This window comes from Podarcis gaigeae, assembly GCF_964106915.1.
Source record: "Podarcis gaigeae genome assembly, chromosome: 8".
In the NCBI taxonomy this organism is placed as follows: Eukaryota; Metazoa; Chordata; class Lepidosauria; order Squamata; family Lacertidae; genus Podarcis; species Podarcis gaigeae.
This window is the reverse complement of record NC_139684.1, coordinates 42,017,442-42,125,177: the sequence shown is the minus strand read 5'-3', so window position 1 is coordinate 42,125,177 and position 107,736 is coordinate 42,017,442. Positions and strand designations below refer to the sequence as shown.

Below are 107,736 nucleotides of genomic sequence, written 5' to 3'. Positions count from 1 at the left end.
GGGACGAGAGATGCTCTGGTTGCCTAGCAACCAAGGCAGCTGCGGTGACTGGGTCAGTTGGGAAGGGGTCTTGAGGCTGTCTTGAGGAAGTGAGGACAAGAGGGAACAAATGAAGAAGTTGGGGTCCACAATGGACCACCCTACACCTTAACATGGTGAAAAGAAAGGCCTATGTTAGCCTTCCACAACCTAGTCTACAAAAACTTCCCTTGTGCCAAAATAGATGCTTGATTAACAACAGGCTAAGGTGTTGGTATAGTTAAGGCTATGGTTTCCCCAGTAGTGATGTATGGAAATGAGAGCAGGACCATAAAGAAGGAGGCCGAAGAATTGATGCTTTTGAATTATGGTGCTGGAGGAGACTCTTGAGAGTCCCATGGACTGCAAGAAGATCAAACCTCTCCATTCCGAAGGAAATCAGCCCTGAGTGCTCACTGGAAGGACAGATCCTGAAGCTGAGGCTCCAATACTTTGGCCACATCATGAGAAGAGAAGACTCCCTGGAAAAGACCCTGATGTTGGGAAAGATGGAGGGCACAAGGAGAAGGGGACAACAGAGGACGAGATGGTTGGATAGTGTTCTCAAAGCTACCAGCATGAGTTTGACCAAACTGCGGGAGGCAGTGGAAGACAGGAGTGCCTGGCATGCTCTGGTCCATGGGGTCACGAAGAGTCAGACACAACTAAATGACTAAACAACAACAAGAAGATGTCCTAATTCTTATACTGTATGTCAGGCATAGGCAAACTCGTCCCTCCAGATGTTTTGGCACTACAACTCCCATCTTCCCTAGCTAACAGGACCAGTGGTCAGGGATGATGGGAATTGTAGTCTCAAAACATCTGGACGGCTGAGTTTGCTTTACGCCTGCTGTATGTGGTATACCACTTATGTGGTGGAATGGAACCAGTGAGGCATAGTTATTTCAGGATACAAATTCTGGAGGAGGGACACCAGCAATAAAACTCCATAAATGCATTGGTAGCAGGTGACCAGCTGGGGAGGTGGTTCAACCTTGGATGATAAGGGAGTCAAAGGAATCCTAAAGGAGTTTGCAGAGAAGTTGAATGTTGCTTTTGCATTTTTCTTCACAGCAGATTATTGTAATTATTATTATTATTATCTATTAAATCTGTATGCCACCCCTCATCTGAAGATCACAAGGCAGTTTACCAAAATAAATAAATAAATAAATACAAAATAGAGAACACAAAAATCATAATAAGATATAGGGCAGATCTCTGTGCCTACTTTTGCAGGAAGGGAATCTGAGGAACTGAGTAGTGACAAGATATTCCAGGCTAGGGCGATTCATTGTTTCATACCAAGTGGGCCGCAAGAGTACTTTGACATGGAACCCACAGGCCACATACTGCCTTATGGGGGGGGGGTGAGGGCAAAATCTGACAACCCGCTGCCCTCAGCCCTTCTCCTGTCTTCCCAAAGGTGCCAGGCTTTGGGAAGGAAATGCAAGGCTCTGGCATGGTCCTAGCGCCCTCCTATCTCCTTCCCAAAGCTGGAAAGCACTAACTAGGCTTTGTGAAGAAACAGGAGGACTCTAGGACACTGTCAGAGCCCTCACACCTTCCCAAACTACAGTGCCTTGCTTACCACTTTGGGAAGGCAGGCAAGGGCTGGTGTGTGTGTAATTTTGCTTAGGGCCACTAAAAAGGCATTGGACTACCCTGTTCTAGGCCTTGTTGACAAATTAAAAACTGACAAATCACTGGGTTTGGATGGCATCCACCCAAAAGTTCTGAAGGAACACAAGTGTGAAATTGCTGCTCTCCTAACAAAAATACGTAACTTGTTTTTAAGATCAGCCTCCATACCTGAGGCCTGGAAAGTGGCCAGTGTATTACCATCTTTTCAAGAGGAATCCAGAGGAAGTCTGGAAAATTATAGGTTGGTTAGCATATCTCTGTTCTGGAAAAACTTGTGGAAATCATTAGTAACTATACAATTGCCAAGCATATATAAGAATATGTTTTGCACATTAGAGATAATTCAGACAGTAACTGAAAATAAAACCACTAATATTACACAGTATGCATTGTGTAAGAAAGTGGATAGAGATTTACTGATAAAACTCAGTGGGGCCATCTATGGAAGCTGAATGTTGGAAGATTATGTACCGTATTTTTCGCCCTATAGGACGCACTTTTCCCCCTCCAAAAATGAAGGGGAAATCTGGGTGCATCCTATGGGGTGAATGCAGGTTTCGCTGAAGCTTGGAGAGCGAGAGGGGTTGGTGTGCACCAACCCCTCTCGCTCTCCAGGCTTCAGGAAGACATCCGCAGCCTAGGCTGTGGATAGTAGCCTGCTTCCCGGAGCGTCGGGCGCTCTGCTTTCAGGGCGCCCGGGGCTTCGGGAACACATCTGCAGCCTAGGCAGCCCTGCGGGAGGTCCTGCAGGGATGTCTAGGCTGCGGATAGCAGCCTGCCGCCCGGCGCACAGGGCACCCTGAAGCAAAGCGCCCCGCGCGCCGGACAAACATCCACAGCGTGGGGAGCCCTGCAGGAGTTTTCCGCAGGGCTCCCCACGCTGCAGATAGCAGCCTGCCGCCCGGCGGGCAGGGCACCCTGAAGCAGAGCACCCCTCGCGCCAGGCAGACATCGGCCAGCCCCACAAGCTCGGGGGACAGCAGGGAGGCGCATCGCCGCCATCCCACTGTTCCTCGACCTGGTTCAGTTTCTCCGACCTGCTTTTGGGGGGGAAATAAAGGGAAAAATTTCCTTTATTCCCCCCCCAAAAAACTAGGTGTGTCCTATGGGACGGAGCGTCCTATGGGACGAAAAATACGGTACATATGGGCAAGATGGTTTTGCCCACATATGTTCTCCAGACTAATCTCACATGACTGAAAGTGGCCAGCTGAGAAGACTAACTCTTGTAGGAAACAGAAACACAGGGAGCCATCAAAGTATGACAGCTGTGTGTTAGAAATTTTAAAAGGGAAAAAAGAGTAACACAGTTTTAAATATTTATATTAAAAAAGGGAGACTACTGTCAATTACTAAAATCATTCTAAGCTACTTCTTTGGCACATTCTTTATTCTCTGGTACATCCTGATCAGTACCCCTCCCTCCTCATTTGTGTTTCCTCTCAAAACAAACTGTTCCTTCCCCCCAGTAGTGTATTAAAGGGTCAATAAGCAGTGGTGTCCTGTAGGAATCAATATGATATGTGATATTTCAGTTGTTGACATGCACAGTGATGGCCACTGGTTTTCATTTATTGAACATGAAATTGGACAAATTAATGGAGCAGGCAAATTAGCTGTGAGTCTCTATGTTAAGCAGGATGGCTAAATGGAGGCAGTGTGCCGTGGAATAGCAGCTGCTAGGCTCAAACCCTAGGAGTTTGGGTCCATCTAAGCCTTCCACTGCAGCCATATCCAATGATAGTTAGGGCTGCTATATTTCAAAGAGTGAAAATCTGGACAGAAAAGTTGTTGAGCTTTTTTTTGGGGGGGGGGATGCAAAAATAAATTAATTTTGAGCTATTTTTATGGGAAACTGGCAAAAACAGCTTCCATATCTCCAGATTTCCCCGGACATTTGCCTGATTTCTGCCCAGACACTGCTGCCGATTGCAGTATTCTGGGTATGTCTTGGTAAATTAGTATAAATGTTTTAGTTAATAGCTGACAGTGAAATCAAACACAGAAAACTTGATTTAAGATGGGGCCTTTAGTGCTAATGTCCCATTTCCTATTTTGTCTGTTAGGATTCAGCTTCATGCAGTGCATTCTCTCAGGTTAGAGCAGGGACAGCAGCAGCAGCAGCAAGTGAAGGTTCTTTCCTTCATGCCCTACTTGTGGGCTTCCTGGAGGTACTGGTAGAAACAGGATCCTAGGCTAAAAGTGCCCAATTTGGTTTTATCCAGCAGAGCTCTGCTTATGTCCATATATGCCATTAATGTATAAACAACAACAACAACAACAGGTTAAGGCTAAACAGCTCAGGAGGAATGCAAGTCTATGTTACCGTATTTTTCCCTCTATAACACGCAGATTTTTTCTCCTAAAAAAGAAGGGGAAATGTCTGTGTGTGTTATTGAGCGAATGTGTGGTCCCTGGAGCCAAATGGCGCGAGTGGAGGCAAAAAAAAATCAGGCAAAAATCAAATCGTGCGTCTCGGAAAAGGGAAACCTGAAAAGAGGAAGCGGCTGCTTTCCTGCATTCTGCCTCAGGTTTCCTTGCTGTGTTTGCTCAAACGGAACAAAGAGCACGGAAAGCCCCTCCCCTCCAGGCAAGCAGAGGGGAAAGCAGAGTGTCGTCTCTGTGCTCCGGTGCTGCTGAAAACATGCAGGAGAGAGAGAGAGAGAGAGAGAGAGCGCGCGCGAGCTGGCTGGCTTGGGTGGGTAGGTGAGGGAAAACTTTTGCCTTTCCTCCCTCCTGTTATACCCCTCTCCTGCATTCTTAGCCAACTGCTTCTCTGCACACCCCTCTCGTGCTCCTTGTCCGTTCTGTGTTTTTCCTTCCCTCCCCACTTAAAATGTGGTTAAAAAGCATGGATCCACATGGATCCTCAGGATCTTTGCATTGGGTCACCCTAAATTCACCATCAGATCACATAGCATGTCCATGGCTACAGCCTGCCCCCCCAAAATCACACATCCACTGTTGCCTGGGGCTGCAATGGTGCAAAAATGTTGTTAAAAAGCATGGATCCACATGGATCCTCAGGATCTTTGCATTGGGTCACCCCAAATTCACCATCAGAGCACATAGCATGTCCATGGCTACAGCCTGCCCCCCAAAAATCACACACCCACTGTTGCCTGGGGCTGCAATGGTGCAAAAACGTGGTTACAATGCATGGATCCACAGGGATTCTCAGGATTTTTGCATTGGGTCACCCCAAATTCACCATCAGATCACATGTCTGTGGCCACAGCATGAAGCACAAAAATGATACATCCACTGTTTCATTCAGAATGTTTTTTTTCTTGTTTTCCTCCTCTAAAAACGATGTGCGTGTTATGGTCAGGTGCGTGTTATAGAGCGAAAAATACGGTAGTTCCTTCAGAACACGATAATGCCATCTACTGGAAGTTTTATAGTAGCGCTCCACAATCCCCTACTTCGGTGCTTTCTATCCATACTGGCAGTGCTTTTTTTCTGGGGGAACACAGGGGTACACATACCCCTAAGCATTTTGTGAATATAAGTTTGGCCTCATTGAGGGGCAGTATTTCAATATCAGTAGGAAAATGAGAATACCCCTGAACATTTTTTTTTAGAAAAAAGCACTGCATACTGGGATAGCAGAAAACTAAACTTGGAAGAAAATGCTATATATTTAGTCAAGTGCTTAAATAAAAGGTGAAGATGCATATAGTTACAGAGTGAAATCCAATTTTTTTTTAAATTTCTGTTTGGTGATTACAGTAACTGTAATGCATATAAAGATGCACAATATTTGTGTGTGTGTGATATCATTGCAGAGCGCAATGTAGGTACGTGAGCATGCTCATACATCTGCAAAAAGTTGTCAAAGCTTGTCATACAGCCTTTCATGTGGGCATCTGCTACTCTAGTCCAGCAACTGTGTATGTTTGGAGTAAAACTCCTGAGACACTTCTGGTTACCTGAACTGCAAACTTGTCTATGGGCTAGTTTCTCTGTTTAAAACATGATACAACAGGTTTGGTCACTTCATTACGGAAACAATTGTGTGGCCTTCTAACATCTTGCTAGTCCACCATGCAAAAAGAATGCTGGATGAGAGAGGCCTTTGGTATGACCCAGCAGGGCTCTTCTGATATTCTTGGAATGACTTTAAGGCTTAAGTCCCCTTTGAACAGATATCCAATGAATACGTCAAGGATTGCAATGCAAGATGCAGTTCTACACATGCACACACCTCCCCAACAAGGCAAACAAGAGGCATTAAGAGCACCAGCTGATGGGAGTTGTAGTCCAAAACATCTGGAGGACACCCAGTTGGTGAAGGCGGACATCCATTTCAGGTTGCATAACCTGAGAGTGATGGCTTCGCTTTACAGCAAGCTGTGTTTTCCACTGGTAACCACATTCCATATGAAAGATCTTCAGGAGGCAGTTTTCTGTCATGTACCAAGTTATTTCTAAGCCTCAGCAAGACAAAGGGAGATCCCTTGAACTCTTTGTTGCAATGAGGGCAAGGAGTGCAGCACAGGTTGGAAATATATGTTCCTGCATATATTCTCTTCAGCGCCCCCATTTCCTCCTTTGTTCCCACACAGCTAATATCGCAACTCTGGATCAAAAAAAAAAATTATTTATAGACCCAAACTCTGCAAAGGACACAATTGGTTGTTGCCATGGAAACTGGCATTATGAAAGTATTCAAACAGTTTGTTCAGGGAGACTTCAAGCCAGCACATGGGCTTCAAAAGCAGCAGGCTTTCAGCTGCAGGGATCTGGGTTCAAGGGGTTGCCCACCTGAGCATCTCCCCTGTTAAACACAGCCGTTTGCAGCAAAGACAACAAGAACCTTTTCTTAGGGTTTGCACATCTCCTAAGGAGTGGAGCATTCTTGGCGCATATTCTTGAGGTATACAAAGCAGCTGTTACGGATATTCTGAGAGGCCTGCGGTAGCCTGCCTTCATTTGTTCATAGCAACACATGTGGTTTGTCTGGTGCAGCTGCCATGTCAAGATGAGGGACTTTCACTTTTAAAGGCAGCTTTGCAAATGGTCTTGAAATGTGCTCTTACCATCTCCAGTCCCTGCACCCCAACCCCCCCCCCACTTCTCTTCCACCTGCACTTTTTGTCCACCCCTTGGTTCCTTATGCCTGCCACTGTCACTTAGGACCAAAATAGTATGGCCCAAGAGATATGTCATGTGATTTCCATGTGTGGGTATGCTAGTTCTCAATCTAATCCACCACCCCTCCACACACACCTGCTATTAGCCCCACTTGGGGAAATACAGCAGAGCTAGTGGCTGGGCATGGGGGCAGTTAGAACAGGAAAATGATGGTGGTGGGGAAATTGTTAAACACCCCCATCTCCAGCACCAATTTCCCAATCAAATTCATCGCCCCTTTTCATCCATTCACAGAAAATCAGAACACAATTCTTCCATGTCTGTTTTGGTACTAAGACTGCTGCTTATTTCATCTGATAGCACTAGGCATTGGGTTGGTCAACTAAGTCCTGCTCAGAGTAGACCTATTGAAGTAAATGGCCCTAGGTTGTCATATTTGTTAACTTCAGTGCATCTCCTCTTGAGTAGAACTAGGATTGGCTGCTGCCCATACACTTGTAGGCTTCACCTCGAAGTGGCAAGCCATAGTTGCATTTAAAAATGCTGAAATGATTCTCTTCAGCTGCATATTTCGGTGAGCTCCGCTACCAACCCTGATGGTTGGAGGCAGTAATGCTTCTGAATGCCAGTTGCTGGAAACCACAGGTGGGAAATGTGCTGCTATGCTCAGGTCCTGCTTGCAGGCTTCCCACAGGTATCTGGTTGGCCACTGTGAGAACAGGATGGGCCACTGGCCTGATCCAGCCTCCAGACTGTTCTGAACTTCTTATTATACTTGTACGCAAATATTGGTCTGGTGACTGCTTCGTATAGGATTACAGCTGGAAATTGCCCCCCTTCTATAAATGGATACCACTGCTGAAGCAGTTAGCATCTTCCTAACCCTACTTACCTGGGTGTAAGCCCAACTAAATTCAGTAGGACTTCTGTGGAGGCACAGTTAGGATTGCACCAATAGGAAATAGGAACAAATATGGGGTTCTTGTGAGTTAAACGGTACTCAGCTAGTGACTGCTGGCTGAGCAAGGCCTTTTGGCATTGCTAATTATTCAGGAGGAGGTGGCATCTGGATGGGAGCCTGGCAAGGCATTGCTCCTTTGCTGCATGGCAAATCCCCAGAGTAAAAAGGGGTTGGGAGGCACTGCACTGTAGCATTGTAACTGGGCATTGCTGTAAAGTCTCTTTGCATAATAGGAGAAGAGAATGCAACTGGCTGTCTGGGAATAGCTCATTTAGTCACTGTGTTGAATCAGCACCGAAGAGACGTCTGTTTGCAGGCTTCAGCCTCCCCCAGCATTGCTGCCAGATTGCCAAGTAAAGTTCTGTTCCCTGGTGTACTCTTGGTATTCGATCAGCACATTCTTTGGGGCTTGTCTAACCACAGAGCATCAATTCAACGCTTGAGAGTTCCTGGTATGAGGCTGGGGTGGTGCTTGAATAGAAGAAGCCCGAAAGGAAAACCTCAAAGCAGTTGCAGTTGTTCTCTTCTTCCATTGGAGGGAGCCTGGGGCCTTTCAGTTGCAAGTTGGTTCTTGCAGAATCAGCGCCACCCTCGCTCTGGAGCAATTGCCAAATTCCAACAGAGTTCAGCGCAACCATCTTGTTGGATCAGAGCCAAAATCATTTTACTATATTCCATGCAAAGGGATTTGAAACTCATGAGAGATCACAACCACAGACATCTTTAAAGAAGAGTTCCTTGAGCTCACTTGGATGCTATGAGAGGCACACTTCACCTTGGAGTGCCCCTGTTCATCACAAAGAGAATTTATTTCCCCACTGAAAGTGAGGTTAAAGGAGGGATATGATCCCATAGGGCTGTATCCAGCTACACTATACTCAGAGGGGTCCCATTGATATCAGCTGACTTACATTAGGGATGCACACTGATTTCAACAGGTCCACTTCGTCACATGCAACCCATAGTTTCATGGAACCTTCGAGATTGGTTCACATGCAAACAGAGCACCGCCAGTATCTAAAAAGCAGGGAAACAAAAGCATCTGACCCTGTAGAAAGACCTTATGCCGTGAACAGAGCCTGAGACATTGTGAACCAGGCTGTAAGGTCATCTGCACCATTATATAACACCCAACACACATGGCCTGTGCATTTGGCAACTACATGTCCTGCAGAAAATCAACAGGTGAATGACATCCTGTTGTTGCATGATCTATGCTTAAAGTTTCTTCTGCTGAGTTTTTGCTTGTCATAAAGCATATGTAGCACAGGAGCCCCAGCAGGAAAAAAAGGTGGTGGTTGTTTCTAGCAGTGAAATGACTCACCCACAGCTATTCTGTAGCAGCCACAGCAGGAGCACTTGGCCTCCTAAGTACAGAGCCTGTGCTTTAAGCCCAGGGCCTGCCATCCTTCTCCTTGGCACCCATGTTGGCAGTTCTCCAGACCGTCCGTTCTTGCTCCATGCCGCGACAACACTCTGTCTGGAAGAAAAAGCAACTTCTGTCTCATGGGCACCCAATCCAGATGGAACCGCTACAACATTTTGACTTGAGACTATGAAGCCTATTTTCAAACTGGGATGCTATTAAGTGGCTGCTCTGAATTTAGGGCACAAATCAAACAGCTGGGAAAGAGACCAATATATTCTCTCTCCAACCCCTCTAAAAGTGGAGACTTATTTCTGTCAGAGTCCATCATTAGAACATGGAAGGGGAAGGGCTGTGGCTCAGTGGTAGAACAACTGGGCATCTCCAGGTAGCACTGGGAGAGACTCCTGTCTGAAACCCCAGTCAGTGCAGAGGCAATGGATTGTAGCCAGTGCCAGCCTACTCAAAGCAAACACTTTGAAATGAACGGACAGGACTAACTTAGGTTTATTCATTCACCATCTTCATCACCATCAATTCCAATGGGTCTATTTTGAGTAAAACTTAAGATGAATACAGGCCAATACTGGGCCAGATGGTCCATAGTCTGGCTCAGTTTAAGACAGCTTCTTTTATTATTAATGCTGTTGAAAGCTTAGCTAACTCTTTCTAATTATTAGTAACGAGAGCAGTTTAGAATGTCATTGATCTTTACCCAACTCCCTTGCTATTAATTGCTTTCTGATCTCCCACCTCTCAATTTTGTTTTATGTTGAAGAAGTTTCTTTCTTTCTTTCTCTCTCTCTCTTTCTCTCTTTCCACATCATCTGCAGTTAAAGTTACAGATAGGTAGCCGTGTTGGTCTGCCATAGTCAAAACAAAAAAAAATTCCTTCCAGTAGCACCTTAAAGACCAACTAAGTTAGTTCTTGGTATGAGCTTTCGTGTGCATGCACACTTCTTCAAATACACACTGTGTCTCTTTGCAAGAGACAGGCTGCAAGCTGATTGCTGGGGAGACCTCACTTCCTTACAGAATTATGGCCCCCATGTTTTCTTGGCAAAGAGTTTTATCTCAAAAAGTACCCTGTGCTCCTCCACCAAGTCTCACAAATCTTCAGAGGCCTCTGGCTGTTCACCCCAAATATTTGTATGCTTCCTGTGGGGGATTCACAGGTGCATTTCATCACTTAATGTCACTCATTGAGTCACAGTGGAACATGTGAATTCTCTTTTGAAATGTATTGTGTTTGAGGCGATGTACAGAAGTCTTCCAAGTCTTCCCTTGATCATACTACAGGGCTGAGTGATGAACTCACATGTATGAATGTCAGAGTGTTCCTGTCTAATGAAATAGATGTCCTGGCTTCATAGTGATCAGTGGGGAAGAACATTTAAAGCCCTATCAGCTCTATGAATCACAGTGAACATTTTTGTTACAAAAGATGGGATATTAAATCAACAAAATATAAACTCCTATAAAATCTCCCATTTATCACAAAGACCCGCAGTTCACTTTTCTGAAGCCCCTCTCATTAATTTGTTGCTTATTGTCCTAGATCATGTTTGTGCCCCTATCTTAAGGACTCAGGGGGGGATTGAAATCAAGCTATCTCATTTCAACTGCAAAAAATAAAGTTCAATGCAGCAATTTGGATCCGAATCTCCCACCATTGCACACCATACTCTTAGTATGCACCGGTCACAATTTGGGGTCCAGAGGTTGAGATAAGGTAAAGATAAAGGGAGCCCTGACCATTAGGTCCAGTCGTGGCCAACTCTGGGGTTGCGGCGCTCATCTCTCTTTATTGGCTGAGGGAGCCAGCGTACAGCTTCCGGGTCATGTGGCTAGCATGACTAAGCCGCTTCTGGCGAACCAGAGCAGCGCACAGAAACACCGTTTACCTTCCCACCACAGTGGTACCTATTTATCTACTTGCACTGGCGTGCTTTCAAACTGCTAGGTTGGCAGGAGCTGGGACTGAGTAATGGGAGCTCACCCTGTTGCTGGAATTCAAACCGCCGACCTTCTGATCAGCAAGTCCTAGGCTCTGTGGTTTAACCCTTGTCCCTAGAGGTTGAGATACAATCACACAAATTGGTTTAGTTTCTGTATGGATGGTGGGAGACCATGGGTGGTAGTCAGCCTTGTTCTCCTAGGTATGCGGGGAGAAAAGTTTGCTTGTGGACCCATTACCTAGCTAGAAGCAACATCACCTTATAAGGTAGAAGAACAATAGCCTGAGTTTTGTGTGTGAATTTGGCTGAAGCTGAAAGCTGGATACACTGAGACTTGACTGCTTTGTGCTGGACCCAAAGCTGTCACTTGGGGCTTCCCTGGAGATCTAATGGGGAAGCCAGAGCTCCTGGTTTGTTAATGGTGTGATCTCCTCCACTCTTTGCTCAGTTTGTATTTATATGCATCTAAATAAAGTTATATATCCTAAAGACTCCACAATCTCAGCTGACTTTCATTCTTAGGAAACCGAATCATGGGCAAGTGCAGGACCTGCTCACCACTTGGAGATCAGGGTGTGCGCAACACTATTTTCCTTTATTGTCCCAAGAGGGAAATTCAGTGAAATTCTACCTCTGTTCAGATGCTCAGCTGTTCCCCACCCCCTCCTCCTTGCTGCCTTAGTGACCTACCAGCAACATGGGGATGACTCACTCAATGCTTGTGGCAAGTCCACACCTTTTTAAGCACTGCTATTTTAGTTGCTGCTCTGAAAAGCAACAAGGACGGGGGAAGCCTGGGAACAGGGTGGTGGTGTAGAATATGTCACTCTCCAGAGATTCTGTGGCCTATCTGATCACTAGAGTGGCTTGTTTGCCTCCCAACCCATGGAAAAGGTGGGACATTTGGAATATAGGCCTGGATTTTGTTCAGTACAAGGAAGAGGGAAATAGAGAGGATGCAGACCATTAGACAGCTCAGCAACATAGACTCCACAAGGACTCCACATTTGCAGTTCAGTAGGGCTATGTATGGCATTTATGATAAAGAAGCAATGCAATGCAATAACATCCAGATTCATTGGCTGTATGTGGGGAACTCACGATTTCAGGGCAGCAAGATGGCCTGTCCTGAAATCTGTCCAGTTCTTGGGCATATGAAAGGAACATTCTCAATGTTTGCAAAGCAGGTCTACACGTTAGACATTTGCTTAACTGAAAAAAAGTCACCTTGGCAAATCCACAGCATGCATTTAAAGTGTATTCAATGAATGTTTAAAGAGCAGGCATATCTCAGATATATTGTGGTTCCATTTCCAGACCACCACAGTAAAGCAAATATTGCAATAAAGCAAGTCACACACTTTTTGTTTCGTTTCCCAGTGCATATAAAAATTATGTTTACACTAGTCTATTAAGCCAGGCCAGCTGCAGGGGTGGGAGAGGGAAAACCTGGCTCCAACCCTAGCCAGCTTCACTCCTGTGGCCAGAAGAGGGAAAGCAATAGCAGGGTTTTTTCCTGGAAACAGCTGGGCTGCCTGCAGCTGCACCTGCGTCCTCACAAGGAGCAATATCTGTGAAGCACAATAAAGAGAAGTGCGACAAAGTGAGGTATGTATGCCTATACATGACTTCACTGCGAACTGTAGTTTCCCTCTCACTGCTACAATTCTCAGCACCCTCAACAAACTACACTTCCCAGGATTCTTCGGGGAAAGTCAAGTATAAGTGTGGATCTGCCCATTGATATCAGCAGTGTTTGTTTCTCTTCAGGGTTTTGTGTGAGGGTGGCAGGCAGCTTCTGTTCTAAATACACTGATTATCAAGGGAAGGAATAAACTATGTGAAATACTAACCCTGTCCCCCAAGAAAATATCCTAGCAGCTTAGTTAGTTTGGCAGGGATTAATTTCGAGTAAGCAGCTCCAGGATTGCAACCTAAGGGTGCTTTCAGATTGTCAGCATTTTGTGGGAGGGATTCAAGCAGAAACCAGACATTTAGGGTTGCGCAACTGAAATGGACTAAAAGGCTCTGTCACCCGAGTGCAACAAATCCATTTTAACAACAACAACAACAACAACAACAACAACAACAACAACAACTGGAGTTTTTGCAGTGTGGAAAATTACAGGGAAATGCCCTGAAAAGCATGTGATGAGAGCACAATTAACAGGCAACCTGAAGGCACTCCGCATGTTAATCAGGATGAAGGCTCATTGTCATATAACTGCCCTGTAAACAAATTGGGGGAAAGCCCCGTAAATAGGGGACAGAGTCTATAAAATTACTGAGGTGTTGGCAACCTTGTTAGAACTGGAACACTTTCATTACCTTGCCCTCTCCAGCATGGATTGCCTCCAATGCGTCATGCCAGCTTCTCATGGGGGTCAAGGGCCCCTCCCTTTTTGACCATGGCATTGGTCAGCAGCTGATGCTTGCAGGAGACACAGCTCCCCTTCTCCATTCATTTTGCCCAGGAAAAAAATAATGTAATATTTGTGCAACCAACTGATGGCAAAATGTACTGGTGCCTGGTGCCTATTGGAACTGATAGGGCAGAAGGCAGGTGGACTAACAGGAAGTGAAGCCAGAACCAATGACAGGCAGGGGCACCCTCTGAATGGTTGTAAGTAAGAAGCTGGGCAGGCAGGTGAGGACAGGCTGGGGGAAGACTGAGATGAGTGGCCCAGTTTCCAATTCATCCTAATGGACCAGCCTCCACTAGCAGAACGTAGCTTCTGTCTCACCCTTGAGGAGTGTCTGGTTTAGGGTGCAATTCCACAATTCATAAGGTACAAGATGAAGGGGAGGCATGCACAAGCCCCTCCCTTAGACCTGTACAACTGGCAACCCACCAAGGCACCTCATCTCACCTAACATTGTGTTGTGACCTGCTGGGTGCTTGCCCATTTTTGCCGTCCCAGGCAGGCAGTAAAACCAGAGGCTTGGTGGCCTGGCATGAATTGCATTTGGTGGATTGCATTCAGTGGCTTTCCAAGCTCTCATAGGCAGGGGAGCTGTCCAGCAGGACAAAGTACGTAGAACGTTTCAGAGAAAGGTTGCTGAGGCAGCTGGGGAACTGTCCAGCTAGGTAGTTATGACAGGAATCGAGAAGCAACAAATTGTGCAACAGCAACATCCAAGCAACAAGTGAAAAGCTAAATAACTGCCTATGGCTGATAGCCATGATGGCTATGCTGTGCCTCCACCACTGGTCAGAAGGCAGTAAAGATTCTGAATACCAGTTGCCGGAAACCACAGAAGAGGAGAGCACTCTTGTGCCCAGATGCTTCTTGAGGGTCTCCTACAGACATTTGGGTGGCCACTGTGAAAACAGGATGCTGGACTAGACAGGCTATTGACCTGCCCAAGAAGGCTCTTCTTATGTTCTTAACTCTCTTCCCACAGCATTTGTAGGGTCCTGATCTAGAGGCTACTTAGGTTGAGCAGCCAGCCACATGCTGCAACTTTTGGCCTGGGCTTTAGCATAGACCCATGCTCTCACTTGCTTAAGTTGTGGGTTGTAACTGTAATTTGTTTAGAGCAAATAGGTGTCTCTCATTGGCATGCATTAGATCCCCCCCCCCCCATTATGCAGCCTCTCCAGGTGGACAGTCTCTTAGGGTTGGCAACCAGAGCCTACACTGTTGACTTTACACCAGGTGAGGGGAGCCTTTGGCCCACCAGATGCTCCCACCATCCCTGACCACTGATCATGCTTGCTGGGGGTGTTGGGGGTTGAGCCACATCTGGACGGCCAAAGTTCCCCCACAGAGTAAACTCTGATTCTCCATAGATGAAACTGCAGGTCCCAAGCTGAGGGTGGGAAGCACAGATCCTGGTGAATTGGCCTCCTCTGAAGACACTCCTTCTGAGTCAAGCTCTGCTGGTGGGACATGTTCAAGCTTGTGGTTCAAATGATAACACACCAATGCATATAGCAGGCTTCTCCAACAGCTACTTAATTCTTCTCCAAAGACGTTTCAACAGGTGCTTATGCAAGATAATCTGTTTAAAATATCACTCATTCAGTGATAAATACTGTATACTGATTCTTCTTACAACAGGCATTCTCACAACAACTTTATCACGGGATAGTTAAAATGTTTCTTTTTGAACATTCTGGCCTTTTCTAATATTGCACAGTGTGGGGTTTTTACTTGTTTGTTTCTTTAGAGATCTAATACTGCTGCCTAATTTCCCCTGTCTGTCTCATTTGGGGAGACTTCTGCTGCCCTAGATCATCTTGGGAGTCCTGCTATATTGACAAACCAAAGCCCGGCTCTTCCCGATGCTAGAAGCAAACACACACACACACACACCTGCCCAGTTTCCAGCAGAAAGCTTGCTGGCTGCTGTGCTTTTGCAGATCAAGATCAACTCTTTTCTTTTGCTGCTGCAGTTGAGCCTCTTGATGTGGAAACTGGCTCTATTTTTATCTGGCTAAGGAAGATCAGATTTGCAGTAATTGACTGGATAAACAGACACACTATGTACGAACCAAGTTAATGGGATACATTTGGTGGCCAGCAAGGGCACTTTGCTGTTGCTCTGCCCAAATAAGTAATTGGACTAATTTATGACACTCAGGCTGCTAACGTGTCCATTAAAGGCCCCTTTTGTGCTCTTCCCCTCCACAAATAAAAGGGGGGGGGATTCCCCCAGGTTCAAAGCATGCAAACACCATGCCTTCATCAGGAGTAAGTATAAAGCATTTCCTGACTGTCACTAAAGCTCTTAGCAAAATGGAATTAGAGCCAAACACGTGCAAGAATTTCTCTTTCCGGTTAACCCAGGTCCTGACCTTTATTAACCTGGCAGAGATTATTGACAATACAGTATGCTGGAATCTACAAAGGAACTGTACTAACATCTATCCTGTCCTGACTGAAATATAGCTCAATAATCTGCTGATTTGGGGTGGGTGGGGGGTGGGCAACAGATCAAACTGATAAGAAAAGGTTGGAATGGAAGGAGGGAAATCTATGCTACGTAATCTTGCCTAATGAAACACATTTAACAGTAAGTAAGAAAAAAAATGAGGCCCCCTCCCCATTCCTTCTCCCCTGATGCACCAAAGCTGCTCTCATTTGGGCAATTTGTGGTTCCCTTGTGAGACATTCTAATGGATATGGAGAACAGTCAGACGCAAATATAAAGCTTGTGGCAAGTATGGAAGTTTACAGGGCCTGTGCCTCTGACTTAAGTGTTCTGAACTGCGCATCCAGCCATTTTCTGACTCCTCCACATGTAGGGGAAAACCCAACACCAGAAGCAGTTTTTTCCTTTCCCCGGAAATTGGCAAGTGGTTGACCATTAGATTATGATTATGCAATGTAAACAAGTGTCAAGTGATGCATATTGAGTTTAAGTAAATAAATAAATCTTAATTTCACACATACACATATGGAGTATAAACTGGTGCTGATTGACCAGGAATGAGACATTGAGGTTGAAGCAAATAGCTTGATGAAGACAGCAACCCAGCATGTGGTACCTGTGAAAAAGGCAATCTCCTTCACTATATCTCAGAAGTGGAATAGTTTTCCAGAAACATTACACAGCACAGAAGCATTGCTGCCTCACTGGCTCACGAGCCCCCCCCCCCCATTCTCCTAAAACAAAGTGGCATACCCATGGGAAGGTGCCACAGCTATAGAAAATGTTTCCATGCTGTTTCACAGCATGGGGTGACAGGAATTAGGAGAATGGAACTTCTGCATATTAGCAGCATATAAAAAGAGAAAGAGTCGCCCAAGTAAGAATAGGCTCAGAGGAGAAACTGTAATGCTGGATGAGTGTCCCTTATTTCAGAATTGTTACATAAAGATGTCTCATTATTTTACTGCTCTGATGTGCCCCTTTTGCCTGGACATCTGCTCCTGCAAACTTTGTGCAAGTACCTGTCCCAGAAAACAACAGTGCTGCCCTTGGTGACTGGTCTTAAAACTACTGTCACCTAATACCGGGTTCAGGAGCATGTGGCCCTCCTGATGTTGGACTCCAGTTCCCACCATCCCTTATCATTGGCCATGCTGGCTGGGGCTGATGGGACATGGAGTTCTAACATCTGGAAGGCTACAGGTTCCCCAGCCCTGACTTAATAAAATGCTGTGGCTGGTAGAACATATAAATGAGTGGATGTTTTTGCCTATGATGTCAGTTGGGGTTACTAGATCAGGATATTCTTTTGCTACCATTAAGCATGGTGTCCTCCTGGAGCAGCTTTAGAGGTGGGAAGTTGGAGGCCTGGTGCCAGGGTGAATCTGCTCCTGGGAAATGGCCACTGCTCAGAGGAAGAACAGCCATCTTTGCAGAAAGAAGGTCCCGGGTTCAACCCCCAGCATCTCCAGGTAGGGCTGGGAATGTCCCCAGGCTGAGACCTTGGACAGTCACTGCCAGCCTAGGTTGGCAATTCTGAACTTCCTGATTCCATACAAATAAGTTTCCTGTTTGGTCATCAGGGTTGCGTGAGCCCAGTGTCATGATCAGCCTGATGTTACCCAACTATGTTTCTCCTTGTTATCTGAATGAGGTGATTGATAAGTGCTTGGAGGACGTCATGGTCTGGATGAGTTCAGATACCTTGTTAGCTCATTCTGTTTCTATATCCCTTTGCACAACCAGAGGTGTCCCAAAGCAATATACAATGAAGGCCGTGAACTGAACCTGAACACCAACATGATGAAGGTGCTGTTAGCCAGAGGTTTCCAGGTGCAGGAAATGGGCAGCTGGCATGCTCTGGATGGGTTGCACTTTCCCTGGAGGACCAGCTGCATAGCTTGGGCTTACTTCTGCATTCTGCTTTGTCACCAGAGGCCGAAGTGATCTCAGTGGCATGGATCACTTACTCTCAGCTCTGGCTGGTTCACCAGCTATGGCTGTTCCTGGACAGAGCCAGGCTTGCCACAATAACCCATGCTCTGATAACCACCTGGTTAGATTACTGCATTGCACTCTTACATGGGTCCACCCTGGAAGACAGTCTGGAGATTGCTGGTGATTAAAATACAGCTGTAGAGTGTTAACTGTCTCAGCCTCTTGGGACCACATAACACTGATTCTAAAAAGGTTTGCATTGGCTGACTATATGCTATTGGCGCTGTGGTCTAAACCACAAAGCCTAGGGCTTGCCGATCAGAAGGTCGGCAGTTCAAATCCTCACAATGGAGTGAGCTCCCATTGTTCGGTCCCAGCTCCTGCCCACCTAGCAGTTTGAAAGCACGTCAAAGTGCAAGTAGATAAATAGGTACCACTCCAGTGGGAAGGTAAACAGCATTTCTGTGTGCTGCTCTGGTTTGCCAGAAGCGGCTTAGTCATGCTGGCCACATGACCCAGAAGCTGTCTGTGCACAAACACCAGCTCCCTCGGACTATAGAGTGAGATGAGCGCGCAACCCCAGAGTCATCCGCAACTGGACCTAACGATCAGGGGGTACCTTTACCTTTATAATGCCTTCACTGACTTAGAACCCAGGTATCTGAAGGAGTGGCACATACTTCCCTGTGTTGTCCTGCTCATGATTTAAAGTGCCCTGGGAATGGGCAGGCGAGCAGACTCCTAGCCACTCCAAGCCAAAGTGGAGATGTGTGATTTTTGTGCCCCCCTAGGCCTGTGTCTTTGGCAGGGGCCAAACTGGTCAACTCCAGGTATGCCCCTGGCTGTTGTTTTCAAGTCAGGAAATTAGGCTTATTTAAGAAGTGGGATGGGAGAATAGAGAAGAAAGTATTGCCAGCAACAAAATTAAGTGAGGAGTGGGATCCTAAGCATAGCCTCTTGCTTCTCCCAGAAAAATCAGTGCCACTTGTGAATGAATAAGCCAGGTTAGTGTTGGGCTATCATTATGGAAGGCAAGAGCTCCCCCTTGGTTTCCCTGAGAAATCTTTACCCTCTTCATAGGCTGATAGATTGCAGCCTGCCAAATGCATTTTTTCTGGATGCTATCTCTCTCTGGCCTGCTGGAGGTTTTTTAGCCTCCTGTCTCTAAGGAAGTGAAAGAGAACAGAGAGATCTGCTGGGGGGGGCGAGGAGAGAGCGAGCGATGAGTGTTACGCAGTTCCTGTACCTTTAAATCTAAGGAGCTTGAGCTGAGACAGAGAGCGAGAGAGGCAGAAGCTGAGCCGGGGGTCTGTTCCCCTTAATAAGCAAGATCGGTCTCCACTGAGGAAGATGGGAAGAAGAGGGTGAGGAGGATGCAAGAAGACCTCTGCCCCTCCCAGACTGGAGATACAAAAAAGGAAAGAGAGAGAGGCGCCTCTTTCCCTCCATCCTCAATCTCTTCCGCCTCCTCCATCCCTTCTTTTTCTGCCACCCTGCTGAAAGAATCCAGCCCTTCCGAAAAGGGCATCTCTCCCTGTCTCTCTCTTTGAAGGCAAAATGTGGGAGTCGTTCCAAAAAACAAGCCGAGATCTAACGGAGTGAGAGGTTTGCTGTGGGTGGCGGTGGGAGGTGTGGGGAGGGGGGGAGGAGGAAGAAAATGAGAACAGTTGTTTTTGTAGGGTGAGGTGTAGGTGTGTTTGTGAGTGTGTATGTGTGTGTGTGTGTTTGTGTGTGTGTATGTATGTATGCGTGAGTGTGTGTGTGTGAGAGAGAGAGAGAGAGAGAGAGGAAGAGAGTGTGCGTGAGACTGAGACAGACACAGACACTGCATTGCTGCTGATTCAGGAGTCTCTCCAGCAAAAACATAACCACCAAGATGCTGCTCTGCCTTGGACTGCCTGATCCATTTCTCCATCAAAACAGCAGCAGGTGGAGGTCACAGAGGGGGATTTGAGACCCTTCCTGCCGCCTGCGTGTTGCATCCTCCCCCCTCCCGCAAAAGCAGGAATTCTTCTTCTTATATGTTGGCTCTTGGCCTGTTTCTCCGCATCCTTTCTTTCCCTGGGTTTTGCCTCGGATGGTTTTAAAGAAGACTTGCTTGCACCAAAACCTGCCTGATTTGCTGTTCTGGACAATATTATTCTCCCTCTTTTGCTCCAATCCAGCCTCCAGAGCAGGAAGCCAAGAGGATCAAGGTTCCATGAGTCTCCCCCTTGAGAAAGTGTGAGCAGCAGAAATTGACTCAAGCAGCTATTTGGATTTGGTGCATTATTTAAGGTGTTGTTTGGGGTTTTTTTCCCCCTCCCCTGGCGGCTGCTTCTCCTCCTCCTCCTCCTCTCTCTCTCTCTCTCTCTCTCTCTTTTTTCACCTTTTTGAGAATTTTCAAACTGAGTTACATGCATGTCCAGTGGGGGAAGGTTTAATTTTGACGATGGAGGGTCCTATTGTGGAGGCTGGGAGGACGGCAAGGCTCACGGCCACGGAATATGCACCGGCCCCAAGGGTCAAGGAGAGTATGCGGGTTCCTGGAGTCACGGCTTTGAAGTGCTGGGGGTCTATACCTGGCCGAGTGGCAACACCTACCAGGGCACCTGGGCCCAGGGAAAGCGCCACGGCATTGGTGTGGAGAGCAAAGGGAAGTGGGTGTACAAAGGCGAATGGACTCATGGATTTAAGGGACGCTACGGAGTACGTGAATGCACAGGCAATGGGGCCAAATATGAAGGCACCTGGAGCAATGGTCTTCAGGATGGTTATGGGACAGAGACCTACTCGGATGGAGGTAAGTAGCCCATTTGGTCCTTCTTTTCCTTGGTGTTGTCCAGTGGATCATCCTTCCTTTTCTCTGCCAGGTTGTGGTGTATTCTTTTAGGAAGCCCTGCCAGTTCAAGCTTACTTCTTACTGTAAGACAGAGAAAAGCAGCTCACCCAGGCAGTGCCCCTTCCCAATGGAGCCCTCTAAGTTCATTTGTGACCAGGGCTGTTTCTTTTCTTGTTCTGTGTTGCCTGATGAAGGGAAGGCCTTTTTTTTGCAAGCTGGTTTGTTGGATAGAGTGGGGGGTAGGAGGCTGGAAGGCATTCAAATTCTTACTCAGCTATGAAACTCCCTGTGGTGGGTTAGTCACTATCTTTCAGCTAAGCTTACCTTGTGGGTTGCTGTAAGGATAAATGAGGTGAGAACTGTGAAACATTTTTATTTTATTTTTTGAGTATGCAAAAGAGCTTAGAAATTAAGAGCAATGGCTGTGAGGAACCAAACTATATCCAAAGTTGTATATGAGGAGGAATACAGTAAGGCAGGGTCAAGAAATTGGTTAGAATCATAACAGGAAATGCAGGTTTTTGGTATCTGGAGCAAATGACCCAAGAGAGACCCCTTTACATGGATTAATCTGAGGCACAGTTTGCCAGGAAGTGACGTTTGGCTTCCATTCATTTTCATGAGGGTTGTTCAGAACGTCCCAGTGAATTATGCCCCCTGGATCAGATTTGTGTCTCTGCCACTGCCAGTCTGCTATCCTTAATTGTTGCCCATAATCTGCCACCCGAGGTGGTCATGTGCCTGTCCTATCATTGGACTGTTTCATGACTTGAAAGCATGACTCTAGACCCACCACTTGAACCTGTAGGTTCTTTCAGCTCTGAAGCGGATTAGGTTTAAAAACAAACAAACACATAACACAGGCAGCAAGATGCACTGCTGGATCTTCTCAATGCAGGCGCTTTGAAATTCTCACCATAATGAAAACATATTGCAAGCTGCTATCATTTTTTATAATTCCCCCTCCACGCATAAAGCTCAACCTGATGCATCCAGAGCTTATCTTGCAAATGACTGCAATTCATAGAGGGTTCCCACAATGAGATTTCATAGCTTGATTGTGTATAGCAGGGGTAGAGGCCCTCAGGCCCAGAGGCCAGATGTGGGCCCAAGCCTCTCTCTCTAGGCCATACTCCCTCTTTAGTCATGTCCTTTCTGCCCAGGCCACCCTGCTCACTGCTCTTCCTTCACACCCTCATTGAGTGCTTTTGTGTGGCTGGGATGTGTCCTTGAACTCTGATAATGACTTGCCTGCCTGTATAGAACATAGAAAGGTGTATGTGTGTAGAAGTACATTTACATTTGTTGCTCTGGCCCTGTCCATCACTAACTTGCAGCTCCCAGAACGTTGCTCAGAAGGGAATGTGGCCCAGGGACTGGAAAAGCTTTCCCACTCTTAATGCAGAGAAACCCAGAGGCAGGTGAGGACAACTGGTTTTGACCTCTGATGGCACTTTCAGGTGTATCAGGGTGAGTGGGAATGGGTACAAATACTGAATAAATATTTAGCAGAGAAACAGGGAGAAATTATTTAGTTCTGATGTCTTATCCTGAGAAAACAGCTTCCTTTCTCCCAAGTGACTGAATCACTCGGTCTCTTGTTCATTGACAGTGTCCCAGCTTCCCTAGGTACTAGGGACCAAACCAGCTTCCAAGAGCCCCGTGGAAACAACAAGGGAGGCCTCTGGTTTTCATCTTATGTGTCTGTATCCAAACAGCTTTGATCTCCCTCACCCATGTTGCTTAGAGTGTTCTAAAGATTTTAGATAGAGAAAGAAAGAAAAACATCCAAGGCCTTTATCCTCAGCCTTGAAAGTCTGGATTGGCAGGGAGGAGGAGAAGCAGTAGAGATCCAAAGCTTCAAAATGCAACTCTTTATAAACAGGTTTGTTGTGCTGACTGGGGTAATAGCAGAATGGGGCAGTGGGAGGTTGGGGATGAGGAAACAGGACTTTGATATGTTTTAACACTCTGTGCTGTGCTTCCGAACTTACTTTGAAATGGTTAGAGCTGAGGGTTTTCTTGATTGAACACAGAATTTTGAAAGAGCATGGATACACTCTACGTGTTTCCTGCTCTACTTCTCTACCTTTATCACTCCCTAAGGAGACCTGGGATTATTCTGAATACATGGTTTTCTATAAAGACAAGACTGAAGACCAGCTTGAAAAGTCTCCTAAAACCCAAGGGATGGTTTTTTAAAGAAGGCATCTGGCCTGTCCATGCCTTTATCCAGAACTCAGGTGGTCACGATGGAATCTTGCTGCAGCAGTACAATTCCTAATGGATTCTGGCTGGCTATGGAGTCCACAGAATAGGACATAAATTTGAATAACCCAGGAATTGGACAGAAATGTAAATCTTCTGTTGTGGCTAAATTAATGTTGTCTCTAAAGCTAGAAAGGATGGGGGAAACAGACTTCATGATGGTTGTGAAACTAGTTTAGGAAGAAATGCTGTCCAGGTAGCAGAAACCTACCCAGCAAAGCTTTGGTGGAGAATTGTAGGGCAAGTGTGGGGAACTTTTGGCCCTTCAGATGTTGCTGCAACTCCCATCATCCCTAGTCATTGGCCATGCTTGTTGGGGCTGGTAGGAGTTATAGTTAAGAAATATCTGGAGGGCCAAAGGTTCCCCACACCTGATGTAGAGCCATGTTTGGCACCTATGATTATTTTTTTTCCATTTTTTAAAAAAATAACAACACTTTTACATTCAATTATACACCAAATTCATCTTGTTTGACTTCCTCCCCCGCCCCCAGCTTCCAAATCCAATCATTCATCATTATGCATATCATTATTTGTCCTCTGTATGTTTCAAATCTTAATTATAAATATGTTGTCCATATTTAACACATCATAAGTGTTACAACAACCCTGTTAATGTTTTAACGTATTTACAGTGTTCTTTAACATATTCTATAAATTTTATCCAATCTTGTAAGAATTTCTTCTCATCTTGTTTACTGATCCTATTGGTAAGGTTTGCCATTTCGGCATAGTCTATCATCTTGATTATCCATTCTTCCTTTGCGGGTGTGCCTTCTTTCCATTTTTGGGCAAACAGCATTCTGGCGATCGTGGTAGCATACATACACAGTCTCTTTAAGTTCTTTGGTATCTCTTCCCCCGTTATTCCAAGCAAGAAGGCTTCTGGGTTGTTGTTTTTTATAAAAGGTTATCTTAAACATTTTTTAAAAACTCATTGTAAATCATTTCCCAGAAGTCTTTTGCCCTTCTACAAGTCCACCACATATGCAAAAAGGTTCCTTCATTATCTTTACATTTCCAACATATATTGGTGGAATTTTTATATATCTTTGCAATCGTACCTGGGGTTAGGTACCAACGGTACATCATTTTCATATAATTTTCCTTTAAATAACTGTATGCAGTAAATTTTAAATCCTTCTTCCACAGCCTTTCCCATGACTCAAATGGAATGTTATGTCCCAAGTCTTTTGCCCATTTTATCATTACATCTTTAACCTCTCCATCTTTTGTTTCCCATTCCAACAGTAGCTTATCCAATTTTCAGACCTTGAGAATTCCTTACCAAAGCCTCTCTCCTTATCACTTCTGAATATATCATTTAATTGGTGGTATTGCAACCAATCCGTTAGCAGAAATTTTATTTCATCAAAATCTTTTATCCTCAATTTATTTTCTGTTTCTGTTAACAGATCTTTGTATGTGGCCCAATTTTATTTGCACCTACGATTAGCTCAGCAGTTGTCGGTGTAGAATCGAAACAGACATAAAAGTATGTCCCTAAAACTGGCTTGTGTCTCATATGTCTTTTAATCTTGGTTCACCTGAGGATAACAAATGGCCTTAGTGGAATTCAACTGAGTTCTTCAAGGGGACTGGGCTCGCAATCAGTCCTAATGAACTCATGCATTCAGATATTATTGCATCTGGATGTATGTATGGTCAAGAATATTACACTAGGAAGGAATGGCTCACTGCTTGTCATGACAAAAAGAGGTAGCTATTGGGAATTAAAGCTCATGTGCTGCTTTAATCCTTCTGATTTCTTAAGCTTCATCATTTCCTGGGATGTCAACATTGCTATCTGCCACAATTCTATTCTTTAAATCGTAGATAAACTTCAGTATTGTAAGCAGATCAAGTTTTATTAACAGGTTTAGACGAAGCAAAGCTGGTGTGTATTAAAGATCTGATCTGAAGAGTCTACATTTTCTTGCATAGGAGAAACCAACAAAAGGGCATCAAGGTGCCAACAGGAGCTCAGCATTATTTACTAATGACCATTGCTATGCGTACAGTACACTTTAGCTTGAATTTGGATCCAAGGGGTCCAAACACTTCTGTTTTCATGAGCTGTCCACCTTATTGGATGCACATTCCTCTTTCTACCTTTGATGCTCCCACCCACCTCCCCACATCCTATAACATGTGCTCATTCCTGTTGCAGCAATACACAGTTTCCTTTTGCTGTTATCAGGCTCTTGGAACTCCCACACACTCTCCTGTTCCTCAGGCACATGTGCATAGTCTCTCTCGCACACTTCAATGCTGTCATACACATAATATTCACCCTTTGTACACATACCCACACACAGATGCTCACACCTCCGCATTTGTTTCATGTTTCAGACATGTTTGTCAAAAACAGACCCATAGATTGCACAATTATATCTCACAGTTGCACAGATGCTTCAGAGGCACAGGAAAGGTATACTGGGCCTTGCAAGTACACAGATGCATTGCTCATACCCAGAAGCACACAGTGAATACCTTTCACATAGACACATCTCGTTTTCAGTATCACCCGGAGGCCCAAATCACAAACATTCCAAATCCCACTTTTCTCGATGTCATGTTGAAGTTGCCACCTGCATGTAATCACATTTCTGTATTTGCTGTGCATCCTGGATATATGCACTTGCATCCTGGTCAAATACATCATACGCACAGCCACATTGCTATTGTCAAACTGACTCTCCACATAAGCTTCCCTGTATTGGAGCAAGGGGTTCGGACTTGCGAACCCTTCCAACCCCATGATTTTATACATCTCTAGCAATGCCATTTCTCTCTCAAATCATGCATACATAGAAAGAAGAAGCATATTCTTGCTTTTCCAGGGTACAAACCTTTACAGCAATCAAGCAATGGACATTAGAGTGATAGGAGAACTAAAAGAGGAAACTGAGTACTCATTTCATGTTTCTAGGACTGAAAATTGCACTCTCTATATAAATGTGTGCGTGTGTAGCCTGCAAGCATTTCATACATGCCAGCAATCTCTATTTTAGCTGCTTTATATTTGGAAATTGAAGCAGAGCTAATTGAACAATACCAGAAAGGCATCCCAGTCCTGGAAATAACTAAGCAATACTATGTCAGGCTGACGTTAGCAACTCAAATTAGCCTAGCCAATCATCAAGAACATTCTTTTTTTAAAAAACAAAAAAAACCCAGTTTTAATTTCTAGCAATCTAATCTCAAAAGAAGCACACACTCTCAAACTTTCTCCTCCTCATATCAAAGCTTCCTTTTTCAGGACCTTGGAGAGTACTAATTGAGCTGACTGGGCATGCAATCAACTGGGCCCTGCTACCATAAAATTTCCACTGATTTCGATCCCTTTGCCGCAGCACCCTAAAATGAATGTGGTCTGCAAGCCTCAGTCCGTGGTTTATTGCAACCAATGCACTCTCCAAGGACACATCCAGATGGCCATTGTGAAGGGGGAGATGCTGTATGTGTATCAGGTGCATACCTGTCTCCTGTGGTCCTCCTGTGTGTTAACTCAATCCTTCCCTGGCCCTGGAGGTCCCTTCCCTTCCCTGAACAACAGCAAGCATATCAGACTAGTATTAAGTCATGAATGGAGACTGCAGAGCTACAGGGCTTGGTATACGGCAACCAATGTTTTCTCCAAGGACAGATCCAGATGGCAATTCATATGGTGCGAATCTAACTCTGATAAAGTGGAGGGGGAAATGGTACCGCCATTTGAAGATACTTCATGAGTCAAAGACTCGTTTACTGATTCACATGCACAACTTGTAACCCACCAAGCCAAATTCATCCACCTTGGTTGCCAGATGCTACAGAGCCACCCTCTTTTTTTCTGCAGTCCCACACAGGCAACAAAACAGGAGGCTGATTGAGTCCCTGGTGGACTTCCATAATGGCTGTGGGTGGTGCTTGGGTCACAAGGTATATGTAGACCTGGTGTACATCATCCTATGAAAGCTTTGTGGTGTTTGATCTGCAGTGGCTCTTTCTCACATGCAAGTAATCCTTAAATGCTGCCCTCAACCTGTGTGGCAGATAATGCATGTCCAAACCACCCTAACCACTCTCCAAGTTTATCACACAACTGCTCAGCTGAATGTGCTGAAAGCAGTTGCTCAACAATCCCAACCCATTAGGGGTATGGGCCAGCACATTTTTCAGGAATGCGCACTTGCACAGCCTCCAATGGCAACAGGGAAGTTTTTTAATGGAACTTTCCCAGCTCCCCACTTTGAGTTGTACCTTCCAGGAATGCAAATGGATTAGTTAGGAAAAAAACAACAAGTTGGAGGTAAGAAGCATCTCCTTCCACATGTAATGAATTTTATTCTAGGCTTTAACTATCTGTCATTCTCCTGCCCTCTTGATTTGCCCCAAAGTTGGTACCCACACTAAAAGGCATATTTACAAGAATTTGGATGATTTGTTCTATAGCCAAGGTTTTGTTCTGAAAATAAGATGGGTTTTGTTCTGAAAATAATATGGGTTTTTCACCTCACCACAGTGATAGAAATAGACACTGAACTCAGCTCTGTGGGTGTGTAGAGAGAGAGGGGTGGTGGTAAAGGAATATAATTATTATTCTTTGCTGCTGTTGTTTATTTATTGCCTTCCACATATGTATCTCAGGACGATGTACGAAACATAACAAAAACTGAAAAACACAAGAAATAGATGATTTTTGTTTGTGTGAAATTATACAGAATGGACACCTTGGCAGAGACCTCTTCATCCAGCAGGGAAAATGTGTCAGAACATATAATTATGCCCCCCTCTCTCTTATTTTACTCTCTTTCCTTATAAGGCCTTAGCATTTGCTTACTTTCCTGGACAGCACATCATCTTCCAGATGGGTTTCTTTTCGGAGGCACAGTAGCTATTTCCCCCACTGTGTAGGCCACTGGAGTGCTCTGGGTTTGTAATTTAGGCTAAGTGCACATCCCATTTGCACCTGTTTGATGATGAAATACTTGCCCCCATTCATTCCAGAGCCCCATGTGAACTTTGGTGTGTGAGCTCAGAGCTACCACATGTGCAGGGCACTTGTGCTGTTGTTCTGTAGAGAATAAAGAACTGTCGGCCCCCTCACCAAGCACAGATGGGCCACAGGTCAGAGCTTTGCATGCAGAAGGTCCCCCATTCAATCCTCAGTGGCATCTCTGGTTAAGTAGTCAGATAGCAGAGATGGGACAGATCTGCTCCTGAGACCCCAGAGAGCCGCTGTCAATCAGCACGGACCAGGGATAGGAAAAGTTGTGGCCCCCTCCAGATATTTTTGGACCACAACAGCCACCATTCCTGACCACTGATCATGTTGGATGGAGTCCAAACAGCATCTGCAGGGCCACAGCTTGCCCATTCCTGGGGTAAACAATACTGAGTTAGTTGGACCAGTGGTTTGACTCTGTAGAAGGCAACTACATGTGTGCAGGTTACAATTTTGCAGCGTTTCCTGAGGGAAACAATGCATTAAAAAGGTATAGAACCAACATAATGTAGTGCAGATTATAGTGTAGATTAGCAATCTTCAACATTGGCTAAACTGGCTGGGGATGATGGGTTCTGTATTCCAACTGCACTTCATGACCCAAAGTTGAAGAATGCTGGTGTAGATAATTATAATCGCTAGAATTCTGTCAAATGGTATTATAGGACCCTCCTGGTACCTTTTTAAAAATTACACATTCCTGATTATTTGTGCTATAAGGCTATGTGGGGGAAGGGCAGTGTCACACATGATCCTGCTTTTTATACTGTTCACACTTGCAAATGTTTCAGGGTGATCACACTGCTTCATTTCCAGTCAGTGCTTATCCTGTAATTACCTGCTGAAATCATGTAGCTTTTTATACCAGAAAAGTTCTAGTTTATTTTTGCCCTGCTTTTTGTGCTATAGCCCCTCTGGAGAGCAACGAGATGGTAGCTTTGGGGAAGCATTGCAGAACAACAAGTAAAGCAGAATAAATCCACCACTAAGGCACCATTTTTGTCTTAAGAACATGTTGCTGAATACAACCAAAATCAAACACAGGTCTGGAGGGGCCCAGTAAGATTTCCCTCAAGATGATGGTGAGGGATTGTTTCTTTTCCTGGGATGTAAGGTGTGTGGCAAGCACCCTCTTCAGCCCTTCTTGCTCATATTTTTCCCTGTCAGATTCTCTTCCTGATAGTGAAGCATCTGAGCAACCGGCTGGTTTTTGTTAAGTGCCTTGGTTTCGCTGTTTACAATTCACCTCAGCGTCGTGGTAAATGTACCATGGAACATTGCATAAGGAGAGAAAGGGCCTTAACTTGCCTGAGAAGTGGGACGAGATCACAGAGTTTGTGATGAGGATTATTGAGTTTGAGGATTAGTGAAGAGAAAGAGAGAGAGAGAGAATTAGCCAGATTCTGCTGTACTTTGTGCAGGAAGCGTATTAGAAATAATAAGGCAGCTGAATGCATTTGGGAATGTTTAGCATGATACATGCTGGAGCATCAGACAATTTTGTGGCACCGATCTTACCCCCAGAAGGAAAGCAAGCGTGATGGTCTAGTAGGAGGCTTGGATCAGGACAGGAAAATGGGCTGATTCAGGTGCCATTGATGCTGGGTGCTTTTTAGGTGAGTGGCCATGATCCTTTTCTAGCCATAAAGCCTTGGCAAGTAAACATTTCTCAGCCTAACCTACTATGCTGGGTTGTTGTTATGGAAGAATGATAGAAGCCTCCATTCCCTGGAAAGGGCTACAGACATAATTTATGAATAAATGGCAGTCTAAGGTTGCACAGTGTAGAGCTCCTTCTCTCTTGCCGCCAGGTTCTTGTGGCATTCACCTGGGGGGCATGGAACTCCTGGGGACAGATGCTCAGTGGCTCTTTTACAACCTGCCTGAATATTGTCATAGATACAGCTCCCTCTGCCTCTGCTGCTACTGAAGCACTATGGAGATGCCTGCCTGTTGCAGAGAGTCCTCTCCTGCACTTTACTCCACCCCACCCCACATTAGCCCCATGTGCCCCATGGAGAAGATCCTTCCTGGAACACCTGATTTCCAGAGCATCAGAAGCCACCCAAAGTGTCATTTAATCCATGGTAGCTTTTTTTTAAAAGCAGGCGTGGGGAATTTGTGGCCTTCCAGGTGTTGCTGAACTAAAATGCCCACCAGCCCCAGCAAACATGGCCAATGGACAGGGATGATGGGAGTTATATTTCTGCAACATCTAGAAAGCCAAAGGTTCATCACACATGCTTTAAAGCCTCCTTCAACAGAGGCTCCCGGTCCAAACTTTTTCTTTGGACAGAGAAAGGAGATGCCACAAGCTCTTTAAGGCAGCCTATTGCTGAACAGTGCTTTACATTTGGAAAGTTTCCTCCTTATATTCCTTATATTTCACCCTGGAGTAGGGGTCAGCAACTGGAGGCTCCAGCTCTGATCTGGGTCCATCAGGAGGAGTTCTTCCTAGCTTTTCAGCCACCACCCTAGAAGCCAAAGGAGGTGAGGCAACAGAACTTACTGGCTGGCTACTTTGGGGGTAGGCAGGTAACTGAGGTGCAGGTTTATTGCTCCTAAGCTTCTTATGAAAGCCCTCAGGAAAAAAACTAGTTTCTGACAGGCCACCTAAATCAAGCTTCTTGTAATTTAATTCTATTTCGTCTTGATCTTTGAGAACATAAAAAGAGCCTGGCTGGTCAATCAGGCCAAAGGCCCATCTAGTCCAGCATTCTGTTTTCACAGTGGCTGATCAGATGCCCCAGTGGGAAGCCCAAAAGCTGGCCCTGAGTGCAACTAGTTATTCCCAGCAAATGGCATCCAAAGCCATACTGTCTCCGTCCATGGCAGTCAAGCATAGCCATCACTGCTAGTGGCCACTCGTAACCTTATCCCCCAGGATAAGGATGCATTGAATCCTGTAAAAAACATCAAGTTGGTGGTCATCATTACATCTCAGGGTAATTAATTCCAATTCCATATTTTAACTATTTGATGCCTCAAGAAATACTTTTGTCTGTCTGTCTTGAATCTTCCAACCCACAGCTTCATTGGATGGCCCCAAGTTCCAGTTTTATGAGAGAAGGGAAAAAAACTTTTCTCTTTACGCTTTCTCTCCATCCTGCATAATTTTACACACCTCTGTCACAGACCCTCCAAGTGTCCTGTTTTCCAGGGATGTCCCTGATTTAGAGAAGCCGTTCCAGTTTCTGATTTGATTCCAGAAAGTCCTGCTTTTCCTTAGGATGTCCCTTTTTCATTGGAGAGATGTTGGAGGGTATGGAGTTATCCGACCCCCAAGCCGTCTGAGGGCAATCCTGTATAGGGAAGTTTTTTTAAATGTTTTATGTTTTATTATGTTTCTGTATATGTTGGAAGCTGCTCAGAGCGGCTGGGGCAACCCAGTAAGATGTGTGGGGTATAAATAGTAAAATTATCATTATGGAATAGGACGTACCTATTTTCATTGAAGAAATGTTGGAGGGTATGCTATCATGTCCCCTTGTACTCACATTTTCAAGTTTAAACTAAAAACCTCCAAGTGTTCTTTAATAGGGAGTATATTCACAGTGAGTTTAATACGCTCATGTTAGCTGTGAGCAACAATTTTGTTACAGATTGAGAATCCACACAAACTGTCAAGCAGGAGGGACAGAAATTTGCCTTGAGAATATAGAGGAGCATTGTCTCTTGGTGGTAAAGTTTATTCTAGAGCAAACTGGGAGAGCAACATTGCATACACAGAGAGATTTTGTTTCAAGTATCTATATGCTATTTTCAGCCAAAAGAAATTCTTGAAGCAGCTTTCAAAAACATTAAACAATTGGGCATTTAAACCAAATAAAGAAGCAACATTTTTAAAAATGGAGGGTGCGTGAATCAAAGGTACCATTCCACTAAGGCCTTTTGCCAGCTGCCTTAGGAATTTCTGAAAGTAATTCGGAATGCAGAGAAGGCCCCTCCAATGGGAGAAGGCAATATTGTTCCCAATATGCCCAAGAAAACTATATGAACAAGAGAGGGTTTTGCATCTGGAAAGGTAATGCATACTGAGGCAGGCAGAGGAAAAACTCTCACTCCAAACTGAAAGTCCAATTTAAATTTTGTTTTGTGAACAAGATTGCCTGCATTGTCCAGTCTGAATGTTGGTTCATATCCTAGAAGGGCCAGAAACTCACCAGCTAGCCATAGGGCAATTTACTAATTTCTCAGCCTCAGCTTCTTATCTAGAAAATTAGTGTAATAATGACATAGCCCACAGTGCTGTTTCAAGAAAGCGTTAAGTACAGATAATGAAATACACAAATATACAATATATGGCAAGAGGTTGTAAAAACTTGTGATGTGATGTCTTAAAGCCTTTCTTCTTCATTTATGAAATGTGTGTAAGGATATAGTAACATCAAAAGCAAGGATGATTGTTTTTGCTTTGTGCTGGCTTGAAATCACAGGAAGTTGTCCTTTGGGAAACTGGTGAAAACAAGCCTTTTCTCTCAGGAGAATACCGGGCGGAGGGCCCAAGAGTTCAACAAACAAACAAAATGAAAGAAGGAAATTACTTGGGAGTGTATCACACAGGAGATCTGCCAGATATTGCCTTTAAACTTTGGTTCTCACTAGGCTTTCCTCTAATCACAGATTAAATATTGCAACTGGAGGTGGGGATATTATATTTTCCCAAAATTCAAGCAGCAGAATTTTTGTTGGGCAAAATGTTTTTCTTCTCCTCCATCTCCTCTGCTAGCACCATCCCCTCTATTAGCAATGTTTTGCAGAGTGAGTGCCAATCCTTATTTAGCCAAAACTGCACCATACACACACAGGAGAGGTTTCAGCTCAAGGGAGCAAGCATTATAGAGCTACCAAAAAGAAGAAGGAAAAATAGAAACAAAAATGTAAGGAAGCAAACAGACAACCCCCAAAACAACTCACTGAGGCCTGGACATACTCAGTAGACACAGGATGCTGGCTGGCTGCTGAAGGGAAAAAGCTGAAAACTGTGGGAGGGAATGGAATGGAGTATCCCGGGGAAGGGTCTGACTGGCCAGAACCTTGAACAGGAGCATTCCATGTTGCACCAATATGTTGCAGGCCCTGCTTACCTCCATTGTAATGGTGATGATGGAATATAGTTCTCTGATTGTCAGGAAATGCTACTGAATGTGGCCAAGTGACTCATATAACCCTGTGCCTGTGCTGTTTTTTTGTGGCTGCTTTTAAAGATGCACCTTTTAACGTTTTTAGAGGCAACACACTCCCTTACTTAACCATCAGAGCTATTGAAATATGCACCTGTTTCTGCACATTCTTTGGGGGGGCAGGGAAGGGGGGGAATGAAGGGGAATGGGAAAGAATAGCTGTGCCTGTTAAAGCTGCACACCAAAGACTCTTTTGGAACCGAACGATGCCCTGCTGCACCTTTAAGAGCTTCTGCTGTTTCCATCTTTAAGCACCTCTGCTTTGAAACAGCCAGGTAGCTCACTGCAATATGCCGTGTTGTTACTGTTTTAATGCATTACATGCCTGAGATTCTCCAACGCTGCCACTTTGCATGGAAATGAATCCTGCATTCCAAATCCACCGTTGGAGGCCAATGCAGCATATTTCCAGACTCAAAAATCGAAATCCAGGTCGAAGCTGTGGTGCAGTGCGCGCTTTCCTTTCCTGCTCAGTAAAGATTCAAGCCAAAGCACCTCCCATTTTCTTCGTAGCCTTGTCTGCCTCAGGCACCCCCCTTCCCACCCCCAGCCATGCCCCAGCATCCTTGCATTTTCATGTTCTGAGTGAGTCAGTTCCTTCTCTTCCACTCCATCTTCGGCAAATGCATGCCGATATTTTTTTTGTTACTTGTCTCCGGCAGAAGCATTTCCCCTCGGCCAGCCTGCCTTTCTTTACAGCACTTTCTTCCTCCTCTAATAGCCTTGTTACCTCTCCCCCTGCTCATTTCAGGCAGAGGTGGCCTTTGCGGCTCTGCTGCCTTCTGCTTGATCATTGGTATTTTCCAAAGAAGCCTGTTGCTTAATCACACAGGCTGGAAGAAGGAAATATTATTCAGTCTCTGGAGGGAAAGAGTCCAGAACAATGGGCTTCTTTAAAAAGAAAAACCTACCAACCAAATAAGCCACCCAAAGTGATAGTCACTTGGAACAGAAGCTGAGGAGCGAAGCTGAAGCAGAGGCAAATTCGCTCTCCCCAATGTGCTTGTATCTATTCAAATATATTTTATCCAAATTCATAGGAAATAAAAAAAGGACACTGCCATTCCAGGTCAAACTTATTTGTCCATCTAGTTCAGTACTGTCTACTCTGACTGGCAGCCATTCTCCAATGTCTCTGACAGAGACACCTTTCCTATTGCCTTCCTGTATGATCCTCTTCGTTCAAGATACTGGCTATCAAATGAAATCTGAATGTCAGATTAACACTGTGTAAGGATACAAGCGAAGAAGCTTAAGTTCCAATTCATGCCAACTTGTTTAAATTAAACTGGAAAATTTGTTTATGCATTTATCTTGTACATTTCAACTTCATTAGATCCAGTTAACTGGATTCCTAACCCAAGTCCATGTTTGGCATGCATTAATTAATTTTATTAACTCAAAATCAGGGTGATGTGTTGCTTTAATTAAGGCAGCGCGTAGGCAAGTTTAAATCCTCCTGTGAGTTATTTCCAGTGCCTGGGGGCTGTAACCAACTAAGTCTTACTCAGAGTAGACCCACTGAAAGTAATGGATCTATGTTTGCCATGGACATGAATTTCTAGAGGTCTGTTCTGAGCAGGACTAACATTGGATAACAACCCCAAGGAAAGAAACAAATAGCTTCCTTTTCCCCCAGCTCCACATTTTATACACCCTCAACATGCTCCTCAAAACACATACCTTAATAAGATTTTTGATAAGGTTTTGATAAGATGCTACTCTGGGAGAAGCAGGTGGAGTTGGGAGCTATATATACTCCTGTGGCATTATATGCACATACCCTCCAACATTTCTCTGATGAAAATAGGCACATCCGATTTATTTATACCCCTCCTATCTGACTGGGTTGCCCCACCCACTCGGGGCAGCTTCCAGCATATATAAAAACACAATAAAAAAGCTGCCTTCAGATGTCTTCTAAACATTGTATAGTTACTTATCTCCTTGGCTCTGGGGTGGGTATGGAGTCAAATGACACCCCACCCTCCAACATTTCTCCGATGAAAATAGGGACATCCTAAGGAAAAGTGGGACATTCTGGGATCAAATAAGGAACTGGGGTGGCTTCTGTATATCTGGGGCTTTTCCTGGAAAATAGGGACACTTGGAGGGTTTGTATGCTGTCTAGGCACCCTCACCTCTGTGAAGCAACGAGTGTTTTCACAGCTCCTTTGTTTTCCAGCACCAGAAGCTTCCTTCATATTTTCTTCCTTCCATTTCTGCACTGCCATATGAGTGTGGACTGAAGCAGAGCTATTCCCTTTGCACTGCCCTATTCCAGAGCCAGGGAACAGAGAACATGCAGCCCGTCTCCTATGATTATTTGTATTTGGGTATAGGATAGAGCGCAAGTGAGCAGCACACCAGCCTCATGTTATGCAGCCTCCCCCAACACCTCCTGTTCTCTGCTCTATTCTTCCATCCCAACAGAGTTCCTAGCCTCCTCCTCATTTCCTCATTTATTTACCGTGTAATCCTCTCTACCTTCTTCTGTGTTTTTAAGAACAATTAGAAGGGGCAGTATTTTATTTAAAGAAAGTAAACTTTAAAAAAAAAAAACCTTTTGCTAGTTGTCTTGGAGAAAAGCTGTCTGAGAAGAAACTGATAGGTTTCTGCCATGCATAGCACACTAAAGTCAGAAAGGAATTACCTTGTTGTACTAAATAAATCAATCTTCCATATACTTCTTTTGAGAACAACTTTTTTAAAAAAGCCTTGGGGCTCACTTCTTATCAAGCCTGCATAGGTTTGGGAATTTTAATGTGAGGTCGCCAGGATGAGAAGTGACGCAAGGTGATCTTTATTCCAGGTTAGTCAGTCCCAAACACTCTTTTATCTGGCTCCTTTCACCACTGGCATCTGCCCCCCACCCCACAGATAACCATCGAAGGAATGCAACCTTGGACAGCAACTAAATTGACCACCCCAGAACAACGGATGCAGTCTTTGAAAGTGGTCTCTCCCCCATCATTATTTCAGTGACAATAGAACAGAAATAGTTATTCATAAGAAGAACTCAGCATGGTTTTTTAAACAACAACAACACCCATCTCCCATCAGCATTCTGGTGTTGTCATTGTTGCAGTAATCCAATTTTCTACATTTCCCCCAAAAGCATCCCCATGCATGGGAGTCTAAAGTGGAGGTCTCTAGAGCATGAATAATGGTGGCAATATCAGCTGCATAGCCTTTGTCACAAAGGTGTTCAATACTAAAGTGCGCAAGTGTCAGGGGTTCAGAAGGAGAGACAAAGGAGGGGGAGCAAATGGAGAGTGAGGAGGAGGAGTACGAGGGAGGCGCAGGCAGTGACAGTGGCCAGAGTTATTCCACAAGCCTCTCTAGCGAATCGGAGGACTCACAGAAGGGAGCGCCGGTGGCCAGAGCGAAGGGGGCTCCAGGGGGGAAGCCCCAGGAGGAAGGGGCTAGCGGGGAGTCCCTGAGCAGCAGTTGGAAATCAGGACCAGCTTCTCCACCAGAGCGCAGTGGGGAGGGGGAGTCCCAGGAGTCGGGACCAGTGTCCTCACCACCAGAGGGAGGAGAGGAGTCAGGTTTGGCAACGCCCACATCAGGAAGCGGGGAAACGGTCAGAAGGAAAGTCACCGGCTGGGCGCGCGCGCCAAGTTCAAATGTACAGGAGCGCGGCACAGCAGGGACCCCGGAAAGGGAGCCAGGTCCTAAAGCCCGCCGGAGGGAGGGGCAAGACTCAGGAGGCTCAGCGTCAGAGGAGTCCAGGAAGGAGGGAACCCCAGAGGGCAGAAAGACCCAGCGAAGGAAAGAGCAGCATAGGAGGTGGAGCCGGGCTAGAATCTTAAACTGGTGTGGGTGGAGCAGTGAGTCAGAGGGGACTTAGCCGGTCTAGCGTCGAGACGTGGGTCTGCGCGCCCAGAGCTTGGAAATGGAAACTAAACTTTAATAAAGACTTTTGTATATAACATCCACTGGGCGTTGGTCCTCTGTGAGCTGGGACCTAGCGGCAGTCCTGACAGCAAGTTATGTGGCTGCACTCACTCAATCTCTTCCCAGTTCAGCAAAATGTCCCACTGTTTTCGAAAGCCATATGGGTTGCTTTCTCCGTGTCTGCAGTGCAGTTGGCATTATAAAAAAAAACCCTCACCCAACATCTCTCTCTCTCTTTCCTGTGTGCCTTTAACTGCTGCTTGATGGAGATTCAACAGGTGCACATTTTCCCTGTCATGCTGCACCTATTGAATTTCTACATGCCTTGTAAATCTCCCCCTCATTGGTTGCCTACTGAAAGACACATCAGTGTGAACTCCTTCTGCTTTTTCCAAGTGATGAGGCTCCCTTCTGAACTGTCACTCCCCAGGCTCATCGCCGTGGGTCCGTGGGAATATATTTTCTGAAGGCCCAGCGATACAACCAACTCGCTCATGAGCCACATCTCTGAGTCCTCACCCTCCTCCTTTTGGTCCTTATCCTAATCCCTAATCTTTCCCTACTTCCCAGCGCTAATCCTATAAATCCTCCATTAATCCTATCTGTCTCATTCTCTCTCCATCACCCTTCTCTGTCTTTATGTGTGTGCTGGGGACGGGTGGGGGAGACAGTGACGAACCTATGGAGGCTGCATTTTCATATTCTCCCACAGTAATATTTAATAGGCCCTGGAGCCATATCTCCCTCCCTCCCTCCCACATACACACAGAGAATTTATACCTCACTTGCTTCCACTACCCATCCATTCAAACTGCCTTGCTTGGGAAAAAGACCTGACAACGTTTTCTGGTGTGCAGGGAATTTAAGAAGAGCTCCTATGGATCAGATTAAAGGTTCATCTGGTCTAGACTTTCCTCCAAGGAGTTCAAGGTGGCAGACATGATTCTCCACCTCCTCATCTGTTCCTCACAGCAACCCTGTGAGGTAGGTGAGGCTGAGAGACCCAGTGACTGCCCTAAGGTCACCCAGAGAGTTTCATGGCTAAGTAGGAGCTTGAGCTGTGGTCTCCCGGGTCCTAGTTCAACACTCTCAACCATTACACCACAATGGAAGCTTGATATTTTCAGGAAGCTCACAAGAAGGCAATGACAGCAATAGCCCTCCCTTGTTGTTGTTTTCACCCAGTGTTGGCATTGTGATACACTTACCCCTGGGCATGGAGTTTCCATTTCAGTCTCAGAACTCATAGTCATTGATTGGCCCACTAATGTTCTCCATGTAGTTGCCTGATCTCCTTTTAAAGTTGTCCAATGCTGCAATCCTAACTCCACTGTGAATAAGCCCCATTGAATTCAATGTGACTTTCTTCTGATTATACAGGGTTGGGATTGTCCTGAAAACCATTGTTAACTGCATAGCAGATTTGTAACATCTACCCTTAGGACTGATGAGTGTTGCAGCTCCAAATGCCTGGAATACACCAGGTTGGGGATTTAAAGTATTCTTATCCTGCCCTTTGGTCAAAAGAGGCTCCAGGAGAAGCTTACAGATGTCAGCAATATGACAGTCCCTGCCTTCAGGCTTACATGTCTAAAATACACGATACAAAAGGAAAAGGGATTGGGAGGGAGGAAGGGAAAAGAAATGAAAAGCCAGGCAGAATTTCTTTGTTACATGTAATGACTGGCAGGAATAGAAAGGTATCAAGGAGAGGATCAAAAGTCAAAAGTTGCCAGTCTTCCAGCAGATCCGATGGGAAGGGTCCAATTTCTTTCCCTCTCCTGCAGCCTGATGAGAACCACTGGTGTAGGTTTGTGTGTGCTAAGATTTCTGGGCTTTAAGGCAAGAGCGAAGTTAATATGCAATGCATGGAAAAAGTGGATAGAGAAAGGTGTTTCTCCCTCTCTCCTAATCCCAGAGGACATCCAAGGAAGCTGAATGTTGGAAGATTCAGGACAGGTGAAAGAAACCTATACAAGCCGCTCTGAGGTCCTTGTAGGAAGGGTAGTGATGTGCTTCATGCAGCACATAGTTACTCCATTGAATATGTGCCCACAGGAGGCAGTGATGGTCACCAACTTAAATGGCTTTGAAATACTAAAGGTAAAGGGACCCCTGACCATTAGGTCCAGTTGTGAGCAGCTCTGGGGTTGCGGTGCTCATCCCGCTTTATTGGCCGAGGGAGCAGGCATACAGCTTCTGGATCATGTGGCCAGCATGACTAAGCTGCTGCTGGTGAACCAGAGCAGTGCATGGAAATGCTGTGTACCTTCCCGCTAGAGCGGTACCTATTTATCTCCTTTTACTTTGTGCTTTCAAACTGCTAGGTTTACTAGGTTGGCAGGAGCAGGGACCGAGCAACGGGAGCTCACCCCATTGTGGGGATTCGAACCGCCAACCTTCTGATCGGCAAGCCCTAGGCTCTGTGGTTTAACCCACAGTGCCACCCGCGTCTCACGGCTTTAAATAGGATTAGACAAATTCATAGAGGGGAGGGCTATTCAGCGGCGGAGAAAGCAGGTGTGGGGGATGTGGTTTGCCCCTGGTGTCATCATGGTGTGTGTGTGTGTGTGTGTGTGTGTGTGTGTGTGGAACAAAATGAGTTAAAAATAAAATAAAAATGGGCTCACCAAAGTTATTAGGAGTGATGTGGCGGCTTAGACACCTGCAGGTTCCACGCTGCCTGAAACAGCAGTGTGGGACTTGCCTCTGCCTACTGCCTCTCCCTCAGCAGCCCTACAGCTGAGGGGGAGGTGGCGGAGAGGCCCCAAGCATTGGAGAGGTGTGCCTCGCCCCCATAGGCATCTTGCCCCGCCCCATGGGTGGATCGCCCCGCCCTGGCTGCTGGACACGCCCCTTCATCAGGCACCCGAGCGGCTAGCTACACCACTGGGGCTATTGATGGTTGATAGCTATGACGGCTATGCTCTGCCTTCATGGATGGAGGCAGTAACACTTGTGAAAACCAGTTGCTAGAAACCAAGAGGGCTTCTGTGCTCAAATCCTGCTTGCGGGTTTCCCACATGCATCTGGTTGGCCACTGTGAGATTAGGATGCTGGACTAGATAGGCCATTTTAGAGAAAGAGAAGTGTCCAGGCACAAGGGACAGAATGGGAGAAAGGGCAAACTTTAAAAAAAATGTTCAAAAGAACATTTCCCACAACCGCAGAATCTTTTTTGTCAAGGATAATCATAACGGAAGTTCCCCAAAAAACCCAACAACCCGAGAAATTTGTTCCTGTATGTGGCAACTGCTGCATGTGTGTTGTTAGCACAAAAATGGAAAATAGATAAGGTACCAATGAAAGAAGAGTGGCATCTCAAATTGTTAGAATATGTTAGCTGGCATGATCACTAGAATAAGAAACCAAAATGAAAAAAGATATAAGGAGGACTGGGTATTATTTATTGATTATATGAAAAATTATTATAAACAATTAGCCTAGCAGGATAGTAATATTTTCAACAACATAAGTTAGAACTAGAATTGACGGGAGGAGCAGAGAAAGATTGGGGAAACAAATAAAACATGAGAGGAAGTGAAAGATAAAAGGAACCATGGAAGGAGAGGAAGGGAAGTCAGTCAATGCCTGTTTTGTTTTGTTTTTAAATGTACTAGAATATGTAATATGCAATTTTCTTTTTCCTGTTTCCTATTACTTTCGGGGGTAGTTGTTTAGTATTTTTCTTCTGTTGAAATGTATCAGAAATGCAAAATAAATAAAAAAGAATGGGAGAAAGGGCAGAGTCATTTAAGACAATGGATCATAGTAGGTCCATAGCAAACTCATTTGCCCCAGTCCTTCTGGGCATGCTTTGGACTAATGGTTTTCCTATGGCAGGAGTCTGTCAGCTTCTGCATGCTTTTTCAACAGCCGGAACAGAAAGGGAACTAATTATTGGCTGGACATAGTATTAGGAACCTCTTATTCCATCACCAGAGCAGGTTGAACATATATAACTTGAAGGGGTCTGACCCTGATTATGCCTCTTAATACCAGTTGCTGGGAACTGCAAGTAGACAGAGTTCTGCTGTGTTCGTGTCCATCTTGCAGGCTTCCCACAGGCATCTGCTTGGCCACTATGATGCTGGATTAGATGGGCTTCATCCAACAAGCTCTTCTTATATTGGATGAAAGACCACCCAAGAAACCTATGAAAAGCACTCTGAGGACCCTGTAGAGAGGGTGGTGTATAAATGTATTAAATCAGTGTTCTTCAGTCTTGGGTCCCCAGACGTTGTTGGATTACAACTCCCATCAACCCCAGCCAGCCTTCCTAATGGTCAGGGATGATGGGAGTTGTAGTCCAATAACATCTGGGGAGCCAAGATTGAAGAACAATGTAATAAATAACTTTTTTTAAAAAAAAAAGGTTCCCTTTAATGTTAGCAGATGCTATGTAATACATTCCACTGACCTCTTCTGGACTGATGCAGAACTGCTCTGCAGTGCTTCTGCCTTTCAGCCAGAGAGATTGTGCAGGACAGTCTCCCCACCCTCTGCTCCTGCAAAGGCCTTCATGCAGCATTGTGCTGACAAATAATTTGGCCTTTGCCTGTTGGAAATAACACCTCCCCCCAAAAATAAAAAGAAATGTAAGTTTCTTTTCGCCAGTGGGAAATGCTTCATTGCAATTGCAATTCCATCCTGTCACTTTTCAAAATGTGACAAGTTCAGATGTTTGTAGAATTTCCCAAAGTTTTCACAGGGCCTGGATAGCTCAGTTGGTTAGAGTGTGGTGCTGATAATACCAAAGTTGCAGGTTCAGTCCCTGTATGGGACAACTGCATATTCCTGCATTGTGGAGAATGGGACTAGATCTGTGGTTCCCAACATAAAGCACAAGCCTCCTTTTTAAGGAGGGCAATTCAAGAATGAGTTATTAACAGTGAATGGCCTTTTAGGCTTCCTGAACAGGAGTTCACTTTTTGAATACAGTCATACCTTGAGATAAATACGCTTCAGGATAAGTATTTTCGGGTTGCGCTCTGCGATGACCCGGAAGTAATGGAGCGTGTTACCTCCGGGTTTCGCCGCTTGCGCATGTGCAGATGGTAAAAATGACGTGACGCACATGCGCTGAAGCGCCAAAACATGACCTGCGCATGCACAGATGTGCTGTCGCATCTTACGTTCTGTTCAGGATGCGAACGGGGCTCTGGAATGGATTCCTTTCGCATCGCGAGGTACCACTATAATAAGAATTATATTTCCAGTTACAGATAGGTAGCCGTGTTGGTCTGCCATAGTCAAAACAAAAAAAATTCCTTCCAGTAGCACCTTAAAGACCAACTAAGTTAGTTCTTGGTAGGAGCTTTTGTGTGCATGCACACTTCAGGTATTCTTCAGGTATCTGAAGAAGTGTGCATGCACACAAAAGCTCATACCAAGAACTAACTTAGTTGGTCTTTAAGGTGCTACTGGAAGGAATTTTTTTTGTTATAAGAATTATATGTCACGGGGAAAGGGGCATCAGGCTTTTAGAGATGCTTAGGTGGGGCATGGCCAAAAGAAGGTTGGGAACCACTGGACTTGGTGATCCTCAGGGTCCCTTCCAACTCTACAGTGCTGTGATTCTATGAGTTGTAGTCCTGTGAGTGCAAGGAGCTTCCACTTGGAAGGGACTGTGTTGCTCAGAGGGTGCTGCTACCACCAGCCTGCTAACCCACCCCCTTTCCCTTTCCTGCCTCTTTACTCACAGGGACATACCAAGGCCAGTGGCTTGGAGGGATGCGTCAGGGATACGGCGTCCGGCAGAGCGTACCGTACGGCATGGCTGCAGTTATCCGATCCCCACTAAGGACCTCCATCAATTCTCTGCGCAGCGAACACACCAATGGCACAGCGCTGCACCCAGACTCTTCGCCTGCCCTGGCCGGAAGCCCTGCCGTCTCCCGGGGCGGCTTCGTCCTGATGGCTCACAGCGACGCCGAGATCCTCAAGAGCAAGAAAAAGGGCATCTTCCGACGCTCCCTCCTGAGCGGGCTCAAGCTGCGCAAGTCCGAATCCAAGAGTTCCTTGGCCAGTCAGAGGAGCAAGCAGAGCTCTTTCCGCAGCGAGGCGGGCATGAGCACGGTCAGCTCCACAGCCAGCGACATCAACTCCACCATCAGCCTGGGTGAAGGGGAGGCCGAGCTCTCCGTCATCGAAGACGACATCGACGCCACCACCACCGAGATCTACGTGGGCGAGTGGAAGAACGACAAGCGGTCGGGCTTCGGGGTCAGCCAGCGCTCCGACGGGCTCAAGTATGAAGGCGAGTGGGCCAACAACAAGCGCCACGGCTACGGCTGCATGACCTTCCCGGATGGCACCAAGGAGGAGGGGAAGTACAAGCAGAACATCCTGGTGAGCGGCAAGCGGAAGAACCTCATCCCGCTGAGGGCCAGCAAGATCCGCGAGAAGGTGGACCGAGCCGTCGAGGCAGCGGAACGGGCAGCCACCATCGCCAAACAAAAAGCGGAGATTGCAGCTTCCAGGTAAGGCTGCTGCAGGGTTGTCAGAAGAGCGGCAGGAGGGTGTCCTGCGTATATCTGTGGTTCCAGTTTCTGAAGGGAAGGTGGGATGATTGTGTGGGGGACTTCCACCACTGGACTGTGGTGGGACATAATTCATTGGCATCTCTTTGTTATGGATGGTACCACGAGGTGGAATAACAAGGCCAGAACAACAAGTCTGGTCTGTAAGATAGAGGGCAGAACTGCTGTGAACTTGGGCCCTGAACGGAGCAGTCCTGGGTGAAGGCCCGGCTCATTCTTCCTTTTTGCACTGAGCTCCTAATCAAAACTTATATTGCTATTTTGATGCTGCTTCTGCACTGTAATCTGAATGACATGTCGAGGGCTTGGTTGGTCTTTCTGTTTGAGGCTCAGAGCACACAAGGGTTGTTTTTTGGCCATGAGTTAGGAGAAGGGAAGCAAAGATTCCAAATGGAGGGAGAACAAAACAGGAAACGGGCAGTGTGTGAATCTGATAAATGTTCTCAACAGATCAAGATGAGGTTGATGGGAGCAAGGAACCACAGCAGCTGAGCGGACCAAAGAGGGAGATCCCGGGCTGCGCTTTCCTTAAATGAGACAAGCCACACACCCTGAGCCAGCTGATTGGCTGGCCAGGGGATGACGTGGCCCGAGGATTCCCCAGATCGCGCTGGGGCTGGAAGCCAGCCTCCGCGCGCTTGTTGGGGGCGTGAAGCCCGCAACACCACCTCCTCCCGAGGTCGGAAGTGTCTTTCTCAACAGATCAAGATGAGGTTGATGGGAGCAAGGAAAATGGGGCTGGGGAGGAAGAGGGGAGTAGAACCTCAACTTGTGGATCTGCCTCTGTCTGCCTGAAATCCAAGGCAAGATGTTTAAGAGAGACGTGTGGGGTCCAGAATGTGTATAGTTCCCATGCACTTTCATCTGTCCTTAAGACAGGAGGGGGAAGAAGCTGACCCTCCAGATGTTGTCGGACTCTACCTCATTTCAGAAGGAGGCCGCTTGATAGGTGATAGCCCTCTGTTGATGGTCTTGGGCTATAGGCCAGCATTTTAGGCCTGCTGTGTACTTCTTAAAGACACCAGGGTCGTTTCCAGTTTCCCTGTTCATACCACGACAGTCAATGCGACACAATACATTCTTCTGTCCCACACAATGTTCTCTGTTTACTGTAAAGCACAGAAGAAAGCATCAATAACAGTAGGTACAAGTAATGAAGGTAAGCCTAACTATGGCACTTGGCCACAATGTCTGTGTTCCACCACCACTGCTGGGGGTACTATGCCTCTGAATAATACCAGTTTATGGGAATCCCAAGTGGGGAGAGTGCTGCTGTTTCACTCAGGTCCTATTTGGGGGCTTCCTGTTGGGGCATCTGGTTGGTCACTGTGAGAACAGGATGCTGGCCTAGATGGACCTCCTTTGGCCTGATCCAGCTGCAGGGCTCTTCTTGTGATCTTTTAGTGTACCGTGTGTTGGTTCAAATCCTAACTTGGCCATAAGGTTCAGGGGGAGGCTTTGGATAGGTCCCCATCTCACAGCATGGCTTCCTTCAGTAGGTTCATTATGAAGAACCTACTGAAGTTGCTGTTACATTTCCTGTGCTGTGCAAGGTTTTCATGATACATACAATCCAAAGCAAATACCAGTCATCACCTTCCCCTCTAAAAAGTAATAGCTAGTATATTTGCACAGGTATGGGGCTTCCTTCCTAGAACAATGGCGTTTTGTGTTTCAGGACGCCTGGAATTCAAATTTCCTTGAGTCAGAGATTTGAGATAAGGTAGAATGTCCAAAGTTGGAAAAATCCCAGGTGCCCTTTTGCCCAGGTGCCTAAAATGAGACACCTGTGCCTAAGCAATTTGCCATTTTTGCTTCCTGCCCCTGCCAATGTGATCTTGGAATCTGGGGATCTAACATGTTTTTCCATCCCAAGGAGCACACTAGCGCTTGCCTAGAATGGAGAGCAGCATCACGTATCTTAGAAGAAGGCTGAGAATGTCTCTCTCTTTTTTTGGAGGGGGGGGAGAATCATAGCCAACCCTCTCCATTTCTTTCTCAGACAGGCCCTTGAGGATGGCCCCAGTTTTGGGCCTCTCTTCAGCCCACAGCTTCTCTCTGCCAGAGAGCAGGGGACTGCGCGTACCCAGAAAAAAGAAAGTAAAATCAAGCCAGCGCACCCAGGGACAGCACAGACAGTTTCTGCCCAGATGAAGGAGGCTTTCTGAGAAAAAATAATAATTGCTGAGCAATGCTTAGCACCTGTGGGACAGACCCAGTTTTACCCCTATTGTTTAATTACACAGATCTTCCAGTTTTAATTACATTTTCAACACGCACACGCACACAAAAGTCTGTGCTGTGGAACACTGTGATAATTCTTTCTTTCTTTCTTTCTTTCTTTCTTTCTTTCTTTCTTTCTTTCTTTCTTCTAAGGATTTCACACCTTGCTGCCCATCATCATATGCTGGGGCCATAGCTCTCTGTCTTTTTCAGACATGAGGTCCACCTTTAACGCTATCATATAATGTGGAACCCAGTTTAGCTTTTTTAAAACCATGCATTCCCTCTTTTCACATTAATCAATGGCTGCTTGCCGTGATAGCTATGCTGTCCCTCAGCAGTTGCAGGCAATAATGCTCCTGAATACCAGTTGCTGGAAGGCACAGGAAGGGAGGGTGCCCTTGTGCTTGAATCCTGCTCACAGGTTTCCCACAGGCATCTGGTTGGCAACTGTGACAACAGGATGCCAGACTAGATGGGCCATTGGCTTAGGTCTTCTACTTACTAAATTTAAATACTGCCCTTCATCCGAGAATCACAGGGTGGTTTATCATATAAAACACAAAAGGACATGATGACCTGATAACAAACAAAACGATAGCCCTTTCCGCGCACACAGTTTAGAAGGCCAAGGCTTGATCCAGCAGGCTCTCTTTATGTTCTTAATCCAGTGATGGCCAAACTTGGCCCTCCAGCTTCTTTGGGACTACAACTCCCATCATCCCTAGCTAACAGGACCAGTGGTCAAGGATGATGGGAATTGTAGTCCCAAAACAGCTGGAGGGCCAAGTTTGGCCATCCTTCTCCCTATTACCTTTTCAGCCCATATTATCTACACCGCAGCCAGGCACTTTAACAGCTGTTCCTTCTCCAGACAGAACCATGGTGGTTGGTTTACGTGTGGTGGGGAAAGAGGGGTAGAGATTTCTAACAGCAAACTCATTGCAACCACACCAAAGTACTTTCCCGGTGTCTTTTGAGGAAACCAAGGCTGTTGAGTCTGTATACAGCCGGTATAAATATGACAAGTAGGCTTACCAGTACCTTCTTTTTCTCCCAGCCTTTCCACATATCCTTAAAAATATCAGTTGTTGTGGTGTCCTGGTATGGCCCACCTTCGAGGAGTCTGTGGCCCACTTGTGGCCATAACTCACTACTTGAAGACCAGCATGCTGTAACAGCTGGAACAAGTTTTCCAATGTGCTCTCTTCTCAATGCATTTTAACGACAGGAATATTTCCATCCACTCAGATTGGGTTTCGGATGATGGTGGGTGAGTGGAGGAGAGTCCTCAGCATGACCCACTTTCCGTAATCTCTCTCATCTTGTTTCTTCATGTGTGAGTGTGTGACTCATCTGGCTGCCTCAATGCCTCTTTGTATGATTGAGATTCAGGGGTGATAATCTCATGGTTTAAACTCCAGCAAAGCAGTTGTATCATCCGTCTTCTGTCTCGGTGTTGTTATACTGGGGCTGTTATTCTGAGAACAACCTCTGGCTGGCTGGGGTTCAAGGCTCCTACAATATCCTCTTTTGACTGTGGTTCCTTTTGCTGGGTCACAGGTTGCTTTGAGGCTAGCTAGAGTAAGGTTACCAGATGTTTTTCAATGAATCCGGGGACACTTTTTTTAAAAAAGAGAGAGAAAAAAGTTATTAAAAAAGAAGAAGTAATATCTTCTCTTCTGTGGTCTCCTCTGTCGCATGGCCTTCCTCTGGGCCCCGGCCATGTGTCCTTGCCCTCCTGGTGCTCTCCTACCTCTCCTTCTCAGCGGTGGCGGCAGTGGCGCAACAAAGTCGGGGCTTCTTTCTTTTTTCTCCTTCTTCTTTCTTTCTTTCTCTCTCCTCCTTCTCCGTCTCCTCTCCCCTTTCCTTTTGCATTGGCTCCAGGTTTTTCCTGGCCCCGGAACGCCACTGGGCAGTCAGCTGGGTGGCCAGCGCTCTCGCTCCCAGCTCAATTTGGGTTGCGGGGGTGTGTGTGTCGGTGGCTCCCCCAGTTGATGCACCGGGCATCCCCGGCTCCCCTTTGGTAGTGGCGGCGGCAGCGGCAGTCTCAGCAGCCCAGAGCCAGCCTGGTAGCTTCAGGAGTTGCTTGCTGCTGTGGCGCCCGCCATGTTGCCTCACCGGAAGCCCCCATAGGATGTGTCTTGTGCCGTTGAACCAATCACGCAGCAGTCATTCCCTACTAAGAAATCTACAACACTTAAAATATAAATCCGGGGACATTAAATGAATTCTGGGGACATTCCGGGGATGGATTTGTCAGGGGACAGATTTGTAAATCTGGGGACTGTCCCCAGGAAACAGGGACATCTGGTAACCATAAAATATAGCCCTTTTAGCAGGGCTGAGGCCCTGCTCCTCCACAGTCAGCTAGAATCAGTGTGGCTCCACATGACCTATAATATAGCCTTACATCCTCCTTATAAACTGCAGTGCTAACCAAGGGTACCAAAGGAGCTTGCAGGTGTATTCTCAGATCCACTGTCTATAATCGTTGAGAATTCTTGGAGAAGAGGTGAGGTCCCTGCAAAATGGAGGTGGGCAAATATTGTCTGTCCCTATTTTCAAAGTGGGGTGGGAGGAGACCCAGGAAACTACTGACCAGTCTGCTTCACATTGATACCAGGAAATGTCCTAGAACAGATGATTCAACAGTACATTTGTGAGCACTTAGAAAAGGATGCTGTGATTATTAAGACTGAACATGAGTATCTCAAAAACAAGCCATGCCTTTTTTTTTTTATAGAGTTATAAGTTTGGTGGATCAGGAGAATGCTGTGGATGTAGTATATCTTGATTTTAGTAAGGCTTTTGACAAAGTTCCCCATAATATAAACATCCTGGACAAAGGAATTGAGGGGATGCTCATCAAATTTGCAGTTGACGCCAAACTGGAAGGGGTAACTAATGTCGACTAATATTGAACAGATCTTGGATGGCCATCTGTCATGGATGCTTTACTTGAGATTCCTGCATTGCAGGGGGTTGGACTTGATGACCCTTTAGGTCCTTTCCAACTCTGCAGTTTGATGATTCTATGAATCCCCAATGGCACAGTAAAAGAGGAAATGCAGGCTACTTTCGAAGTAACAGGAACCATTTTTGTTCCTGCATTTTCACTCCCTTGCAACTAGATCATAGGAATGCAGGAAGCTGTCTTATCCCATTGATTCATCTAGCTCTGTATTGGCTACACTGACCACCACCAGCTCTCCAGGTGCATTGCAGTAGTCCAGCCTTGAGATTACCAATGCAGGAATCAAAGTACAGTGGTACCTCTGAATACGTATGGGATCCATTCCGGAGCCCCGTTCACACCCTGAAGTAAACGTAACCCGCGACTGCGCATCTGTGTGTGTGCGGGTCACGTTTTGCTGCTTCCGCGCATGAGCATGATGTCATTTTGAGCGTCTGTGCATGCGCGAGCGGGGAAACCCGTAAGTAACGCGCTCCGTTACTTCCGGGTCGCCGCGGAGCGCAACCCCAAAACATTTAACTTGAAGCTACTTCAACCCGAGGTATGACTGTAGTGAGTGCATCCTGGAATTGCCGTTGCTGGTTTACCAGTGCAAACTGGCCAAAGGTGCTCCTGAATTAGCTATCCTTCTGCTTCTTCCAATGCAGCCTAAAACCCATTTTTCTCCACGTGAAAAATGTTCCTTTCAGTGGCGTAGCGTGGGTTGTCAGCACCCGGGGCAAGGCAAGTAATTTGCGCCCCCTAACCCGTGGATTTGCGCCCCCTAACCCTAACCCCCAGATGTTGCGCCCGGTGCGGCTGGGCCCCCCTGCACCCCCCACCCTGCGCCACTGGTTCCTCTCCTTTCCTTCCATTCTTAAGAGAAACACTTGAACATGTGCGAAGAATGTCAACAGTCGGTGTGCAGGGGAGAGCAAGCTAATGATATTTTCAGGACACTGTAACCCCAAAAAGAAATTGAGCAATTCTTTCCACAGACAACTTGTTGGATTTATGCAAAAGTTCCTGGCAGGTGAATGTGGCTATCCTAGCAGGCCTCATAAATCTCACAAAACTCTCACTCAGATTGAGGAGAGGGAAACAATTCCTTGAATCCTCGGAAGTGCCTTTCTGCATCATGTGGTGCCTTGCAGGGAAGCTGGCTTCTGCTTGCAACACATTCTTCTCTGGATTTTTTTTCTGAATGAGACTGGAATGAATGAGGATGGGAAAGGAGGAGGGGTTGAGTGAGCATTCCAGCTTTACTGGATTAGATTAATTGTATGTTTCAATCATGTAGAAGATGGATGCTTAAAGCCCTTTATCAGCAAGCTGCTGGCTCCCTTATCTGCAGCCGTGAATGAACCCTGTGGGTTATGCTAGCTTTTGTGTCCAATGGATTAAGTATATTTGCAAAAATTGTTGTCAGAACTGGAGAGAAAACAGATTGTTGAACATGGCTGAGGCTAGATCTCCTCTCTCTGGCTTTGGTTGCAGATTTTCCATAGTGAAGGGATTGTGGGTGGGTCCAGTTGGGAGAAGAAGAAGAAACCCATCTTCCACCAAGAAGATGACACAATTTCCATAGACTTTATTAACACAGATGCTGTCTTGGTGTTTGCATCATGGGGTTGCAAAACAGCCAGATAGGTGAATACAGAGCAGGTAATGTGGTTGATTTAAGGATTGACAAACAAAGTTTTAATCTGTGGGGGAGATCATTTCTTCCACGTATGCAGGAATATACAGTGGTACCAAAGTACTTAATTTGTTCCGGAGGTCCGTACTTAACCTGAAACTGTTCTTAACCTGAAGCACCACTTTAGCTAATGGGGCCTCCTGATGCTGCTGCGCCACTGGAACACGATTTCTGTTCTCAACCTGAAACACTATTTCTGGGTTAGCGGCGTATGTAACCTGAAGCGTATGTAACCTGAAGCGTATGTAACCTGAGGTACCACTGTATACTTAATGTCCCCTGCTCCCCCCCCCCCCGGCAGGAGTTGTGGTGAGGACACACTTTTCAGTTTCCATGTACCCTTGTGTCCCTGGAGGTGTAGCACAGAGGATGGGCCATTTGCCTGATGAGGCCTGAGATAAAATGTGCCAACCTTGATCCTTCCAGAAGCAGGAGCATATAGTAAAGGTGACATGGGGAAGGCTTTCCCCAGACCCAATGGGAAAAAGCCACCCCCACTCAAAACAAAACCCTTAAGACCCTCTGAGCTCCTGTGATCTCTTTGTTCATCACTGTGGGCCATTCCTGCATGTCACATCCCATAATATGAACCTTTCCCTTCAGCTCAGAGGGCAGCCGACACAGGCCTGAGCCCCACCCTGTCAGTGCCTCTGTTAGTGGCATTCCCCACTCCTCTGCCCAGAAGAACCCTTAGCCCTTTGAAAATGGGTTAGCCGTCCAGGCACCACCAGCTTCCTGAATGTGCTCTGGTCTTGGAAACACCAACATCGCCCTTCCCAAGAGGCAAATTAAACAGCTAAAAGAAAGACCAGGTCACTTGAGATTCCTTCCTATGGGAGCTCTTATGGCAGAGCGAGTCATTAATGTGCTGTGTGTGGACTGGGTCATTTGCGCAGGCAGCAGGAAGTAGTGGAAGGGGCCAGTTGTGCTGCTGAGGCCAGTAGGCAGATCATGGGCAAGCAGGGTCTGAGGCCAGAGATTCCTTGGAAGGCGTGGTGGGAGAGAGCGGGAGCTGGAGAGCCACTTTTTAGTCTGTGGGAGCCCAGAGAGAGCTGCATGGAGACATGGAAGATGGTTGGGGAGGAGCAGTGGGCATTGGACAGGGTTGACCCAGTTCTTGTCAGAAGAGGCCATGAACAATAAACGGGGCCTAAGCATAAATACAGTAGCCAGGATTGGTGACAGCTGCTGGAGCATAGTACTCTTAATTTCAGGGTTGTGGGTTGAAGCCACATGTTGAGCAAAAAGTTTCCTGCATTGCAGGGGGTTGGACTAGGTGACCCTTGTGACCCTTCCAACTTTACAGTTCTATGAATCTGTCATGTTCAAGAAGGGAGGGCTGAGTACCAGTATTCAAAGAGAACCAAACTGAAGGTCTTCCCAAATATGCCCACAGTCACACTTGCCGCTGCTAACAAGTTCAAAATGAGTACTTTATTTTCTCTGTATAAGCTAAATAAGGAGAAGGGGTAACACTCTGTTTTGTTGTAAAGAGATCTTTACTCCCAGGTGTCTGATAATTAAAAATTCTTGTTCGGATAAAACTGAGGAAAGAGCACAGGAAGCAGAAGTGTTGCCTTTCTTTTTTGTGTATCTTGCAAGCCTTTGTGCACATATGTATATTTCAGTTTGACAGATTAATTGTTTGTACAAGAATATTTTGCAATAATGTTCTCTTCCTGCTTGTGGTGATGCTTGTATTATTTATGTGTCCCCCATTTTTCTCCTCTTTGTAAGTTATTTCTTTTCTTTTCTGTATAATTTTAAAAGTAATATTTTAAAAATGGGGGGGGGGAGGGAGTTTCCTATCATGCTGTCCAACAAAGGTGCTGGCCGACATTTTCGCCCAGGACTTTTTGCCACTGCTCCTGAATAGATGTAGTGAAGGAGGAGGGGGAGAGGAAAGGAAGGAGAAAAACAGAAAGAGAAGGAGAGAAATAAAGAAAGCAGCTCTACTGAGAATAGAAGCTTGTGTTCCCTTTTCCTTGGGGCGGGGGGACTGCCACGGTGTGGCCAGGCTCCTTCACTATCTTAAAAGCTCCTTGCTAGTCCTTTATGCCTTTCGCGTTGATGAAGACGAGAGTGGGGTGGGGGAGGGAAGAGTGGAGAGATGCTTCAGGGACGTGCGCTGCTGTTGCGCATGAGCAGTGGCCATGTAAATAACATGTTTTCCTAGGTGTTTTCCGCCCAATTGCTCAGAGCATGGCCCAGCCGCTTTTTAGCCTGCCACAGAGCTTTCAGCATCCCCCTATAATGGGTGTTTGCCCAGTGGCTATGTTGTCCCCTTTTGCAGATGGAGAATGGAGCGGGAGGAGCAGGAGCAGGAGCAGGAGGACGAGGCAGTCGTGGCTCTGGCCTTGTGAGCTGGTCTTCAGTGGCTCGCAAAAAGAACTCAGTTTAGCACCGAGAGTCCATTCAACAGGATCTGTTTTTAATGCTTTGATAACTGTTTTGAGGCTGCTTTTGAAAGATCATGCTTGATGTGTTCTCTGACAACCAAACTAAAAGTGGGGAGGGGTGGAGGGTTTTTTATTTTATAAAAAATGTGCAGCTAATGGAATTCTGCTGAGCAGAAAGTAAATGTTTTAGAGATGTGCGCACATGCAGTTGTTTCATATGCAGTTACAGTGGCAAAGCATCTGTTTGCTGGTGGGAGGCTTGCATTTTTATAAGGGCACCAGAACCTGCCTTATACTGAATCTGACCATTAGTCTCTCTAGTTCAGTACAGTCATACCTCGGGTTACAGACGCTTCAGGTTGTGCGTTTTCGGGTTACGGATGTGCTGAAACCCGGAAGTACCGGAATGGGTTACTTCCGGGTTTCGGTGCTTGCGCATGCGCAGAAGCACTAAAATCACGCTTTGCGCATGCACAGAAGCGCCGAATCACAACCCATACATGCGCAGATGCAGCACTATGGGTTGCAAATGCTGTGGTTTGCGAACATGCCTCCCGCACGGATCACGTTCACAACCCGAGCATCCACTGTATTGTCTTCTCCAGTAGTAGCCAACACAGTGTCCTCTAGATGTTGTTGGACTACAACTCCTGCCATCCCTGACTATTAACCATACTGGCTGAGGCTGATGGGAGTTGTAGTCCACAGCATCGCCACATTGCCTCCCCTTGATCCATATTGACTGGCAAGAACTCTTCAGTTGCATCTTTGACAACCCTGCCAGCAGGTGCCGTGATTAAATTCAGAGACTTTTCGTGTGCAAGGCAGCTGTTTTACCACTGGTCTATGGCCCTTCCCTTCAAGGTATAAATAAACCAGTATGTTGACTGCCTAGAAGACTCAGAAGTATTTGTTTTAACACTGAGAAGATGCAATGGCATAATTAATTTGAGTCAGTTTTCACTGGCAGGGCAAAGCCTTTGGATAGGTGCAGATGTAAAAATGGTGGAGGGGTAATAGCTGAGCCCAGGACTGACCTGCTGGGAGCCTGAAGGGCCCTACCCTGCTTCTCTCCACCTAGCTTGTGGCAGGGCCTGACAGGCTCCATAAAGGACTGCTGCCACTGCTACTGCTGGACAGAGAGGGCTCCGTTTTTGTTTTGTTTTTAAATTGTTTTTATTTTTTATCTATGTCATTTTAAACTGTGATTTATATTAACGCTGTATTCTTAGTTTTAGATTTTATGATGTATGCTGAAATTGTTTTCCATTTGGGTGTGTACTTTTTGATGTGTTTTATTTATTGTTTATGACTTTTGTTATGTTGGTAATTATGTAAATCTTGTCATGTTGCAAGCTGCCTTGAGCATTGTTTTAAGTATGGAAAGGTGGCATACAAATAAGATGATGATGATGATGATGATGATGATGATGTGCAGAGTGCATTCCTCTCCCTAGTGCATAATCACAGCCATCTACCTCACTGCTGGTATTGTCAGGAGGGACTGACTGAGTCCCAAGTCAATCTGAGGCCCAGCATTTCTAACTTTAGAGGTGCCGGTGCTGATGCGGAGAGACAGAAGGAGAGGAAGGCCAGTTCTCAGCCTGCAGTGCTGGACAGTGAAAATGCTTGGTTTCCATTCCCCTCTTTGGCCTGGATCCATCCATTTGAGGTCATGGATCAGGAAGGAGCACCAGACAACGTTAAGGTGAACCAGGTCAGGGATAAACTGGATTCCAGAGAGGCCACCCAAGCATGAAAGTTCATCTTTAAGAAAAAGCGGCAGTGAGCCATGTCCCGCCCTGACCTATTTAAAACAGCAGAGCGAGAGTGCCTATTAGCGCAGGCAGCTAAATGGGATGGACGCAGCTGGTGGCTGTGAGCAGAAAGGGCGCCCATTCATAATTCATGGGCCTCCCTGGTTTGTGAATGAGAAGTGGGAGGGGGCAATGCCATGGGATTGGCACTGCCGCCACTCGGGGATATGACCTACATCGAGAGCTAAGGGGCTGTGGGCTCCATGGGTTCTTTTGAGCCACAGCTTAGGGAGAGCACTGCAGCCACCCTCATGTCTTGCTTCTGAACTTCCCATTGGGAGATCTGCTTAAAACTAGGATGCTGGACTATGATAGGCATTTGGCCTGATCGAGTTGCAGGATCCTTCCAACACTTATTCTTTCCAGAGGCATTGAATGTCCGTTGCTGGGAATCACAATTGCGGAGACCCCTGTTGCACTCAGGTCCTGCTAGTAGGCTTCCCACAGGCATCTAGCTGACCACTGTGATCACAGAATGCTGGACTAGATGTGCCTTTGGTCTGAACCATCAGAACTCTTCCGATGTTCTTTAGGCCAGGACAATGCGAAACAGTGGAAAGAGTGCTGCTGAGCATGTGCAGAGCAGTTTCTGTTAAGTTGTGGGTGAACATATCAGATGACACAGCAGTTCTTCAAACAGCTCTTCTTTATTCAGATGCCAGAACAGAACTGAACTGAGGAGCTTAGTCAGCCTGCTTATATAGAGCTCCAAAACAGCGTAACTGTTGCAACTTTCTAAAACTATCCAATCACTGAATGTCACTTTCGATCCTTCATTTCCATAACTATCTACAGTATCCTCCTGCTGGCCCAGGGTGAGAACTTCAGTACATAACAGTTTCTGTCAGCATGGAGTAACCCAGGTTTCCAAGTTTAAAGGTGTGGTTCCCAGGATGCTGTTGAGCTCTGGTGCTGTGCAGCTGGTCCAGGCATTTCTGCTTTATTTCTTTTGGTAATATTCTTTAGAAACTCAAAGCTGCTTACACCATGAAGGAATAAAAACCACAGTTTTAAAAAGCAAAACAAATGCAAACATTCATTTTTAAACAAAACAAATGCCAATAATATCACAGAGAGCAGCAGCACGCAATAATCAAGATATAAAAACTATTGTTTCTCAGCTGAGAGCTTTCTGAAGCAGCGTGTCTTAGCCACAGCCTCAAGAGTGTCAGGGCCTGGCACAGCTTCTTAGGAAGGGCTCTCCAAAAAATGGATTACCTGCTCCTTGTAGCTCCCCAGTCAGACAAATTCTGGTTACATGGCTGTGGTCCAGAGGCGGAAACTAGTGCTGAATGCAGCTGCCATCTTGATAAGTGGGGCAGGGAGCCCAATGGGACTGTGTGATTGGCATTGACCAAAAACAAGGCCTTTGCAGTGGTGATTCCCTGTCTGTGGAATGTTCTCCTGGGTGAGGTGCACTGATCTTCATTATGGAAAGTTAAAAACAATCCTGTTTACTCAGGCATTTGATGGCTGGGAGATATTAGCTATGGCAACCCTGGAATTAATAACTGTGAGAGTATCTGGTTGGTTTTTAAATGCTTTTAGATTGTTTAAGATTGTTTTAAATATATGTTTAGTTTACTTTGAATTGTATTGCTTTCACAATTTGCTGTTTGCCATCCTGAGCTCCTTTGGGTGGAAGGATGATTTAGAAATGTAAGCTAATAATAATAATAATAATTCTGCATTGGTACCTGGATCAAGGCCTCGGGCTTCTGGCCTATCATGGTTCACCATGCATGAGCATTGTGCTGGTGTGGACTACCTTATTCCTTCCAGTTCATTCCCGCAGGGTTCGTTGTTTATTGCTCCTTGAAAGCCATAATCACTAGGGAAATGGTTGGCTTAGAGTGTGCACCCTTTTGGTAGTAACAACCCACGACTCCAGGCTTAGACATAACAGGAAGCCAAGTCTCTCATGTGAAAATATGGGGAACCAGGAAAAAGAGAAACAGAGAATCTGAAACGGAAAGTGTTGTCCACCCTTAGTATGAGGCAGCCTCCAGATGTTCCAAGCAGTAATCACTAAACTTGGCCATAGATTGCAGAGATCTAGTGCTCAGTGCCACTGTAAAAGATGCAAAAGTCCACTTTCCTCAACGCAAAGGGAATGCAAAGATTTCCTGTTCCCATAGCATTACTACAGCCACAAGGACACCACTTTCATATAGGACTGTATTCTGAATGAGTGCCGATCAGCATTCCATTATCAGCTTCCAGTGACTTTATCTTCAGCATGGGGGGGGGGGACACTTAGATTTTGAGTGGAGGGAGTCAAAACAAGCTTTTACCTGCTCAGGTGATATTGTAAGTGTCAAGCCGTGCTCCCAGGTCCTTCCAAATTTTGGGGGGAGAGAGTCTCGGGAGTGAGAATCAGTTGTTGTCATGGCTTAAGGAAAATAAGAGGGGGAGAGAGCATGTCAAGGGGGGGGTGGCATTCCTGTTCTTTTTGTTAGGAACGAAGCAATTGTGTGCCTGTAAGTGGGGGCGGGAGCTAAGCACAGGAAGGGTTTTTTTATTATTTATAAATTTTTATTAAAGTTTCCATAATTTTTATAACAACGAAAACAAAACAAAGCAATACATTAGACACAACAAACAAAAAACAAGTACAATTTCAAAATCTTATTTTCTTATAGTTTACTTCCCCGACTTCCTCATACCTCCCCTTTCTGTATTCCGATTTCTAATCAATTATTCAGCAAATCCTTCCCTTATAGCACAGGAAGGTTTGTGGCTTTACAGCACCATCTCCCCTTTCCTTGAATGCCTCCTCCTCCTTCCTCTTCGTCCCTGACAAAAGAGGGTCAGATGATAACCACCGTCGGATGTGATTAGGATCAGCTGCTGCATCCTTCCGTTTCGTTGGCAGGCTGGAGAACATGGGCTTCTCCACTCTGACTCATTCACAGTGTGGGCCCTGCTTCCACCTTGGGGCCATCGAGGCTTCTGTGAATGGCACAGAGCAAAACTGACGTCTCTAGCTGGACTCCGTCAGTGCTAGGAAGGCCCAGTGGTGATGGGAACGTCGGGTAGCCCTCTCCAACTGCGCCTATCTGCTACTAGTGGTATTTGCTTACTTTCAGTGTTGCTGTTCTGCCTTTATGCTTGAGAGTAGGCTCCCAGGGCAGCTGGCAGTAAATGAAAATGGACGCATAAATAATAACAGCGGCAGCTTATGAACGCCTTTTTTAGCTGAGAGGAAAGGCTAGGAAGAAGTGGCATGGCAGAAGTTTATGAAGTTATTCATGGCATGGAAAAAGTAGAAAGAAGAGAGTTTTTCTCTCTCTCAAATAACACTGGAACTTGTGGACGTCCAAGGAAGCTGAATGTTGGAAAATTCAGGACAGATAAAAGGAAGTACTTTTTTCACACAGAGCATAGTTAAACTATGGAACTCACTCCCACATGAGCCAGTGATGGTGCCAATTTGAATGGCTTACAAAGAGGAATGGAGGTAAAAGGCTGTCCTCTCCCCAGGAGATGAGTGAATCAGCTTTTGTGAGCAAGAGCTCACGATAAAATGTTCATCTTCAGTGTGCAACAAGTTTCTCTGGAGATGTCTTCATTACCTGCTAAAGCCTCTTGTTCCTTGTCCTGCAGGGGGCACAACGACCTGCTGACACCCCCAGCAAGTTGCTATTGCATTGGTGTCTACAAGCTGATCTGGGATCATATGAGAAATTGTTAGGAGGCTTTTAGTTGCCTCCTCCTGCAGTGTGACATCAAGGACTCTCTGGCCCTACGTGGGGTCTCTCGCTGAAGGGAGCAAAGGCAGCCAGAGTAGTGGCTGCAGAGGGTCTGGCTTCAGCAGGGTGGCACAAGGAGCACAATTGTGCTGTTGCCATGCAGAAAGCCACTTCCTCCTCCTCCTCCTCTTTCCTCACCCTAAACTCCTGTGTTAACAAGCCATGGACACAGAATACAAAATCAGTGCTGCAGAGTTTGCCTGCCAGCAGCACGCCAAAGGCTGGACTGTCTGTTGATTTGCTGTTCTGTCACCTGGGGATGAACAACACAACATAGGATTGTTTCTACCAGAAAGAGAAGGGGAGAGTTGCAGGCCCCCTCAAAGCAAATGTTTTCGAGAGCAGAAGGCATCTTCAGCTGCCTGGAGAACCCATGGCTCAAAGACTCTTCCATGTCAGGGAGAAAGACTGAGATGGGGACTCACTCGTTACACAGTGAGAGGCTGGGCTTGGGGATATTATTTCTTTTCAATAAGGAGCAAGATACATGTACTGCGAGGCAGCAAAGCAGTGGAAGAAAAGGATCCTCCTTGTTTAAATCCTGGGCTTTGGCACAGCTCCCTGACCAGTTGCTGGGGGCTAACATCAGGGTGCTCCCCTCGTTCTCACTGCCAATTCATCTGTCCTCTATGTGCATGCAAGGAGGGAGGGCTTCTCTACACTTACATTTTGCCCTGCTATTTCCAGGCACAGCTCTTGAGTTTTAAAGCTCCATGTCCAAATGTTCTTCCCTCCCCCCCTCCCCCCTGGAAAACCCGCTTTTTAAAGCAGAATCAGAGCAAACATCAGTCCAATTTTCTGTGGATTGACGTTTGCTCCAATTGAGCTTTAAAGAGCAGATTTTTGCGCGGAAAGCTCTGGAGGGTGCTCAGAGACAGACTTTTATATTGCGAGCCATGCCTGGAAAGAGCAGAGGAAAGGTAAGTATGGATAAGCCTTAGTTGTTCTGGGTATCATTTTCTGTGAATAAATACTGTTTTAACTCTTTTTGGAGTTAAATGTTGAAGATAAGGTAGGTCCCTTCAGGTCAGCTTGCCCAAGGCAGCCACCAAAAACAAAAGAAAACCTTTGCATATGGTAATAACCAACCGGTGCCACTTCCTTCCCATCCATGACAATGTGTTGTGTCTTTGGGGCCTCAGGAGAAAGGATGTTGAGCTAAGCAGAGCACGGTTCTGACCCAGCAGTGCATGGCAAGTCTTGTGTTTTTATGCAACCCAAGATCAGGGAGCTCCATAGCTCAGCGGTAGATTGTGCAGATGGACCCAGGTTCAACCCTGGCATTTCCAGATGGGGTTGAGAATGTCCCAGACCCTGGAGAGCCATTGCTGCCAGTTAGCATAGGCAAAAAACTGAGCTAGGTGGACTAGGGCAAGGCAGCTTTCTCTGTTCCTAATGAGGCAGGCCAGCAGTTTCAAGCCTTTGCTGTTATGAGCCTCCCCAGTAAGAATGATCAGGGGAAGGAAGGAAGGAAGCAGGCACCACAGGCCCCTTCCCCAGGCCCACACGGCGAGGGTCTCACAGAGCTGGGGAAATCTTCCTGGGGAGGGTGTGGCTGAAAAGGGAACAGTTTGGAGCGGAACGTTCTGTCTCTTCGAGTCTTTGGGTGTTTTTAAACAACAGGGCCAGATGGAAGCAGGCAGCAGCGGCGCGGCAGGGTAGCGAGACAGGAAGGAGAAGAAGGAGAAGAAGCTGACGGTGATTCACTCTTGGCACTGAACCACTTTCCAAAGAAGGAAGGCAGCAGCGTGAGAGAGAGAGAAAGGGATGGGCAGGGAGCAAGAGAGGCCTTTAATCCCTCCTCCTTGGATCCAGGCTAAGCCACTAGATCCGGCTGTGCCTTCCTCCTTCTCTCCACCTCTTCATCACTGCCACTTGCTTGCTGACGCCGCTCCTCCCCCACCCCCACCCCATCTCTCAGCTCCCCTCCCTGGCAAAGACAATGCAGTTCAGATGGATGGCACACATGCACTTAGCTAATAATTCTGTCATTCTGGTTATAGTGGGATGGAGATGGGCTGGCATTTTAGGGCAAGGAAGGAAAGGGGTTGTGGGGGGGTTTTTTTGGCAGGGAAGGAAGCAAGAGATCCTGCTAGTTTGGAAGATGAGGATCAGCCACATTCGAGACAAAATTTGCCAGAGAGCAGGTGTTCTTGTACAGCATTTGCTGCAATTATTTCTGGAATAGTGGTTGCTATTGTTAAATTCGCAGTAACTACCATGTTGTCATCGGTGTAGGAGAGTCACCTCTTTTTGGGCTGAATGGAAGGGACTTGTGCCTTTGTTCAGCATATTGTTATGTGCTGCTGGCTGGAAAGAACATCCAGGGGTGCACAGCTGACCCAGATTTTGTTTCCTTGCTGGAAGGTCAAGGGAGGGTGTTTTTGTGTGTGTGTGTTTCTTATAGACAGGTCCTTGTAGGCCTGCTTTTACCAACCTAGTGCTGTCCAGATATTTTGGACTATGACTCTCAGCTTTACTGCAATAAAAGCCCCAGCCATATAGCAATATATACCCATTTATTGGTTGATATTTGTCACTTATTATGATGAACAAATGAAGGCTCACCGTACATAGAAGGGGTAGCTGCCCTCTCCATCCTTCCTCCTTACATAGTGCCTCTGGAAGAGGAATAAGGTGACCAGAGAGCTTTCCTGCACAGGGACATAGCTTTTAATCTCTCTGTCTTGCTTAAGAGGCTCTGGGAGGCTCTCACAAAATCTCATGGGGCCACCTGAGTTCCTGTAAGATCTCGCTAGAGCCTTTGGTGGGAAATAATGGAGGAGGATCTGAAATCACACTTGTCAAACACTGATATTTACTCAGAAGTAAGTCCCATTGAATTCAGTGGCACCTACTCCCAAATAAGTGTGCAGAGGAGGGTGACCAAGATGCAGGCATGCCAACTCTAGGGCCTTTGGCTCCCTCAATATTTGTTGGAAGGGGGCCAGGCCCTCTCAACATTGAGGGGGTGGAAGAGGTTGAGCACAGAGCCAAGCATGGCGCAGCTTCAGTGGCTGGCTCCTCCAAAGTGCTCAGATTCCTCCCAACAATGTGGTGTGTGTGTGTGAGAGAGAGAGACGTCACATGTGCGTGTCGCGTGCTGGACCCCTTCAGTCTTGGGGGTAATATGGTGTATCTGCCAACATGATAAAGGGTCTGGAAACCAAGCCATATGAGGAATGGTTGAAGGAACTGGGTATGTTTAGCCTAGAGAAGAGAAGACTGAGAGGAGATATGATAACCAGATTTATGAAGGGCTGTCATGAGAAAGCTCCCCCCCCCCCCCGTCGCTCTGGAGGGGAGGACCCGAACCAATGGCTGCAAGTTACAAGAAAGGAGATTCCGGATAAACATCAGGAAGAACTTTCTGACAGCAAGAGCTCTGACTCTATAATTCTATCATTCTAAGTGTGCAGGCAACCTAAGCAGCTGTAAACAGATGGGCATGTACAAAATATTTGTTTTAAAAAAAAACACACGCAAAACTCTCTAATCCCTAAGATTGGTGACTAGGAGGATGTGTATTATTATTATTATTAGCGATGGCTGGGATAAGATGAGTTATTAGGGGGAGCTCATTTAAAATGTGGAGCTCATTTTAGTTCTGGAAAAGTCTCATGACAAAGAGAAAATCAGGTCTGAAGATAGCATTTGTTATGGGCGGCATAAGCAAAATCAGGTGAATGTGGCTGATGTGGACATATGATGCACCACAGAATGAGACCCAGGTTTCGGTTCCAATGCTGCTGCCTTTTAGCAGAGGGCCCTTTGCATGGAATCACATCCCTCTACACACACACACACACACAGAGAGAGAGAGAGAGAGAGAGAGAGAGAGAGAGATGATTTTACTGTACAAAGAGCAGAGACAGCAAAGCTGCCTTCTCTGCAATTTCGTGAAGAAAGAGGAGCTCACCTCCTACTCCCAGAGCTGCTTCTTTTCAGGCCTCTTGGCAACCGTACCTGTATTTCTGGGTTTCTCTCCTCTCTGTCTTTCTTTTTTTCTTTCCTTCCTTCCTTCCCTATGGGGGCTGGGGGTGGCTCTGTGACAAGTTAAATAGGAGTAGGTGGAACAGGAGGGCTGTGCTTTGAAAGAGGTAGAGCTTAAAATGTCCCTTCTTGTTCTTACACAACTGCATAGCCAAATGAGGGCAGGTGCCTGCCTTAAGTAGCCAGGACCTGTTTGCCAATGGGCAGTGGTTGGAAGGAAGCTCACCATTCCCGACACCAGTTTCTAACCTCTGCCCTCTGACATTTGAGGGCGGAAAATAAGGTGCCGCACTTTATACTAAGGTTTAACTAAGGAAGGTAGGGAGGCTGGCGAATTGTGTATGGGAATGCAAAGAAACAATAAAAGCAACTGTGGTTTTGAAATGGATAGTGTTATTTGTGAGTTTCAGGCACACACACAAACATGGCTCATTGCATCCGATGGAATCCAAACATTGGCAAAGCCTGTCTCCTCCATGCTGCGAAACCTCATTTGTAACCATCATGCCAAATTGAGTGCAGTCAGGCAGTGGCGGAGCAAGCCGATCGGGCACCTGGGGCAGCGTGTGTGCCCTGCATCCAGGGACGGGGCCAGCCACTTGCGAGGTGGGGTGAGCTGGGGCAGGAAGCTCTGTGGGGTCTCTGAGGAGTCTGCCTGCCTCCTCCCACTCAGCCACCCTACAGCTCAGGGGGAGGCAGCAGGCGGACCATTTGGGCACCCAAGCCACCGCATCACTCCCAGGAGAGACACATGGCTTGGGCGTGCTGCAGGCCCCTGCGGTGCGTGCCGCCCAGCATTTTGTCACCCCCTCAGTGGTGACACCTGGGGCAGATCACCCCCACCACACACCCCTTCTTCCGCACCTGCAGTCAGGCCAAAGTCACGTTTTGACCCGCCATCTTGATTTAAAAAGGTGCTGGGTGTCTGTACAGACTAGGAGCCCTGACTCGTGGCGATCTCTCAAGAGGCAGCCAAACCTATTCTCCAAAATATATAGTAGAGTGGAAGCCGCCTTAGACTAAGTCAAACCAATGGTCCATCTAGTTCAGAACTGTGTACTGGTAACAGCGTTCCAAGGTTCCAGGTGAGGGGGGGGGTGTCTTTCCTATCCCTACCTGGTGATGCTGGGGATTGAACCTGTGAACTTCTGCATGCAAAGCAGATGCTCTCCCTCTGAGCTACAGCCCTTCCCCAGAAACTGCCTTCTCCCAGGTCAGATTTCTTGTCCATGTAGTCCGGTACTGTCTAGCAGCTCTCCAAGGCCTCGGGTCAGTGTGGTGGTGCTTCATTTCCATCACCTTCTTATCTGACCCCTTTAAATAGGGACTGTGCCTGGGATCTCCTGCATGCAAAACAGGGGCTCTGCTATAGAGTCTCCTCCCCACAAACATAAAAGAATGGAAGCATCCCTGCATGCTGCCACCCGAAAGAGGCTTTGCACAGTTGTACTTTCAACAGTTCCAGCCACATTCATTACACAGGGGGGCCCACAACCCTAGCTCTGGATCCTTTGTAATCCAGGAAATTAAAGGCTTTGGCTTCAGACCGCAGCTCAGCCGGCTTCAAGTAGATTTAATGCACAAGGATCCCAGAGATTATCCTTCTAATATCATGACTAAACAAAGGAACAGCTCATCAAGATGGTGTGTTGCTGTACTTAGTGACCCCTGGGTCAACAAGGGGACACCTAGACTTCTGCAGCCAGTAGGGCATGTCATTTTAGGGGGTGAAAAGTAAAATGTGCAAATTTCTTCAGTGAAAGGTCTTAAGAATATGTTTTTGGGTGTGAGGAATTCAAACCTGCTATTATTTTTATAACTGGACAACATTTAGTGTGGGAAGTCTATGTTTAATGAAGAAGCACATGAACTAATTTTGGAAAGCCAAATGAAAATGTCAGGTAGTGTCAGAAAAGTAATATTAATATAGATTATAACTGCAAGTACTTGGCAATCATTTTAAATTATTTCTATGAAATTTTACACACATGTTACTTACCAAACAAAGCTGAATTATATTAATTTAACCAAAATATATTTTGAATTCTCAAGTCATGTTGCAGCTTTTTAGCACCCCTCAGTTTTGAAAGTTGAAAAATTCAACACACCCTACTGCTTCAGCTGAGCTGAGCTGGGGGCTGCACCATGTCAGCGCCCCCAGTCCTTGCACTCCTGACGCACAGAGGGCCCAATACATGTTCAGCCTCTGCCAGTCCACACACCTAGTCAAGTGTATTTTTCTTGGCCACAGGTTGGCACGAGGGAGACATTTGTTTCAGATTGCAGTTAAAAGTGAACCTGCCAAATTCACATTTTTTTAAAAAAAAAGTCCAGTGCAGAGACAATAAACACTTAAAAAACAACAACCCAACTGTGTGGAGCACTTACTGCAATACAGAGGACACAAAGTATGCATGTACTTATTCTTACACATTTAGAGGAAGAGAATATTCTGAAGAGGTCTTGGTGTTGAAGAAGTATTGCTTATTGACCCAATAACCAGTGAGGAATACATCACAGGGGAACTATTTCCGTTAATAAAGCTTATGAAGGGAAACCACATAACATCAAAATGGTCTTGTTCCTTTACTTCCTTCATTATCCTCCTGTTTTGAGTAAAATGCTCAAACGGAGCTATATCCCGAATTTTCTCAAAGCAACCCTCTTGAGTGGGGTCAGTAGGCACTTTCCAACACTGGGTAATTTCTATTCTAGCCACAGCTCAAAATAATGCTACCAATTCTTTATGTGTAAATGTGGGATTTAAATTGTTTTCCATAGTCCAAAAACACTAAAGCATGGTCCAGAATGGGAGTTTGATTTGCTATCTCTGAAATTTCAGCAAACACAGATTTTCAATAAGTTGCCAATGTGTTACAGCCCCACCACATGTGAAGCAAGATGCCTCTATGACCACAACCTCATCAGCACAATGGCAAAGTATCTTTCTGCACATGTGACAACCTTGCTGATGTAACAGAAGTTGCCCTTTCCAAAACAGTATGTGAAGCAAAACACAGGCATCTTTCGAAATTCATTTTTCTGAATTTTGCAATGCAATTCTCCAGCCAACTAGTGTGTAAAATAAACCACATATACTAGGGCAAAGCCTGCATGAAAATGCAGATTAGTAAAAATGCATTATATTGTGCAGAATTGCATTGTAAAAATGTATATATTGGACAAAATTGCATGCACAAACGTGCGTTTTAGAAGAAATTTACACTAAAACGCTGATGAATTTTCATGAGAACTTAAAAAAGAAACAGCCACAACAACCCACAAACTGATGTGGAAATGTGGAGAACTGAAGACTGAAAAAAAAACCCTGAGAAATGTAGAAAAACTGAAATCAAAAGATTTGCCATTCACATAAGGATGGGCAAATCAGTCTTTCTGGTCTATTTCACTTGCATGTGTTCTCACCAGCAAACCTGCCCCATTCCATTTCTGAATTATTCTGCATTTATGAAATACTGGGTTTTTCACAAATTAGCTCCTGTCTGAACTGTGAAAACAAACCACCTAGCTGCGTCTTAAACCAGCAATGTGAACGCAGCCTAAATTTGAAGGGCCGCAACTCAGTGGTGGTGCATCTGTTCTGTGTGGTGAAAAGTCCTGGTCTCAACCCCCTGCAGCTCTAAATAGGGCTTGTGGAGTCCACTGCCTGAAACCCCCAAAGAGCTGCTGCCAGTCAATGTAGACAGTGCTGAGCTGGATGGCCCAGTTGTCTGACTCGGCCTAAGGTGGCTCCCTCTGCCCCTAACTCCCGTCAGCCCCACGAAGAACTGGTTTAAAAATTAAGAGAAGAATCTTGCGCCTTCTGCACTGAGCAGTGCTATAGAAACCCTTTATCATAATGATCTCCTGGGGGGAAAGAGAAGCCTTAGAAATACCTACTACCAGCGTGGCGTACACAGCGGGGAGGTTGGCAATCTCTCAAGGTTCCCTTTCCCTTTTCTTTTTTGTTGCTGTCATGAGAGAGGCAGGAGAGGTTTTTCAACACAAAAGACAATGTGATGATGGCGGTGGGGGAACTGTGCCCAAAGGAAAACAAATCTGGAGTGAGATTAGAAAATTGACTCTTTTGGCGACGGGGCCTGAAGTTCTAATCAGGAAAGAGCCTGCTGGTTGTCATGGTAACAGCAATGATCTTGGTGCCGGACCGGCACAGAAACCGAGAAGGGCGTACGCGGGGGTGGCGCGGGTGTTGTTGTTGCCGGGGAAAGCTTGGTTCTGGGACAGATTATGAGTGAGAAAGCCAACAGGTAACATCTGTAGTTTTCTGCTTAGTCTAAGCCTGGGAGGAGCAGCTGTCACAGCCATACTATGGTGCATTTTGGACTACAGCTCCCATCAGCCCCCAGCCAGTATAGGACTTGTAGCCCCAAACAAATGGAGGGCAAAAGTCTGGGCAAAGACGGGCCAAACGAAAGGCTCATGAGAAGGGCAACCTCTGGAAGTGAGATGCCAGTTTCCTCCCCCCCTCCCCCCAGCTCATTGGCGGAGATGCTTTCAAAGAATACCCCTCAAAAGCTAATGGATTTGAGTATAATTCTGTCAGCTCTCCTACCTAACCCCATTTGAACTTGGATCTCTGCAGTTGCTGGGATTCTCATGCAACTGGCACTGCTTGAGACAGGTGTACATAGCTCCTGAATTCTACAAAGAGTCCCCCTTACCGTAAGCTTGCACTGGACCTTGAACCTCATGAAAGCTCCCCAGTTGTTTAGGCATGCATACACACACACACACACACACACACACACACGGGACTGTGCCCCTGCTTGCTCCATATTAACCCATTTCTATGTCTGGCCACTGGTGCTCTGCAACCTGTCCCATCCCAACTTCATGCAATTCAAAAAAATTGTGATGCGGCACTACAAATCCACCAATGGAGGCTGCATGACGACAGCCTTACATTTTTATGTATAGAGGAAAATCGATGCAATAGCTGCCGCCCTCGACTATTGCTTCAGGAGCTTAGGGTGGTGCAGAATCCAGTGGCCCAACGCCAAACAGTGAAATGTCCAATAAAAAACAACAACAGGCATTAAATTCACTGACTTGTAGATTGCTTCTAGATAACCTGCTTATTGAGCATTAATGTTGATTTGTTTACACAAGGTTTGCAGGAAGCTTATCGACAACTTTGACTACTGGAGTGGCCCGTCCCATTTCACCACACGAGGAGAAATGGGAATGGCTGCCTTCTGTGCACCCCTGTGCCTCCCCATCTCCACTGCGCCTCAGCTCTTACCGAACTATGTGGGAGCTGAGGCGCTGCTCAAAGTGTTCCTCCTCCACCCAAGGGGATGGGTGGGATGCCAAGGAGCAACATGGCGTGCAAGAATGTCCTGCCTCCTGCTGAACTCAGCGGGTGTGTCCCATAAAGCGCTGCCACTCAGCTTCTCTGCCTGGGGGCGGGGAAGAGGAGCAAAAATGCTGCACACCAGAATGCCTCCCTCTCACCGCTGCCACCACAAGCAGTGGGATGGACGGACCACCACCTCTTGCACCTCCGATGGGCAGGCCAGCTCTGGTTGGCTATTTACTGAGCAATCACCCTGATTTGTTTGTGGCTAGGTTAGACAACATTGCATCATGCAAATGTTATCCCACACTTTCCAGGGCATTTCCCCATCCTTTTTCTTATCACAAAAAAATCTTATTTTGTAGGGAGGAAAGTAGTTTGTTGGTGAAAAGCACCAAAACAACTTTAATTGTGCAACCTGAAATTGTTGATATCTGATTGAATCCAAGCTGAAAATAGTGACCGTCTCGAACCTCCTGCAGATACAGCTATAGTTAATTCTTCCTTCCCTTCTCCCCCCTGTTAGCATCTGATGTTTTGTAAAATGAGATTCTGGATGAGGAAGAAGGATCTTGGACTGAAGATGAAATCTCAGTGTCTTGTTTTCCTGCACCCAAGACATTTCCTGCCTATTATTTTCCTGCCTGCCTTGTCTTAATCAGTCACTTGCCTGATGCCCTTGATAGTGTTCCATTAGAGGTGACAGATGGCTGGAGATGCAGCTCCCTCTCCAGATGTTAATTAAGTTGCAATCTGTAAACATCATACATAGACACAGACATAGTCAGTGTGCAGGCATCACATGGTAGAATTGTCATCACTATCTAATCAAAAACAGTTGACTCTGGCCCCTAATATCCGAAAGCCTGTTTGAATCTCATTGTAGATATGTGCTTAAGATATGTTCCAATGTAAGAAATGGTTGGTTTCTTACTTCTTTCACTATCCTTGATTTATGGGAAATGGATTCTATCAAATATTCACCTTGGCAATTCAGCCAGGCACACGGCCATGATGCTTCTCTTAAGACACACACATTGAACTTAAAACAAGAACCTCTACAGAGAATTCACATTTTTCAGACAGAAAAGCAATCAGGAATGTTTGTGTGTGTTGTATACAGTAAGTGTCCACTTCTGGGAGGATGTTGGATGGTGTATCTACTATCAAAGGAGTTGCAAGTGGCAGGAACATTGAAAACTGAAACTTGCACGTTGTTCTGGATTTGTGCACCTGGCTCCCCTGGAAACTGAAATTAGGCAGGGATTTTTGAGCTCACCATCCCACCTGCCCCAAGAATTTGATCACAATTTGAATCCTCTAGTATAGGGCTAGTCACATCATGTTCATATTTAATTTCTCTGAAATCTTAGAGCCAACTGAACTGATTAAACCAGATTGTATCCAATTAAGTCATACTCAGAGTAGACCCACTGCAGTCAATGGATTTGACTTAAACTTTATTCTGTTCTTTTCAGTGGCTCTACTCCCCCCTTACCCCCAAAGGGAGTTTAAAAAAAGTAGCTCAGATATTTTAAAGTTAAAAATTGAAGATTAAATATTTATCTGGCCCAATCTCATTTTGTGAATGAGAAGAGGGTGAAAATAGGCTATAGAGAAAAGAAGAGCTGACATGATGAGGAGGAGGATTAGGATATGAAGTTGTCTACATCCGAATTTAAATTATTCTGTAATTGCATAAATGTTCCTTCCAGGACCAGGGAGGAAGAGCAGCAAAGTGTCTCTGAGAACTCATTCAGTGAATGACCTTTCCACAATTTCAGCCACAACTGCACAAGCTCACTTCCAGTGAGATCATGAGGCTACTTCTTAAGCAGTGAAAGCTTTGTAGGATATCTGTTTCATTCATGTGTTTAAGGCATTTATCCCTTTGTTTCACATGGGGTGTTCAAGGCTGTTTACAAAAGTTTGAGGACAAATATAAGAAGGTACGTCTTATAAGAAGGTACTTCTTCATGCAGTGCATAGTTAAACTATGGAACTCACTCACACATGAGGCAGAGATGACCACCAACTTGGATGGCTTCAAAAGAGGATTAGACAAATTCATAGAGGACTCCTGATGGCTACTAGCTGTGATGGCTTGGCTTTGCCTCCACAGTTGGAGGCAGCAACAGATGCTGGAAACCACAGGAAGGGAGAGCACTTGTATCCTGCTTGAAGGTTTCCTTCTGGCAGCTGGTTAGCCACTGTGAAAACAGGAAGCTGGGCTAAATGAGCTACTGACCTGATCCACCAGGCTCTTATGCTTTTACGTTACGTTCTTACATTTAAAATAATGAATAATTACAAAACCAACAACAAAGAAAATCACAAATTTCAGAAGGAGCAGCTCCGCACTGTATAATTACAGTGGAAGGGCAACAGAGAAGGGGCCAGAGAGGCCCCCGCCCCAGAAAGGGAGGCCCGCCAGGAATGGATTTCCAAAACTTAGGCACAGCCTCCTTTAGTGAATAACAGAACAGCCTTCATCAGCCTCATGCCTTCCAGATGTTTTGTATTACAACAGGGATGAGAAATCTCAGCCTTGGGCAGCACATGGGGTCCCCCTGGCCTCTCTGTCTAGCCCTTGAGACTCTCCCCAGGCTATATCCCTCACTAACAGAGTGAAATCCATTCTGCGCTAAAGGGAAGTGGGGAAGAGGGGAAGACTCTGCTGTCCACCCATTCCTAGAGTCCAGATGTGACGGGTACAGAGCTCTCGGGTAAAGTCAGAGCTCCTACTGGCAATTGAAACTGACTAGTCTAAATGCAGATGGTGAAAAGGCAGCACACCAGTTTCGTCTTGGCAACCAGACAAGCTGCATTCTCAAAGCAGAGCCTGAAGACCCTGCTGCCCAAAGGTTGAAATCCCAACTTGACTTTGCTTCTCTACAATTCAGCTTGAGGTTAGTCCGCTTCAGTTCATTTGCAACACTATTCTTTGCAGGTTTTGCGTGGGGGTTCCAAATATGGGGAGGGGTGGGTACGTTAAGAACATAAGAGCCCTGCTGGACCAGACCAAAAGGCCCATCTAGCCAAACTTTCTGTTTCTTTCTGAAGCCCAAGGAACATGAGTGCAATAGTTTTCATTTGGTATATACACAGACATGATGCCTCTGAAGATGCAGGTACTACAGAACCATCACAAAGAGCTTTATATTCCATGTCTTTGTGTAACCCCCCTAAGCGGGTGGCCATCTTCTTGCCCTTAAATAGGAAATTCTGCAAGTTGATTGTCATCCATAATGTCACAGGCACTGCCCAATAGGTACCTGCCATACTTACATAAAAGGATGCTATGAGGATGCAATGGTCTGGAATAAAGAATCGTCCTTTAAAACAGGTCTGGGAAAGAACCTGTGGGGACCCTCCAGATGCTGTGGAGCTTCAACTCCCATCAGCTCAAGCCAGCATGGGAATTCAGGTTCCTCATCCCTGTTGTAAACTAAGAGGCACCAGGAAGCAGGACTGTTTTGCATGCAGCCCTGCAACTGTCTCTTGCATCAAGCATCAATTAAGCCAGGACCTGCAAGTCAATTGACACCTGAGTAGCAAGTCCCTGCTGTTTGCTATTCATAGCACTTGCCTTCTGTCTGGTGGTTGCAAAGGACCGGGGCAGGTGCGTTTTCCTCTCAAATTGCATCATGCCAGAGGTTGCAATAGCTGTTTTGCCTTTCTTAATTAGGGATCTAGCTAAAGGGCCTGCTCCAGGGGGTGGGCACAGGTTTAACAGAGGAGTTGGGCTTATCTGTGACAAGCAGGTAATCTGAAAACCCTCCTTAGAGAGCTAATTGCGGTGGCTAACAGTTCATTCCCTGCTTCTGACATTCTATTATTGCTTTCATAAATCACTGATTGCAGGTCTTCTGTGCAGATAGCAACTTGGGGAGGAGAAGGGGACAAAGCACATCAAGGTAGATAAGAATCGTCTTACTGGGGCTGCAGGCAACTGATGGACAAGTATCTTTTTTAATGAACACAAGAACATCAGAAAAGCCTTCTGGATCAGGTCAACGCTGCATTTAGTCCAGCAAGTTGTTCATGCCTGTAGTAAACTCTCAAGCAGGACCTGAACATAAGAGCCCTCTGCCTCTTGTGATTTTCAACAACTGTTACACAGAAGCATTGCTGTCTCCAACTGGAGGCAGAGCATAGAGAAATGGAGAGGAAACAAAAACTGACATATTCACCTGTCTCCAGTCAGGAACAATTCACACTACCAACTACCACCATAAAATATTTTGAGAGCTGTTCTGTCCCCTTTCCTTTCTTTTCCTGCATGCACTTAATGGTGTCAAAGGCCCATCGATGGTCTTTCCTTCTCCTTTGTTTCTTCATCTATTACAAGACCACTGGTCTCTGACATAATACAGAACTACATTCATCTGCAGAACACTGGGGATTATGGGATATGTATGTGCAGAAGTGGGTAGGTCTTCTGTGCATTCCACAGAAGTGGAGGATGAACCGAGACAGGATAGCAGGCAACCCAGATAAAACTATGAGGCTCCAGATCATGTAACTGGCAGCAAATCTCCCTGAAATGAAACCTGCCACGGTGATGCATTAAACCGTTATCACGGCCTCCTCTCTCATAATTTGACTTCCCTGCAAGGCCTTGGGAAGAAAAGCAGGTCAGGGGGTGGAGTGAAAAAGAGAGTTTGCCTCTGGGAGTTGATGGAGCTGTCTCCCCAGCCCAGGAGAAATGAGATCAGGACGAGGCAATGGAGAGCTGATAAAGCAGTGGCTGGGCTTGATGAGTTGCAAGTTTAAATGATCTTCAGTATAGAACTTCTTGCTTTCTCTGCAGAACCTGAACATCTCTGGTAATGTTCACAGAATGTTCAGAACACAGAACAGTTCAGAAAGAGCCCTGTGCGCGCACACACCCTTTTCTTTAAAGAAGAGTCTTTCCTGCTGATCTGTCTTCTAGCTACACCTGTAACTAATCATTTTACAATAAATAATGAAGTGAATGTCTTTGAAATGGCCTGTTAAGATATTTATTAATGATTTACGTGTGCCTCCACTGGGAATAACAGAGGCATGTACAGAAGCGGCCTGTTGAATTAGGTTGATTTGCATTGGTGCCACTGGGATAATGGAAGCCTTTCACATCCCCTCCATTTCCCCCAAGTCTACTCTAAAGTGGCTGCACCTTAGAACAGAATTGTGGTATCCAAGTAGTGTACAGGCCCTGACTAAAATCGGATCTTGCTGTGGGTGCAAAGGGAGATTGGAGAGCACACTTTGAACAACCTCCCGGGTCTTCCTTTGCGGCTACATTTTGAAGTGTAAATCATATTCATATGAAGCCAGGCTGGTGCTGGACTGGTAGGTGACCTTGCCCACCTGTCACAGTGCCCCGTGGAAGCTTAGCTATATCATGATCTCTAGCCCTTTTCCCAGATCCTGTTCAGCATCCCTGGTGTCGGGTAAGGGTCAACCAGGCCTGGTGCCCAGGACAGACAATGTGAAACGTGACCCTAAGCCAACCCTGTATTTTATGACTTAAAAAATTAACAGCAGTTGTAATGCAGTGATAAACAAGTGCAATTCTAGGGTTGAGTAAGACTCTGTTAGTGAATATTCATGGGTTGTTTTCAGGAGGTCTAAATGAGCTGCTGACTCTGGAACTGTGAGAACTGATGCTAGCTGGTGCTTGCAGCTTTCAAATTCTGATAAAATTTCTGCAGGATTTAACTCACCCCCATATTTTATCACCATTTCCAATCACCTAACACATTATTAAATTAATTAAACTTTATTTCTGTAAATAGTGTGTAGAACAGAAATTGTGATTTTGGTGCTCCCTTGAACCAGGCCCCTGCTTGCCCCACCCTAGTTCTGGCCCTGGGGTCAAAACAACCCATAATAGTTGTGTCAGAAGAGGGAGTTTTGGCAGGTGCTGCTTGCCAGAAGCTTTGCCTGCCAAAATTAGTGGTAGGCTTGCATCCACCCTTCGGATCCTGCCGAATGGCCAGTACCCTGCTTTTTCAGGCAGCAGGGAAAGGAACCAAGAGACTCTCCTTCTCCCACTTGCTGAATGGGTTCCTCCTCCTGATGCTTAAAGCCGCAGAGAGAAGCCAAGAAGTCTGCAGTGGCAATGAATAATTCAGTTGCTGCCTGCGTCCTCCAGAGACAGCCTGGAGAAGAGAGAAGCTACTTTCCCAATCAATTGTTTCCAGACAGAACCTGAGAGCAGAAGGGGGTTGCTTGCCACAGAGCGAGGCCAGAGGCAAGGAAAGGCCTTCCCAGTGCTCTCCCAGAGATATTGATCCCAAGCTGGGTGGTGTCTGTGCTGAGAACCCATTGCCTTTCCTCCATTAGCACTTTAGTTTGTGGAGGCCATCTGATACCCTTTGGGGAGGCTGACTTCATCGCAGAGGTTGTATTTCCCTCCCCTTCCCCTGTGTGGGGGAAGGGATTCATTTCATCTGCCTGATCGATCAGGGGGCTGTGCTTTCTCCCTCCTTTGGCGTAGCCACTTCTTGCACAACTTGCCATCTGAAGTGCACAAATAGGGGTGAATTTGGAAGGGTTCCTTGTTGCTGAAATGTCTCGCTGATTGTGGGTTTCTCTTCTCTCCCCACACCCTCCTTTTCGCCTTTCGCTGCATCGTTTCCAAGCGAGCTCTCCAGGAAAAGCAGATGACTTTGTCGATTTGGCTCTAGTAAGCTCCCCTGCACCTGTTGCCTCCTGGAGGCAAGGGGACCTGTCTCCATGGCAACTGCCTGACACCACAAATAGATGCTTCAACAGGGAAAGTCTGGCAAAGGTGGTCCACCGAGGCCTCTCGGCTTCGCCTGGTGATAGTGCCAAGACACTGGGATGTCTCAGTTGAGTCTTATGTAGTTTGGATTGGGGAGGGGGTGTTCCTCTCCTCTATTTTTTATACCATGCATGATCATAAGTGTGCCTGAGGCTTGTGTGCTCTCTTTTCCCGCTCTGTCTCCACTGTAGCTATGACTCTTCCTGCCTTAAAGTAGCAAGGGTTATCACCATGCCTAACCCTGTGAGAACTCCTTGTTAGTTTAAACTCGGGTTTGTTAACAGGCCAGGAGCATAAAACATTTATTGATTCCGGCTTGTTGCACCAAATCGTAGTTGAAGCTAACTGTGTCCCCCAGGTTCAGATAAGACAATAAACTTCACTTGACAGTGGCAGAGGCAGAGGGATGAGTGCAAGCCTATAGCTTGCTTCTGCTCATTCATGGTGTGCTAAACCAGGGGTAGCAAACATGGTGCTCTCCCGATTTGCTGAACTACAACTTCTCACCCCCCCCACTGTTGGCCATGCTGACTGAGGCTGATGGGAGATGAAGTCCAACAACAGTGGTAACCTACTGCAGTGCACTGTAGGTGGAACTACCCTTGAGACTGGTCCAGAGGCTGCAGCTGGTGCAGAATGTGGTGGCTAGGTTGCTTCTGGGGGCAAAATGCTGCCACCATGTGATGCCCTGCTTTACATATGCTGGCTGCCAATCTGCTCTTGGCACAAGTTCAAAGCATTGGTAGTAACATATAAGATCCTATACAGCTCAAGACAAAGTTACTTGAGAACCCTCTTAAGGTTGCTGTAGTCTGCACAAGAACTTCTGCGTGTTCCAAGGACCTCAGAAGTCCTCTCTGCAGTGACTCAGAGCAAGGCTTTCAGTGTGACTGCGCCTGTTCTGTGGAATAGCATTCCTACTGCCTCTCTCACAAAGCCTTTGAAAAGCACACTTTGCACACCTCCTCTCTATTACAGTATCTGGGAACTGAAACTGAAAGCAGTTGTTTGAGCATCCCATTTCCTAGAGGATTAGAAGGGCCAGTGAACTGATGCTTTCTCTAGCCATGATGATCTCCAAGCCTTCATTAAGACAGAAAGCTAGGGAAGATGTCTCTGAGGAATCTAGGTTTTCTGTTGTCTGCATGTACACAGAAACAGACACAGACAGACAGACAGACAGACAGACAGACAGACACACACACACACACACACACACACACACACACCCCATGCTAGATATTATCCTGCAATAAAGTGCAACTTCAATGCATTGCTTATATCAAGAAATGTCCATATGGATTGTTTACACAGTCATCCCACCAGAGCAAAATGCATTGTAGAAGTTATACACTTTTATTAGAAGCCCACGTTTAATTTTTTTTGCAAAGGAATTAACTGAACCAATTAAGATGTGAATGCTTTCAGCATCATTTTTAACACAGCCAGTGTATGTGCTTCCTTCCAACATCCCCTGACAACCTATTCCTCGGTATTGGTCACACAACAATAATTATCTTGCTCATCTCAAAGAAAAACAAATATGATCTGAATGCCTCTAATGGTGATTTGTCTTTTTATGGACGAACTGTGTGTTGCCAAGGTAGCAAGCTTTTCAGTCGCACAAAATTATTATTTAGGCATGACAAGTGAAGGCTGCAGCAAAATGTTGCAGCTTGAAGCACTCCTGCTCAGAATTCCAGCCTACCAGCCATGCAATTGTTCAGAATATCCCGTTTCATTCTTCCTCCTCACTGGTTTTATGCTTTCCCTCTCCTTCAGCAACACTCAGCACCATTCCACCTGCTTGGATGGCTTTAAGAGAGAATTGCACAAATTCAGGGAGAAGAAGGCTATCGGCAGCTACAAGCCCTGAAGGCATTGTTTTGCCTCAACTGTTGGAGGCAGTAATGCTTCTGAATACTAGTTTCTGGAAACCACAGGAAAAGAGAGTGCTCATGGGTTCAGGCCCTGCTTGCAGGTTTCCCACAGGCGTCTGTGAAAACAGGATGCTGGGATAGATGGGCCTTTGGCATGATCCAGCAAGCTCCTCTGATGTTCAGTGTAATTTTCCAATAGGATCACCCTGAACCATTTTGGAGTTGCATTGTGCACTGAAAAAGGTAACTGGTGCAGGTGAAACCTTTTTTTTATTTCTTTATTCCCCATTGCAAGGATAGAGAAATTGTGCAAAGGGATACGGATAAAATAGGTTGAAATGTTGCCCTATCAAGATCCCAAGAGCAGGGTTATACAGAGGTACCTCGGGTTACAAACGCTTTGGGTTACAAACACTTTGGGTTACAAACTCTGCTAACCCGGAAGTAGTACCTCGGGTTGCAAACTTTGCCCCAGGATGAGAAACTCTGCTAACCCGGAAGTAGTACCTCGGGTTGCAAACTTTGCCCCAGGATGAGAACGGAAATCACGCGGCAGCAGGAGGCCCCATTAGCGAAAGCGCGCCTCAGGTTAAGAATGGTTTCGGGTTAAGAACGGACCTCTGGAACTAATTAAGTTCGTAACCTGAGGTACCACTGTAATATATACGTGAACATCCGCTGAGCTACAGGGTGAAGCAGTAAATTTGAGTCTCTTAAAACAGGAACTAAATGCTTTTACACATACACACACACACACACACACACACACACACACACACTCCTGCAGAAAACTAAATGTCAGAGAGAACACTTCCACTTACAAGCTAGCTTTCTACTTGTAGGACGCAATCTCTTCCCCTCCCCTCCCCTCCCAGTGAGAAGCATTTCCAGCCCATGAGCTCCCAAGTGATGTGTACATTGGAGACACGCTGTGAGCACTAGACCTGGAAATTGCACCACCAATTACTCTGCAGTGGAAGGGAATATTCCCTTGCTGTAGGAAGATTGAGAAGCATTTCTCAAATTATACCTGACTGCATATTTACCTGAAAGACAGCGTGGTTTCCATGGAACCAGCCCAAACCTCAGAGGGAAACACTGGCCTTCTATGGGATGGAGTCACTTGTGCTTTAACTCCTTCACAGCCTATGCACTTTGAAGATATGAACCAGCAAGATGGAGGGGGTCTCTTGGCATAAGTGTGAGCCCCAAGTTTTGTTGGTGCACAGCCAACTGTGATCAGTCTGTGCACATTTACTGCTATGTGCAGGATGTAGTTCTGGCATGCTCCACAAAGGTTGCTTTTCAAGCATTTGTGGTGGGGTGCCGGAAGCTGGCACTTCAGCTTTGTGGGAGCTGGGAGGAAGCGTGGCTCAGGGGCTGAGCACCTCTTTTGCATGCAGGTCCCAGGTTAAAGGAGGGCAGGGCTAGGAAGGACCTCTGTTGCGCACTCACCCTGAGGGTGTCACGGTCCGGTTCACGGGTGATTGAAGTCCCGGCAGGGGATGTCAGGACCAGGGGCAAGATGGTGTTGTGGGAGCAGGAACGGGGGTCCAGAAGCCAGGAATCAGGAAGCCAAGAGTCAGAGAGCCGGGAGTCAAGAAGCTGAGGTTCAAGGATCAGGAAGCAAGAAACCAAACACAGCAAGGCAGGAAGTGTGTTGCTGTGGCAAAGAGCCAAAAGGAAATGCTGACCTTATATCTTTTCCCAGCTCTTGCCACCAGGTGCTGTGAGTTACCAATCGGCCTCACCTGTGCGGCCGCGCTTTGCCTCTTCAGAACAAACTTTGGAAGGCCCAAGTCCTGCAAAGTCCTATTGGTCACAGGGCCTGGCTCCAGCACACATACCTGACAGAGGGAGAGGGCAAGGCAAACAGCTGCATCTCCTTCTCCATTCCACGGCCATGTTCACATCTGCATGGCATCCTATGGGGCTGATGGGAATCATAGTCTGAAGCTACTCGATGGCCCTTGGGGTCCCTTCCAACTCTACAGTTATATGATCTGGAGGACACCAGGTTGGGAAAGGCTGGCATAAACAATGGCCTGGATTCAATAGAAGGCAGCTTCTTATGTTCCTACGTATAAGATTTTTCTTTAACTTACAGGCAGTGTTGGGGGGTGAGAGGTGGATTGGGACCATAGTGCGGAGAAGGGCCTGACTCCTTGCCTCTGCTACATCACTGACCAGAACATAAGAAGAGCCAGCAGAATCAGGCCAATGGCCCATCTAGTCCAGCATTCTGTTCTCACAGTGGCCTGTGGGAAACTCGCAAGCAAGATTTGAGCACCAGAGCACTCTGTCCTCCTGTGGTTTCCAGAAACTGGTATTCAGAAGCATTACTTGTTCTCCTGCTGTGGAGGCAGAGCACAGCCATCATGGCTCGCAACCGTTGATAGCCTTATCCTCCATTATTTTGTCCAATCCTCTTTTAAAGTCCTCAAAATTGATGGCCATGACTGCCTCCTGTGGGTAGGAGCAAGTTCCAGAGTTGTCCTGAGACTTCCAGGATTCATCTCCATTGGGTGCTCAGTCACTTCAGTTGCCCTTTACTGAACCTTTTCCAACTCTACAATATTCATTTTTAGATGAGGTACCCAGAACCTGGGGACGTGGGTGGCACTGTGGGTTAAACTACAGAGCCTAGGACTTGCCGATCAGAAGGTCGGTGGTTCAAATCCCCGCGACGGGGTGAGCTCCCGTTGCTTGGTTCCTGCTCCTGCCAACCTAGCAGTTCAAAAGCATGTCAAAGTGCAAGTAGATAAATAGGTACCGCTCTGGTGGGAAGGTAGACGGTGTTTCCGTGCGCTGCTCTGGTTCGCCAGAAGCGGCTTAGTCATGCTGGCCACATGACCCGGAAGCTGTACGCCAGCTCCCTTGGCCAACAAAGCAAGATGAGCGCTGCAACCCCAGAGTTGGTCACGACTGGACCTAATGGTCAGGGGTCCCTTTACCTTTTTACCCAGAACCAGATAAAGCATTCCAAATGTGGTCGCACCAAAGATTTTATAGTGGCATTATGATACTGGCAGTTTCATTTTCAGTTCCTTTCTTAATGATCCCAAGCATGGAATTTGCCTTTTTCGCAGCTGTCGTGCACCAGAACCCCCCTCCCTCATTCCTGCTCTTCTCAGTGCCTGCTCTCCTCCTTACAATGATCTTGTGCATTTGCAGAGTTCTCCATCTCCTGGTGCGAGGTCAGTGCTTGTGCCTCCACGGATGTAAGGAGAAAGTCTCTTCCGTTGCTCCTCAGAAATAATCGTCTGCCTAAGGCAGCTTTTGCTATTAGTGTGATGTTTATATCAAAGGAAGAGATTAACATCTTATTCTGATAGTTTTTCCTGGAAGACTGGAGGATGCTTATTTTGGCAGGGAGACGTACATCAGCCCTCACAAAAAGCTCGTTGCCTGGTTAACCATAGCTGCTCTGTAGCCTGAGCCCCAGGAGGCTGGCTTAAGCCCTGGTTACGGCGACTTCAAATTAGAGTCTCTTGTTCGCTTAGTAATGAAATCCAGCTAATAAAATAGGTTACCTTTAGCTACTTGCTTATAGTAAAGAGAGGATACCCCATGGTTACAAGTTCATAACAATTCATCAATACTACCCCATCATGTATATTATATTAGTTCATTCTCATCACAAAGGATCATCACCTGTAGTAATTGAACAATTAAAAACATATAAGAATATTCTACCTTAACCCATGATATACTGTTCCTCTGTAAGAGATACAGTGGTACCGCTGGTTACGAACTTAATTCGTTCCGGAGGTCCATTCTTAAGCTGTAACCGTTCTTATCCTGAGGTGCGCTTTCGCTAACGGGGCTTCCCACTGCACTCGCACATCCAGCGTGTGATTTCCGCTCACATCCCGGGGCAAAGTTCGCAACCAGGAGCAGCTACTTCTGGGTTAGTGGAGCTCGTAACTTGAAGTGTGCGTAACCAGAAACGTTCATAAACAGAGGTACCACTGTACAGGTACAAAGGGTTCCTGGATAGCTCAGTTGGTTAGAGCATGGTGCTGATAATGCCAAGGTTGCAGGTTTGATCCCTGTATGGTACAGCTGCATATTCCTGCATTGCAGGGGTGGGACTAGATGATCCTCAGGGACCCTTCCAACTCGACAGTTCTGTGATTCCAAACACAGGGCCTTTCTACACATGCATAGATATATTATGGTGTTGGAGTAAGATCATTTCTTTGAATATTCTCACTTATAAAAGCTCTCTGCATGTAGACACTGGTGTGTCAGAGAGGAGGGTTCTAGGTAGGGATGTAAAAAGGCAGAAATTTCATTCCGACCTGTATCCTACACAATCAACTCTGCTTCCATTCTGCTGCAGTTTGGTTTCTGCCAACTGCTATGTTATTCATCTTGCTATCCCCTTTTTAATCTAAGTTATGGATAAGAAAAGAAAAAGATGTCATTAATTACATAGCATTTGTGGACGTAAGAAGAAGAAGAACAATCATGTGAATGAATACTGATTGTAATTTGCTTGATCATATTTCCATTCCTAACAGTAGATGAACACACAGACTGCATCAGTTTCCACTTCCTTTCCTGTTTTTGTTGTCCAGCCTTTATTCAGCATTCATTCTAATTTGTTTGTGGGGTATTTACAGTATATGGTGTCCCATTAATTATTCATCCTTCTCAAACCTTTCACTGCTTTTCCTTGACACTTTCCTACCACAAAAGTCCTTTTTTAAAAAGTGGATTTGTTGCCCTTAGGCGAGAGACCACTTTAATTGTGCATGGTTAAGTTTCCAGTACGTGCCTGAACTTGTCCTGCAAAATACTGGCAGTCTGGGAGCACCCTGAATTACAATACAAAGGACAGGACTATCCCTTTGAAATCACCTCAGTCAGAGAATGCCCTTTGAGAGAAAGTGGTCTGGGAAAGACCTGCACCAGCGAGTTCATGCACACGTTTGTGGGGAGGGAGTTCTGCTCTCTGGGACTACTGCAAAAAAGAATTGGTCCTCCTTGCCCATTGAACTGACCAAGCCAGCAGTGGGTATGCAGACCTCTGAGACAGGTCTTAATGCCTAGGCTGGCTCATATGAGTATAGGCAGCCCTTCAAATAACGGGCCCCAAACAATATAAATCTTGCGCAAGACCAGCGCTTTCAACTGGGCCCGGAAATGCACCGGGAGCCGGTGTGACTCATACAGAACTTGTGTCACTTGCTCCGATCACTTTGCTCCCACCAAGGGACACTCTGCACCAGCTGAAGCGTCCGGACCATCTCCAAAGGCAGCCCTACACAGAGCACATTACAGTAATATATCCTAGATATGATTAGTTTATGGATTATTGAGGTAAGGTCCACTCTTTCTAGATAGGCAGCTGGGTATCAGCCTCTGCTAGCAAAAGGCAGCCCTAGGTACAGACGTCTCTTTCACAGACAGCACTGGATACAGGCTTATAAAACTGGTCCTGCAGGGGAAGTGCAACCCCTCTAAGACCAGTTGCACCCCGCTATCCAGATCAGCTGGCTCCCCCGCCCACAGCGCCTCCATTTTGGCTGGATTGAGTTTCAGTTTGTTTGCTCTCCTCTATTGCGTGTCGAGGTCCCCAGGGCCACCCCAATAACTCACACATCACACAGAATTTTTGTTTAAGGTTTTTGGCATAATTTTGGCCACAACTTTATTAAAATACAAATTTGTGAGTGGTTGCTTAGGCATTGGTTGCGACTATCTGCCCCCACCATGGGGGACAGACTGACATTCCGCACGATGCGAAAGTCAGAATGGGGGAATACACTTGGGGGTTACGCGGAGCAGGGAACCTGCCCTCACCCCAAATGCAACCAGGAGCTCATTGCTATGGCCCGAGCCCCCTTGACAGAGTGGACAAGCAATAGTTAGCCCCCAATTCCTTTAACGGAATCCCTTGCAGCAGCAGCATTAGAGGGGCAGGCACAGCCAATCCATGCCCCTCAACCAGCCAAACCATAAACCAATGCCTAACCGCAACCTTACAAGTTGTGACGATTTGCTACGCAGTAGGCAAAAACCAAATGGCCCCAGCCAATCAGCCAGATGGACAAAATTCCTACCAGGCCCCCGCTCCAAAGCAGACGACCCCATGACAGGCATAGCAAGGTCAAAGCGAACAACCCTATTCTAGAGAGGGAGGGACGGGCAATCCGCTGCACGGGCGAAAAGAGGAAGCCCTAGCCTCGTGCAAGGAGTTTTAGCATTTCTGGCTGTCAATCAATAAATGGCAACATTAATTTCTTCCCAACAACAAGGGAAGCCCCAATCGCATCAGTGGCCAACGATCAGTTAGCCCGCCCCCAACTTTGGAGTGTCCTGGCGGCCCCCACCGCAAAACGTTCTCTCCATGAAGGAGAAGATGCTTTCCACAACCACCTCCAGATGCCTGTTCCACAGCTTCCCCGGGATTCTCAGTTGAGCAAGGGACCTTTCTGTGGTGCACATTCTTCCTGTTTATGGGACACCATGTAAGATCAGCAACATTTTTTTGTCCTGCCACTGGAGACCACAGCAAGGATGGTGTATGTTGTTTGATGCTTTGTGGACACCTGCTTTATTTAAAGTTGTCTTCTGCTACTCAGTGTGGCGGGTGCGTGAAGCGGGTGAAAAGTGATTAGACACCATGTACATGTCATGTCAGAGAGCCTGCTTTACAAGGACAATAAAAGCAAGCAATTAACAGGGGAATTAGGAAGATGAGCTAATGCACATTCTATACGGAGGGCCTATATGAACGCAGGCAGCCGATAAGTGCTTTGTGCAGCAAACACGCTTTGCAAGTGCTAAACGGATTACTTGCATTTATTTAGGGTGCTTATGCTTATTATAATGAAGCTGCAATATATACAGATTGCTATCTTAATTCTGCATTTCACTCCTTCTGCTTCCAAGTGCCTTGCTGCGCATTACAGTCACACCAGAAAATTCCCATAAGGCAGATGAAAAGTGTAGGTTTTATACACTGGGCCTGTCTTAAAAGGAGAGGTTCCAAATTAACACCCTTCCCCTCATAGGCTTGACATTAGTTTGTCTGTGGGCGCTGAGCAAGGAACTTTCCCTCAAACTGGGAGAGGTTCAAGGTGGCTTTTCCCCAGAGACAAGGACTGACAGCAGGGTCTCTGTGTGAAGCCAAGGCAACCAGTGGTGAACAGCTGGAATTGTAAAAGGATGCTAATTAGACTATTATATTGCAAATGCAAACAGTTCCATCGCTCAGCTTGGAGGAGAGTGGCATCCAGGGACTTGTGGGCTCTCTTCCTTCTTCTCTTCTGGTGGCATTTCACATATCTGGACTGTCAGAGGCATCTTCCTCCACCTTTTCTCTAGCATCAGTTGGTGTTTCTTCCGCTCAGCATGGTCCATTGTTTCCACATTCATCTTCCCAGAGATCCACAACAGGATTCAATGTCCCCTTTCATGTGCTGGCAAACAACTGAGTTCCCTCTCCCCCTCTTCCTTTTCCTCCATCGCCCATCACCCTTATCATTTATGCAGTGCATTTCAAGTTTTCAAAGCATTTCACCATCCTATATAGATTGATATAGACAGAGAGAGAGAGATTTATTAACTGCACTTTCATAAGTAACATCACAAGGCGGTATACGGAATAAAAACACAGCATCGCAGTCAAGAACACTGCCAAACACATCAGCAAGAGCTAGTTGGCAAAGAATCTCAGGCTTGAAAGGCCTGTCTGAATCATTAAGCTTTCAGAAGATGTCTGGAAATGAGTAGGGATGACTCCTGCTGCTGCCCAACCTCTATTGGCAAGCAGTTCCACAGGACAGGGACACACCAAAGACTCAGACCCCGAGAAGGTTAGCCAAATGTCAGGGATATGGAGGAGACCAAAGGTTGCCCTCAGAAGACCTCAGTGATCAAGGTGAAACATTAGGAGTATATTATCATGGTAATGCTTATGCCACCCTTGTAAAGTAGACCAGCAGCCTAAAAGTCCAGCATCCTGCTGTCACAGTGGCCAACCAGATGCCTGCGGAACCTGAGCACAACAGCACTCTGCCCTCATGCAACTTCCAGCAACTGTTCTACATCCCCTTCTGCAAAGGAGCTAAAGTAGAGAAAATAGCAACTTAACTACAGTCTGCCTAACTGTATGGAAAATGGCCAAAATATTTTAAATCTGCTCCCCCTCAGCTCCACCCCCAAAATTATTTTTATTACTGCTTGATAGCAGGACTGCCTAGAGGCCACTGCATGTGAACAGGGATTTTGTAAGAATGTGGGAACTGGCAGTCCGTAATCACTGCCCACTCCAAGTCGTCATTCCCAAGTAAGCATGACCCATGACTCCTCCTGGAACTAACATGAAGGGCTTCTGCTCTCCGGTTTGCCCTTCGTTACACGAGACATCTGTGAGCAACCATGCAGTGCCCCTATGAAGACACCTTCTTGCGACCCCTGAACCCAGCCCCTCCCAGCGCCAGGCCATTGTAAGGACTTGCTGGCCTTCACTCACAGTTCCAGGACTAAGAACAGAAGGATATATATGCCCACTTGGCAGCTCTGACCGGCCGAACTGGGACTGTTATGGGGCCCACAAAATGCTCACTGTGCCTTTGTAAGAAATTCATCTTTTAGTGCAGCACTGTCCACACTTTGGAACTCCCTGCCGATTGACATTCACAGTCTGCTTTTTGACACATATTCTAAACCGCTGTTTTGTTTAGGGAAGCCTATCCAGACCTGTAGAATGTTGGCATGTGTTTCAATCTGGGATTTTCTTTTAGCTTATCTGATAATGCACTACAGTGTATAGTGTAATTATACAGAATGAAAGTGAAGTCACTGAAGAAAGGAGATGGGGGGGAGGGGAGGAGGAAATAACATGCGGACCCAATCAATTATTAAGCTTAAAACAGCAGCTTTTTTCTGCCACTCTGGGAGAAGTGCAGAAGAACCACCTTGTGAAAGCTGATTTGTGTCCCAGGAGAGGGGAGGGGGGTTTGAAACCGTCACTCAGGCTGTCAGTTTCAACAATGCTCTCTCTGCTTATTCCTTTGACGTGGACATGGCAAGGGGCCAAAGAGGGACTGGATTTGCTTGCTACTCACTGCTCTTTCACCCAGAAGGGCTTGCAAAGGATCCTCTCACCTCCAGTTTGCACATACACATCCCTCCAGCTAGCTATATCTCAACTGTTGTAACCTAGGAATAAATGCTCGTATTCTTTTTTATTGTGATATATTGTCAGCTGCCTTGATGCATGGCCCAAGCACACATATTGTGTGCATATGTGCTTTTCTTTATTTAACTATGATTGTGTGGCTGTGTGTGTGTGTGTTCATAAATATTCAGCTGGACATTTCCTGCACCTGATCAAGTAGACCCTTGTCTACAGGTGGTTATGCTACAATAAATGTGTTAAATGTTAAGGGGCCACAACCTATTTTTTAATTCTTAAAAATCAAGATACAATCCCACAGGTAGAGCTGCACTGTAAATAAACCTTGATTTTACACCACTTACCTTTCTCCAGAGAACCTTGGGGATTTCAGCGAAGGTGCTAAGAATCCTTTGCTACAAGGGTAGCCAATATGGTACCATGTTCTGGACTCCAACTCCCATCAGTCCCAGCCAGCATGGCCAACAGTTAGGTAGCGTTGCCATGTGTCCTCTTTTTCCAGGACATGCCCTCTTTTTCAGGGGTAAAATTTGAGACAAATTGCATTTGTTTGCTTTGAATGGCAGTCACAACACCCCCTTTTTTGCTCTTCAAAGTATGGCGACCCTACAGTTAGGTATGATGGGAGTTGCAGTTCAAAGCACCTGTAAGGTGCCACTTTAGTTAACCCTCCTTGCTCCTCACAGAACTACAATTCCCAGAGTTCTTTGAGAAGCAGTTCTTTAAGTCACAGCAGCGAAATCAGCTGCTACAGAGGAACACATTATGGCAACATGTGCTAAGGGAATGGTGTCTATGGTGGAGTGGGGAAATGACTGCTCATCCTGCCTTCATGTTTTGGCATTGCAGTTGGCACATTCTGACAGAATCGCACCACCACTCTGGCGTTTGAGCATTGATTCATACGAGTGAAATAACTGATGTGATGGCCTGGACTGGTTCCCAAGAGTTCCAGTTCCCAGGCACCGGTGCTGCAGACCTAAAGGATCCAGACAAGCCCGATGGGTGGTGCTGGTGCTGGTGCTGGTGCTGGTAGTGTGTGGATCATGGAACGAGCTGGAGAAAACCCTCTGACCCCCGGTGTTGCCTTTTCTGTCCCCCTTGATCTCTCACAGGACATCCCACTCCAGGGCAAAGGCAGACGCAGCTGTGACGGCGGCGCAGAAGGCGCAGGAGGAGGCTCGGATTGCCAGGATCACTGCCAAAGAGTTTTCGCCTTCCTTCCAGCACAGGGAGAACGGTCAGTGACTTCATCCTCTCATCCCTGAGCGCTGCAAGCGCAGCTGTGTGCCTGGGAAGCGAGCAAGCCATCCCTTGCAAGAATTCTCCTGAGTCAGTGTCAGAGAGCAGGCCTCTCTTTGGCAGTCTGGCTCACTCGCCTGCTGAGCCAGGGCTTCTGCTCCATCTCCTTCGGAGTCCCTGAGCTGCCATTTCTTTCCTCTGGGCCACGATTCACAACCACCTTGGTCTTACACAATCAAGATCCTGGTGAAGGGTTGCATCCAATGCCCGTCCTACTCGGAGTAGACCCATTGAAATTAATGGGCACGACGGATTTAGGCCCATTCATTAAGGGGGTCTGCTTGAGTAGGACTTTGTTGGATGCAACACTTAGTGCATAAGCCCACACTTACAGACCCTCCAAGTGTCCCTGTTTTCCAGGGATGTCGCTGATTTAGAGAAGCTGTCCTGGTTTCTGATTTGATCCAGGAAAGACTCACTTTTCCTTAGGATGTCCCTATTTTCATTGGAGAAATGTTGGAGGGTATAGAGTTATCTGACCCTCGAGACATCTGAAGGCAATCCTGTATAGGGAAGTATTTTTTTTAAATACTTTTATTATGTATTATTAGTTTTATTATGTTTCTATTTATGTTGGAAGCTGGCCAGAGTGGCTGAGGCAACCCAGTAAGATGTGAGGGGTATAAATAGTAAAATTATCATTATGGAATGGGACATTCCTATTTTCATTGGAGAAATGTTGGAGGGTATGCACTTATCTTTCCTCCGCACGTTAAACATCCATGTCTGAGCTCTCTTTACCTCTGAATCAGAGCAAACAGCAATCCATGGGAATCTTGAATTGTTCTTTGTTGCACTTCAGCTTTAAAGAGCGGGCTTTTGCTGCGAAAGCTCTGAGGTGAAAAAATAGAGTGTAGACATGGAGCTTTAAAGTGCAGACCTGTGCCTGGAAGGCACAGGGGGAAAGGTAAGTGTGGATGAGCCCATATCCTCCAATATCCTGGGGATCCTAGTGCTGCCTCTGGCTGCTGCCCAGCTGGAGTTTACTCATGGCAGGGCCTTCTTGGTGGTGGTTCCCCGTTTGTGGAATGCCCTTCCTGGTGAGGTGCATCTATCTCCCCCATTACTGACTTTCAGGAGAAATCCAAAAACATTTCCCCAGCATTTGATGGCCAATAGATACTGGCCATAACAACCATGAAATGTGTATCTGTGAGGATACGTCATTGCTTTTAAATGTTTTTCCTGTGTTCTAAATGCTTTTAGATAGATTTGAATCTCTTTTTATTTTATTTTAAATTGTCCTGTTTTAGCATTTTGATGTTTGCTGCTCTAGGCTCCTTTGGAAAGGAAAGCAGGATATAAATTTAATAAATAAAATAAATTTCTGACATCAGATGTGGACAGAGGAAGATGCAGCTCCCTGTTGAAAGTGGGGCTTGTGGGCAGCTCATGAAACCTTCTACCTTTTGCCCAAGTGGTTTTATTTCAAATCGTGCAGGTAAAGGAAAATGAATCACCTGATCTCTTTGTGCTCTCGGGTGATTGACAGGTGGGTGGCTGTGTCAAAGTTTGCCTGTGGGAGGTGGGAAAAGTAAGGCTCTGAACTGCCAGCCAGGTCTAGATGCCCACCCTTGTTTCAGTACAAAACATACCCATATCCCTGTAGAAACACAATCAATCAAGGTGTGCTTGCTTTCACAAATAGCTCAACTTGGGACCAAGCTGTTGTTTTTGGTATTATTGCTGCTGCTGCCACTACCACATATACACATTTTCTGAAGACAAATCACACACAACAATCGAGTAGCAGGGCGTTGGACTGGATGACCCTTGTGGTCCTTTCCTACCCTATAATTCGATGAAAGGGCTGGATAAAATTAAAAGCATAAAAAGCAATCAATGAAATCACAAACAAAAAGGCAGCCTAAGAATCTAATAACATTTCAAAGTGGCACACTTAAAAACGCACTCTAAAAGCCTGTTGAAAATAGTAAGGTCTTTAAAAGAAGCCTAAAAACCAGCAAAGAAGGAAGCCAGGGGACTGTAACTTTGGGACCACCACTGAAGTGGCCTTGTCGCTTGTGTTGTTGTTGTTGTTTAGTCGTGTCCGACTCTTCGTGACCCCATGGACCAGAGCACGCCAAGCACTCCTGTCTTCCACTGCCTCCCACAGTTTGGTCAAACTCATGCTGGTAGCTTCGAGAACACTGTCCAACCATCTCGTCCTCTGTCGTCCCCTTCTCAGGGTCTGTCCTTCCAGAGAGCACTCAGGGCTGATTTCCTTCGGAATGGAGAGGTTTGATCTTCTTGCAGTCCATGGGACTCTCAAGAGTCTCCTCCAGCACCATAATTCAAAAGCATCAATTCTTCAGCGATCAGCCTTCTTTATGGTCCAGCTCTCACTTCCATACATCACTACTGGGAAAACCATAGCTTTAACTATACATACCTTTGTTGGCAGGGTGATGTCTGCTTTTTAAGATGCCATCTAGGTTTGTCATTGCTTTTCTTACCCCTTAGCCCAAACACCCCCATCCCTACACTCCATGCATTCTCAAAAACAATTCAGACAGCAAATGTGACGATGGGCCAAAATAGAAGCAAATAGAGAACGTTGAATTTGGTGTTGCTGCTGGTTCTATCCCACGGGAAGGGCTGTGGATCTGCGGAAGAGCACCTGCTTTGCATGTAGAAGGTCCCAGTCCAACCCCCGGCAACTTCAGGCAGGGCTGGGAGAAAACCTTTGCAGAACTGCTGCTGTTAGTCAGTGCACACAGTACTGAGTTAGGTGGCCTAAAGGTTTGTCTCATGATATGACAGCTGCTTCCTATGTTCTTATCTACCAATATGGTGCTTCCCCACCTCTCTCCACTCTCTCCTCATTCATAACCAAACCATCACATGAGAAAAGGCACCACCGGTGAAGATGACGCAAAGAGACACAGACAGACACCGCTCCCCGCATCTTTTTCATTACATTACATGGGACAGCAGGCCTGTGCTTTTGCTCTGTGTAACGCTGTGCAGTGCCAGAAGCAGAAAAACAGTACCTTCCTGCTCAGCCAGCAACACTTTAGGAGGAGGGCTGGCTCCATTTACAAGCAGAGTTGAAAGCATCCCAGTGCCCTTTGGGGCCTGTAGCGCTGTGTGATGTTCTGTGATGTTCTGTGCAAGGGTTATAAAAATTAAATTGGAGGTTGCCTTGTGACCATGAGATTTTAGGGGTAGCCCTTTGGTGGTGGTGATGGTGATGATGATAACAATAATATATTATTTATACCCCTCCCATCTGGCTGGGTTTCCCCAGCCACTCTGGGCGGCTCCCAACAGAATATTAAAAACACTATAAAACATCAAACATTAAAAACTTTCCTAAACATGGCTGCCTTCATATGTCTTCTAAAAGTCAGATAGTTGTTTATCTCCTCGACATCTGATGGGAGGGCATTCCACAGGGCAGGCTCCACTACCAAGAAGCCCTCTGCCTGGTTCCCTGTAACCCAGTGGCGTAGAGTGGGGGGTGCAGGGGGGCCGGGCGCACCGGGCGCAACATCTGGGGGTTAGGGTTAGGGGGCACAAATCCACAGATTAGGGGGTGCAAATTACTTGCCTTGCTCCGGGTGCTGACAACCCACGCTACGCCACTGCTGTAACCTCACTTCTCTCAGCGAGGGAACTGCCAGAAGGCCCTCGGAGCTGGACCTCAGTATCCAGGCTGAACAATGGGGATGGAGATGCTCCTTCAGGTATACTGGGACGAGACCGTCACATGGGCACCCTGGAAATTCTTCCTCTGTGCTCCCTACCACTACTGAGCCCTGGTAATGGAGGTTAATTGGGAAGGGGGGGTGGAGTCTGTTCAATAATTTGCAGCCTGCTCCTACAGGGGTTAAGCTTGCAAGCTGCATACATAGTACTCTTCATCATAATCATCATCATATAAAGGTGGTCTTTCCCTCCTGGATATTCAAACTCTCCCTTTGCTACCTGGAGGGGACCAGACAAAGTTGGAGACTTCAGGTCATCCCTGGAGGTCTGGTTGCCTATCATGTGATTATTCTTGAGAAGAGCAGGTAAAGGTAAAGGGAACCCTGACAGTTAAGTCATTTAAGACAGTTAAGTCATGTGGCCAGCATGACTAAGCCGCTTCTGGTGAAACCAGAGCAGCACACAGAAATGGTGTTTATCTTCCCGCCGGAGTGGTACCTATTTATCTACTTGCACAGCATGCTTTCAAACTGCTAGGTTGGCAGGAGCAGGGACCGAGCAACTGGATGTGGAGGAGCCACCCCAGATTTTAATGTACAAGGGTTTGGCTTGGCTGCGTGTGTCTTTCTGTGTAGGGCAAAGGACAGGAGGGATGGGAGAAGAGCTATAAGTCTAAGATCCAGTCATTAAACAGCACATTAATTAATGTGTGTTCATGTCAAGGCACCCAGTTCCAGTGCTCTGCACCCTCATTAGAAGTCATTTGCTAACATATTTTTTTTTAAAGAGAGATTTAAATTGGAGGTTACTCATCGCCCTTATATTAGGGTATTGAGAATTTGACAAGTGATGATTCACTTTGCTAGCTTCTTGTCCTTTTTCAGAGCTCATTCCCACTTCCCCACCCCCTCTCAGCAGCAGTGACTTAGGAAGGCTACCCTGCCAGTCCTGTAAATTATCTGACCCATGGGGAAATCTCAGCTGACGGCTTCTGTTTCTCCTGCTTCTGCTTAGGGAATGGCCATAACTCAGTATAGTAGAGCATATGCTTTGCATTCAAAAGATCCCCGGTTCAATCTCCAGACATCTCCAGACAGAAAATACTGCCTGAAACCCTGGAGAGCTACTGCCAGTCTGTGTTGACAATACAGAGCTAGATAGACCAGTGATCTGATTCATGTTTATAGGTTCCTCCGGTGGACAGAAAATCAGGGTTCCCCTCACTCCCTTTGCAAAAATGGTCTGCAGTCTTCCCCCCTCCCAAAAGTGAGTTTGTGGAGGTTCCACCATTTAATCATCTCATTAAGAAAAATAATCAAAATCTGATGGCTGACCTGTTCTGAGCCAGAGGGCTTAGACCCGGGGGATAACTGTTCTATAGTTTATTTATCCATTTCCCGCTTTAGCACGTGTCTGTTCAAAGTGCTTCCTTGCGCTCTGTACAGGCGCACTTGCAATGATGAGGGGCTGTGGTGGGTGTTTCCATGGCTGCTCCTGTCCACCAGCGCCTCAGAGGACACCGCATTTGTCAGTTTTTAAAAGAAGTCTCAGTACCACAAATGCACACTGCAAATATGGTATGAATACTTATGGAATTCAATTCCACAAGATGTGATAATGGCTGACACTGAGCCCTAGCTTTTTCACCCATGGCCCTGAGAAGATGTTTATGTCATCTTCCTCCATTTATTCCACAAGTCAGCTAGCAAATCCGGCAAGGGGAGCAAGCCTGTCTTTGGAGGATAGGCTGTTCTGACATCAACATCCCCCGGGGTTATCACTTCCACACAGAACTACAATCTGGGTATCAGAGATCTGAGCGCTTTAGCAGGCCTCTCTGAGCCCCAGAGGGCTCCTGCAACCCTGAGCTGTTTGCTATCTACCTCTCCAGTTGCCAGGGGACTTCTTCTCTTTAAACATAATCTCTCAAAAAGACTTTTTATCTAATACATTTTTTATCAGCTTCCAGACTAGGCTGCAGAATTCTGTTTGCAATGGAGTTTGTTTCTGATGCACTTAGGAGGGATTTTAATACACATCCCACTACTGCATGCATTTACAAAAAATGCAAACACGCCAAGCGGAGAGGATCTTGCTCAGGAAGAAATTGAGTAGATAAAAACTGGAGCCCTTCTTGCATTATCTGCCCCAAGCCCTTAGGCTGCAAACTTCAGCAAATCAATAACAAAATGGAAAGAAGCTACGTACGGTTATACCTGCACATATCCAATTGATATTACTGGGGCTTATCTGAACACAAGATTAGAGGGAGAGAGAGGGAAATGAGGACTTAACTGGAAATGCCGGTGTTGGTGTTTCAAAATTGGAGGAACGTTGTGTCAGTGAAGCCTTTGATTCTCACCTGGGAGTGATGCTGCACTGAGGTGATCTCGCAGAATGTCCACAAACATTCCATATGGTCAGGGAGCGAAGCTGTTAGAATGTTTGCTGACAGACGGAAAAGCTGAAGAAGTGGGTTGAATTTTCCATGTGGATCTGCGCTAACAAGCCAGCTCTTTGGCAACAGGGTGCTAATATTGTTGACTACAGTAACTGCTTGCCTGCAGAACCTGCAGTAAAGGATAATAACCACCATGGTAGCACTTGCACAAAATTCAGGTCTTGTTTGGTGTTGTTGAGGCTTGATTCATGTGTAAGTCTCCCTGCAATTCTCGAATGAAGGGCAGCATACACAAATTAAATAAATAAAAATGTGTGAGCGGTCATATGGGTGGCCAAAAGCAATTCAGTGTCAGTAGCATTAGTTGCACTAGCAGTGTGCAATTAGTGTGACCATGCAGTTGGGACTGGAAGGGGTCGGAGCAAGACTCAAGAGCAGTGGCAAAGTCGGTGTGAAAGGCAAAGTATGAACTCTTGTGCAGTGTGAGGTATTTTCCAATTTTGGGGGCCATATGTTTCTCCCTTAAATACCAGAGAGTGTGCCTAAGGCCCTTAGAGAGCTGAGAGAGCCAGAGTGGCGTAGCGGTTAGAGTGTCAGACAAATGCCTCGGAGACCCGAGTTCAAATCCCTACTTCACCATGAAGCTCACTGGGTGATCTGGGCCAGTTCCTGTCTTTTAGTGTAACTTACTTTGTAGGGTTGTTGTGAGGATAAAATGGGGAGAGGGAGGGCTATGTATGCCCCCTTGAACTCCTTGGAGGAAACGTGGGATATAAATGTAATAACAAAACAAATAAGCAATGGTTGACTCTTGTGTGCACCTTTCCTCCGTCTCCTTCCAGGACTTGAGTGTCAGAGGCCAAAGAGGCAGAATTCAAGCGACGACATCGAGGTCCTTTCGACAGGGACACCACTTCAGCAAGAAAGCCCAGAGCTCTACAGGAAAGGAACGACGCCTTCGGACCTCACCCCCGACGACAGCCCCCTGCAGAGCTTTCCCGCCAGCCCCTCCTCCACCCCACCTCTGGGTCCCTCCTGTAGAAACAAGAGCACCCACTTCTCCAGGCAGGTGTGCATGGACGAAGAGAGGGGCGGGGAGATCCAAATGTTGCTGGAGGGACGTGGCAGGGACTATATGAGGCCCAACAGCTGGGGCGAAGACAAGGAGGGCAGGGCACACGGCGTGAGGGGCGGGGCCTTGCGCAGTGGCCAGCCGGGCTCCTCCGAAGACTACCGGGGCCGAAGCGGCGGGCACAAGCACGCGGCCTCCAACCACAAACAGCGGGAGAGGTGGACAGACCCCCCAGCCACGGTTTCATGGACTCACCACCGACCCCACCACCACGGCTCAGGGAGCAACAAGCTCCTGGAGCTGGACGAGGAGAAGCTGAGCAACTACGAGATGGAGATGAAGCCTCTCATGAGGATGGATTCTTATATGCAAGAAATACACTCCCAAAAAAGACATTATAGCAAAATGGGCCCCAGCAGGAGCCTCGCAGAGGACCACCACGGGGAAGACCGGGGCTATGGAGTCCAAAGACTGAGGTCTAAGTCCCAAAACAAGGAGAACTTCAGGCCAGGGTCTTCTGCCGAGCCAACAGTGCAGAAACTAGAAAGTCTGAGGTTTGGGGACAAAGGGGAACCTCGGCTATTGAGGTGGGACTTAACCTGCTCCCCGCCACAGAAATCCTTACCTGTTGCACTAGAATCGGAGGAGGAGAATGGGGATGAGCTCAAATCCGGTGCGGTAAGTGGAATGTTTAAATAGATATGTATATTATGTAAGTGTGATCTCTTCAGTGGGGGAAATGGGCAACATGGTGGTGGTTGAGTGTATTTACTGGTACACCCCGCTTTCCCCCCAAACTGGGATTCAAGGTAGCTCACATTTTAACAACATTGTTGCAGAATGCAAAGTAATAAAAACAAACTAGTTGAAAACTAGTTGGAAAAAAATAGGGACACAGGTGGCGTTGTGGTCTAAACCACTGAGCCTCTTGGGCTTGCCGATCAGAAGGTCGGCGGTTTGAATCCCCACGACGGGGTGAGCTCCTGTTGCTCAGTCCCTGCTCCTGCCAACCTAGCAGTTCGAAAGCATGTCAAAGTGCAAGTAGATAAATAGGTATTGCTCCGGTGGGAAGGTAAACGGCGTTTCCGTGCGCTGCTCTGGTTTCGCCAGAAGCGGCTTAGTCATGCTGGCCACATGACCCAGAAAAACTGTCTGCGGACAAATGCCGGCTCCCTCGGCCAATAAAGCGAGATGAGCGTCGCAACCCCAGAGTCATTTGTGACTGGACTTAACTGTCAGGGGTCCTTTACCTTTACTTTTAGTTGAAAACGGAATGGAACACATTTAGAACCAGCATTAAAATACCAGATGTCCTGAAAACAGCCCAGACGTCAACATCTAGTCCACAGCTAGTTCCCAAAGGCCTGTCTAAATAGGAAGGTCTTTCCTTGTGGAAAGATAGCAAGGAGGGAGCCAATCTAACCGCTCTTGAGAAGGGATTCCACAATACGGAAGCAGCCACAGAAAGGCTCTCTCTCATGCCACCACCAACCATGTCTCTGATGTGGATGAGACTGAGAGAAGGTGCTCATATCTGCAGAACCTGCTTTCAACTCCCCTTGCCTTTTCAACTTCAGGCATCTGGCTCAAGCTTCTTAATCCCTGATAACACCAAAGTTGCAGGTTCGATTTCCATATAGGAAAATCTCACAAAAAATTGAGATTTGTTTCTCACACGTGTGCAGAGTACTCAGCCATTTACGCACCCAGAGTGTGTGTGCGCGCGCACACACACATATTCTCTGCACTTAAAAATATATATATTTTAAACTGGAGACCAGGACTGCATTTTTGAGGCTAGTACAACGAATGGATGCTTCTGTCTTGTGCCAGGATAATTGTGACACGCTGAATCAAAATTTCCCACTCAACCTTCCACTCACTGAGGCTGCTTCCAGATGGGTGGCTCTTGGGGCTACTTATTCTGTTAATAAGCTACGAGCAAATTGCAGCTGACTTCCCACACTATGGGGAGTATTGCACTTCCTCTGTGTGAACATCTTGTTGCGTTCTGTCTGCTGTAGTGAGGTGTGATACGGCTGATATGGGTGGTGCTGGTTGCAGCTCAGCACACATTCCTTCTATCCTTTGGGCTGGGTGCTGCTTTATTATCCTGCTTTTAGTTTAATCAATCTTTTGAAAGGTAAAAACACTGCTCTGCCTTTAAGGGGAAAAAGGATAGAGAAGTCTAGCACTATAGTACCGCAATGCTACGAAGCTGTAGCATTATGGTGTAATACATACATACACACACATACACACACCCTCTAAAGTTGCTAAAGTGATAAATAAGTTTTAGCAGTAATTAAAAGATAAGTAAAACCAAAAATAGGCCATCACCACAAATATTATAACAAATGTGTACTGGGCTGATGCAGTCACTTTGCTTACACACCACTGCCTATGACAGTAGCCCTAAGGGTATCTGCACCTATGGAGGCTTACAATACTCTTTCATTTTTTCCTGAAAATAAATCAAACTTTCTGCAGTCTACAGCCACATTTAAAACACCCCCCAAAATCCTTGGTGCTGTGGTTTGCTATGGCTGCTGGGAGTGATAGTTCTATGAAGAGTCAACTACAGTATCCAGGGGAGCAGTGGGGAATGTGTTTTTAATGCATGATGTGTGCACAGTCTGAGAAACTATGGTGGGATGCCAGCAAAAATACAGAATGTCAATTATAGGACGATGGTGTTATGTGGATTGCCTTGTAAAACGAAGCTTGTCAATGAAGCTCAGCCACCCCACACTGAATATCTGGTGTGGAAGACGCCGCAGGCAGCTTGCAGCATAGATGTGCTGTTGTTCTGTAGTATCCAACACTACTCTAAAGTAGGCTGTCTTTCAAAACAAACAGAACTCTTGATTAGATTACAGTGGTACCTCGGGTTACATACGCTTCAGGTTACATATTCTTCAGGTTACAGACTCCGCTAACCCAGAAATAGTACCTCGGGTTAAGAACTTTGCTTCAGGATGAGAACAGAAATCGTGCTCCGGTGGCAGCGGGAGACCCCATTAGCTAAAGTGGTACCTCAGGTTAAGAACAGTTTCAGGTTAAGAATTGACCTCCAGAACGAATTAAGTTCTTAACCCGAGGTATCAGTGTAATCTCTTTCTGTGTGTGCATGTGTTTTAAAAAGGAGGGTGCTGTTACCGCAAAGGAACGCAGGTCTATTTTTGACCCATCCAGAATAACTCCAAGCAGATCTGAGGTCAGGTATGTGGGGCAGTGTGTTCTAAAAATAACCCACTGCCAGACAGCCCCATCATAAGCTGAATTCTGTCTCGTCACCAGTTTCCTTTGTGTACTGGGCTACCCCTCCCTGACATACATCCTGAAGTGGCAAATAGGCCTGATCTGTAGTCTCATTTGCACTTCAATTCTGCAAGTGGTGCAAGAAGTTTTAGGAGTGGCATGGCAGGGTTGAGTTTCCTTGGAATGAGGGAACACTGGTGACTTCAGGCATACTCACAATGTTTGCTGTATTTGCAAATATGTGTGTACAAGCAAATCCTAAGTGCAGTTGAAAAGGCCGGTTCTACTAAGCACAATTTGGGCAGCCCTCCAAACTGAAATCCCAGTTTCATCTAACTCCAGCTGGAAAAACTCAGCTCTCTTTCGCATCCAAAACTGGCCAAATTCCCCCATCACACCCACCCACCCCTTTGTCTGTTAGCTGGAGGAATAGCACCTTCCCCACATCTTGGGTGGGGTGCAGGCAACGGGGCTTGTGTTATTTCCGGGTCATCGCGCATGATGGCGGAACATGCATAAGCCCACCCTACCCCATTATGCCCCATTACGTGCCCCACCCATGTTACGCCCCATTCTGCCTCCTTATCCTGCCACTTCTGGGTCACTGCAATGAACGTGGTTGCGGTTGTGGTCTCGCATCAATTGGACGCACGTAAATTGGTTGTTGCCTGTTTACCATTCAGAAATACATAGAGGTTCTCCTCAATGATCAGGAGACAATCTCCTAACCTTTAGCTCCCATGGATGTGGCCTTAACTGAGCCTTCTGGCCTATTAAAAAGCACTTTGCCTAACAATGGAATGGTCAGCCAGCGTCCTTAAGAATGGATGGTGCTTCTTGTAGCTACTTCATAAGGACATCAGGAGAGCCTGCTGGATCAGGCCAAGGCATCCTGTTTTTCTGTCCAGCGTCTTGTTTTCACAATGGGTTTTCCACTGGCGTTTGGTTGGCCACTGCTCCCTCCCGTGGTTTCCAGCAACTGGTGTTTAGAACCATTGCTGCCTCCAGCTGTGGAGGCAGAGCATAATCATCATGACTAGCAGCCGCTGCTACCCTTCTCCTCCATGAATTTGTCCAATCCTCTTTTAAATCCATCTCAGTTGGTGGCTACTGCTGCCTCCTACAAGAGGCCCCAGGGGTGCAAAACCTCTCAGAGAAAGACAGGGAGAGCTGGCGATTGCCAAGGGTGCAAGGGATGTGAGGGTGACAATACACCTCCTTGCCAGGAGTGCAAGTGAGCCTAAATATGCCCCTGGGAGTGAGTTCTGTAGTTTATGTGCTGTGAGGCAGCGGTGTATGAAGTGAAGAAACTTTGTGTGTGGCCAGTGATTATGGCTTGAGAGGCAGGTGCTGGCACAGAGAGCCACCTGAGCCGTGTAATGTCTGTATTTTATATGTTCCTAGAATAGCTTGGAAAGCAGCCAGAGGGAGGCAAGGGTTTTGCTACTCAGGGAATGACCTTGTTCAGGACCATGATGGGACCTGAGCTCTTCTTCCTTTTCGGTCCAAAGTTCTTCCTATCACTTATAACAGGTGAGGGATGACAGTCTGCTTCTGGAATAAGGAGGGGGGAGGGGGAAGATAAATTGATGCTCCCAGACTCTTGTCAGTGAACAAACTGAAGACCAGACACAACACTGATTTCCATCTAATCATTGCCAGGCAGCCTCCTCTTTTATAAAACTACATATATAAAACTGCCTGCAGCAGCTGGAATAATGTTACTCCTTAGCAGTGTCCTTGTCAAAACTCTTTTGATCTGAGAAGGCTTTTGATATAGTTGAAGCGTTTGCCCTCATTTACCTTGTGCCTGTCACCACCAACAATTAGCTTTACATTTCCCCAAGTAAATTTTTAATAAACTCAAAACTCTTGAGCATTTCTGAAGGCAACTGAACAGGGTTATTCCGTGCAAATGAAGCTGGCCTTGGAAATTCTGGGAATAATATGAACATGCCTTTCCTCCGATCCCAAGTCTGAGTGGGAGATAATATGGCTCACTCAAGGAGTGGGAAGCAGTTTCCATTCCCTCCCAGTTTCTTTTTTTAAAAAACTTCTTTTTATTCATTTTCTATAACCAAACAACAGCAAAGAAAGAAAAAGAAAAATAGCCAACACATACCAAAAAAAAGAAGAAAAAAAGAAAAGAAAACATCAACCAAAACAAAACACCTAAACCAACCAAAAAACAAATATTAATTAACAATAAATAGCATTTGACTTCCCTCCATCTCGGTTTTGGGTTATGTGAATTATTAAATCCATTCTGCAGTTTTTCATTTTTAACGTAAACATTCCCTCCCAGTTTCTAGGGTTTTGTTTTTGCTTGCTTTTACATTTAGATACTATAAATCTGTATCTTGCTGAGGCCGTTCACAGATTGGCCTTCTAAGTACAATACTACTTCAAAAATTCACTACGAATAAAAACACTAAAAGCCCAGTTGCAAACTCAAGAACATTGATAGTCCTGTTAAGCACATTGGTTGACCACTGCATGTCATACCAGACAGAGGGCCTAATCTATCTGCACTACAAAAATACCAGTTTTACACCATGAATGCCTTCCCTCATAGAAGCCAGAGTACTGTAGGTTCATTGAACTTTAGTTCCCAGGATCCTCTGGGTTGAAAGAATGTTAAACTGGCTTAGTCTGTAGTGCAGATTCACTAAAAAAACAAGTGGTGGGCCTTGTCACGAGGCTCCTTTTCTGGGATAACTCACCTTTGGTGCTGGCACTGGCTGTGTAAATCTATAATTTTTAGTAATAAGAATTATGTTATGTTCTATAGCATGGTGCTGTTTTGAGAAATGTGTCAGGCTTACACCAAGGAACATCAGCTCTGTATGATTGCCTTTTCAAAACATAAGCTAGATATGTTTGAAAGGAAGAGTAGGGAGGGAGGGAGGGAGAGGAAGTGTCAACACAGCATCTCCCAATGGGATTTTTTTCCCCTGCACAGCTTTCAGTTTATTTTGTCCTGGTTTGACTTTCTCAGCCCTCCCCCATTATTCTTAAGTATGGACACTGTTGTTGGGAGGTGGGGTGTTTTAGAAAGGGGAAGGTACCCAAAATATCAAATACGACAATTTGACCTTTGACATTATTGCCTTTCCATTCTGCTGACAAGTTGTGAGTTTTAAAAAGTTGTCCGCAGAGTGAAATATCAAAAGTGGCATTTGAAAATGCTCAAAAGCCAAACAAGTCAACTCTGGGTTCTGAACGTGTTTTTGCTGCCATTCAGGTGAGCTGTACGAAATGTCACTTGAGTTATTGTGGGTGAAAGGGGCCTCTTGCCCGCCTGGGGGCAGGAGAGGGCTTTCCCTGGGATGGGGCACTTCCCTCCCACTGCAGGACAGGGAGGGCAGGCGCAGGGGTTGGGGGTGCGGTGCCAAGAGCCGCCCAATGAGAAACCCAGACATAAAAGTTCAACTGCTGGGCTTACTGGCAGAGCTCAAGAAAAAAGCCTCAGGGGCGGAGGGAGCGAAGGCGGAGGCAATCGCAAAGCTTTTTATCAGATTAGTTATGAATATTAGGCAGCCTTCCAGACCCCGGCCAAAGCCGCCGCCTGGTGCCTTTCCAAGGGCTGAGCCATTTCCTTTGGAGCAGTGGCTGCATTTCTCCTGGGGGAGCTAGGAGAGGCAGAGGAGCAGCTAGTGGGAAAGAGAACGACAGGCTGCCATCGGCTGAAACAAGGGGCTCATCCGCTTGTGCCTCCTCACTAGGCACTGCTGCCTATTCAGAGTAACACCACTGTTTTGATGCTAGGGTTTGCTGTGTAAATCTCTATTTCATATACAGAGGCCACATCCGCTTCTGAGGACCAGGGCCAGAGGGGCGAGAAAGTGGAGCAATTTGTGCAACTCCTACTTTATATTTTTATTCATTTATTAAATTTGTTAGTTGCTTTGTCAAAGGCAACCCAAATGAACTTACAACCTGTAAAGCAATCTGCATTCCAGGCATGCAAAACAAACAAACAAACAAGCAAGCAAATAAACACATTAGAGGTTTCCAAACATGCATGCAGGCTCCTCCATCCAGGCAAGCAGGAGCCATTAACCCCATTCAAGGCTATATTCCAGCCTGGTAAAAGCACTGAAGGAGGGTGCGGAGCAGCAATGGAGAGAGGTGTGACCGGAGAAGGGTGTCACCTGGGAAGAGTCCTGAGGGCCAGATAGAGAGTCCTGAGGGCCAGCATTTGACCACTAGGCTTGAAACTCCCCACCCATCACACCCTCTTCTAACAACCCAGTCATATTGCTGAAGGCTCCAATCTTTCCCTACAACCCTTCCTTTGGTAATGGCCTTCCCACGCTGCCCTGTTTCAGAAAGCAAGACAGTGTTTGCCTCATAATCTGATGGCAGCCATTCACAATAAGCTTCCCTGAAGCAGAAGTGTGTGCATGCAAGTGCTTTTACATACAATGCAGATTATAGAGACAAGACACCTCCAACCTTCCGTTCCCACCCTCAGGTGGAGATTTTAACTTCTAGAAATCCTGGAGAGGAAGTTCAACCATGAAGCATGACTGGCCCTAGCAAAATTTCATAGGCAGCATTTTAACAAGACATTGCCCAAAGGCAAAAATCAGCACCATGGAGAGAGACCAGGAAATAAGGTCTGTCCCAGCTAAACAGAGAGAGTTGGAGTGCATGATTTGTTTGCTGCAAAGCTGTGATGGTTTGATCCACATCTCATTCAAGGTTCCCCTTTTAGAATTCCCTCACTTTTGGTAACTGTCCTGGATTTCAAGACACTAGGATTAGATTAAATTCAAGTGCTTCTGATTTACTGGCTTGCACTAGAGTGGCCTTGAAAGGGATTTGTTTATAAACCTTCCAAAAGCAAGTACCTGTCTGCTAGGTATATGGGAGGCAGGTGGGAGGGGTGTGAAGAGGAAGAGGTGGGTCATGTGGAACCTCTCCCTTTGATTGGCTAGCTTTCTTTCACCTTGTTGCTATGCAACAGCAAAGGCCTTTTCTATCCATTGAAGAGAGAGCCCTTTCCTTTGCCTGTGACAGGACTGGTTGTCTTTCTCTTCCTTGCCAAGAAATGCAATGAATCCTCCTCTTGGTGCTGGAGGATCAGATTATCTCCCCGCTCCTGTCACCAAAAAGTTTTTAAAATACCTTTCCATATCAAGGCAAAGACTTTTTAATGTCTTATGTATCCTTAGATGCACAAACACCCAACTGCACCCAGAATAGGTGTCCTTTGTCTTTGCTATTGAAAACAAACAAGACATTATAAATAATCCTGCAATTTTAGAAGTTGTCAGATCTTGGTCCATGGACTGCTTCCATCTGGTCTACAATTGAAGCCAATTAAACCCAGCAATTAAAGTTTGGCTTGGTGAGTCCATTTCTAGGCCTGGGATAGGGCACATGTGGCCTCCAGGTATTGCTGGACTCCATCTCCCATCATTCCTGGCCATTAGCCATGTTGGCTGCTGAGAGTGGAGTCCAACTACTTGTGGAAGGCCTCAGGATTTCCATTACTCCAGAGGCCCCAAAGACCCTTGCTCATGAGGATGTTCCACAGGGAAATGGTGACATTTAAGTGCTCTGGATGTCACACACACAAGGTCCCTACCTATGCAGCACTTTGTGGCACATGGGCCAATGAGCATTTACCAATGGCTCCCTCCACATGGAGGGGTACCAAGGACAGGAATTGGAAGACAATGAAACCTGCATTTTAGCCTATACTACACCACAGGGTTGGTGTGGGGCAAAAATGCTACTTTTGAGAATGAGGAGGAAGAAAACCTCCATCTGGAAAATGTGTGTCTCCTCCTCCCCTGGAAGCAAGAGGGGGAACTCTGGTAGGCGACAGTCTGAGAGGTTTATGAGAAGGCGGCAGTACAGGCTGAACTCTGCACAGACTGGCTCCAGTCTCACAACAGTCTGAAAAGCCAATGGTTTGATGGAATATTAAGATCGTGCCAAGTTCAGTCTGTGTTGTTGACAGCCATGCGACGGGTTCAGCTTCTGGCAGCCCAGCTGAAGGTCAGGAGAAGCAGGTGAAAAGGAAAGGCTGCCACAGTGTATGGCCAGGTTAACCTTTGGAGCCACCCACTGCCACAAAGCAAAGTTTGTGTTGCCAGTTCCTGCACATCAGACCAGTCGGCTTCCCTTGCCCCTGTCCCCAAATTGATCATGCAAGTGTTGCTTTTCGATGCCATTAAATAATTCCTTTCTTCTTTTTCTTTTCCCACAGGGCTCAGCTCCAATCCTGGTAGTCATGGTGATCTTGTTAAACATTGGAGTCGCCATTTTGTTTATTAACTTTTTCATCTAACTCAAGACTGTCTTGTTTGCAAAAATTAACAGATTAATAATAATAAAAAGGTGTACGAATGGGGGATGATGAAGCGAATGACAAAAACAAAAAACCATGGGAAAGATGGCATCTTTTTGAACTGTCCTGCGACAACTTCCAAGTCTTTTCACAGATGAACAACAAGATTGAGTATCACTCACAGTTTGCCTTTTTTTCCTGGGTAATGTTTTTTGGATTTTAGCCAAAATTCTTTGCTTGTATAACACGTATGCTGTGTGGCATGGCAGAATGGTACCAGCACTCCACTCCTCCCCAGCGCTAGGCAGGATGGGGGCTCCTCAGTGTAATTACTCAGCAAATCTTCATGGATGGTGGGAAAGGCGTTCATGTCAGCTGCATGACTCTGGGAGGGAGGGTCCTCTCGCTGCTGGATCATTGGGGACATCCAGAGCTGTGTCCTGGGATAGCCGCGTTGTGTGAAATGGCTGGCCCAGGTCAGCATGGTTATCAAATTATGTGCTCGTCACTCAATAAAAGTCTAAACTCCGGGATCTGCATGTATTGGGAAGTTGAGAGGAAACACCTAAGTAGTTTTTGCCACTTAGCGAAAAGTTATTAACCAATCTTTTTTTCCACTTTGTTCAGAAAAGGGAAATCTGATGCCTGCTTAAGACAGGAACAAATTCCATCCTAATAAAAGTATTTAATATGTTAAAAAGGCAATAGGTCTTAAGCTCTAGAGGCCCCTAAATTCCAAAACGCTCCTCTAAGGATCCCACCCAAAATCATTATTAAGAACTTAAGAAGTCACAATACCAAATTTATAAAAGTTGCACATAGACACGTGGAACTGAAAAGATGTCTTGGCTCAGGTAAAATCCTGTACCTATAATTTAGGAAAATTACCAGTCTCACCCAGTGCTTCAGAAACTTCTCAGTCACAAACGTTGTTTCTGGCATGTGTTAAAACTTGACCCAGAAAGATTTTTAAGATGACCAAAGTTCTCCTAGGGTTTGTTTTTTTGTGTCCAGCTATCCGCTGGAACCCCAGTCTTCATTGGGTCCAGCCTGCTAGAGACCACTCTCCTGCTGTGCTGGAATGCAGTGGTGTTAAAGGAGAAATTCTCTTGCTTTCCGTCTTCCATCATGAATCACAGCCGCACCTGGCTGTTGGCCTCAACTGTTCCCACAAGGTGCGCTTGTCAGGAGGTTTGCTTGAGGACCCTTCCCTGGCAGGTGTGCAGATGTGGCCGAGGGGGGAGAGCAGCTCCTCCCTGCTGCTGGCGAGGAATGGGGTGTGCTGGGGGGTTCCTGTTCCATCTTGCCATGGGCCATTTCCAGATGTCATGCTTGGCCTCTGAGCATGTAATATTTTTGCACTTTGTCCGCAGGATGTATATTCCGGCTTCCGACATATCCCTGTACAAAAAAACAAAAACAAAAAAAAATCATTGACAACAGCAGCCTCCGAGTACGTAAATGCTCTTTTTATATTTTGTTTGTTTGTTTTTTCCTCCTCTATGTATCACTTAATTTTGGTATGGTTCAAAACATCTTTGTAAGATGCCTGCCTTGTTCTTCTTTCTTCACTTCCTTGTTTGGTTTGGTTTCTTTTTTCGTTTTACTTCCCCCTGGTAACTCACTGAAAATATGCATTGTTCATTAAAGATGCAGCACCCCTGATCAGGCCACCATCATCCCAAAGAGAGCTTGGTGTTAGCTCAGCCCTGCCTCATATGGAAGAAAACAGCCCCTGGCTGGTGGGGAGGGAAGGCAACCTGGAAAACATCCCTTTCTTCCTGCCAATCAACCTGGACCCGCTGATCTGCTTGACCAGGTTTCACACGTGATGACTTGACTGCGCCTCTCGTCCACTTTGTAGTGATTGGGACCCATTTCTACACTTGGTGTCCTTTAGCTTGAATGCAGATTTAAGGTGCATCCTGCTTATTTCTGTACCTGGTGCAAAACCTGCAAGCTACATGGCGCCATTTCCCTTCCATGTGAGGAGATGTACGGAAACCATAAGTACCTGCACAGAAGCCTGTCTACCTGGGAGAGGGTAGGGTGGACATGACAATGCCCCACATGCCAGTGGGGCACCTTTTCTCCGGGGTTCCACCTTCTGCTTCCAGCTGCAGGACAGAAGACAACCTAGGACCACTCCTTGGGCCCCCACTGTGGCTTGAAGGGCAGGGTTGGCAACTTAGGGGGTGAAGGGGCAGGTGATTGAGGGACACATTTGGCTGGTGACAGTGCTCCAGTCATCTGGATCCCTCAGCTTCCCATTTCTTCCATTTTAGCAGTCCCTCTGCAACCTTTTGAGCAGGCCTCTTTCCTACACTGTTGGATTGCTACATTTTTAACTGGAAACAAAGCTGAAAGATTAGAGCTGCCCCTGCCCACCCAACACAATTCACCTCCTCCATGTCCATCAGCCATTACTGGCCAACTTTTGAAGTTGGGTGATACAAGTGGAGGGGACAGCAGCTCCTCTGTTGCTTCTTCAGACGGTTTCACTTACTCTGCTCCCCAAAAATAAAAAATAAAAGTTTATGTGCCTATGGTTTCACTCCCACCCTTTTAATTTGAACCACATATGGGTTGAAAGCCATTTGTGCTTTGGCATTCAACAAAGAAAAGGAACTAAGCTCTAGGGAACTTTTTCTGTGTTTTAAGAGCCCCAGCCTTGCCCTTTTGGCTCCCTTTCTCCAGGAGAGCTAAAGCACAAGCCCAGGTTCCGTAAAGGCTTATCCAAACTTCCTATTGTCCCACCTATTGTTCCCAGGGAAAACCGCTCTTTAGCACTCAGTCTGAGCACACGGTAATTCAGGTTTTCTCCAGATTGACGTTTGCTCCAATTTAGCACTGTTTAAAACCACTTGGACCAGAACTTTCTAGACGCAGGACAAGCGGAAGTGTGGACGAGCCCTAAGCCACACCATGGCTTGATGCCGGGCAGCAAAATTATGGCCCTCTCCTTTTCAGGAGCCTACATGTTTGCACCCGAGCATGCTTTGGCTTAGCATTACAAGTGAAGTTGTTAATGTCAGGCAGTTTTGCAGACTAAAGCCCACTTTGTCACAAGCATGAAGTTGGCAGGTGCATAGAAAGTCACAAACACACACGTGCATATATACTGGCAAACATATGGACCACACTCCCCCCCCCCCCTTTGATAAGCCAACGCTTCATAGAGCGGATAAAGGAGATTCAAATTCTCATGCTACCATGAAATGGTTGCTTTAAGGTGCCACAGGTCTGTTTGGTGTTCCAGGGCAGCCTTTGGCAAACTGGTGCCCTTCAGATGTTGTTGGGCAGCAACACCCATCAGCCGCAGCCAGAATGGCCAATGGAGAGGGATGATGGGCATTGTAGTCCAACAGCATCGGGTTGTTGAAGGCTGTTCTAGGGTTTGGGTCAATGCCTCATTGGTGCCTCATTATTCTTCCAACCTGAGGAATATGTGAGTTGGCCCAGTTCTAGCTTGGGGAAACAAAATAGGACATTGTATCTAGTGGTTAATTACACCTAGGAAGCCACACACCATGTCTTTAAACTCCTGAACTGTTTCACACATGCGGTGTTAACTCCTGGTAACAGGCTGTGGTGTCTGCCTCCTGCAGTCACCTCTGCTTTCCAAGAGCGCCTGTTCACACATGCACTTTCTGACCATCAAGCAAGGTTTGTGGAAGGATGGAGAAGCTGTTCAAACTGCCGTTATTCCGCGAGGAGGGGGGACCACCCACAATGTCTTCAAGAGGAGATGACAGGGGTGCGATTATCCAGATATTTCCCTTTGAATGTCAACGGGGGACTAATACAGCTTAAGAGGCAGAGGGGCTGGAAGATTTCAAAAGACTCCTTCGAAGGTGGTTCCTGAGCAACATGATCAAAAATAACAAGTGTTTGATTCTTCACAGTGGGTTGAGCCATTTATCATCGCCTCTGCCCTGCTCTGTCTCAGGCAGCCAAAAATAGTCCTACAACATTCATCCAGAGATGCAAGCACGTAATTGGCTTCTCATGCCCAAACTGTGCATTCTTTGTTCTCCCATCTTGAATAACACAATCCCCACCACCACGATAGATGCCCTGAATCTGCACAATTCCTTCCCGTTTTCCGTTTCAGATTCACACGTAGACGTATGTGGGGTACAGCTGTAGTGTGCACAGAAAGGCTAGTAATCCAGTTGGTTTACAAAAGGCCAATCCTGCAGCTTTTGAGAGC

General features: G+C 46.3%; 1 protein-coding gene across 1 annotated transcript; it reads left to right on the top strand.

Moving 5' to 3' along the window:
• The first annotated feature begins 19,051 nt into the window (after positions 1-19,051).
• Positions 19,052-106,056, top strand: JPH3 (junctophilin 3). The gene is made up of 5 exons (XM_083754525.1): positions 19,052-20,645; positions 42,730-43,507; positions 86,648-86,772; positions 93,729-94,636; positions 103,443-106,056. Exons 1-5 carry the CDS (start codon positions 20,264-20,266, stop codon positions 103,521-103,523), a joined length of 2,274 nt encoding a protein of 757 aa, XP_083610651.1. The 5' UTR covers positions 19,052-20,263; the 3' UTR covers positions 103,524-106,056.
• Positions 106,057-107,736: the final 1,680 nt, after the last annotated feature.

What these genes read in the sequence shown, in the direction of transcription:
- JPH3 (XM_083754525.1), top strand. Translation starts at nt 20,264, where the DNA reads ATGTCCAGTGGGGGAAGGTTTAATTTTGACGATGGAGGGTCCTATTGT. An exon ending in AGAGACCTACTCGGATGGAG is followed by an intron (nt 20,646 to 42,729) that starts GTAAGTAGCCCA and finishes CTTTACTCACAG; the next exon opens with GGACATACCAAGGCCAGTGG. An exon ending in GCGGAGATTGCAGCTTCCAG is followed by an intron (nt 43,508 to 86,647) that starts GTAAGGCTGCTG and finishes GATCTCTCACAG; the next exon opens with GACATCCCACTCCAGGGCAA.